The following is a 144179-nucleotide window of genomic DNA, read 5'->3' as shown; positions in this document are numbered from 1 at the left end:
TGGCATCAGAGAAGACTCTCAGGTTGGTTAAGTAGGATTTCACCATAGTGAATCCATGTTGACTTCTGCTGATAACCTTTTTTTCCTTCATGTGTTTAGACATGACCTCCAGGATAAGTTGTTCCATCACCTTTCCAGGGATGGAGGTGAGGCTGACCAGTCTGTAGTTTCCTGGCTCCTCCTTCTTTCCCTTTTTGAAGAGTGGAGTGACATTGGCCTTCCTCCAGTGCTCAGACACCTGACCTGTACTCCATGGTGGTTAAGAAATGATGAAGAGTGTCTATTCACTCCCTATTAACTACCTTCAGGCTCATGATCTTCCAGACATTCTACTTGCAACACTCCATTTCTAGTTGAAATGCTTAATTTCTTGACATGCAGGGCCAGATCCACATCTCAGCTTGCCTAATTGCTCTTCTCTATATTCCAGTTTTGCTTTTCTTTTTTGGAGCACAAAAATAATGCTCCATATTCCACATGTGTAGAAGGGCCTGGATGTCTATGGTACTCTAATCTTTCTGTTTACATGTTGACTTTCATTCCCCTTCTTTCAAGGTGCTTCCTGACCACCCACTTTATGTTGTTTCCAATCTGTTTCCCCATCTCTCTGGGCTCTCACAGGGGGAAATAAAGAAGTAGGTATTTTCTGGTACACACCCTTCTTGGGCCTTTTGCTTTTACCCAGCAGCACTGGGTAAAATCTCCCAAAGTCATCCAGTCAAAACACTTCTGGAGGCACGGTGGGGTCAGGACCCCATTAATCTGTTTCACTGTCCTCTCAACCAAAGATCACTGACTGGGGAGTTGCTTTGGCAAAACCTGTCCATTTTAAAGACTAATAAACCAGCCCTCTTGGATGCAGGCTGGTTTACAGTTGGGCTGGAAGAGACAAGAAGATTACTTTCCAAGGCCTGCAGCGATCCCAGATTTGATAAACCCACTCTTTTCCTTTCCGCTCCTTCCCTCACCTCCCAGGGGTACAACTCAAGTATTTATAAATGCAAATGCTTCTTGGGTCAAAAGCAGGTCAGAAAATGCTGTGCAAGCAGGATAATGTGTCCTCTGTTCCACCAAAGTATGTACTGAAAACTATCTCTTAAGTGCTCTGTTCTCAGCCTCCCTCCTCCTCCAGCTTCAGCCCTGTCCTTCCCTGTGGGGAGTTTGGCTTTCTTAAGTCACAAAGGCTGAACAATCAGTATGAAACTGCTCTGCTGAGAAGTCCTGGGACTTCATTTCTGAAAAAGGAACAGTTATATTTTGCAGGGGTAAGTAGAGGATGGAAAATCACCATCAAAAGCTAAGGCTGAGCTCATTGGCCATGGCTCACAGGGAAGTTTCTCAGGAAATACACATACTTGAGCCCTCTGTGGTAACACACTCTTAGTGCACTGGTTTTGGGGAGAGAAAACATGGTCCTCAACTTCCCAAGGCACAGTGCTTTGTGTAGAATGTGGCCCAGCCTAAGACCTTGCTTGAGCACCTGCCTAAAAGCCTCTTGAAGTCATTGTGAATCATTTTGACCCTTATTGTCTGCCTTTGTCAACTGAGTATAGATGGCTGAGGTCTGCTGCTCCTTGGCAGGGAGCAGCTTGAGCTTTCACTTTCCATCTCTTGGTTGATGCAGTAGTCCTGGCAATTAAACAAGGTCCCTTTGCTGTGTGAATGGTACTTTGGGCTCTAGAAGACATGCTGGCTCAGCTTTCATTGAAGAGTGAACCCAGGGAAAGTCCTCCAGATCCATGCCAGTCTCCCTGCCTTCATAGCACAGCCCGTGGACATCCCTGCATTGTCACAGAATCATAGAAAAGATCTTTAAGATGGAGTCCAACCACTTACACTGCCAAGCCCATCACTAAACTAAACCACATCCCTCAGCACCTCATCTATGTATCTCTTAAATATCTCCAGGGATGGTGGCTCTACCAACTCTCTGGGCAGCCCATTCCAGTGCTTAATAACCCTCTTGGGTTAATAACCTCTCCTGGCACAGCTAAAGCCCATTTCATTGTGTCCTATTGTTCACTACTGGAGACATCAACTCCCACCTCACCACAACTCCCTTTCAAGTAGTTGTAGAGAGTGATCATATGTCCTCTCAGCCTCCTCTTTAGGGTGAACATCCTCAGCTCCCTCAGCTGCTTCTCATCAGACTTGTGCTTGAGACTCTTCACCACCTTCATTGCACTGTTTCATGTTTCTGCCTGCCTGGGGAATGACAGTGTCTTATTAACTAATTGGTCCTCAAGACAGTCCTATGCTGCATCTGTTCCAGGTCAGGGGTAGGGAAAAGCTGATTTCTATCATTGCCTGGGTAGGGGAGAGGGTGGTCAATGGCAAACAGGGAGTGCAGATCCTCTGCTGGCAGCCATCCAGCCCTTTCCTCTGTGTCAGTAGTGCCCTCAGAGCTCCCCTGATGCTCATAACAAGGTTGTTTATGAATGCTCATTGTGCTCAGCCCTCTGCACAGAACCTTCAGGAAACATAAGCAGATGCTGAGTGTGATTGTAGTATATTGATACAGTATTTATTCTTTTAACCTCAGTCACCAGCAGTCTTCTGATTTGTATTACTGACTCTATTTATATACTGGCTGTCGTGCTAAGCAGTGAAGTACTGACCCAGCTGCCCTCCTTACTAGAGATAATGACTGGATAATCATCTTGCTTCCTGCTTTTAAGACTCAGAAACAGATTTAAACACTGGCAACTGGAAGGGCAGGGTTCGTTGTCACTGCCACTGGTGCTTTAAAGAGCTGTTTGTAGGTAACCCAAGAAATCCAGATCCAGTTTGTAGGTAACCCAAGAAATCCAAATCCTTCCTTTCCTGTTTGTTTCCTACTGAGCAATAGCTGACACAGGTCATGTTGCTTTCTGAATGAAAGAGGCCACTGTCAGTGGAGGAAAAAGATGGCTCCTGAGATTGTCAAGTCACCTCTGGACCAAATTCAACTCTTTATGTCAGTGGAAAAGCATTTCCAGCTTGGACTGCACATGACAGTGCCCTGCACTAAAGTGACCCATGTGTAAATGAGCCTGGAATTGCACTGGTTGCTTAGAAAAAGGTGATATGGAGATAAAATGGAAAACCTTGTGGGGCTGAATGAAATCATCCCCTTCAGAGGTAAGGCTGGCAGGAGAAAGTCACCTTCCATAGCACGTTGTTGCTCCTGTTACTTTTGCTTTATTCACAGTTCTTCCTTCCTTCCACAGCAAAACATTGACCCATCTTTGAAGAGCAGCTCATCCTGTGCATGGAGAAGGAAGATATTTTGGGGGAGAAGAAGCTGAAGACCCCGTCCTGCTGTGTCAGGAGGCCCAATTACAGTTTCTTAAACATCAGTCATCTGTCAGCTTCCAACACTTTACCATCACAACCTGAAAGATCAGTTATCTGATGGAAAATGTAATAGTGGAATCTGTACCTAGTTGTGTAGGCACAGATTAACTTTACTTAGAGCATTCATGGCCTTTATAAAGAACAGGATAACCAAATGCAATTCATTGGATGTATCTCTATTAAAACTCATGTGCCTGCAACTGTCTGGGTTAGAACATGCATAAGCTGGTTGTAATTCCCCTCCAAATGAGGTCATTTGAAACGGTACAACAAGCATTACTAATGCAGCTGCATCATGGTGGGCTGTCAGATAGGTCTCAGGGCTTTAATGCAATGCTAGATGTATATTTACACAGTTGTCCATACTTCTTTAATTAGGAGATGCAAATGCCAGTCAGAGACAAAGCAGAAAATGCCAACAAAGGCAGATCATGCTTCCCTTCACATCGAGGTGTTCACTGCTGACAAGATACAGCTGCATCAGCTGTTTCTTTTGGCTGTGATAAATCCTCTTGATTAACAGTAAATTGGCTGGAGCAATGTGATTTTCCAGGGGAGGCAGAGGGGTAAGGTGGGAGGGCTTGGGCTATACCTATGCTGCTGAGTCTGTGAGGGGCAAGACTTGAGGCATGAGACATCACTGCCTCGTCTGGAAAACCTCCCAGTCTCAGACAGAGGTCAGGAAAAGCTTTCTGTCACAGGACAATATGGAGATGGCTGTACCTCCTTGGTCTGTGTCAAAAATTCCTCATCCTGCAGCTGGGGGCAGATAAAGGCATGAAGGAGGTGAATGCAGTTGCCTTTCAAAGCACAGCATGGATGTATGGGATGGAGGTGTCATAAGCTCTCTGGATGAAAGAAGGCCAATGGATTGGAAAGGACCTTTAGAGATCATCTACTCCAAGCCCCCTGCAGAAGCAGGTTCACCTAGATCAGGTCAAACAGGAACTTGTCCAGGTGAGTCTTGAAGCCCTCCAAGGAAGGAGCCTCCACACCCTCCCTGGGCAGCCTGGGCCAGGGCTCCCTCACTGAAACAGTGAAAGGGTTTTTTCTTATGTTTAAATGGAACTTTTTGTGTTCCAGCTTCATCTCATCATCCCTTGTCCTGCTGTTAAATACAAAAGAAAAAAGTGCTGCCCCAACCTCTGGACATCCATCATTTAGATATTTATAAATATTAATGAGATCCTCCCTCAGTCTCCTCCAGACTAAACAGCCCCACTTCCCACAGCCTTTCCTTGTATGAAAGATATTCCCATCCTCTCAGCATCTTGGTGGCCCTGCACTGGCCTCTCTCCAGCACTTCCCTGTCTCTCTTTAGCTGAGGAGCCCAGAACTGGACACAGGACTCCAGATGAGGCCTCACTAGGGCAGAGTAGAGAGGGAGCAGAACCTCCCTCCACCTGCTGCCCACACTCTTCTTGATGCATCCCAGGATGCCATTGCCTTCTTGGCCACGAGGGCATGTCTCAAAATGGAAAGACTAAAAGTTGTGATTCTGCTTTTCCGGGACCATGTCTTTGTGGCAATGAAAACAGACATTGTTGTGGAGCTACAGATGTGCTACTGCTGCTAAAACCAGAGTGCAAAGTATGGCTGAACTCTATTTCAACCACAAGTCTAGTGTAGACAAGCCCTTGGTGTGGAGGCTTAAACTAGGATTCAACTCTGGTTGAAGTTTCAGTTAGCTTGAGGTTTTTCACTCCTTACTTTTTCTTGTCGGATGTGTAAGCCCTGAAGTTAATAAGCTTATTTCTTCAATCTCAGAGGACTTGGTGTTCTTTGGAAACAGTTAGATCCTGAAGTGTTCATTTGTACTCAATCCCCAGGGATTTTTACTTTGAAGCAACAGTGCTGGGATAACAATTGGTACCCAAGAGAAGATTAGGAGAAGAGACATTCTTCTGCCAAATTTAAAGTTTATCAGAATTGCTACCATATAGATTTAGAACAGTATTAAACTTCTTGGGAGATTGGTTTTTTTTATACTTAGCTTTGGCAAATGATGCTGTTTTGAGCTGCCTTCTATTCCCTAAAGTATCCTGAAAGTAAAAGAGAAAACTGTTTCCAAATAAGAGTAATTAGAGCTTGCATAACACGGTCTTGCATTGAGTTACAAAGTCAAAGAAACCAATCAGGGCATCTCTCTTGTACAAACAATGTCTTAAATTGCAGGGAGGAATGTTTCATGATACCCTGAGTTTCACAAAATATCCGGCTTCACTTTGTTCTAAAAGTTTGGAAAGTTCAAAAGAATCACCAAACCTAAACAACTCTCATACTTTGCCCCAGTCCTTCTTGCCAAAGACCTGCCCTGAAAATGAATTCTTCAAGTCTTGAGTAGAGAAAATACAGGTAAAAACATCAGAGTTTTGCCTTTGCATCTATCTGTGTTTGCTCCAAAGGCTTTAATAAGTAAATAACTTGGCGGATGTTTCTTGACTTGTTTCTTCCTCTATTTTGTCTTTTTAAGGCTGGACATGCTTTGGGGCACAGTTTCTGTACTTCAAGCTTTTTTTTACCTGAATATGATCTAGGGAGACAGGGATCTCTGATCCTCTTGAAGCGACTGCAATACCCTCAATAAACAAATCCTAACCAATTCAGTAGCATTTAGCTCTTTAAAGCAGGACAGTGTAACACAGCCCATCCTAAAGAATTCTGTCTAGACATGTTTTGGGAATAGAGCCTAATATGATAATTCTGGGGAGTTTTCATTCTCCAAACAAAGGCTTGTGGAGGAATGCCCTCCTACTCCAAAGCCTATCTGCCAACACCCTGGGATGCTGTGCTGTGGTGGCAATTACTGAAAAGGCAGAATAGACTTGCAGTAGTGCCAGCAAATTCCATCCTGTTGAGAAGGAGGGGTGACAGTCTTGGTAAGGGCTGGATCCAGATAAGCACAACGACTGCTTTTCAATAGCTGGCGCCCATGGACTGGGGCACTGTTACGCTGCTGCTGGCACAAGTTGAACCCCAGCTGCCTGCAAAGATTGTGTCTGATGTTGGAGATCACAAAGGTCCTTGCCTGAAGTTTTGCAATCAGGCCGGCCAAGACCCCAGGGCAGCATGTGAGAGGGTGGAACTCCTTGTTCAGTTCTGAGCTGTGATGTGACAACAGATCTGATAGCAGTTTCCGTGGCTTTCCTCAATCTGGAATACCTGGAGGAGCTGCCTTGTCCTCATTGCCTATTTAGAAACCAAATAACTGAATGTCTCTGGGGAAAATCGTAGTTTCTGCTCTCCAGACTTCACCTCCACTTATTTTCAAGCAGGGGGATATCAAGGTGTTTTCTCAGGCGCTGAGAAAATTTCAAGGAAGAAGAAAATCTGGGTTCTTGCATAGTCATGTTGGAGTCCTGTAACACATAAAGACAATCTATTCTGGTTTAAAAACAACTTCTCTTTTTGGAGTGAGGATGAACTCTCTTGTGTGTCCACAGAAGCAGTGAATGCTCCCTGATGGGACATGGAGCTGCTCTGTGTCCAGGCAGCTTCAGCATGACACTGCAAACATGAGACCATGGCCTGGGAAACTGGAGAACCAGGACTGTGAAGTCCACAGCCCATCCCTACAGCAACACAGCCAGGGATCCTTCCCATGTCTGCTCATGACCATCTTAAACTACCCATAGTCCTTTCTGGGCAGAGGGGGCTTTGTGGGCCCAAGATGGACAGCTGGGGAAACCCAAAAGGAGAATGATTACTTGGAAGAGAAAGCCTTGCTGGCCCACCAGACACAATTTTGGCCTTTGTATTAACAAGCTCTTAAAACTAGAAGGCAAGCCAATGGTGTGAACCCTACAGATATTCCTTCTGGAGGTAATGATACTAGTGCCAATCACCTAAAGGCAGGAGAAAGCCTTTCATAGAATCATAGAAGCAGCTCCACCTAGAGCAGGTCACACAGGAATGTGTCCAGCTGGGTCTTGAAGATCTCCAAGGAAGGAGCCTCCACACCCTCCCTGGGCAGCCTGGACCAGGGCTCCCTCACTCAAACACTGACAGAGTTTTTCCTTATGTTTAAATGGAACTTTTTGTGTTCCAGTTTCATCCCATCACCCCTTGTCCTGTCACTAGATACAACAGAAAAAAGGGATGCCCCAAACTCCTGACACTCATTTGCTACAGCCAGGATTGCCAATAAGGGATAATGTGAGACAAACCCTTGTCAAGCATTTTTCCATCATAATTTTCTGCACTGGAAGCATTTTACACTGCAGGTTTCCATAACTGCAGTGTACTCAGTGTTGGGAGATGAACGTGGGAATTCATTTTGCTTTAGGGCTATGACTGAGCTGGAGAAGAAATTGCCTTCAGATGGACACAGGAAGGGTACACAGTGTCCTCCTCAGTTACCCCTCAGCTTCCAGGTCAGAATCATGCAAGAACAATAAACACCACCAAGCCCTGGTGCCTCTCCTGCCTGAATTCCCATGGCACATGTTGCTCTCACGAGGTTCCTACCTCAGACTAGAGAGCTTCAGCGTGAGTTACAATAGCTTTAGTCAGTGCTTCCCTTCTGCACTGCTTGATCTTATCTGAGTGCAAGAATGATGATGGAAACATTTTTCTTGCAGAGGAGAAAACATCAGAGATGTTATGAAATATGTTTCTGGCAGTTCCCTCACTCCACGGTGGGTGGAATGATTTAAAAACACACAAGCTTTCCCTCTGTTACCTGGCTCCTCTCTTCATGAGGATCCTAAACCTCACTGGGAAGTGTCTGAGCTGGAAATGCCTGAGTCTCTCACAGACTCATGGCTCCTGCAAAATTGTCTCCATGCTTGGGCCCATCTGGCATCAGGGCAAAACACGTCTGCCAGCTTTTCCCACGAGCACGGTGGAGTTTGCTTCTCTCTGCCTGGCCTCAGCTTGTTTCAGGTGAGAACAAAAGCTGCACCAGCCCATGCTGTCTTTTTAATGCACAGATGTGGGTTGATTATCAGGGAGCAATCACTTGGCCTCTGCTTCCTTGGCAGGGGATAAGGAAAGAGAAGGAGGAACACCCTGAAGAGAGCAATCAGCTCTGAAAGGATCTTTCTATCCATGAATGAGATGCATCTCAGGGTCAAGCAGAGACTGAGGCCACAGTTGCAATTTACCTCACAGAAAATCTTTTTTCCTGGACTTTGTGAGGCCAGGGACACTGACACGTTAGTGGAAACAGCTTCATTTTTGAGGCATGCCAAAATCTGAGCTTTTGCCAGCTCCATCCCCAGTTTCTGACTGTCAGGGTGTTGGACAGTTGAGGTGGGTCCCTTCACCTCAATAGCTTTGAGATGCTGCAGGTTGGTTGAACTTGGCAAGGAGGTAAGAGCTGCAGCAGTACTCATTCCAAGGAGTTTAATGAAAACAGGTAGCCAGAAAGAAAGCAGAGAGCATAATAATATCCCCATTGGTGGAAGGACTGTTCCATGAACTCAGTCCTTACAAAGCACTAAAGCATCTAAATTAAAACCTGAGGTTTAAAAGCCCCACTGAAGCTCACAGACATTGCAAGTCCAGCCACAAGCTTCAAAACACCAAATCCAAGCAAGTTCTGTCACCCAGGAGCAGATTGTTTAGCACAGACTAGAGTAAAATGGATCTATAAATAAATAAACCTTCCCTCTTAACCCACCTATCTTAGGATCTGCTAGAGGCTGAGGTGGTCATACATTTTCACAGGGGCCTTTCACAATAACCTGAAGGCTTTGGGCTGCAGCTGCTCAGTCTTGCAGAAACATTGCTAGTGTGTTTGTGATGATAAATACAGTATTATTCAAGTGTCTTTCTGTGATTTGCCTATCCATAAATAATAAGAGGCTGTTGTGCTTACACAATGATTCAGTTTTAGAAGTAGAGAAGTAATGTGCAGTATTGTGACTTCTGCCACTGTGGGGAGATGAAGTCTCTCGTCTTCTTTTGGAGACAATGTGTGAAAACCTGGCAGCAGCAGGTCTGGGAGAGTATGCTGAAGGAATTTATGGAGTCCTGAAGATGAAGCAAGACCATATTCCAGTGGAGGTTTTAACTCATATAAGCTAAAAAGATCTGTAGGGCTTCAGCAGCTGCACAGGCAAGGGGAAGAAGCAAAACAGCTCAGGGTCCATGGCAGGAGAAGGAAGTTCTTCCAGATCTGGACACTGAAGCTGCTTAGAGGCAATTATACAAAGAATCCCTGAACTTTAATGAAGAGTCTCAGCTTTCCCATTGAACAGGAGAAAGTAGAACAACTCTTGGAGACACTTGCTGGTCTCAGGACTGGATGCAGCCAGGCAATGGGGAGGTGCAAACATTTATACATATGACTACAGTTCCCCATGTGACAATGGCTGTTGTGAAAGGGGTGATAGCTGCCTTAATAAATCTCTTGTAAATCAAGTCCTTGGAGAAGTGCATAATTCTAGCAGTCCTGGCATGTATTTCATTATTTCTACCCCTGTTTACTCATCTCCTTTGTCCACTCAATCCCCTCCTGAATGAAGTTGCTGGGAGAAGCAACCAGCATAACCAACCAAACTTCTTTGGGCTCTCCTGTCTGGAAAGGGACATTACTGAGGATGTAGCTCCATCTACTGCCATAAAGGGAAATCTCAGCTCTCCACCAGCATGTCTTGGGCCCTTTTGCTGATGCATTCAGCAAATCGAACTCAGCATAGAAATGACTCACCCTTTCTTCTTTTAAAAAGAATAAAGGAAAAGAGATGAAAACAATAAGGAGCCAATTATCATTTTTCAGCTGTCAAAGCTCCAGTGAAAAGGTTTCTAGAAAAGTAGAAACTATCAACATACAAATAGATTTGTGGTACTTGGATCTCCAATTCACCTTATAAAAAGCATTTAACTTGCTGTAATTGTCCTAAATTGAATAAAGTTCAGGAATATCTGGCCCAAAACACTGTAGCTTAACCTGACAGAAGAAATTTAAGATACGTGTTTTGGTCATGGTCAGTGGGACAGGTCAGCTTTCACTGGGTTAGTTTTCACCTGCATTCTGTCACTGAAAAAGTAAGGGCTTAGTATAAAACACTGGTTTGTTTCTCCTTGTAGCCAATATGAAGAAGATGACAAGTCCAGAGGTCAATTTATCCTCTTCTCTTGGATGCCTGTCTTAGAGTTTCATGGCTCTCTCTCTCTCTCCAAAGAGAGTGGGTGAAAGCAGGAGCAGAAAATATCCACAGATGGAAACAACATCTTTTCTTTTTAACTGTGATAGTGGAATCAACTCACATGGGACAGTGGCATCACAAATATGGATTTGGTCTCATCCTCCAAAATACAAAGTCTTTTGGACTTGAGTATAAGGAAAGAGCTCTTGGCTGAGCCACTTAGAGCTATGTGGGTCTGGAGAAGGGCAAAAATCACAGACAGTAGGTCGTGAGCAATGGGGTGCTGTGGTTCTGCTGGTGGTCAGAGCATGCTGGATATAGATTGTCACAGCATGAATCTTGCCAAGAAAGCCAGCTCCATTTCTGAAGGTCCCAAATCCCCTGTGACATTGCTCCTGGTACCATGATGGTGCTCTGTATCTCGGTGCAAGTTCTCCATCACTTGAAGTCCTCCACGAAAGTATCAGCAGACACGGACTGGTTGCAGGACTTTCAGGGTGAAACTCATTGGGTTTGGATTTGGTTGTTTTTTTCCAAATCTGAGAAATGTTCTATTTTTTATCAAGGAATAATTAATATTGATGAAGTTATTAATGACACCAAGTCAGTGAGAGCAATGGAGTTCCCAACAATCCATGAGAAAATTCTTGCTCCTGGATGTAAGACAGAGGATTTTGCTTTTAATACTAAAAAAGGTTCTTGGCTGGTTTAAAACAACTAGTTGACATTTGTTAACCTGGCCTCTTATTTCCCAGATCCCTTTTGGACGAGAAAAAGTGTTGCTATACCCCACCAGTGTTTTCACTTCACATCGGGAGCAACTTCCAGGCAAGCTTTGAAAAGAGTTATGCAGAGGTAGGACAATGAACATGAGATACAGGTCTGTTTTTAAGAAGTCATTCAGAGGGTAAAAGACAGCTAGAAAATACTAAAAACCTGCTCAAAATCTAAGCTGTTATCTTGTGTCTTCTAAAATACATGGAAAAAGGCAACCACGGATTTCAGCAACACTGGGACTCCTAAGGGACACGTGTTGTGGTCCCATTTGGACTCGTTGGTCACTGGTAATACTTGCATTGATTACAACAAAAGCAGGAGCTAGTCTAATTTTGCAGAATCCAGGGACAGTGCATTGGTCACCAGAGACAATGACAGCCTTTCTATTGACTTCACCAGGCTCGGGGTACGGCTATGAAAGCTGGTCTTGTGTTGCACAGAAAGGGAAGGGCTTTGGGACTGCATAGCTCCAGGGATTAGTAATAAACAAAGAGCCTTTAACTTCTAGGTCACTGCTCCAAACCCCTGCCAAGCTGCTGGGGAGTGAAAGCTGTTACTATTTGTACAGCAGCAGCTGATGAATGAATTTGACAGTTCTCGGTGTGGTCCTGGACAGAAAATGTCCCTATCATTGCAGAGTCAGTCTTCTGTGCCTTCCTTTAAGAATCAAGGGGACTTGTGAGATAGATCATTTTGCTGCTGGCAGTATTCCCAGATGGTCCTGCTGACAAGGAGCATGGCAGTGCTTGACCTTTGAGATGTCTCAACTCATTTGGCTGGCCATTAGTGTGGTCAAGACAACATATTCCTGCTTAGCATCTGACCCAAAGGTTTCAGCTGGTGATGAGGCAGATTAAATGAGCAGCTGTAAGGATCTGAACTGGACACCCCTCTGCTGTTTGCCTCTGCTTTTTGGCAACTGGAAGGTCAAATGTTTACTTTTGACACCAAAAAACTGTTTTACTGTGAGGAAAAACTGTTTCACTGTGAGGATGAGGGAGCCCTGGCACAGGCTGCCCAGAGGGGTTGTGGAGTCTCCTTCCTTGGAGGTCTTCAAGACCCACCTGGATGTGTTCCTATGCAACCTGATTTAGGTGAACCTGCTTCTGCAGAGGGTTGGACTAGATGATCTCTAAAGGTCCCTTCCAACCCCTACCATTCTGTGATTCTATGACACCTCCTTTTCACTGGTTTCAGTCCCATCCAGGATTTGCCCTTACTGGTATCATCTGATCTGTGGCACTAGTAGGTTCAGGAGATGGGACATGAATTAGGGTAGAGGCATAACTGTCACAGCTTGGGTTTCAAACACACAATGCCTTATCCACAACATTCTGTTTCTTGAGGGTCCTACCCTTCAGCATCAGCTTTCCTCTTATGCCAAGACCTGACTCAAAATGCAATGATATGGGAGACTTCCAAGCTTATAACAATCCTCTCCATCTGTCTCTCACAATCTAAGGTGATACCAGCAGGTAACCCAGAAAAGCAGGTGTCTCAGTCACCAGAAATTCTCAGGCTTGGTGTGATCTGTACCCCAGCAGCTTTCCTTGGTCTGCTTTTTCCTTTCTGAAAGTTTAAGACTAGACAGGGTCTGCTGTGAAGGGCTTTTCTCACCACATCCCCACTCATAGAATATTTATTTATTTTCAAGTTATAGGATGTCACAGAAACAGGGGCAGAAAGGAGGGTGTTTGTGTGACACTGGAAAAGTATCAGGTAATTGCAAGCCCCTTTTCCAGAGAGGCAAGTCTCTCCAAACAAGTGACCATGAAGACAAACCAGCACAAGGAATAGATTGGCTGTTACCAAAAGTCAGGGTAATTGCAGGGAAGGAGTAGCTCAATAGAGGTCTAAATAAGGATGAAGTTTTAACCATAGTATTCAAGATCCACCCACTGAATTGATGCACATCTAAGCCACACTGCAATTTTCTACTTCTTGGCTTATTCAGCTCCAACCACTCAGCTATTAACTTGATAGACTGTCAAACTGCAAAAGATCCTCAGAGCAAAGACAAAAATTATTGAAGCTGCCAGGGCAGAACTGACTTTTAGTAACATGTGTCTGTGCCTTGTAGGAGCAAATCTGGAGTGGAGACTTCTAGGAATGGCATCAAACCAGTTTGTGGGTTCTGAGAAGAGAAGGTTGGTTTGGTTCAGGTTGTTGTGCAAATATCAAGAGAATCTTGCCTGTCCTTGTGTCACCTGGTAACTTGAGGCACTTCCACTGATCTAATGGCATTAATGGCATGGCCACATGAGGGGAAAATAGGTTTTGATGGAAACCCCCCCACCCCCATTAGAAAATGTCAAAGCCACATCTCTGCAAGCCCCAGCCCCCAATCCTGCCAGGGCAAAGCCCCCGTGAGGATGAGAAAGACACAAATATAAGTAATCTTAAAAGCATATCTGCCAAGAGATACCTGGGAGTCCTGGCTGATAATAAACTAACCATGAGCCAGCAATGTGCCCTCATGGCCAAGAAGCCAATGGCATCCTGAGATGCATCAAGAAGAGTGTGGGCAGCAGGTTGAAGGAGGTTCTTCTCCCCCTCTACTCTGCCTTGGTGAGGCCTCATCTGGAGTCCTGTGTCCAGTTCTGGGCTCCTCAGCTCCAGAAGGACAGGGAACTGCTGGAGAGAGGCCAGTACAGGGCTCCCAAGATGACCAGAGGACTGGAACATCTCTCTGACGAGGAAAGGCTGTGGGACCTGGGGCTGTTCAGCCTGGAGGAGACTGAGGGAGGAACCTCATCAACACTTTTAAGTGCCTAAAGGATGAATGTCATGAGGATGAGGTGACAATTTTTCTGTGGTGGCCAGTGCTAGGACTAGGGGTGAAGGATATAAGCTGGAACACAAAAAGTTCCACTGGAACAGGAGGAGAAACTCCTTTGAGGCTGAGGTGAGGGCCCAGGCTGCCCAGGGAGGGTGTGGAAGCTCCTCTCAGGAGGTTTCCAAACCCACCTGGATGTGTTTCTGTTTTAATCAGCAAGGAGAGTGATGTCTCCCAATAACTTACATTGCCATGGATTCTGCAAGAAGTGGCTGGGTAGAAGGAAGAGTCTCTAAGGGCCTGTAAGAGCCCTTAACAAGGGGAAGGCAAATTCACTGGACCTAAAGAACCGCCATGCAAGGGCAAGGAACACCACTGTGTGGTTCATAAATGTCTGAGTCACCTGCCCACTGCGTTTAAACACAGAAGTCAGGTAAGGAAGGTTTTTGAGTCTATGAGGAACTGGATTCCTGTGTTTTCATGAACACTTGTTAGTCTGGCATGTCTTTTTCCCAGTGAGTCTCACATAATCACACAACTCTGGGAGCAGTGAGTTGCCGTCGGCTCCATCTCCCTGGTGGCTCATGTCTTTTTCCCTGTGCTCTTTTTGATGTTGTCTCAGCTTTGTCCAGTGTTTCAGGTCTCATATACCTCAGGCATTAGCTTTTTCCTTAGAGAGGGGCAAAGAGCTGGCCTGGGCATTTGCAATGCATCCACAGTGGATTGAGAAGCCTTTCCCATCACTGACTGTGGTGGGAACACTGCAGACACAGCAGATCTGAATTTGGTTACAGTATAACCCCAGACTGTGCATTTTTTTGTTGCTAGTTTTTGCTCTGCTTGTATTGCATTTGCTATCTGGCACTTTCTGCCTGGACTAATGAGGATTTTGCTGGGCATCATGGTATTAACCCAGCTCATCTAGGCAAGGGATGGTAGGCATCATCTCCTATGGAGACTCATCACAAGACATACCTGTGGTGTTATTCCCTGAGGAATTTTCTCCCTTGGATGAGAGTTAAAATGAGTCCTTGAGAAGCTCCACCAACAGAGAATGCAAAGTGGATTTGTTTTAAACACTTTAAGAAGTTGAAACAGAGTAAAGCTAGGCACAAAACTTGCTCCCAGTGGATGACAGCACCATCTTGTGTTCACTTCTGGAGAAGAAACGGAGACTGTTTTCATCACTGGCTACAGCTTCTGTCTCTTTGGCATCTCTCCTAAGGAAAACAATAACTTTTGGCAAACCCCGGATCAATCCAAGGCAGAGATATAAGCTCTAGGCTGGGCTCCAAGGCTCCATCACACCCAGGGTCTCCTGACAGCACTTTACAGTTGTTTGCATATCATAGTTGATTAAAGGTGTGTGCCACTTGTATCCTGGGAGGTGCTTCAGTTTCACGTTCATTCCTATCGTGTGTGCTCCTGCAAGTCACTGGAACTGCCCTTTAAAACCAGACATCTGAGAATTTTTCTCACTCTGAAGAGTTTCAATGCAGGGAAACTTTACATTATTTAGCCTGATGGGCTGTATCTGGGCTTAATTATCACACATTATTAAATCCAAGCAGCAATTCCCTCCCAGAAACAGCTCTTGGAACAATTAATGACAATTTCAGCCTGTTTCAAGATAAATTTTGTACAGAACTGCTTTTACTCCAAGCTATTGATATGGTACAGTAAGATTAATTAATGAGTCCTGTTATTTCACATTCATCTGTTTGATTAGATCTCCCAAGCCTCTCCCCTCAACTTTGTAACCTCTATGTATCTCCTGTCTCTGCATTTCCCACAGATAGGATCAAGTCTCACTCATTTGCAGAGCAGCACCAAGACACACTAGTTTGGATGTACCAAATGATGTTGCTGGAATGTCTGTATGGTGATGGAGGGGTGATAAAGTGAGGGACTGAGACATGCAGGAAAAAGAACACAAGGAGGGAGTGGAGGGCAAGTAGCTCTTTAGGGAGTGAGATGTCACCTACCTGGTCAAAGAGGTTCTCAGTATCACCTAAGAGTTTTAATCACCAGGCTGTCAGAGAAAAGGACTTACTGGAAAATAGTGATAGGAAAGATGGATTCACCTTAATGCCAGAGAAAGAGTGTATCATTTTTGTGCCTGGGAAAAAATCTACAGGAGGGCAGGTTTTTTACCTAGATCTGCTTAAACCAGGTGACATTTGAGCAGGTTTGCTGCTGGTTACAAATGATGTGTATATATATATATATGTCATAACTATTGAAAACTGCAAGATTAGAGACCATGGTTTTGAAACCACGATAAGATTGACCATGCAGTATTATTCTGTTTGTTATGTGATCTGTGTTGAGGCATGACTAGGAGTTCCCACTGTGGACCAGGTCTCCCTGGACATACCTATACCAGTATAGATGTTCATTTCAAGTATACCCATGTAGATAAAATCTGGTTAAGCATGCTGGGAACATTGTTGGCAACTGTCCACCTTTGTGGAATGTTAAAAGCTCCCTGGCACAAATTTGGCCTAATTCTACTGAGAATCAGCCCCAAACAATTCCCACATTTGGCAATTAGTGCAGCCCAGGGACTGTTCCCAACTGGTAACTTGCTCACAGCTTTGTTTTGGTGGCTGGCAGGTCAGTAGCACAGAGCCAAGCCACGACATGCAAGGTGGTCTCACATGGGAGCATCTCCTGGCATACTTAGTGTTGTGTGGTTTTTACCCTAGTGCAGTGCAATGATGGGAAGTTTTATAATCCAGATTGAAAACAGGAGAGGAGAGGTTGATATAGGAAGCAGGGAAAAACACAGCAATCCTGGTTTGGAAGTGACCTTATGTCTAAATTTCAGGCTTTTTAACCTGTTTCATTCTTTGTCCAGAAATCTTACCCTAGGAGAAACCTGTGGTGAACTAATCCATTTTCCTCATCAACCTTTGCAGGTGAAATCTGGTTTTACCACCACATCTGCAGGCAATTTTGCTTGTTGCCCCTGGGCAGTTTAACTCTGCCCACAGGCAGCTGGCACAGCAGGATGCTGCTGGGAAACCCTGCTCACACCTCTGCAGAGCAGGTCTGCCACTGGGCTGGAGTGACCCTCAGTTGTTTATAACTTCAGGATAGGACAGGTTGCAACTACACAGCTTTTCAAAGAAAAAGGTAAGAAGAAATCTCTCTGATGGTTTTGCTTTAGCTGAGTTTATTCCCAACCTGAGATTGTTTCTTTGATGAAGAGATGTCATCAAATTCCCAGGACAGAGTTAACAACAACTGTAACTGGATGGGTTTGAGCATAATGAAGGAACCCAGGGGTGGAGACTGAGGCTGAACAGACATTTCTATGGAGATGATCTATCAACTTGTGGCAAGGAGACAATTTCCATTGCTGAAGGTGTTTGATGCCACAGAGGCCTCAAGGAGAGAGATAGAGGAGTTTGGAGAGACATTGTGGGTGAGGTTATGTGAATGGGGGAGGATGAGCAGAAAGGGGATTAGCTGCTGGAAGAAAAGAGTACATCCAAACACCTAATGCTGGTAAAGGCTGGGACTCAGGGCAATGAAACTTGAAGGTTTTTCTTCCAACCTGCCCAGTGTTCTCCATTTATCATGAGTCTTACCACTTGCTTCTGCTGAAGCCAGGCTTTCCTAGTCAGTGTAAGACTTCAGGACTGAGATGACAGCCTTTTCCTGTGCTGTGACCTTTGATGTCCTGCTCACTTGTGATATTAGGAGCTAGAGAAAAAGGAGGAAGACCCAGTGTTTTACAGTCCAGGAGTGTGTGGTATTATGCAGCTTTTGCACAGGCAGCACAGAGGAGGTCTGGGGAGGGAAAAAAAGTCAATTATGACCCTCCTGTATGAAAGTGCATTGTCAGATCATAGCTCAATGGAGCATGAGCATTCTGTTCTCCTGCCCTGAACAAGGGTGGCAGCTCTCTCTCCCTCTGAGCTCAGAGGGGATTTGGGAGGATATAGGATTCCCACAGTAGAGAACAGAGGTGCAACCACCCTCACTCATCCAGCTTCAGGCTTCTCTGCAGGGAATGATATTATGGTGGTAATTAGTGGTATGGCCTCTCAGCAGCAGGAAATTAACTGTGATTGCCAGAGCATTTTATTTAAACCAACAAATGGATGTCAGATGGAGATGACTGAAGTGGATGGTGTAACAGCACTCAGGAATCATGGTTCCAGTCACAAAAATACCCCAGATTTACTCCATCATGGCAATTACTGTGGATATTCACTCTAATTTCAAGACACAGTTGATACTTTTTTTTGCACTTACCTTCCATGGGTATTTTAGCAAATGAGTTTTCTGGCAGAAAATTCTACTCAAACAGCTAATTAAAGCAACTCATTAGGAAAGCAGCTTTCAAATTTGCAAGCACAAAATAGAGCAGGCTGGAAGTGTGCTCTAAATGTAGCAGTCACCCAGGTACATGGGTGACATGGAAATGGTACCATGGAAAGTGGTGTGACCTACATCAGTTGGGCTCTCAGCCTCCCAAGAAGGGCCAGCTAGCAATTACAAATCATCAGGCTCTGTCACTCCAAGAAAAAGACCACATCTTCATAGTTTTCTCAGAAAAAAAGCTTTGCTGAAAAGCTTTACCAAAAGGTCATGAACATTGAGCAGTTTCCAGACAAATAGCATCAGATCACAACTCAAGGGACCTACACCTCCAGTTAGCTGGACTGTGTGTCAGTGGGAAAGTGTTGCTCATGGAAGATGCAAATGATTCAAGGGAATGAGGAGGTAACTGACCACCAGCTGGGATTCAAGTTGGAAGAAAAATCCCCATCTGCTGACTCCAAGAACAGGAGAAGCCATTTGAGATGACTATTGGTCTGTGCTAGAATGATTTGGTAAGGACTAGCTTCTTTCAGAAAGGCTCTCCTCTTTCCTTGTCAGTGTTCTATGAACCTTTGAGACTCTCTGGCCAAAAGCAGAGAGATACAGCAACACAAATTTTCTTACTGACTTGCCAGCCCATATTTTTCACCTGTCCAGTTGGTTGCTGCAAAGTACAACTTGCAAAAGCTGAGCTCTTTCTGTCTTTACCATGAGTAGGAGCACCATCACATCTATATAGCTGTGTCCATGCTAAGTAATTAAGCAGAAGACCTTCCTGGGCATTGGACTGCAATGGTTCAGTTACTAGAATGATGTTTTTAAGGAAGTATTTTAAACTCTTGCTGGCTGACATTCTTCCAGACAACTTCCAGCATCCAAAACTCAACGTGAGCCAACAGGCAATTCAAAAGTCAGTTCTAATGGGAACTTTCTTGAAGGTAAATGGTTTGAGCTTCATGGAGATAGCCAGATTGTTTCACAGGACCTCAGGACCATAGGAAGGGCCCTGACCATGGTGACTTTCCTTGTAGGACTCTTTTCCTTCTGTCTATTAATTTGGTTTTAAATAGGCCAAGAAGTTGAATGAAGCAAAAAGGAAGATACAAGGAGAGGAGAAATCAGAGAACAGGACTTTAAGCCTTGTTTAGCTAGAAAAGGAGGAAAATGAAGACTGAAATCCTACCTTTGATCCAATTGGTTTCAATATGGCATCTGGGGTATTCATTTTATGAGCATATTGCATCTCATGAAGTCTACTAAACAATTCTGCAAAGCCATCTTGTTGAATCTAAGGAGTCCTTAAGTCTGGGCTACATCCTGACTTTACTCTAGGTGCCTTGACTTTAATTACTGCTTTTCTCTTGTCTGTACAGGATGACAAAGTCTGTCAGACTTGTGTTTTAGATCTTGTGTCCTTAATCATTTATCAGTGCTTTCACACTGGAAGTACAGTGGGCACATTAATAGAGTTAGATCATAGTGTTTGAGTTTAGAAGAGAAGTGATTATCCAGGTGACTGAAGTTAGGCTTTGGATCAGAGTGCTATCCTGAACTGGAGTCATAGTCCCTGCAAGCCATCTTGTCTTTAAGTCTAGCTGGGATTGTTCTATTTCTTGCATGAGAGCTGCTAGAAGGAGAGACTGAAAGCAATAACTTGTCAAAGCTTTGTCTCTCAGGTTTATACTGATAGAGGAGAAAACCAGTTGTTATAGTAAGCTCAAAATGGGGGGAAAAAAAGGCTCCCTTCTTCTTATGAGTCAGAGAGAAACAGCCTTGAGGGAAATGATGTGATTTGTTTCCCTGGGGAGGTGTGACAGGAGCATGAAGTAAAAGGTAACACGTTGAGTTGAAACATGCCTTTTTCTGCCAGAGCATCCCTTGAACCACCCAGATCTGCTGGACTTGGCCTATCTCCTCAAATCATTTTAAGCACACATATTGCCTTCTCATCAAAGGAGTCTATCTGGACATCCCAATCTTATGTGGTCATTGTGTAACCACATCAGTGACCAAGGAGCTCTTTCTTCTCCAAATCGGTGGTTTTGTCAAACCCTCTGAGATTGCAGAGGTGCAGTCACAATGAAATTAGTCTAGTTTGACATCATGGGCAAAGAATCCCCTCTATGCTTATCTTGGACACTGTCTGTTGGACCCCTCCTTCCCCTGTCAGGAAGGAATTGACACAATAACGTTGTCAGAAGATTACAGTAGATGAGTATTGCTGGATCTGTCATTTCCTATGCAAAGAGATTAAGGAGGTAGCTATTTAAAGCCAGTACAGTAGCACCAGATATGGTTAAGATTAGATTACTGTCACAGAATCACAAAGTCACAGAATCTCAAGGGCTGGAAGAGACCTTGAAAGATCATCTAGTCCATCCCCTTTGACAGAGCAGGATCACCTAGAGTAGGTCACACAGGAACTCATCCAGGTCCTTGAAGGCTTTCTCTGATATTGTGCTGAAATGGATTGATTATGAACCAACTCTGCCTTGGAGAATGTTCTTTCATGCCATTGTTTGATCCTGAATTTGTCTGTTCTTTTTGAATCTGACTCAGCTATATACATAGGTGATCTAGCTGCAATGTGGTTTGTGTTTTTCTGTTTCAGAGAAAAAGCATCTCTATATTATAAAAAAAAAGAGCAAACTTCATGCCTTTGCCATGTGAAAAAGTATTTGTAGTTACAAGGAAGAGAGGTTCTGAGAAGAGAGGATATTTCTCTGGCACACAAGAATGAGAAAGTACATAAGTTGTTATCTGCAAGACCAGACTTCAGAGCTGCAGGAACCTTCCCCTAAGCAAATCTCTGCAATTTCAGTTTGTTTCATAGCTCTTCTCATTTCATTCTGTTCACAACCTAAGGAAAACAACTTAAAATATGTAGGCAAAATACACCTGTACTGTGTCTCAGCCCAGCCAAACACTATAGGGAAGTTTAGACATGAGGCTTGGATGCAGATTTACCCCTGGGCTCAGGCAAAGCTGAAAATGAAAGCAAGATTTTACTAGTTGAACACTAGGAATTCATTTGGTGAGGATGTAGTATGTAATTGCTCCTGTAAATTGTTTTCTTTAACCAGAAGAGTTATTAGTTCAAATTGTTGGCCAAATAGGGGTGGGAGTGAAGTGTGTTACAGACCCAGAACCAGAGGATGAAGGGAAGATTTACAGCAAGACCAGGCTAATAAACTGCAAACAAAGGTGGGTACTGAAAAAAATATCAGGCTACAAAGATAAACAGTGAGATGTTTGTACAAAACACTCCTCAAATAACTGTGACTGGCAAACGAGTTGGTGACAAGGTCTGTGCACAGACAATTCTTGAACAGAAGATGCTGTGGATTTTTTTCTTCCCCAGCATTTTGACTTTTTAGCTGTTTCCAGAGCTCCAATGACCACGTGCTGGACAAGCTTTGGAGGTGCTGTCCTCAAATATATTTGTTACCACATGGGGAAAAGTGAAAACCACCATTTCTTCAGTTCCAATTAAGTCCAGAGAGTCCAAGACTCTTTTGAGTTTTGCTAGATGTACAGCTATAGAGAGACTACATCTGTGCAAGAGAGCTTAGGGTAATCACAGTTTGTCATTTCATTTCAGATGTCTAAGGTGCAGCTGCACCTTGAAGTAAGCATCTCAATATCCTGAGAAAACAAGGCAAGGAGTTACACTGATGGCTAAATCCTACCTAATTCCATGAAACTTGTCTCTCTGACTGGATGGTATTTCTGAGGACTTTGAAACACTGCTATGAAACACTGCTATGAAAAAGGAGGACTTTAAGCTAATTCTGGCTTGAGTGACTTCCACTCTGTTTCTACCTGGGGGCCTGGGTATCCAGAGGATGCAGTGATGAGTTTTGTGGGTCACAGGCTCTTCCATTGTCTAAACACTGCTGGAAACACAAATGCAACAAGTCAGTCATGCACAGGGAAGGCAAAAGACACATAAGAAAAGACACAATTCACAAGAAGTCAGTTGGCAATTTGAACCCTGAAGTACATTTCCTCAGTTGGGTTAAATACTGACTGTGCTCTTTCGTGCATCCATTAGTTGTCTATCCTGTTGCTTTTCCATGACTGCACATGCTTTTTGCTAGTCTTAGATTTTTTCCACATCTTCAGAATTCGTTTACAGACATCCACATCTAATGAGATTAAGAGGAAACACTGAATAATTCATTTGAACGGGTAATTGAACTGCAGTGACCTCTTTGTTAATAAAAGTGCCCCTTTCCTCTGTGCAAACACTTTAGCCTTTGCAAAGCTGGGAATTCACTGCATCTGTTGAATTCACAAGTGGCTTTTTTTGTTGTTGTTGTTTCTGTTTGTTTTGTTTTAAATAACTGCCTAATAGCTGGAACCAGCATTGTGTTCCTCCTGCTGACTCACTGGTTTCTGAAAGCTCTGCAATGAGTGTGACATCTTTGAACACCACAGAATATACTGTTTCCTTTCAACTGGACATAATCTGCAATGATTCAACTCACTGCAAAAGAACCATGTGGGTAGGAGTATCCCATCAGCCTCTATACTCCCAGCCTCTGTACCTTGCACCTGATGTACTGTGGCATTCAGATATGACTTACAACAGCAATCCCTAAAAAGACTTTGCCTTTGTTTCAAATAATCGTGTAATGAACGTGGAATTTGGCTGAGGCAAAATAGTCCATGCTCATTAAAGTGAGTAATCCCAATTGTTAGCCCTACTAGGATATGAAGTGTATTGACACTAACTGTAAAGGATACAGGGTATCCTGTATAAGGTAACACATCTCCTAGTATTAGAGAAGAGTGTAAGGTAAAAAAATCCATACACTAAAAAGTCCTTAAATCACTGCCAGGTAAAAAGCATCTAAATCTTCTCTTACCTAAAGGAGAGGCTGACAAGAAGGCTCTGGAGGGACTTTTTACAAGGGTATGGGGTGATAGAATGAGGAGTAATGGCCTCAAACTGAAAGAGAGGAGATTTAGATGAGATATTAGGAAGGTTCTGTTCCCTGGCACAGGTTGTCCAGTGAAGCTGTGGCTGCTCCATCCCTGACAGTGTTTGAAGCCAAATTGGATGGGGCTTGGAGCACTGTGGTCTAGTGTAAAGTGTCCCTGCCCGTGGCAGAAGGGTTGGAATGAGACAATCTTTAAGGACCCTTCCAACCCAAACCATTCTGTGATTCTATGGTTCTGCAAGGATAAGAGTTGAGAAACAGTAGAGAGCAAGTCTGTGATTCTGCCATTTGCTGTCTAATTCAGGGCAAGCCTCTTAATTATGGTCATAGCTTCCTTATCTGTAAAATGAGGACCTCATCTGGAGTCCTGTGTCCAGTTCTGGGCTCCCCAGCTCAAGAGGGACAGAGAACTTCTGGAGAGAGTCCAGCACAGGGCCACCAAGATGATCAGGGGACTGGAGCATCTTCCTTAGGAGCAGAGGCTGCGGGACCTGGGGCTGTTTGCAGACTGAGGGGGAAATCTCATGAATATTTACAAATATCTAAATAGTGGATGTCAGGAGGTTGGGGCAGCACTTCTTTCTGTTGTATCTAGTCACAGGACAAGGGATAATGGGATGAAGGTGGAACACAACAAGTTCCATTTAAATAGAAGATAATACTATTTGACTGTTTGAGTGAGGGAGCCCTGGCCCAGGCTGCCCAGGGAGGGTGTGGAGGCTCCTTCCTTGGAGGTCTTCAAGACCCGTCTGTGACATGTTCCTGTGTGACCTGATCTAAGTGGGAGCTGCTTTTGCAGGGGGTTGGGCTGGATGATCTCTAAAGATCCCTTCCAACCCCTACCATTCTATGACAGTATCATGTCACATTTTTTGCACTTAGACCAAGCTCTTGAGGAAAGAGGGAATTTTTCATCTGTGCATCTAAAGATTTGAACACAAGAGGGCTTTTCTTCTGGGTGAGATTCCTAGATAGTGATGCAAAATAAATAATCTGTGAGCGTTCCTCTGTTTATATGCAAAACCTTTTTATTTGCTTTTTTGAGACTGTTTACTTGTAAGAATGTCTGCAGCAAGTGAAGTCCTCAGGAGAATTGGAGAGAATAAATATTCATAAGAATACTCTCCTGCAAATGCTTTTGTGGCCATCTGTAAAAGCTTTTTTTTTATTCAAATAGTGCTGAGCTTTTTTTGCAGATAATTTGCCAACAGAACAGAAAGGAAAAAAGGAAAAGGGTTTTTTTTCCCTCTCTTAACATCTGATGCTGTAGTGGCACAGTTATCATCACTGGTGTGTGATTTAATATCCAACCTGTGGCATAAATAGAAAGGAAGGAGTAATGAGAACACTAATGTCCTGATATCAGAGAGACAAAAGTGTGTTTACACCAACTATTTTGAATGAAGAACAAATTAGTTTGTAATTAAGACATCCAAACAACATATCCCTAACTTAACAAATAACTTCTTTACAGCAGCAATTCCCTTTTATGTTGTTGTTGTTACATAACATAATTCTGCTCCAAAGGAAAATTCTTTATTGTGGGAATTCCCATCTTTTTTTTTTTAACACAAATCAGTAGCAACCTGACTTAACTTTTCCTTTGTTGGTCCTTTCATTTAGATGTCTGTGTCTTTCATTGCTGTATTAGCAGAACACATCCAAAGAGTTATGGCTCTGTACTTACAACAGCTTTTCAAAGGAGATTTGTCATCTCTGTTTTATAGGAAGGGAAAGGGTGTAGAGGGAATATTCACCTTTTATTAAGATCACAACAGGAACCTCTTGTAAATCTGGGAAATGGAATTTTACCCAAATCTCTCTAATATTATCATTATCCCAAAACCATGGTTTTTTTCTATTGGTTATTTTATTCCTTCTTTATTTTTTGGAGCTGAAAGGGAGGAGAAATGGTGAGCACCATTCTCCTCTTAGAGTTTTTTGCTGTGTGGAGACTTCTCCCTGTAGTTGGAGAGATGTTTGTGCATCATGAGGGCACAATTTGACCCAGATATGAGATTTTTTCATTTTTTTGGTCTCCTCTTAGTTCTTTTTTTTGGCCTATTCCACAAGTAACTAAAACACTTGGTGTCCTGTTAAACGCCTCACTATCCTTCAGCAGCAATTTCCCCAGTTTGTTATTCATTGCAGGCAAAGTTATTTCAAAATCATAGAATCATAGAATGGTGGGGATTGGAAGGGACCTTTAGAGATCATCCAGTCCAACCCCCCTGCAGAAGCAGGTTCACCTAGATCAGATCACACGGGAACATGTCCAGGCAGGTCTTGAAGATCTCAAAGGAAGGAGCCTCCACACCCTCCCTGGGCAGCCTGGGCCAGGGCTCCCTCACTGAAACACTGAGTTTTTTCTTATGTTTAAATGGAACTTTTTGTGTTCCAGCTTCATCCCATCACCCCTTGTCCTATGATAGATACCTTAGAAAAAAGTGCTGCCACAACCTCTTGACACACACCATTTAGATATTTGTAACTATTAATGAGATTCCCCCTCAGTCTCCTCTTCTCCAGACTAAACAGCCCCAGGTCCCACAGCCTTTCTTCATAAGGAAGATGCTCCAGTCCCCTGATCATCTTGGTGGCCCTGCACTGGCCTCTCTCCAGAAGTTTTTAATTGATTTTTTTGTGTGTGTGCTTGTGAGTAGGAATTTTTGCTTCACTGGTCTGTATTTGAGCCTATCCACATCTCAGATTCCTAGGCTGTGGCTTTTGTTGAAAGTCCTGAGTCCAGATATTTACCTCTGCATTGAAAGGTTAAATCTGCTTGAAAATCTGCAGTCAGAGAATCACAGAATCATAGAATCTTAAGTGTTGGAAAGGACCTCAAAAGCTCATGCAGTCCAACCCCTCCTGCCAGAGCAGGACCACTCTTCAAATTGAGACTTCTCCAAAAGAGCTTTATAAGAAATTTCAGATGAAAACTTCTCAGTAGAATCTGTTTGTGTTATTTCAGCTTCTCTGGAACTGGTTGTTGAAAGCTTTCAAAGTGTCACAGGACAAAAGGATAGAGTTTCCTCCCAGCTCATTGCATCAGAGTGGGAAGGAACAGAGGGCTTTTTTGTGGTGTGCAGCCCCATATGGTGCATGAAAGTCAGGCCTCAAGACAAATGGCTCAGATTGTTCAGCAATTAGGGGAGTGTGGTGGGCTTGTGTGGGCAGCTTTTGGTAGTAGAAGGGCTACAGGGGTGGCTTCTGTGAAAAGCTGCTGGAAGCTTCCCCTGTATCTGACAGGCCCAATGCCAGTTGGGTCTAAGATGGAGCTGCTCCTGACAAGGCTGAGTCAATTAGAGATGGAGGTAACGTCTCTGTCATTAACGTTTCTGAGAAGGAGCAGAAGTTGCTGTGCAGGTGCTAAAAGGGCAGTAGAAGAAGTGAGTATGTGAGAACAACATTTCCATAGAACCCAAGATCAGTGCAGAAGGAGGGGAGGAAGTGTTCCAAGTGCCAGAGCAGAGGTTCTCCTGCAGCCTGTGGTGCAGCCCATGGTGAGGCCCTGCCCCTGCAGCTGTGGAGGAGCAGAGACCCACCTGCAGCCTGGACACCAGAGAAAGTCAATACCCAAAGGAGACTGTGACTCTGTGGAGAGCCTGAACTGGAGCAAGCTCCTGGAGGACCTGTGAACTGATGGAGAGAGGAGCCCACGTTGGAGCAGGTTTGCTGCCAGGTCTTGTGACCCCATGAGAGATGCATGCTGGAGCAGTCTGTTGAAGGACTGCATCCTGTAGATGAGACCTATGTAGAGGCAATTCATGAAAAACTGCAGCCCATGGGAGGACTCACTCTGGAGAAGTTCCTGGAGGACTGTCTCATCTGAGAAGGACCCCATACTGTAGCAGTGGGAAGTGTGAGGCCTCCTCCTGAGAGCAAGCAGCAGCAAAGCCCATCTGTGATGAAGAGATCGCAACCCCCATCCCATCCCATCCCATCCCATCCCATCCCATCCCATCCCATCCCATCCCATCCCATCCCATCCCATCCCATCCCATCCCATCCCATCCCATCCCATCCCATCCTCCTGCAGTGCTGGAGGGGAGGACAGAGAGAAACCTGGAAAGAAAGGAGGGGTGAGGGGAGGTATTTTAAGATTCACCCTTAATTTCTCATTTCCCTGCTCTGCTCTAATTGTTAATAAATCAAACCCTTTCTCCCCAAGCTGAGTCTGTTTTGTCCATAATGGTAATTGCTGAGCCATCTCCCCGTCCTCATCTTGACTCATGAGCCTCTTGTTATATTTCTCTCTCCCTTGTCCAGTTTAGGAGGGGGAGTGTTAGAACAGCTTTGGTGGGCACCTGGCACCCAGCCAGGCTAAACCATCACAGGGAGCCCTATACAGTTTGAATCCCTGCTCTGTTGAGGTAGCTGGGGAGACGAAAGCACTATGATCCCAGAGTATTTACTTCTGCAGCAGCTGTGATGAACACTTGAGGGAAGCAATGTCCTTCTGGAGGAGGCATCTCCAGCATTTCAGGGGAAAGGGCCAGCCCTGCCATCAGTGTGGGTGCAGGGGTGTCTATCATTGCCTGCCCGAGTGTCCTGTGAACATGGCTGTACTGCTGAACCCTCTCTTGGTTGTTGGCTGAGCTGGAGCTAAAATAGGTTAATGTGAAAACAACAGGGAATTGGTCCCCAGGAAAATCTTTTCCTGTTCCCCAGCTTGAGCTTCGTTATCATTTTGACCACTTTTCGTGGACTGATTCGGTCTCTGCTGCAGACTTTGTCCTGATTGTGCTTGATTGGCATAGATATGCATCAGGAAAGCATTGCATTTACACCAGTGGTGATAGCAGCCTAAGCTTAAAATGATTTGTCTTTCTCCAAATCTCTTCTCTGTTGCTTAACCTTAAAATTTTAGTCTGTCTTTCTACCCAACATGAACATTCAGATTCATGACCACTTGGAGTGACCAGGTACTGTGCGGATGGAGGGTTGGTGGATGGAGGGACAGATGGATTTTGGACAAGGCTCTCAGTTCAGAAGGACTTCATACATACTAAACTTGAACCAAAGTCAGCAAGGATATGCTTTATCCATGGCTTTCTACCATGCCCTTCCTTAGACCCCAGTTTGAATGTCAGACATCACAGAGTAAGCTTGGGCCCAAACTTTGAATTTATGCTTAAAAATAAATCTCCCTCTCCACTCCAAACAAAACTGGCTTCCACTCTGCAACCCTTGTCATCCTGCTCTCTCTCCCTCATCATTTCTCTTTTCCCTTTCACACATCAGCTGCAAACATCTCATTTGGCTGGGACGTTGAAGGCAGGCTCATCTCGAGCAGTTCCAGACTGTTAATTCAATCAGCTCTTACATCAGCACTAACATAAGTAAGTGAAAAAGGCTCTTGAATTTCATCACCTTGTTAAAAATCTCAGATAGAGTTCTGAAAGGGTTATTTGATTTGCTTCGCTAGGTTTTATAAAGGTTTGTACACAGCATTTAAACTATTACTATTTACTTTTAACAAGCTATTTATGTCCTACTTTCAACTGCATAATCAATACTGCTCCTCCATCTGTTCAGACATCCTGACATCAGCACATTTCAATTCTCTGCTGACTAGTAAAAAGAAGGGAATAATTTAAACACCATGAGTGAATAAGAGGAAAAAAAAGTCGGAGAGAAATTGTTAGGGATTAAATCTCCATGTCCAAAGATGGCCAGACATCTAGGAACCATGGATCCACCTCCTAAACTTACTGAGGAGGTTGCTGAGGACATTGAAAGAAGATGTTGTGCCTGGGAGTAGATTAAAGTGACTTTTATCGCTGGCAAGAAGAATGTTTTGGTAGTCATTAAAGCTGTTGAAGGAGTTTTCTGTTTTGACTTTATCTTGAAGCAGACCAAGGGTCTTCACCTGGGCCTTTCCAGCTCCTCTGCTGTATGGATGGCACAAGGTAACCTCTGAAATTGTTTTGGCCAGGTGAAATCATCCCTCTGTAGAGTGAAAGGTGAGAGGGGGATAAACATCTGCATGTGTAGAGGGACACAGAGGCACAGATGGATGATACAAAGGGAAGAGATCTCAGTCCATTGCTGCCCTGCCATTGTCAAGGCCTCGGGAGATACCCAAAACTATGGGGACCAAAGAGTTCTGCCTTAATTTACAGTGGTGTCAATCTGGAATAACACCACTGAAGTTTTTGGATGAAATCATTTCAAGGTGGTCTGATTTCTCCGTATTCAGAGATTGCTGGCTGAGGAAGTGAAGCATTGGAGTAATATCTTCAGCCTGTTAGCATTATCACCAGAAACAAAGCCAGAGATAGCACAATGATCACAGCAGCTGAGTTTACTTCACAGCATTTTAGGTGCTTACTATCTAGCTAATAAGTACTTAGCAGTCAAAGCAGAGGCTTACTCAGTCCCCAGTGACTGTAAAGTCTATGAAACCACTCTGCTGCCTCTACACCTTACAGTTAATTAGTGGAGGTTGTGATCTTGTTCTGATCTCACCTGGAAAGGCACTCACCTCTACTAACCTGAAGTGACTCCACTTTAGGCTCCTACATGGGAAACAGCTGTCCTGGTCCTGTGCTAGTCAATGGAGACCTCACCATGAAATATTGCAGGTACCTGCTTAAAGGTGAATTGTTTTGTGGTTTAAGTTTCTTAGATAGTAATAATTAGTAGATGAAGCTGGGGTTGTGCTTACTCAGGTAAAAATGTTTATGCTGCTATACATCTATGCTCTAGTACACATGTAAGTCACAGATCTGATTCCTGGGACACTTCCAAGTCACCTGGATTGCAAGTGTGCCACAGACACAGAGAGTATTGCCTAAGTCTTGGTGTTTGAAAAGTTACTAGTATGTGTTAGTCTTACTGGCATCAGGAGAATGTTTCATTCAATTTGTCTGTTGATTAAGCAAGGTTTGCACTGCCTGCTGAGCTACACTCAGAGAAAAACACTTTCCAGACTGCTCTTCCACTGTTCTGTTTTAGTGTCTGGCCACTCTCACTCTGTAGTAGCAGCCTCAACTGAAGTACAAGATTAACCCAAAGTCTGTCATCCAAGGAATAGAAGGATGTTTGGGTCTGATTCCCTGGTGTAAATTGGACATCATAATAGGGACACTAGAGTTACACTTGTGGTGAAACGTGGTAGGAAGCTGTCTCCATCTGAATGCTTAGTTATTTCTTCCAAAACTGGGGAGTTTTACCACTATTTGGTGTCAGTGTTTGGCTGAGCACTGATGGCAAGGAAGAAATGTCTGTTTCAAAGTACTACACCGTAGTGTTCAGGCTTTACTGTTTCTTTATACCAAGAACAAATGCATCTTTTCTCTTGCAGTGGTCCTTTGCAGCACCATCCTGTATCTTGAACTTTCCTAGTCACATTCTCAGCTACATCTAGACCCAGCTCTTTGGCAGACTTTGGGTGCACCAGGTAGTCTTATTGTCCTGTATGCTCCTATGCAGATCATAGAGTCATATAATAGTTTTGTTTGGACCTTTAAGACCAAGCCCAACCATTCCCCTCACACTGCAAAGCCCATCACTAACCCATGTCCCTCAGGTCCATGGCTTTGTAATATCCCCAGGGATGGGGACTCCCTCACCTCCCTGGGCAGCCTGGAACAGCATCTAACAACCTTCTCAAGGAAAAGGTTCTTCCCCATCTCCAATTGAAACCTCCCCTGGTGCAACTTGAGGCCATTTCCTCTTGTCCTATCACTTGTTACTTGGGAGCAGAGACTGATCCTCACCTCACTACAGCCTCCCATCAGGGAGTTAAAGAACCACATCACAGTTCTCAAGAAGTCCATGGAAGACTTAATTTGTTATATGGGAAGTGCTTTAAAGTGGTTCCTGCTGCTAAAAATAGAGGCTTCAGCTGATACAATTGTCTCCTTTTAGTGTTTAGTCCACTTAAGTGTGTGAAAGTGTTGGTGCTTTTCAGACAAAGGAGATTGTGGAGGCTCCTTCCTTGGAGGGCTTCAAGCCCCACCTGGACACGTTCCTGTGTGACCTGATCTAGGTGGGACCTGCTTCTGCAGGGGGGTTGGACTGGATGATCTCTAAAGATCCCTTCCAACCCCACCATTCTATGATTCTATGGCATTTAAATCTTACAGCAAAGGCTCATTTTAGCAGGTTAAAGCCTTGCTTTTGGTACAAAGATGGCTGTTTTTTCAACCAAACCTGCTGTTGTCTTTTGTGGAGACTTCCTATTTATTCCTGTTCTTTTCAGAAGTAAGTGTGTGATTTGGTGTGCAAACAGTGCAGCACAAAGAAACGGCTGACGTTCCTCTTCTCATCTGAATTCTAGTGTCACCCGACCTCTTGAAGAACTAAAATGTATTATGAAGTTTCCACATCACCTTTTCCAAGAAAGGTCCCTTTGTGTCACTGCTGACTCCCATCTCACCATCTCAGAAATGCCACTGTGGCCTGGGATTTATTCTCCTTATGATAACAGCGTGCTCCATTCCCCCCCTTTTTGTCAGGGTTTTTTTTCCTCCTCTTTGTTATGCCTGGTATGACCAGAACTGAGTTGATTTGCTGGGTGCACTATTGTTTCTTTTGAATGGGGGTTGCTATTTTGTCCTTTTTTTCTCCATGACTCTGGACCCATAATGTTTTGGAGGGGAAGCAGGGAGGACACGAGAGGTTTGATCTTGAAGAATTTCACTTTGGTGGGAAATATCAATGATTTAAAATAAATATACTCTCACAGATATCACATTACCCTGCTGAGCTCGTGTACAGCAGAGAGAAAATGGCTTTTTTTAGAACTGATTTTTCTTTCCCACCAGCTGAATGGAATATCCAAGCACACGATTTAAAGTAACTGTTAGAAAAAAAAAGGTTACACAAGATGCTATCAGCAGAAAGGAGCTGAAAATTAAATGGAAATGATTACTGGAGAACTCATTTCCTTTGCTACTGGGAGCCTAACAACAACAATAAAGAATAATTCAGAAGTGAAAGCTGAGGTTCTTCCTTTGATGTCTGAATGTTTTGTGCTTATGTTACTTTAAAAGAAAGGGCCATGTCAGAAATTAAATGTGATGCTTAATTTTTATTTTCTCTCCACTCAAGCAGCATGTTTTCATCTAGGTGATTATTAAAATAATGATTCACCTCTTCAGCTGCTCTGTGCTGGCAGGATTATGTTTTGTCAGCAGAACAGCATGGGTTGAGTGATAGCTGAGTTCCAGACTGACAGAATCCAGTTGCCTCTTGCAACAGAGGCTAAAGGCTTTTCAATTTATCCTGTCCTTGTTTGTAAGCAAGGAAGGTGGAAGAGCACTAAGACCTCTGTTATCTTCCCAATAACTCTCTGGACTTTGGCTGGGACAGGGTTAACTTTTTTTCCTAGTAGGTGGTAGAGGGCTGTGTTTTGGATTTACTAGGAGAATAATGTTGATAACACAGGGATCATAGAATCCCAGAATGATGGGATTTGGAAGGGATCTCTAGAGCTCATCCAGCCCAACTCCCTTCTAAAGCAGGTTCCCCTTGATCAGGGGGGAACAGGAACGTGTCCAGGTGGGTTTGGAAACCTCCCAAGAAGGAGCCTCCACACCCTCCCTGGGCAGCCTGTGCCGGGGCTCCCTCATCTTCATGCCAAAGAGGTTTGTCCTTGTTGAAGTGGAACTTTTAGTGTTCCAGCTTGTGCCCATTACCCCTTGTCCTGTCACTGGCTGCTACAGAAAAAAGTGTCCTCTCATCCTCCTGACACCCACCCTTTAGGTACTTATAAGTGTTAATGAGGTCTTTCCTCAGACTTCTCTTCTCAATGCTAAACAGCTGCAGGTCTTGCAGCCTTTTCTTATAAGAAGATGTTTCAGTCTCCTGATCATCTTGGTGGCCCTATGCTGGGCTCTGTCTAGAAGTTCCCTGTGTCTCTTGAGCAGTTGTTGCAGAGTAGTGCTTATCCTAAGGCAAAGACTCTTCAGTTTCCCATGCTCTGCCAGCAAGGAGATGCACAAGCAGCTACAAGGCAGCATAGCCAGGAGAGCTGACCCCAACTAGCCAAAGGCCTATTCCAGACCATAGAATATCATGCCCAGTATATAAACTGGGGTAGCTGGCAGAGAGGGGCTGTTGTTCAATGGCGATTCCCACTCATCCTGACCTGTTTATCAGCCCAAGGTTTGGTTGGGTGAATGCCACTAGGTAGGAATTTGTGCATCTGTTGAGTAAAGCAACAAGACTGAAGAAGGAACAGTTGGGTGGTGAGGACTTCCAAAACTTGAGCTGAAGCAGGTGGTGCTGGAGGTTAGATCCTGATGTTTGCAGGTGTTGTGCTTCTGCTGTAGGGCTGTGATCCCACAGGGCTCCAGAATAAGATTGAGCCTTCAGCAAATGAATAATCAAACCTGATGAGCCCCATCTACTATGTCATAAGATTAATGTTTTATTGAAGAGAGGGTAAAGGGGGGGAAAAGAAAGATAATGAGACAAGATGAGTATGGAGGTGCCAAGCAAAAGAGCATCTGTGTGAGTATCTGAGTTGCTGCTTATTTCTGTGAGGGTGTTTGGCTCTCAGCCCTCCCCAGCTCCTATCTCGCCATCGCTGTCACCACAGGAAAACGCTCGCTGCTTACCACGTCACTCCTCACACACCACAGGCACAGCTGGGAGGGCTTTCAGCCTGTGGCACCAGTGAGACACACAGCACAGCACCTTTGTGGTGGCTTATACTCATCTCTCCCCACCTCCCTCCCCCATCCTCAATAGGTTTATTTGGTTTTTAAGCTGAAAGATGTGTTGCAGAGAGAAGCAGGTGCTGCTTCTTGTGGTTTGCATCAGAGGTCCTACAGTAAGCATAACACTGTGTCTGCTCTAGCAGTTACCTAGATATGCTCCTTTCCAAGTCACCCCTCTATTTGGCTGCTCTAGCTATACAGGACCACATTGTGCAGAGCTCTGCTTCTGGTCAGAAAGGTGTTAAACTCTTTTGCTTTTCAGTTACTTAACCACAAGAGGTGATTCAGCACCCTTCTTCCTTAGTCTTCTCTCTTGAGGTGTCCCTGTATTGGTGTCAAGCACAAACCACTGTGCTGTTGCAGAGAAAACATCCTTAACAGTCATTTAGAGTGATATATTGCCAATTTTCCAATGCTTAGTAATGTAATCTGTAGTCTGGATCAGGCCACCAGACTCCATCCACAGCATGTGGATTGAGTTTGGTCCTCCCAGGACTTGGCTGATCCAACCTCATTCAAGTGTCAAAAGGAGATGGTCTGAGTCTCCCTTTAATAGTAATGACCTCTGCACATTTGGCTCTGCAATCCCTTTCAGACACCAGATCCTGTTTACAGCTGTATCACCTTCTGGCAGTGAAAAGGAACATTTGACTCTCTTCTTGGATATCTTTACATCTCACCAAATCCTTGGTTTAGATACTTTTCTGTGAAGTATTTACAGTCCTTCAAGTGCTCACTGATCCTGGGTATTTATGGGCTGAAATTCCCCTGGGCAACACTCCTTAGAAAGCACAAAACAACTTTTATGACTTTTCTAAGCACCTCTGCTCTTTGTCCTTGCTTATTCACTTCAATACCCATTTTTTAATTGTACACAACATTTTATTAAACTGTACAAACAGCACTGGCATTTAAAAAAACCATGTTAACTGTTCTAATGGAACACAATGACCTGCTGCACAAACTGTGAGCACAGATGCCCTCTGCATTTCACACAGCACAAGAAAGGATTCCATGAGAGTCTCTGGACTGAAGCCTTTTTCAGGGCTCTCTGCTGCTTTTGTTGACTTTAGGCACTTCTGCTCTTGGTCCTGCAGGATCTGGTGTCTGCAGTCACTGCCAAAAATGTCCCAGCACTGCCTGCAAGGCTGCAATCATGCTGTTGGGAGGTCCAATTTGAGAAGGTGGTGCAGCATCTCTGATTTGGGGATGACTCCAGAGCTTATCCTCTCCATGGGCTGGAGAGATTGATGCAACAAAGCTCCAAATGTTTACACTTCAATTAGAGCCTTACACACACTTGAGTGACTGTCTAAGTCTAAACTATTACTCTTCTATTTAGGCTTTGACTTAATTTTGATCTGGTATTTAACTGGGGTTCTGGTGACAAGGAGTAACTGAGCAGTTCTACATCTTTCCAACCTCACATAATGGTGCATCTTTATTTAAAGGGATCCCATAATGGAAGGATTATTTGGACAGAGTGCAAAGGGGTTGAATATACAGCAACATGTCACGAGGTGAAGGAGAGGACCCCTCTCAGCTGGTGTGCTGGCCTGCCCTGTGCAGCTTGTTGACTTATGTCTGCAATGAGAGCCAAAGATTTGGGACATCATTTAGAGGAATAGAAAGTATATCAGCCTTTCAAGAGCTGTTACTACTTTTCAAGTAAAACATGCCAAGGCTGTGACTGGAAGGGCAATTTTATGATGGTCAAACAATGCCTTGAGGAAATCTTTCCCATCTTTCTCATGCAGTTTTAGGATAAAACTCCAGAAAACCCAGTCCAGATCTTGCTTTGAGCCTGGAGGGTGTGAGGACAGTTAAAGCTTTAAAACAGGGGTTCTTGATGCCTTCTGCTCTTCTCATCCTTCCTGATCAAGTACTAAGTGTAAACCACTGGTTTTCTGTATTGATCTTGACATTTGATGATATTTGATGACATCTTGACATATTGATCATTGCCAGGGCAATGATCCTCCTTAGAGGTTGAGTTCTTTGCTCCAGTGCCTCTGACTGAGGTGTATGAATGCAGCTACAAAGTCTCTTTGTCCCAGTGGAGCAACATTGAATCCTACTACCTGTGAACATTCTTTTTAGACTGTGTAGGGAGTAAAATTGCTTCTTCAAAATGGTACAAACAACCAGACTGAAGTCTTCCCTTCAGACACCTTCAGGCCTTGAGCAAACCACTTGTCCTTCAGAAGAAGGTGGGCTTAGGTGAGAATTGCAGAAATGGTCACCGATATCACCAGAAGCTCAAATATACTTCTTTTCTTTCCTTGCAGAGAAACCCATTGGCTGTGTGTACAAGTAGTGGGGGAACAGGTTTTGGTACCTCCTCACTTTCAGATGCTCTCAACTTGAGGAACATTGGGAAAAGAGAGAAGAGAGACCAAAGATACTGTGAAGAAACTTCATCATTAGTGAAGAGTGACTGGCATCTGCTACAGACTGGAGTAGGCTGGAAGCCTCCAGGCATGGTACAAACTTTCACTGAGGTGTTTTTCTGGTGGGTTCTTGATAAAAATAACCATGCACAGTCTTCAGTTGACACAGTGTCACTCAAATCATTACAGAGAACCCCTCTGGTAAAGCAGATCTCAGGAAAATATTTTCTCCATTTTAGGGTTCACAAAAGAAAAGTTGCTGAACATATTTTGGTCCATGCTGTTGATCAGTGCTCTGTCAGCACAGGACAGGCGAGGTTTCTCATTTAGAAATTCCTTGTCGAAGTTGCTACAGTCACTTGGAGATTTCTTCAAGAAAAGGAAAAGAAAAATGAAGTCAAATCACTAATATTCAGATCTGAGAATCATGGAATTGTTTAGGTTGGAAAATACCTTTAAGATCATTGAGTCCAACTCTTCCACCACTAACCCACATACCTCAGCCCCACAGCTCCACAGCTTTAGAATCTCTCCAGGGATGGGGACTCCACCACAGACCTGGGAAGCCTGTGCCAGGGATTGACAACCCCTTCAGTGAAGAAGTTCTGAATATCCAATCTAAACCTCCCCTGAAACAACTTGAGGCCATTTCCCTTGGTCCTATCACTTGTAACTTGGGAGCTGAGACCAACTCCCCACCCTGGCCACAGCCTCCTGTCAGGGAAGTTGCAGAGAGCGAGATGGTCTCCCCTCAGCCTCCTTTTCTCCAGACATGAACAATCCAGGTCCTTCAGTCATCAGACTTGTGCTCCAGACCCTAGATCTTCATTACAATGGTACTGTTCCTATCAGGCTCAGCCAAACTATTTGGGAGTTCAGACAGAGAACCTGCAGTGCATTTGCTCATGGCCTTTTGCACAGTGATTATTCACTTCAGCCCAAATGATGCACAGTAACATGTCAAACTGTAGTGAACTTCTGTCTGGATTCTTAGTGTTCAGGAATCAGTTCTGATCACTTGCTTGTTACCATTCTATTAAAGTAGTAATGAGATTAAATATTACAGAGGAGGCACTGAGCCTGTGATCCTTTAATTCTGGAATGTTACAGGTTTGGAACACAGTGGGCTGGACCCATCAATTAAGTAACACTTGTGAAGGACTGTAAAATTCAAGCATGATGCACTTGTGAACTACATTATTGTTATTAATAGGACTTTAATAGTTAAATAAGACTGTTATTAACAGGACTGTCCTGAGTTAGCTGATCACCTAGATACCTGAACTGCTTTTCCTTCTTTACCTTCTACAGAGTTAATCCCTACAGAATGGGTTGCACTTATGTTATTAAGGGAAAGTGTTTTAATTGGCATGTAATTGAGAAAGTGATAAGTAATTTGTGGCTCCTCAGGTTTGGGCATACCAGACCTGGGCTTATAACCATCAGAAGAGCAGTCAGGGTGATGAAGCCAGGCAGTCCAGACTACAGGTGTACATTATTCATAGCTATCTTTCCAATGGCTGTACAGTCAGTGAGGCTGTGGTAGGTCCAAACCGTGAATGCTTTTAGCTGCTTGTATCCAATGTGCACAACATACCACATAGCCTATGGCCAACTTAAACTTCATTTGGGCATTCAAGTTAGAGTGAATCCTTTTCATTCTAACTGCCCAAGACCCAAGTCCTCCATCTGCTTTTAGACAGAGAGGTTGAATGTGCAGAGCAGCTCCAAAAGATACCCCTGAAAGTTTTAGGGCACTTTGAAAGCCTTCACTCTGTGCCTGTAACCATTAGTTGCAGTGTGAAGCAGAGGTTTAGTGAAATGCCAGCTCTCTGAATCTACCCAGGATTTAATGTCTCTGATATTAAAGACCCATGGCTGAAGCTTTTGGACAGCGACCGTAAGTAAATGGGTTTATAACATTACTGTAGGTCCTGGCTTGCTTGTTGCCAGTGTGTGCTGGAGGGTTGAAATATTTGGGAAATGAATAGGTCAGGAAAATAAAAAAGACATGAGGTGGGTGGGACTGAAAGAAGATGCATCCTTACCACTCTTGGTTTGAAAGGAGGCTCCATCCTTCTTTCTTCCAAAGCTTCCCAGTTTATCTCCCGGAAGAAGGCATGCTGGCGGATGTTCCCTCTTGCTCCCAGTCTTCTCTCAGGTTCTCTCACAAACAGCTGGAATGTTGAAAAAAGAGAAATGCTTTAGTCTTGTATCAATAACAGTGTATTCATCAGGACAGTCCTACAAGATAAGGTCTCAGACTTTGAACTCAAGCATGATTGGTGAGAATGTGCACTCCTTTACCTTACTACACTTCTGACTGGGGAATCAGTTCAGATTCTTAGCCTAACATGCTAAAACTTAGAGACCTAAGTCTGGGCAATTTCTTGGTTTTTAGAGTTGAAATATAAGCATGATTTGTGAAAATACTAGTCTAACCTATGTGGGTTGCATTCATCTCTTATACCTTTGCACACTTGGAGTGTCACTATTTGACTGTTCATAATTGATAAACAGTCATCTTAGGTGAAAAGCATCTGATCTCCTTCACACAGTTAAACATGAGATAAGAGACACCCTGGAAGTGACTGCCTTCTCTCCACTGACTAGCTCAGATGCTGAGAACCATCTTCTTTGTAGACATCCTGGAAGTGGTTGCTTCTCTCCACTGACTAGCTTAGATGCTGAGAACCATCTTCTTTGTCAAAAGACTCCCACTTCAGACAGCTTGTGTTGACTGCACACTCAGGCTATGAGTCTTGTGGAATGACTGATTCTGCTGAAGACAGGGAAAAGCTTAAAGTTGGGACATCTTTAAACCAACAGCTACATGCAGGTCTGAGGCTACTCTTCAGTTTAGTGTAAACATAACCCATTCTGTCATAGATGTTTTTACAGTGATGAAGGAGCTGTTTGGCTCTGTAAGGAGCTGGAATGTTTCTGGAAGAGTTTCAGGAGCACTAAATGCTTCAAAGCTCCTCTCAACTTTCCTCAGCTGAAGTGTTGCTGCAATGGTGGGTGTGAATAGTATAAAATTCATCTTTATATCTGCAGTAAAATGTTTGGCATCTCCAGGCCAGCTGGCCTATAGAGAGCCAGATCCCTCTAAAGTCAGTGGAGAGGAATAATGGCAACACTTGATAGCAGGTGACCTGAATGTAGACAGTATGTCCTGTTTCAGAGGTAAGGGCAAATTTTCAAAAGCATTTTACTGTTGCAGGTCATCTCAGAATAGATTTGGGTTACATATGGTAGAAGTTTTTTGCTGTTCTATTTGGCCAACAGCGAGCACAGGATAGATACCACTCAGCAAAGTACAAATAGAAATGCCTAACACCAAAAATGGCAGCAAAGGAGGGTGGAATATGGAATTGTCCAGAGTTAGTGGCAACAGGAATAGCCCATAATAGAGAAAATGGGCTTTCTTCCCAGTAGGAAAGCTTATTGATTGATATAAAGGTTATTACTATCTCTAATTCTGACAGAAATACAAGCTGTTTGTGCAGAAAGATGGCAGCATATGTCCTATTCAAAATCTCAGTCTGCTATGGTATGTCTTCCTCAACAAAAGTCAAGGGAGTGACTGTAGGTCAAATATGAGCAAAATCTTGTGAGGAACAAATTACCTCACATCAGCTGGGGCATTATAAGCCTCTGTACATGCTCCATTCCCATGCTCCATCCTGAGTTAAAATGCTTTAGGTATGTCCAACTTCAGTCCAAAGCCCAGCTGAGGGGAGGCAACTTGTTAGACTAGTTGTGACTTCATTGCATTTTTATCTTGAAACTCCATAATAATCTGCATCCCAAACCAGAAAAGACACAATGCTAACACAGGGCTGAGAAGGATGTAATGAAAAAAATTAATGTTTATGGAAGGGAGTCTAAAAGACAAGGAGGATGCCTGTTAAAGGGAAACAGAAGAGTGTTCCACACAGAAAGGACACTATGCATTGCTATGTAGGAGATTCAAAGCACCAAAAATCCAGATGACATGGTGCTATTACCTTAAGTAAATCTGCCACTTCAGGACATAGCTCAGGTTTTGTTTTCCTGCTCTTTAGCTCAGTGCAAAGACACAAAATGTTCTCCACTGGAAATCAAGCTGAACACCAAAGCAATCTACCCTGGATGTCCTCACATCTCTGAAGCACAAGAATTGCTTCAATGACATAATTATCAAGGAAGTCACTGTAACTCTTAGTTTGAAACTTGTCAGAATATCCAGAGTATCCAGGATTTAAGATACCTTGCACCATAGGGATTGCTTTGCAAATAAACAGATCTCTACTGGTATCTGATACTCTGTGATCCCACTTTCTGGATGTGAGAAGCCATCATCATAGCTCAGGAGAAAGAAGACAGAAAGATGGTCTTATGACTTAAGTTTGAGGTCCACAGAGAAGAAAGAGACTCTGGTCCTATCACACTAAGTTTGTTTCTCTCAACACCAGATGAAGATCCACAAATCAAAGATGACAGTTCTGGCAAAAAGACTTTTATTTGATGTCTGGTAATTTTTACCTTCACCAAAATGTCCTTTGCATCCTTGTCAAGCCAGCGAGGGTAGAACGGGTTATCCATACGGATAGACTGGAAAAGCTCCTCTTCATCTTGGCCATGGAAAGGAGATTGGCCAATAAGCATCTCATACAGGAGGACACCAAAGGACCACCAGTCAACGGAGGTGTTGTACTTCTGCCCCAGCAGTATCTGCTCAAAGAGAGGAGTGACAAAGATGAAAATGAGTATTTCAGCTTTGAAAGAGTGGTCAGTTCCTGACATTTCAACAGCTGCTTTGCTTCCCCAGGAGAGCAGCTTCCTCATACCTGCAGCATGAGATGCATGAGACAGAGCATCTCCCAGTGGTGCAGAGGTTGTGGTTCGAGGAGTTCCAAGTCACAGCCATACCTGGGTGCCAAAACAAGTCCTTTGCACTACAGACAACAGGTTGCATGTAATTCTTAACTTACTTGAGCAAATGCCTGGCTACCAGAGGGATCTCAAGCATTAAGAGGGAGACCAATCATCTTTTACCTGCTCTCCAAGTGCTCCCAAAGGTTCTGATCAGGCTTGTGAAGTCCAAGAAGACAAATAGCTAGGTGTTAGCATTTTGGGACTGATTTAACTCACACAAGTCATCTTTTACTATCACAAGTGTGGCAGGGTACTTGAGGACTATCAGTAGAAATGGTGTGAATCTATGCCAGTAAAATCTGACCCAGGAAAAACATGAGAAAATAGTTGCTGATCTGTCCTTCTGAGACCAACTGAGTTATAGGTAGAGGAGTGGCCATTTGTCCTCAGTCAGTCCGTTAGTTTGTGCCTTTCTCTGTCAGCTATAAAGTGAAGGATACATCCAGTGTGTAGAGGCTGAGTGGGGGTTAGCTGGAAGGAGAGATGTGGTATCCCCTACAAACATGTCCAGAAACCACCACGATCTCAAACCACCCCTTTGAAGTAGCAAAATTAACCTCACCTGCCTTTAGATATCTGTCATGGAGAGAACTAGAACTGAACAAGTTATCATTAGTTCCTTTTATAGCTAAGGAAGGGAATTAGTCCAATTTTAAACATCCAGCTAAATATCTACCTGCTGTAAAGTGCAGCCCTTGTTTGTCTCTTTTGTTTATCAAGGAGCCTAGACAACTTTCTCATGCATAGCTATTTACATTGCAGATGTCTAAAGGTACATGTGACTGTAATATCTAGGATCCTTATCAGGATTTTAGAGCTGGAGAGGGGAATGATTCATTTTAAGGCACAATCTTTACTCTTGAGCTCACAGCCTGGTTGCAATGTGATTCTTTATATTGTAGCTACAGTGTAGATACAAATGACAAACCCTGGCGGTTGCTTAATTCCAGTGAAAACAACTGTCTAGATCAGTACATACAAAACTGCTGATAGCTGAAAAAACTGTGATTTAGAGAGGTGATCTTTACTGCTGGCTCTGAGATACAGTGGAAGTGAGTGAGTAATTTCTTGACTGTTTTCATATCTTGTCTTCATTGCTTGTAAATTGCCGCTTGAGCCCAGATTAATCTTATAGCCTGAAAGTTACATGTCTTAATAATTTAGTTATCCAGAATCTCTCTGTAGTCAATGGAGAGAAAATGGTGATTTAAATGACTTACACACCTAAGATAGGAAAGGATCACTTGTCTTCTGGGACGCTTGTCCTTCTACAACACTATAAAGTGCCAACTGATGCTTCATTTTTAGATGAATTTTCTCATATAAGGTGAGAAGTATCCCCCTCTGATGCACCTCTGGTATCTAAGACTAAATCCAAGCTGATACAGAGTGCTTATGACTAACACATCTGCCTCCAAATGTGCCGAAAAGGGAGAGACACAAAAAGGCCAAAAAAGCTATTTGAATATAAGATGCAACACATACAATGTGTTTCACTTATAGCCCAAGATAAAAGGAATCAGCAAGACTCCTAATGTATTTCTTCTGGATCACTTATAAACAAAACAATCCCTTTTCCTTCTGAAAGACACATTACTTTTATAAGGCTTTAGCTTTCAAAGTATAAAACGTCTGTACACCGAAATTAAACGTTTTACGGCTGTCAAAGAAAAGATTTATTACCTTTGCCATTCTCTGGGAAAAGGAAATAAACTCAGCAATTTCATTGCAGGGTAAGGATTTCTTTTCCCCCCCTCAATATTTTTAGAAATTAAAAAAAATGCTTGTCTACTGACCCAAAACCCCCTTATTTGCACTTATTTGCAAGGCTGTAGCCAAGGTGTTGGGTCTGTAACAAATTACAGTGCTAGCAGCTGCATTGAAATACTGACAAAAAGTCCAGAGCTCCTGCCTCTGGGAGGAGAGATGATCCATAAAATCTAGCAGGGCTTGCAGTTTCGAGGTAAAATGTTTTATATGCACTCGTTGAAGCTCTAAAATAATGATGGTGTAAAGAATAAAACTCTGAGCTATTTTAGTCTCTCTTTTCCGTGAAGTAAAATCACAGATAATGGATTATGACTTGGATCTTTTCTTTTTAGGATCAGAAAATAAGGTTGGGATTGGTTTTAATAAATAAAAGCATATTGAAGTGGAATAAAAGACAATTGCAGCTTGATTGCAGAGCACACTTACACCTGCTCTTAGGCAATACAAATCCAATTGATTTGAAGAAGCCAGCCTTTGTGTCAGCAGTGGTGGAACTGAGATCAGAATAGAGTCCTTGGTGCACAGTAAAAGGTCAGTGAATTAGAGCAGAGGGGATAAAAAACCCAAAAGATTTAAAAGCTATTTGGAAAATACCAATATCCATCATGAAAACACTGAAATCGGGAGCGGGATCTTGAAAGGCAAATGAATGGATTTCAGGGAGATGTTGGATGTGATGCATGGATGGATCTTCTCTGAGCTGAAAAATGTCCCAATCTTTTGTCCTAATTTGCCAGCTAATTAGTCAAAGCCTCTTCATGGGAAGATCTATCATTGTGTGAAGTCAGCAGGTTAAGGGAGCTTTCTCTGTTCTGGAGGGATCTAGTCCAAATTATCTAAATTTGCTAGGGGAGGAGGGGGAGAAAAATTGAGAGAAATAAAGGGAAGGACAAAGGATCTCTCTATGGACAAGCTGGAATCTGAGGTTTGTGACCACTCACTTTTATTGTATGGGCACATAGAGGCCAAGTTCAGCTTTTCTCCATCAAGTATGAGTAGATATCAACTGCAGAAGAAGAAGAGGAGCTGCTGGTACATTTTTGCTTGGAGACTGTCTCCATGCCAGCCCCAACCTTTTTGAGTCAAGGGGGCAGAGAACGACTTTAACATAAGCTACAAGCTCTGCTTTCTCCTTGTTAGCTCATTCTGGCCCTGAACAACTCCATGATATCTAGTTTTAGAACCTCCTTCACCAGAAGGCAACTTGTGGAGGAATGCTCTCCAGGGATGGATTCCTGCAGTGACATGAGGTGCTCTGGTCCCATGCACAGCCAAAATAGGGAATCAGATAGTCTGGAGCTCAGAATTAGCAATTCAAATCCCAGCTGCCCTCTTGAGAACAACAACTCTCCTCTCACTACTGGCATTTAGAGGGGTAAAATCAGGACATGTGACCACTCTCACAGAATGGTAGGGGTTGGAAGGGACCTCTAGAGCTCATCCTGCTAAAGCAGGTTCCCTTTGATCAGAGGGAACAGGAACGTGTTCAGGCAGGTTTGGAAACCTCCAGAGAATGAGATTTCACACCCTCCCTGGGCGGCCTGGGCCAGAGCTCCCTCACTTTCACAGCAAAAATGTTGTTTCTCATATTCCAGTGGAACTTCTTCTGTTCCACTTTGTTTTTGCTATTCCTTGTCCTGCCACTGGCCACAGCAGAAAAAAGGCTGTCCCCATCCTCTGAACACCTCCTATTTTGATATTGATCAGCATTTACAAGATTCCCACTCAGCTTTCTCTTCTCCAGGCTGAACAGTCCCAGGTCCCTCCTGAAACCTTTCCTCATAATAGAGGTGTTCCAGACCCCTCAGCATCTTCATAGCTCTCCTCTGGACTCTCTCTAGGAGTTGTCTATCACTCTTGAACTAGGGAGCCCAAAACTGGACACATGTTTATGTTGCCAAGCATCTCCATTCCTTTTACAAACAGCTATTGGTTGTTTTTCATTCTAGACAAACTTTCAAGCCTACACTCAGTTTTAAGGTTATATCTCTGACAGCAGAGCCATTTCAGAGCATATGCTACCTTATTTAGCTCTGGCTTGTGATGCAGGCTGTGTTTTCAGTGATAAAAGAATCTGTCTGAGCAAGACAGAAGTCCAAAATTATGAGTGCTACTTCTATTCAAGCATCAAGGCATATCCCAGAGGGAAGGTGAACACAAATCTCTGATTTATCATGGACTCAGCCTCTAAAAGGTGATTAATCAATTTAAAGGGAGAATCAGCTCCAGGTGGGTATTTTGTCCCACATTTCTGTATTTGCTCTTAGGTTGTGATGAATATCATCCTTTAGAAGTGCTCATGGATCCCTACCAGGTACCGAAGCACCTGTACAGCCATGGAAGCCTGCTGTTAGGCAGACAAGAAACATGCTCATTCCTCATGCTGTGTCTACCCCTGAACTACAGGACCTAGCTCTTGGAGCTGCTTCTGCCATGGCCCAAACTGGATGCCCATTAAGCACTCTCTTTCTTGGTTAAGCTAAGCACCACTCGCTTCCCAGACCCATTTGCATGAAAAACAAATTAGCCGTAAAAATAAGCAATGCCAGACGGCAATGCAGCCTGAGTCAAAGTGAAATCCAGTTTCTAGCCTGTTTTTGAACCTCAAAAGCAAGTTATTACTCTGCACCCTCCACCACTGACCAACAGCCATGTCATAAGACATGTTTTCTGTCCCTCAGCAGTTTACTGACCTCCCTGGACACCGTGCCTACCTCAGGAGCAATGTAGTCAGGAGTCCCGCAGAAAGTACTTGTCTTTGCATCTCCAAACATGTTCTCCTTGCACATCCCAAAGTCAGCAATTTTGATGTGCCCCTCATTGTCCAAGAGGACGTTGTCTAGCTTCAAGTCTCTGTGGAGGAAGAGAAGGAAATCTCTCTTTTAAAGTGTTACAGACACACACAGGTTATGTTAGCAGGTTACACTCATTAACTTACTGTCTGCCCCTATGTAGTGGCTATGTGTTGCAATTAAAAAGGAAGGCTGAGGGCTAAAGGAGGAGACTTTACCCAAGCCATCTTCTAAAAGATCCCTCCTTTGAGGATACAGAACAGTGAAGCTAAAAAGGGCTTTGTGCCTGTTGGTGAAGGGTTTTGTCAAACCCCGAAGGTAGTGCAACCCAGCAGTGAAGAGGCAAGAACCTAACACAGGTGAGCAAGAAGAGACCAGCTAATGTTCACTTTCTCATTCCCTGGGATTCTTTGTACATTCCCTGATGCTGCTGCCAGATCTCCTTCCCAGTGCAGACTCTACAACTGTTGGAAAAGGTAAGGACCCACAAACCTTTCATGGCTGGAAGGGGGTCAGAATAATGCCAGACCATCAGCAGAACACCCACTACCCCTTCACTGCTGGGTTGCACTATCTCAGCCTTGGGGATTCACAAAACCCTTCACACACAGCTGCCAAGCAGTTGTTAGCAGTTTCAAGTTCTGAGATACTGTGGGAAGCAAAGAGCCTTGAGAGAGAAAAAAGAATAAATGCATAAGGAAGGAAACAAAAGTGAGCTCGTGAATCGTGACCACTGACAGAGAACAGAGGTACTCCTGTGGGAATGAACCCTGAAAGAAGAGAACATGTAAAGAAAGAAAAAAGTCAGAAAGAAAGGAAGGCTGGCATGACTTCTGACCTAAAAGTTTTGCTTTTCATTGAAATAATGACACAGGAGATGTTTGGGGCAGTGATGCTGCACTTCACCTGGATGTATATAGAATTTGGCTTATCTGGTCTCAGAGCACTCACGTTCCTGCAATACCTGTCCTGTTCTTCAGTCACTGCTCCATCCTGGGGCTCTCAAAGCACCTAGACACAACATTTGCCTGTAGGAGGTAATTTGCCTCAGGAGGTAATTGGTCTTTTCTAATTGTAGGCTGACTCACAACCTACACATATATTTCAGGCAAGAGGCCTCACCAGGAGGCTGCTATAGAGCCACCTTCCTGCTGACAGCTGTTTTACAATGTGAGGCTTTTTTCAGAAATGACTTTGACTCCTTCAAAAGAGGTAATTTCTAATGCATGATGCTCCTGAGATGATCCCCTACAATTGCAGGAAAGATGGCTGTTCAGCCCTTCTTTGTGCAAAGCTCCTTGTCTGGCATCAGCCAGGTCTCAGTCAGGGTACACACTGAATTGTCATGGGGCAATTGTTCGTTGCAGCTAGAATATGGCCCAAGAAAAAGTAGGAGTCATCAATCACAAAGAAATACAGAGACGACCGAGACGTTTGCCTTCCAAGTCGCAGACACTCATGTCGTCACAGTTTCCAGCTAGAATGACTTATTTTAGTTACACCATTGAGATCAATCTCTGGCTGCCAGCACTGCTTTTATTCATCTGGTAGATCGAAGCAAAACAAAAAACCCCTTCACCTACAGTTCACTTTCATTATTTTGATGAGTTTCAAACTCATTGGCTCCAGGGATTGGAGTTTCTGCCAAAAATGCCTCGTCTCATTCATTAAGATTGAAGCCAACATTTCCAAATGTGAGTGCATGAGACCAAACAGCTGGATTCATTATTCTTCCTGCATTTCAAGTGATGTAGTTTCAAAAATGATTTCTATTCACTTTCCTAAGTGCTTGGTTAGGTCTGAGCAAGATACTGATGGCTGTGCATTCTCAACTGACCTCATTGTCATTGTCTTCAGTGAAAAAGGTGTAGGACTGGTTAAATCTTTTCTCTCAGAGCCTGATATCCACAGCAAGGCTGCAGACTTGGAAGTGAGCTACTTTTTCCTACCACCATAACACTTAAATGTCTAGCTATCCCAATTTGCCCACATTTCCCACGGCTCCAGACTCTAAACGTCTCCTTTCACGAGGAAAGGGATCCCAAACCCTGACATAGCACTGGTGCAGCAATTCCTAATGAAAATGTGAGTTATAAACAAAATGTCAGCATTAATGGTCCTGCCACAAACTCACAATGTCCTGCAGATATTTTTAATCAGCTTTTCTGAGAAGTCTGAGCAAAAAAAAGACAGCCATGGCTAAGTGATTTGGGCACCTCAGAAAACGCTTCCCTTCAGTCATCCAGAACAATAATTAGAGCCAGAAGCTTGCTGAGACCCCAGAGATCATCTCAGCTTAATGCCATCAATGTTGATCTCATGTTTATGCAATCCCCATCATTGGTCAATAAAGACTATAAATGGCTCCCACATGAGCACTAATAATGAATAATAAGGCGAGTTTGTATGAATCAAGGCTTGTGTTTTTATGGGAGACTGGATTGTAAACAAGCCATTCACTTTTAGCATTTGTTCTAATGTTCACCCTGCATGACAAACATTGAAATAAGCTCATTTTGCTTTCAGCAAACATTGTTGCTTTATGGAACTTTCTTATTTGTTTGTGACAAGCTATTTGCTTCCTGCTTTTACAGAAAGCTGCAATAACTTTTGCCATGAAGATGAGCTGAAGTAAGGCTCTCCAGAAATGCAGTTTCTCCCTTCAGCCATAGGAGAGCAGACTGTGGTCTGATTGCTGCAGCTCTTCTTGCTCACATCCTCTCTCTGTACTTTTATATAGGTCTAAAGCACAACACTTGTGTATTAGATCAAAGCATCAGTGCATAACTTTGAAGCCCCTGGATAAGTCAAGTAGAAGCTGGAATGAGCAATCTGTAGTAGGTTTTGTAGACTTCTTGTAATAGATTTCATAGACTTCTTGTAGTAGACTGCTTTGTAGTCTTGTAGACTACTTTATAGTCTTCTTGTAGATTACTTCTACTTGGGATTTGATAGATTGATGCATTGTGGACCAAGTTCATACCGGTAACTTTGGGAGAGGAATCCTTTGAGTGCAGCTGCCTGCAGTGTCCCACCTCATAGACCCCACTGGTAGAAATGGGCACTTCTCATACACAGTCTAACATAGGTCTGATGAACTTAAAAAAGTTCACTCCTCTCTGCTTACTACAAGGAAAGCCTTGGCAGCTAGCTCAGATTCGTGACAGTACGTGACATCAACCCCCTCTTCCACGGAATTGTGCATAGCAGACTTGTTAACCACAAAAATGAGGTATATCACTGTCTCCTTGCTGTTATCATTTGAGCTGAGCTTGTCATCACCGTCCCTTGGTAATCAGCACGGTAGATGTACCAGATTTCTCTTGGCTAGCTTGATCTTATATGCCTTAATCCATGAAAAGCTTAAACTGGGTGTCTGTGCTGGGTGCTGTATGAATGACTCAGCATAAATGCATCAAAGAGCTTCTTTTAATGCTAATTATAATAGGACTGGATTCTCAAAAAGGGCCTTAAATTACCTTTTCTGTGCTGTCTCTTCAAAACAAAAGTCAGACTCTGTAAAAGGGAAATCTGTACAGAAATGTAGTACCAATAAGTGCATCCAAGCAATGATCTCTCTATTAGTGCTTGCAGAAAAAGTTTAGCATATTAAACACTAAAGAGTAAAATTACCTGTATATGATGCCTTTGGAATGGAGGAACTGAAGCCCACATATAATTTCAGCAGCATAAAACCTGAGTGACAGAAGGAACAAGTTAGAATGGACACTTCCCATCACGTGCTTTCAGCTAGACCCAAAAATGGAAACTTTCTCTACACAGAAGCCAAAATTTCATTAAGTTCTCAGAAGGCTGGAGGTGCCTCCAGAAAGCTCAAGGTAACTGGGTTTTACAGGTAACTAACTGATGGGTGATGTGAGATTCCCAATATGCCACATGGCTGGCAGCCATGAAGAAGAAAACCACCACCAGCTCCTATTGCCTACCCTGCCTTGCCTCAGGATATGGTCCCTGTTGCAAAGAAAGCAGACTGGATGGTGCCTATGCCTCTCTTATTTATGTGTTTAAAATAAATCAATGAGTTACAGTAATGCACCAGACTGCAAACTGCAAATTAAAGTAAATGCCTCAGACCTCAAAAGAGCAGCTGTAGTTTGCTGTATTCACTAGCTGCTGCACAAACACTGGAGTGGCACCAGAAATGGGACAGGCTGGTAGACATTTGGGTTTGGGGATCACAGGCAGTCTCCTTGGCTTGTCAAACAGACCACTGGTCAGATTTATGACTTGCTTTTAAAATTTTACCCAAGATGTGAACTAGCTGGCAGCTTGGTGGCTTTTCTCTGGAGTGTTTGTCCTCAATGCAGTTGAGCAGAGAGGAAGCTCATGAGCTTCACAAAGGGCAAATGCAGAGTCCTGCAGATGGGGAGGAACAACCCCATGCACAGGACAGGCTGGGGATTGACCTGCTGGAGAGCAGCTCTGCAGAGAGAGACCTGGGAGTCTTGGTTGATAATAAACTGAACATGAGCCAGCAATGTGCCCTTGTGGGCAAGAAGCCAATGGCAGCCTTGGATGCACCAAGAGTGTGGGCAGCAGATCAAGGGAGGTTCTGCTCCCCCTCTACTTTGCCCTAGTGAGGCCTCATCTGGAGTCCTGTGTCCAGTTCTGGGCTCCCCAGCCCAAGAGAGAGAGAACTCCTGGAAAGTCCCACGGAGGACTACAAAGATGCTGAGGGGAATGAACATCTCTCTGATGAGGGAAAGGCTGCAATACCTAGAGCTTTTTTAGCCTGGAGAAGAAAAGGCTGAGAGGGGACCTTATTGGTGCTGATCAATACCTAAGGGGTAGGTGTTGAGAGGATGGGGTAACACTTTCTTCTGTGGTGGCCAGTGCCAGGACAAGGGGTAATGAGCACAGTCTGGAACACAGGCAGTGCCACTAGAACAGGAGGAGAAACTTGTTTGGTGCTGTGGTGAGGGATCCCTGGCCCAGGCTGCACAGGGAGGGTGTGGAGGCTCCTTCTTGGGGGGTTTCCAAATCCACCTGGACACGTTCCTGTGCTCCCTGAGAGAGGGGAACCTGCTTTAGCAGGGGCTTGGGCTGGATGAGCTCTGGAAGACCCTTCCAACATCTACCATTTTGTGATTCTGTGACAGTTCTACCTAAAGGACAACATCACATCCTGCTGCAGAGAGGCAGCATAAAGCCAAGGCACCATTACACAGTGAAAGTGCTCACCCAGAAGGGAATACAACCACAGGACTGAGTGCCCCTCCAGGCTTGTACAAGTCTGCTCCCTCAGTCTTCAACGCATTGGCCCTTCATTCTGAACATTCCAATGCTTTTGAAGAGACCATCAAAATAAACAGTGATTTAAATTAGTTGGGTTTTTTTTCAATTATTAAATAAAAATTAATTCCTGCAGTGGTTTCAATATTGACTTTCAAAATACTTTTGCTTGCAGAAGGATTAAAACCACCTTTCCTTTATTCTAATTCTTCTACTTACTTTAATCTAAGCAAAATACATTTTTAATTCTCTGTTGGTGTATTAATTTTTTGTTTAAATTTATCTTCTGCACTTTTAATAGGTTTTATCCTCTTTTTTTTCCCCCTGCTTTAACCTTAAAGTGGAAGAAGGGAAAATCCCATTACTTCTAACAAACAACAGCTTCAACTCTGATCACTGGACTAGCAACCTCAGCTTAAGCAGGTCCTGTAGCTTGGCTACAGACCACTCAGTGTTATAACAAGCAGGACTTTTAGTTCCACAGATGTCTGAAAATGCAGCTGTGGGATTTTTTTGGTGGTAATAAATCTGGGGTGGAGTTTGGGTTTACAGAATCATTATTGGGGTCTCCAACTATGAGCTGACCAAGAACTCAATGAGTGAAACAACGAGCAGCCTCAGGGCTGCTGATTCTCATCCATGGGCCATGTATTTACATGGCCCTTACTTAAGGTCTTAGGCATGCTTGATGCAGTTTATAGACAGTGCAGGAACTTCTAGAGGCAATGTCTCAGCTGGGTTGAATGATCCCTCTGGAGCCCCTCTCTGAGGGACTGAAGTCCTGGGAAGAGGAGTCATCCAGTAAATAGGACAGCCTAAGGGAAAGCTTCTAGGAAGCTCAGGTCTCAGCACTGAATAAATGTGGGACTATGCTAATGTCAGTGCAAAACACTGAAACCAGGTGACAGGCTGGAAGTAAGTCCCTGGTTTGCAGGCTAAAGGATGAGCCTGCAGGAAGATGCAATGCTGACAAGGGTGTAGCAGTGCCCAGACAGAAATAGCTTCCCCGGTTGATCAAGAATGCAAAGCAAGGTCTGACTGAAGTCCACTTGTGTGGATAGGCTCTAAAAAGCTTTCTGTGGGAGGGGAAAGAGGACAAGGAGAGAAAGGGACTTGTTCCAAGTCTGTGATTGAGTCAGGGTGATGAACTGCATGTTTGTTTTGTTCAGTCTGGAGAGAGCTGGGACAGAGACAAACTCTGCTTCCAGCACCAGCATTATCCCCATTTTGCAGGTGGGTAAGGTACAGAGAGGTCAAATCATATGCCCAAGGTCTCCTCTGCAAGACACTAGCAATGCTGGGAACAAAATCAAGATCCCTGGTGTCTGCAGCCTTTGCTTCTACAATGTGTGTGACCTGAAAGCCAAAAGGTAATAATAACATCTTACGTTGCTCTGGGAAGGTCAAACTTGTGACAACTCTGTATATGGAACATGAGGTCTCCTCCATTGAGGTATTCCATCACAAAAAAGAGGTTTTCCTAGAGAATGAGACAAACATACAACAAGGGGTGAGGAAGGGCAAAATAAAATGAAATAACATTAAAAATCCACCCAGAAAACACTCAAAAAAGAAAAAGGAAAGGTTTACTGTGAGGGTTCTGGAAACAAATTAGCTTCTTTTTCAGATTCCTCATTTCTCCTCTTTTTTCTCGATGGATGTGCTCAACCTCTATGCTCTGGTTTGTATAAACAGCGTTAGCAAACATTGCAAATCCACCTAACAACCATCTGGTACCATTGATTTTTACTAGCAGACCTCAAGGCTGACTAGAAGGGGATGAGCAACTCTCCAGTGTCTGTGTAACAGAAGGACAGATGGACAAAGTTCCTTAGGTGACTACTGGAAGAGGCAGAAGCAAATCCCAGGTCTTCTCTGGTCTCCAGCCCAAAGCATTATCCATCCAGTGGACTGATCTCAAGCTGGTGTTCCCTGCATTCCTGCACATCTGTTCTGGAGACACATGAGTCTGACTTTTTCAAGTTATCAGAGACACTGGCCAGATGCATCAATCTGTTTTAAGCACCTGCTTGATTTTAAGCTTGAAAACTGCTCTACTAAGCAAGGCAAGCTGTAACTGGCTAGTGGGAAGATTCATGAATTAATCATGTATCTGGAGGCCCATGTCAGAGAAGCCTGGAAAAAGATCCAGTCCTTGTCCCCAGCCGCATGCAACCATCAGCCCCTCGACCAGGGAAGTGGACAACTTTCCTCCTGCTACACAGAAATGATGAGAACCTCTGTGCTGAATAAAGAGCAGAACCAACCATCAGGTTTTCCTTTCCAATCCTTGATGTAGACCACATTGATCCCCTTCACCACGGGCCTTCCACAGAAGCCAGGTGCTTCCCTTCCACATTGAGTTGTGCCTACAAAGCAGGAGGAGTGCCTTTTCCTGCAGGAAGATTATCTGTGCAACAAGTTATGCTCCCCCTTTAAACTCCTGTTTCAGGAATCTCAGCCTTTGTGCACAAATGTATGGATAAAATAAAATGGATGGAGTATTATCTTTCTCTCAAAGGCTTGTCACTGTTCTGTACACATCAGAAGTCAGTCATCTGCAGGCTACACTAAAGTCTATGAGTGTCTTCCCTTTGTTGTGTATTGCCCATCACAACTTATTTTGGGAGTAGAGGAAGTAGAGCTCTTCTCACCTTTATTTTTAACAGTGAAAGGAAAGTTTTTATCCATAAGATCTAAAGTAAGCATCTCTGGCAGCAAGCCAAAAGCTGGCTATTTAAAAAAACCAACAGTGTTCCTTTCAAATAACAGCTGTCTGCTCTAATTTGTGCAATTTCTTTAGCCAGATCCTTTTAATTACAGTACTCTTATTTAAATGGATGTCTGGCTAGAAACCCCACCTGTCATTCAACAAGCACAGGGCCAGATCTGGACTCCCAGGGAGAGAATAGAAATTTTGCCAATAAACAAGATGTGTGCAGTTGAAGGATCTTGCATCTGTAAAGGTTAGTGCACAGGAGTCAGCCTAAGCAAGCGTGAAGGCTAAATGGAGATGGGCAATTCAATGTGGAAATGCATAAAGCTTGGAAGCAATGTGAGCTCAGGAGTCCATTCAGAAAAACACTTGAACAGAGGCTCTTTGTGTGAAGGCACACAGAGAGGTGATGAGGTTCAGCCAAAAACAGACCAGCAGCCCCATGTATCACATTGGGACAGAAGAAACTTCATGGGTCTTCAGATTCAGATTCAGTGGAATGAAAAGGAGAAAAGCCTTGGGTTTCTCTGGAATGTCTGTTGAGTTTGGTAACACCTCATCCCATGCCTTTAAGCACAACTTGAAGTCCATGTTCAGTGGAACCAGCAGTCATGCTCTGCTTGCTCATGGATTTGAGCAACCATCTGTTTAATTAAACTGGAGACCCTAACTTGAAACTGGGGACTTTGGTAGCATCCTTCTGCCATCTGAGGAAATAGAAGGTGAACAACCTTGCAGATTAATTGGCACGTGAAGATCATTATGTGAACTCTGTTGCTTGACTGTCTAAAACTATGCAGCTGAAGACTACAGACTTGATTTAGGGATGATTAATACTGAAGTTCATGGTCTATCAGGTGCTATTAAGTGGTACATGAACACCGTTGAAAGAAAGACAGCATCACTCTTTCTGCTTCAAGACTTGGAAGTTCCTCTTGTTTCTTACAAAAGTCAATTGGAATGGCCTCTGGAGAAAAATTCCTTGAGATCAGCTGTATGTAAGTCACTATGAGTAATAAGATATAATCAAATAGGACAAGCTGCAACAAATTGTTGGAGACAGCTTTCTAAGCCTGAGGTCTACAGAGCTTTAGAAATGGGAAGAGACAAAACCCATACTCGAAACCACCTAAAGTCCAACCATGTGCTAGAGGTTAAAGGGTTAGAACAGCACAGAGGACACATTTTCAGACAGGTTGCAACCCACACTTCCTCTTGTCCTGAGAAGGTTAGTTGATGGTTCTTGACTGTTACTGCCAGGCTCTGAAGTCTGTCAGCACCTGGATTGAATGGGTATTTCTTAAGACGTGGTATCTGGAATGGCATGACTTTATCATGCCTTTATCCCCTATGAGGATCCTAGCTCAGGGATGCTAAGGCAACAAACAGAGATGCTGTTCCTCAGTATTGAGACCCACATAGCACTGAAGGAGGTTTAGGAAAAACCCCTCACCTTCACCCTACCTCTCTGCCTTGCAGACAGACAACAGATGACTTGCTGACTCTCCATGAGAGCATCTTTGGGTAGTAAATACTCAGGTCAAACTTCTGGTCATGTTTCTAGGCTCACAGAAAAGGTCTAGCCTCTCAGCAGAGTTTGGGGCCATCTTTTATAACCACAAAGCTCAAGGAGAACTGTAAGGGCACTTCCTTCACTCATGGACACTGTCCCAGGATGGCTGGCACTAGTTGTCTGGTGACATGCATATATCAGCCGTTCCCTACTTCTAGATCATCATTCATCTTCCAGGGGCTTTCTCCATTGCAGCAGGAGGAACATAACAAACCCCTCTGTGGAAGGACAAAGTGCTGCTCCTGCAACAGACAGAACCATACAACAAGATATGGTACAGCACACACACACATACTGATGTGCATCCTGCACACAAAAGAACACGGTTCCCTAGTCAACTCACTCCTGCCAGGTGCTGAAAGAATTACTGCAATAACTCAATTTCTTGCCCTATGAGACCCATAAGTGACTGAACTAAGCTCCTCTCTGCAGAGCCAGCTGCACCCTCTGTCTCTTCAGGACATGGCAGGGATAGAGTTAAACCAACCTGCTTTTGTTCCCTATGCAGCTACTGTGAGAATGAATAGTCACTATCAGAGATGCTTTCAACTTTGTACACAATGACTATAAAGCAGACAGCATTTAAATGGATCTTTTGAAGGTACATCCTATAACAGGCTCTTAAAATCCTCAAACCAGCTGGAAGCCCTCCAGAGCACTTTGCTGCAGAGATGCTTAGATTTTGTTTTCTTTGCATTTGAAAGCGCTCACATACACACAAATACACAACTTAACACCATTTAGTGAAGAGCAAAAAATCATCTCCACAGGGCTTCCAGGAGAAGGAATATTGGAATAATTAATGCTGCAGGACAGTGTAGCTTTACCCTTATTTAGAGCAGTTACCCTAACAAATGCCTCCAGGTGGAGAAGGCTCCACAATGCAGATTAAGTGACCCGACCTTGCTGCTTGCCCACTGAAATAGGTTGGCCCTAGCCAAGAGAAAGTTTTGACACCTTGCAATTCCTGCAGCTGATTCTTATCTCACATCTTCACACAGCTCGATGCAGTCTGGGTGCTCAGCCATGCCTCAGATTTCATGGGATAGATGGGAGTCAAAGGCTTCTCAGCCCTTCTCCACCACACTGCACCACCTGGTGAGTATTGTTGTCACATCACACCCATCCAGTGGGAAAACAAGCAACACACATGCTCCTCAGTGTGTCTATGCCCTTAAGGAACAGCTAATAACTAGTAGGTGATCATAGGAGGAATTAACATTGCCATTTGTACCATCTAGACATGAGCAAAGCCAATTTGTTACAGATTAAAGCAGCCCCAGGTTTAATTTTGTTCCCTGGTTTAAACATTTATTCTTTTTTCCCCTTCTTGTGTAATATCAGTCTATCTTCTGGAGATGGCAGCATTTCTTACAGCTGTCAAATATTTCAGTCCCATAGCTAACGATTTACTTTCTGTTCTAATCTTTGCACTGTCAGCATTCTGACAGCTTTGTGTGCCCGTCTACTTGGTACAAAGCATATGAATATATTGATACACATACATAAAAATACATATATATATACATGAAGGTGCAGCCATGACTGGAAATATCTCTTTTCACTGGATTTCTGAGATCCCATGACCCTTTCCTCACAGCACAGAGCAGCAGACTACATCACTTGCAATGGTAAACAGAGTTATTGTCATCAGTGCTGTCTTTCAAGAGAAAGGGGCAGCCTGGGCCAGGGCTCCCTCATATCAACAGTGACATAGTTTTTCTTTATGTTTAAATGGAACTTTTTGTGTTCCAGCTTCATCCCATCACCCCTTGTCCTGTTGCTAGCTACAACAGAAAAATGTGCTGCCCCAACCTCCTGACACCCACCCTTTAGATATTTGTAAATATTAATGAGATCCCCCCTCAGTCTCCTCTTCTCCAGACTAAACAGCCCCAGGTCCCACAGCCTTTCCTCAGCAGGAAGATGCTCCAGTCCCCTGATCATCTTGGTGGCCCTGCACTGACCTCTCTCCAGCAGTTCCCTGTCCCTCTTGAGCTGGGGAGCCCAGAACTGGACACAGGACTCCAGATGAGGCCTCACCAGGGCAAAGTAGAGGGGGAGAAGAATGTCCTTTGACTTGCTGCCCACACTCCTCTTGATGCATCCCAGGATGCCATTGGCCTTCTTAGCTATGAGGGCACGTTGCTGGCTCATGGTCAGTTTATTATCAATCACTACTCCCAGGTCTCTCTCTGCAGAGCTGCTCTCCAGCAGGTCAATCCCCAGCCTGTCCTGGTGCATGGGTTTGTTCCTCCCCACATGCAGGACTCTGCACTTGTCCTTGTTGAACCTCATGAGGTTCCTCTCTGCCCAACTCTCACACTGGTCAAGATCTAGCTGAAAGGCAGCACAGTCTCTGGTGAATCAGCCAGTCCTCTGTCTGATTCAGCAGAATAATATGGTTTATTCACCAGGCTAATATGTCAAACATCTCTCACTTAAATGATACTTATAAGCTGGCCCCCTCTTTTCCTTGCCAATACATTCCTCCTGCTCATACCACATGGGCTGACACCACCTAGAAGTGTCTTGCAAAGACTTCATTTTTTGGACGTTATAATTACAGCTGCTCACACCTTCTCTGGCAGAACCCTGTTGAAATCCCAAAGCTCTGCTGAGACATTGCTATTTCTACAGAAACATGTTGAAATTTTGGCCAGGATTGAATGAGAACTTGCCAGTTTTCCTGCCTGCTGGCTTCAAAAGGTAAAATCCCCAAAGTCTCCTTAAAATTCCCAATTCTTCCCCAGCTTTCCCATCAGCTCAATCAAATTTGGCCAACTAGCCTTCAATCAGACATTTCCAAGCTGAATTACTACCCACAAAATACTAGGAGGACGGAGACCAGTCCCAGGCTGCCCAGGGAGGTGAAAGAGTCCCCATCCCTGGAGATATTGCAAAGCCATGGAGCTGGGGTGCTGAAGGCCATGGGTTAGTGATGGGCTTGGCAGTGTGAGGGTAGGGGTTGGACTCATTAATCTTAAAGGTCTTTTCCAATCATTCTATGATTCTATGAAATCTTGAGGCTTCAAGATAGTCCCTTCCAATTGGCTGAACACCAAGTGATAGGTGCATAGGAGAAACCACTACGTTGCTCTCTGCTCTCTTCCCTACCCTTCCCTTTCCTGATCACTGTTAAAATCTGGATGCTGGCACTGGTCTGACCTCATAGGACACCTCATCCCGTGACCAAGATTTTTTGTTATGCTTTTAGTTTAGTCCATCCAGTATTTTGTTGTGTTCCTGTGGTTCAGCAGTGCTGGAAGTCTTGCAACTTCACCTCCCTTCAGGATGCTTCTCCTGCAATACATCAGCATCCCACAGCCATACTGTGGTCTGAGAGGATCCTACATTGCCTGAGGATAGCATATGGGCCTGATCCAGGGCTGATCTCATAGTGCATTTGGGCAATGAAGCCAAACATCAAACAGATGTGAAACACATGTGCCAACCTATATACTCTGAATGAGGCCAAATGAATGATTCTGTCCTTCTAAATGACAAGACAAAACCAGAAGAAAACTGAAACTGTCCTCTGAAAAATGTGCAGGAATTGCAGCTTCCTCTGAGAAGAAATTTGAACAAGAAATCTCTTGAAAATACTCATGGAAAATACTTCAGAGTCTAAGAATTTTAACATTAGAATCATACTCCTTTCTCCTTCCTACCAGTGAAAGAGATTTCAAAGCCACTATTAAGCACATCAAAACAACAGAGCATGTGCAAATGGCTCAGCACCAGGACTTTGAAAACAGAGGACACATTAGAAAAGCTGAAGAGAAATGTTTTTGTAGCATTTCCTTTTAAAATGCAACACAGATCACTTCTCTTTTGGGTTGAGATAATCTTCTGTGTCTCTATTCTGTGCTACAAGCCTAAATGCCTAAGAATGTAATTTGCATTTAGGTAAAGGGTGTGAATAGAAACTTGGTCAATGAAGTAAAGAAACAGTTAGAAACAGAAATGACTTTCAAAAAGAGAAAGCCTATTTTTATCAAAGGAGAGCAGTGAAATGCAAAAAGAAGAGTAAAACGAGCACTGGGATGAGAGTCACTGTTTGGGCATTACACAAAATCATGTTTTTCCCTCCTCTTTAACATAATAGTGTGCCTTTAAATCGAATACAACAGAATAGCTCTCTGAGCTGCTCTTTGTAACTCTTTATAACTCTGCAGGAATAGGAAGGAGCCTCAGGTGCATGATGCCTACAAAAACTGTCTAAAGGGCTGTCAGGGTTTATATGTTTCAGCATTCCCTGATTACCTGTGTGGAGGCCAGGAGGAAACACAACCCAGAGCTCAGAGAACTGTCAACAGATTCTATGGCATTTTTTCTTCCTCGAGACAAGGGAGCTACTGAGGTTCTTATTTCAGTGTGGGAATAGGCCTGTTCTTACTGTCCTTTGCTGAGGCACACAGTGCCTGAAGCAGCTCAAAAACCTTGTGAGTCAAAGCATTAGAGATTCAAATGCATTGGCACATGCATTTCTGTGTGAAACTCTTATCTACCCTGTGGAACCTTTAAAAAAAACAGTCTTTCAACTGAAAAATCAAGTTTAGAATACTGAAGTCCAGAGAGGGACCACACAGCAGTGCTCTGGCTTCTAAAATGGTTCCTCCAAAAGATATGACTGAAGCCTGTTGTCCTTTGAGCCATGAAAGACTGTCCATGGCTTATCACAGCTCTCCTGCTCTGAATGACTTTCATGTGTTGAGTGGTCTCTGCTTGGCTTGCAAAGGTCAGAGGAGAAAAACAGAAGCTAGAAATCAATCAGAGCCCAAAGTAGCTTCGGGCTGCAGCCACATTTCAGCTTCTCCTTCTGTGAACTTGAGGGTAAAATAGAGAGATGGAATAACTTTTAAATGGCAATGATGACTTGGGGTGAAAAGGATGGAAATTGTTTCTGTATGTCAAAAGGGCAGTACTGTGATACCCATAAGACAGTCCAGGAAAAGATCACTTGAGTTTTTGAGCCTGGCACTCATGAATTTTTCATTGCTTTTCCATCCTGCAAGTTTTCCTTGCCTCAGCCACAGATGGAAGCAGAGTTTCCCCTTTAAATCCCATCTGTCTCCTGACATAACTCTGTTTTGTCTCCCGTCTTTTTTCCTGTGGTCTCATGAGGGAAGTGGACACTTATGTGCATAGAATCATAGAATCAATAGTAGGGGTTGGAAGGGACCTCTAAAGATCACCTAGTCCAACCTCCTGCACGTCCACCTAGATCAGGTCACTCAGGAACATATCCAGGTGGGTTTTGAAAGCCTCCAGAGAAGGAGCAGCCTGGACCAGGGCTCCCTCATCCTTCCAGTAAGGAAGCTTTTCTTTAAGTGGAACTTTTTGTGTTCCAGCTTTTGTCCATTACCCCTTTTCCTGTCACTGGACACTACAGATAAGAAGTGTTGACCTACCTCTTGATAAACACCTTTCAAATACTTCTAAGTATTAATGAGGTCCCCCCTCAGTCTCCTCTTCTCTAGGCTGAACAGTCCCAGATCCTGCAGTCTTTCCTCATAAGAAAGATGAAAGACTTCACTGCCTGAAACCAAAGCTTTTCTCTGCTTTTGGAACTGGGACATTTATACTCTCCTCTGAAATCTTACCCTGACAAAAAAGGGAATGAATTCCTTTCCTCTCCAGGCAAGGATCCCTTTCCAGGACATGCTGTCCTCACTGACAATCCTGAAGGAGTGAAACATGAATGCCTGGGCTCAGCACCACGTCACCTACAGCAGCTCCCAGACATTCCCTGTTTAAATTCACTCTGTCTTTAAACAGATGCCATATCCCATGGGCAAGTGGGATATCCCATAGAGGTTTTCTTTGTTTCTCCTGATCCTGCAGATGCAGCACAGCTCTTGCTGAGCAGGTCCTAACCTAATAGCCAGCAGTGGGCTTGTGTCACTAAATCCTGGGACTAAACAGGGACTAGGAGCATCCTAACAAAGCCCTGAACAAGTTGTCTTGAGAAAGGGATATTCTCAATATGAGCTCTTCTATTTTTGTTTGGAGTGTGAAATGTGATTTCGGGTGAAGATGCTTTGTCCTGCCCCTCTGAACTGTAGTGTTCACTACCACTGAAGATTCATCATCTGCACTGATGGATTTTAACAGTAACTGGAGGCAAAAGTCATTCCCAAAGTGTTTATGTTTATTCCCCATAACCTGAGTTCCTTGAGTTAGCTCTGATTCAAGCTAGTTGCTGAGGCATACTGCTTCGTGGTTCAAGAGGTTCAGATGACACCAGTGTGGGCATATTGCACCTTGGCTGTGGACATGGCCTATGCACATCCTTGGCCTGGGGTACCAGGGTGCAGATTTTAATAGTGGACATCTGTGTAGCCACAATCAATCTTGGATGCCATAATCCTCAAATGCATCCCCCACTTTATGGTGAGGAAGGCAGATGAAATTTCTAGAGCCACTTCCCAAGGGGTTAAACTGAAGATCCCTTCCCTTAGCATTAACCTCATATCCAAGTTATACCTTAACATCTGGGAGAATGAAACTCCTCATCAATTATCTGTACCTCAGCAAAGCATCCTCAGGACTGTGGAGGAAGGTGACAGATGCTTGTCTTACCTTGGTCTGGAACGTGCAGAAGACATGAGTCAGGAATGGGTGCTCCCAGGCTAAGGAGAGGACTCTCTTCTCCACCATTGTGCATTCAACATCATCATCCATCAGCACCACATCCTTCTTCAGGGCTTTCACAGCAAAATACTGGTCTGTGCTCTTCAGCTCAGCGAGGAATACCTAGGGTAGAAAAAGCTGCTCAGAAAGGGAGATGCTCTTCTCTTACAGCTACCAACAGCCATGTGAGGATGGGAGCTGAGTTTTGGGGGATTCACTAGGGTAGACTTTAACAAAGCTAGTGTTTAAGGCCCAATTCTAACATCAAGATTTTGTAGACTTTGAGTTTGTGACCCACACTCAGAATAGTTTTACGAAGTTGAAAGCTGGGGAAGGGTGAGGTGGTCTTGGTGAGTACCAGAGCAATGGCTACATGCCTGTATGGACAGGATGTGTCAGGGAGCCAAAAACATCTGATAAGAGAGACCATCTTTATGCAAATACTCAAGAGACACACTTCCTGTTTTCTGACTCTAAATAACAAAACATAGAACATTGCTTTGTCAATATGTGAAATGCAAATGCCCTGCACCAGACCCTCAGCAGGTGTAAACTGCTGTCCACCAGTAGCTGGACTGATCTGTATCAGATGTGGCTTTCTGTCCTTCCTCCTGGTTAGCAGAAGGCCTGAGCAAACAGGCTGGATCCTCCATGCTTCTGCAGGAGCAAAACACATGCCAGAGAAATTAGAAACCTCCATCTGTATTTAGTGGGCAGGGAAAATGAGACATGGAGCAGCAGAGGAGTTTCTTAGAGTCCACAGAGTAAAGAAGTCTCTGCTGGAAGGCAGTGCCAGTCCTGATCTTTACACTAACAGCCTGTTGACACTGTTTCCCATAGTCTGGATAAATATGTAAGATTCATCAAAGAGGTCTTTGAAGTTCTCTACCAGACACTGCTTACTGAGTAAGCTCAGACATGTGTTAGCCCTGACAAAAGTTTTATTTACCTTTTTGGCTACTGCTGCATTTCACTTTGTAGTACCAGACAGAGACTAGAGCCTAGAGCCTCCCTCTGTCTCTGCAGTGAATGGCCAGAAATGCTAACAGTGCTGATGCTGCAGGCACCCTTTTTACCCCTGTTTTTGTGCAGAGTACTGCCCTCCCAGGGAAATTGTGCAGCACAGTACATTTGTGACTCATGCTGTGACTTCCAAGGTTCAGACAGACCATGGTAGGTCTCATATAGATGAGATTTCTGTAGGGGTCCATGCAGAGCTGAGGCACTGAGATCTGCACACCCTGACCTCCTCTAAGGGGAAGTGAATCTTGCTCCAAGCAAATAAGGGCATCAGGAGCAGCACCTACACAGGAAACTTGTGGGTGAAGTTTGTTGCAGAAGGGTGTGAAGTAGCCCATCCCCTGCACACCCACATGGTGCACTGCAGAGATGCATGCTGACACAGAGGAAGGTACAGAATCTGCTTCAACAGAGATATTCAAAACCTGACTAGACAAACCCCTAAGTAACCTCATCTGATCAGACCTGTCCTCCTGATTGGAGCATCTCTCCTATGAAGACAGGCTGAGAGAGTTTGAGTGTTCAGCCTGGAGAAGAGAAGGCTCTGGGGAGACCTTAGAACAGCCTCCAGTACCTAAAGGGGTTGACAAGAAAACTGGAGAGGGACTTTGTACAAGGGCATGTAGTGATAGGACAATGAGTAATGGCTTGAAACTGAAAGAGGGAAGATTTAGATTAGATGTTAGGATGGTGAGGCTGTAGGACAGGTTGCCAAAGTGGCTGTGGATTCCCCATCCCTGGAAGCATTCAAGGGCAGGTTGGATAGAGCTTGGAGCAACTTGGTTTTGTAAAAGGTGTCCCTGCCCATGGCAGGAGGGTTGGAACAAGATGATCTTTAAGGTCCTTTCCAACCCAAACCATTCTATGATTAGATGACGTCCAGAGGTCCCTTCCAACATAAATGTTTCAATGACATCTATGCTCTTGAGTCCAGGTTAGTATGGACTATGGATTTTGGAGTATTCTGGCTTAGCCAAGCACAAGCCAAGTATTTTCAAGTATGGAAAGTCAACACAGTGACTATTTCACCAGTTTAGGAATTGGCTGCAGCAATTGCTCCAGCTCACTTAGCAGGCAAAAAGCAGCTCTTTAAGGCATAGCTTCCACCTTGGAAAGATGTAGAGTGTGAGCAACGTAGTACATAATGATACTCCTTCTCCTTACTGGCTGTGAAAATACAGTTGTGAGTTCCTCTGAAATTGCTTCATACAGCTCTGCACTGGCACTGAAAAACATGATTCCCCTTCCAGGGGACATCTGTGAGAAGGAGGAACAATCCACAATTCATCAAGATTAATGAATCCACTGAAAACAAGTGGTTCTTGTTTCACAAGCACAAATTCTTGGCTGCTGCAAAATTTGCTTTACGCTCCAGCACATATCAGAGCTGGGAAAGAGAAGTTAAGAGTTCCCAGCTGGGGACCTGCTGCTCTGGAGAAGAGACATGATCCACAGTCAAGTTTTCAGCTAATGCTTCCTCTTCCTTCTGAGCTTGCTCAGCAAAGTTGGCAGGAGCAGCTGCATGAAGGGGAACAGCACAGAGATCTTTCCCACCAGCTCTCTGTGGATGCCCAGGACCCATCTAGTTTCACAGAAGGGGAAGTTGCAGCACTTGGCTGCTGTCATGGGTATTTTGAGACAGCAAAGTAACAAGGCAGAGAGATGGTCAAGGAAGATCTTTATCTTAGACAAGGAGAAGGCTGAGTTCAAGCTCAGCCATGCCACTGCAAGGGTTCTTTGAGGAGTTGGAAATGTTTTTTCCTAAGTGGCCTCAAACTACATGCTAATTAGTGCCATAACAACCAACATGCAGGCCTGTGCAGTGGCATTTAGTTCCTTGGTGCTTACCTTGCCAAAACTGCCCTTCCCCAGCATCTTGTGCAGAACAAAATCTTCGATGGTTAGTTTTAGCTGCACTTGGTGCTCTTCCTGCTCCTGAGGCTGTTCTCCCAAGTCTGATTCTATTAGAGACTCCCCCTTCACTGTGCCCTCCGCTGGAGTCTCCCAGGAGACACCCTGTGGCTCTGCAACACACACCAAAGCACTCAAATAAACACCTGGAAATGAGCAGAAAATTCCCACAACACTATGTTTAGAGTTTTAAAAGGGTGTTTTAAATAAAAGGAAACATGGTGGCCAGATCTACCTTGTAGATTGGCTCTGCTCACACAAGCTTTCTTTTTAGAGGAAACTTTACTCCAATGTAACTCCACCTTCTTCAGTGGCATTACTCCCACTCTAAAATTCACCTGTCTTACTGCTTTATGGCAGCAGAACATGATCAAGCCCTCTATTTCTGGCCACCTCTGGTTGCTGTTATGATGTGGTCCCATTTTTTTGAGGCCTTTTCAAGACCCCTGGCAAAGCTGGCAAGTGAAAAGATGGGACAGTGTTTTCATCGTGTCTCTGTTCTAATTGAAGCTCTGATCAAGTACTCCAGCTGTCCTGGAGTAGAACTACTTAGAATTTCTTCGGTAATCCACTTGGCTGTACATATATTTCTAAGATATTTTGTCTTTTATTGGATTTATCCCATACACTGTAGTGCACATTCACTCTTCTGTCCTAAATTACTGAATGGCAAGAACACTACTCAGCAGACAAACAGACCCACGGGTAAACTAGATTTGAAGTCACTTGGGGCTTTACTGATCTACATCAACATAGTCACTTCTACTAGTACAGAGATGGGGGCATCACTTATTTGCCCTTGGTAGCCAAAGGGCACTTAGCTCAGATGGTACCAAAACCAGCCTTTGAGGCTTGGTAGCCTGGTGCTGCACAGTATCAAACCCAGAGCACTGGTATCACGTGGTTCTAACGTGCTTTGACCTGTGTCTTCTGACATTTTTCTCTAGTTTCAATTTCCAGGAGTTTATATTCACACAGGGTAGCATTAACTTGCATTGAGAATGTGGGTGATGGTGGGGCCTGGGCTTTCAGCTTATCTTTGGGTAGGGTTGGAGCTGAGGACCCACTGTCCCAGTCTTTGCTAGGTTTCAGTATTGGTTCACTCCTACTCTCCTTTTCTTCCTTTCTTCTTTCTGGTAGATGCATTTTAAAGCTTGTAGGAGCCAGAAAAGCATTGTGTCAGTGCCATCTTAGATCTGCTGCAGTTACAGCACAGTTCTTGGAGGGATATCATGAACCATGAAGCTGGAAGGTTCTTGAAATAGCCTTTTAAATGGGCCAGATAGGTATAAATGAAAGGTGCTGACAGTTTTGCTCCTAATATGCACAATTCTGTGACTCAGACACAAAGCAGACAAACAAGGGATCTCCCCAAGAGACTGTAATTTTTGTTTGAGGCCACTGAGCCCCCAGTAGTTTTGTCCAAGGTTTGTTAGTCTTCCCTGATCTCTCATTCACCTTTTTAAACATTAGTTCTTGCAGCACAGAGAGATGAGACACCCAGATCACCGAATGAAGTGGGGATCTGTCAATGGTTTTCAAAGGTATTGAATGTCAATCCCCACCCAAAAAATGAAATCAGAGAGTGAATTGGCCATGGTGATCCAGAAGGGCTCCTAATCTCCTGTTTAAAGCTTGATTTCTCTTTAGAGTTCTCATATTTTAGAGTTTATGAGTACCAGGAAGGGAATAAACACATTATTACCAGTTGAGATATGAAGTGTGCTCAAATATTGGGTCAGAAAGAGAGTTTAGGGGTCAGCTGAACAGTGGTGGTTGGTGTCTCATGTCACCAGAGGTTGGGATATCATGGGGGAAGTGCAGGTTTCTAGAAAGGTAAGGCACCAGGTTGAGATGTAGAGTATCTGCCATGCCACAGGGATGTTGCTAGAAAGAGTTGATATCCTGGCATGAGAAAAGGTATGTCTTGCTCTGGGCTGGGAAAGTGCATGAAAGATTCACTATCTGATAAATTCCCCATCCTTGCCATCCTTGCCTAACCATGTGCAAACCAAAAACTTAACAAAGCCTACTGTCCCATATCACTAGAGGGAACTACCTTTTTTTCCTGCTGAAGATGCTGGCAATGCCTGAAGTGGTGTTACCTCCTTCACAGGAACTGGGAAGCCAATTTCAAGAGGTCCATCCCTGGAGATCTGTTCAGTGTCACGCTGAGAGCGAGCCTGGATTATAGAAAACAGCAAAAGACTTCTGAGCCAAACATCATGTTCTGAGCTTATGGACCCTGTGGCTTCTTGAGTGTGACTGGCACAGAAAATAAGATGTAGAAGAGGTCTTTGCTTATGAGAAGAGCATCTCTGTACCTATTGTTTAAGAGTCTGGTAACCTAGAGGAATCTACAGCCTCCTGTGAGATGTGTGTGGGTGTTAACAGGTCTTTGTACTATCAATATGGAGAAGCCCTATTTTGCACAGAGACTCTGAGTCCCTGGCTGTTCACACAAAGGACATTTTAATTATCAACTTCCTTTTCAACTGTCATCTTTGAAAAGAAATCTGGAAAAAAGCTAAAGGCTGAGACATGCTGCAACCTCATCTTTGTACAGTGTCTGGATGTCACTCTGAAGAACTCTTTGCACCAGGAGGCTGCAGAAAGTACAAGTTTGTTCTGAATTCAAGGGTGGTGAGGCAAAAGCATGAAAGGGAAATCCTGTGAGGCCTACTAAACACTAAGACTCCATCTATGGCTCAAGAAGTCCCCAAAATCCACATTTCTACAGATTAGAAATGTATTTTGGGGAAAGTATGTAGTGTTTGCCTGCTTCACCTCTCAGTGGTGACTCCGAGTATGCAACGCAGGGAGCTGTAGAGAAAGAAGCAAGAAGATAAAAAAATCCTTTTGGAGGTTTGCCAGCAGTACCTATCACAGAAGGGTGAGAAATGTGCAGATCTAAACCTGACAGATGGCCACTCAGGAAGGTATAGATGGAGGAACACCTGCTGTATGGATGAAGATGTTGCCTTAAGATACTTAAGCAACGTAAATATCGAGAAATGGGTAGCTAAGGATTTTGTCCCTCTCTGAGGTTACTCAAGAGCTCAGAGGCATTCTAACAGTCCTGATTCTGAACTAGAATCTCTAAATTCTTTCATGGTTTTGGGCTTGCGACACACTATTTTTCCTTCTTTTAATTCCATTTCCTGTGTTCATACTGTGTTTATGCAACAGCAATATCTAGATCACTTCCAAGACCCAGGTCTCTTCATGAGAGAGAATGCTCTCACCATGCTCTGGGGAGTTTCATTCCAAACACATCAGAGTCAAAGGACAAATTGCTAAACCACAAGCACAGAGAGAGGTAGTGACAGCAAAAGGACCCGAACCAAGTTTCTCTCACTATAGCTTGGACCCTGCTAGCCAACCTCACTTATGAATATAATATAACTACAGCTGCACTGTATCAGAGCAAGAGTTCAAGTGTGCAAGCACGCAAAGTCATGTCCTCAGAATATTCTCCCTATCTCCAGAGATATGCATCCCAGAGATTTGCCAATTCAAATGCTTTTCTAGTATCAGAATTAATAATTCTGTTATTCCTGAATGGATTTCCCCTCTGTGGACATTGGAGATTGTCATTTAAACTCATGGAAACTTTTGGCCTCCACAAAGCGCTGAGATGAGTTCACCTACTCCATGAAGGAACCATTTCCTAGTCTTTACTTTGAACTTGCTACCCACAGTGCTCAATTCAATGCCTTTATTTCTTGTACTGAAACAGAACACTGAACAATTGATCCTCCATTCTCCAGTTCACTTGAGGCTTAAAGTATTTACCTGCTGGGTGCTTTCGATCATTGCCAGAGCTTCAGCCATTAGTTTCTGGTTAACTCCACAGAGGTTTGCTACTTTTGTCTGGCACTTGTGGTGGACATTCATGCCACATGCTGAAAGAAAGGGCAAGAGGTGTCAGGATAACCAATAATAGTTAGGCTTTAAAGGGTTTGAGGTAGGGCAGGAACATGTACTGCTGTTGGCCAAGGGCAGAGTTCAGCCATGTAGACAGCTCAAAGCCTGGGCACCATTTATGTCTTCCACCACTAAATCATGACCCTCCATCAGCCTTTCCAGCTACAGGCTACCAAAACTCTACAGTCCATCAGCACAGAGAAACCACAGTCACAGAATAGGATGTCCCTGTTAGTATAGGATCATGAAGACAGTGAAGTGTCTTCGGTCTGACTGATGGTGAAAACAGATCATTCCAGTTGAAACTAGGAGTGATTTTTGAGTATTAGCAGTGTCACTGAGCTCACAGAATCATAGAAGATCATCAAGTCCAACCACTCACCTCACCCTGCCAAGCCCATCACTAACCTGTGTGCCTCAGCAACTCATTACGTGTCTTTTAAATATCACCAGGGATGGAAACTCCACCTTCTCCTGGGGCAGCCTGTTCCAATGTCTAACAACCCTCTCAATGCCAAAGTTTTTACTAATATCCACTCTAAGCCTCCCCTGGTGATGTTTTTTTGCCTTTCTGGGAACTGACTCCTCAGTCTTGTGGACTACCTATCTTTCTGTATACTGACAGTCGTCATCCTCCTTGAAGAATAACCTCCCTTGAAGTATGGTTCTCTTAATTACTCCTTCCCTACTCCAAACTTCATCTCATACAGGGCTTGTAGGGAAGTGTGATAAATGAGATTTGACTCTTCAGATTGCAACCCTTTGGAGTCAATGGCCCACTCCCACGCTGAGCTCACGTTGTATACATCAGGGACTCACCATCACACTTCAGTCCTTGCCGTGCAAGGCCCCAGAGGAGTGTACCACAGTGCTCACAGAAAGTCGGGCTCTTGTAGTTGTAGACTTTGAAGCGGTGAGGCATGTCAATCTTAAACCTCTCTTTATGAAACTGCAAGAGAAAAGCCATGTTGACAATCCACTTCTCTCCACCTCAGCTCTGCATGGAAACCCAAACTTGTACCATAGAAGACGGGATATCTACTTCCCTTTTATCCTTGAGAAGAAACTACCTGTTACTTGTTCAGATATATAAAGCCAAAATGTCACAGAATCCGGATCATTTTGGTTGGAAAAGACCTTTAAGATCACTGAGACACCATTAATCTCACCCTGCCAAGGCCAGCACCTCAGCTACATGGTGTTGCACTATCTCCAGGGATGGGGACTCCCCCATCTCCCTGGGCAGCCTGGGACGGTGTCTAACAGCCCTCTCAGGGAAAAAGTTCTTCCTCGTCTCCAATCTAAACCTACCCTGGTGCAACCTGAGGCCATTTCTTCTTGTCCTATCACTCATTACTTGGGAGAAGAGACCAACTTTCACTTCACTACAACCTCCCTGTAGAGAGTAGCTGTAGAGAGGGATGTTATCTCTCATTAGTCTCCTCCAGACTAAACATCTCCAATTCCCTCAACTACTCCTCATCAGACTTGTGCTCCAGCCCCTTCCCCAGTTGTGATGCCCATCTCTGGACGTGGTCTGACCCTTCAATGTCCCCCTTGGAGTGAGGGGCCTAACACTGAATAATATTGGAGGCCTTCACCAGTGCCCAGCACAGGGGACAGGCACTGCCCTGTCCCTGCTGCCACACCAGTGCTGATACAAGCCAGGATGCCATTGCCCTTCTTGGCCACTTGGTCACACTGCTGGCTCATCTTCACTTGCTGTGGATTAACACCCCCAGTTCCTTTTCCCCTCAGACAGCATTCCATCCTCAAGCCTGTTCTTGATACATAATAACTTCAATTCAGTGAGAACTGGGTAATTTCATCACTGGGCTTGATTTATCTGATCAGAGAGCTGCTTGCATCTCAGCTACACACCCAGAATTCCTTAATGATAAATAGAAACACAGAAGTACTTCTAAAAATTATTCATCCCATCCTGAAACAGACCCCCACATTTGCTGTCATGAATCACTCCTTGGAAGAGCCTATTTTTCACCTTTTAGTACATAAGGTGTCAAAGGTGATGAAAAAGCTGGATACATCTACCCTGGAGATGTCAGAAGACAAATGAGATGAATCTCATCTCTAAAGACCTTGGAAGGAGAGCAAGAGTCAGGATAGGGCTGGAAGCAAACAGCTGTGGGAAACAATTAAGGAAAATAAAATAGTCTTATTGTGAGTTTAGATTCCACTTTTGCCCACCAAAAATGAAGGATTGTAATAAACTGATATGAGAAAAATAAAACAAATAATAGTGAAGATGCTGTATCTTCCACTGGCTGCTTGGAAATCTCAGATAACACAGACTGGGGTGTTAAAGTACTGCTCTGAAAATTTGGTGTGACATCCAGCCTGACATCATGTAGGGAAGAATTTCCTCCAGTACATCTCCAGCTCACAGCTACAACTTCTCTCTGAGCTGTACTTCATACACTAGGGAGATGTCAGTCCTCATTCAGCAGCTGCTTATTCATCAGCTGCATTTGAGCACATAAGAAGTAGGAGGCAATGAAACCACTGGGAATATAAAAACCAAAGGGCACAGATCAGATCACACAGCCTTTAGCTCAGCAGCACTTTTTTGCTTCATCAGAAGTTGTTTTACAGCAATACAGGAGAGAGCTGAATGACACCCAGGACTTTTCAAAGCAGCCAAATAGCAATACATACCATTGTTTCTCTGCTGTTGATAGCTGATCCTGTACACTTGGCTATGACTTTGTCAATGCACTTCTTATGAATGGCAGCGTTACATTCTGAAGGAACAAGAGTGGCATGGTGTTGATAAAAAAGAAATCCTTAAGAAAGGATCAAGTAAATAGTGATAGTAACAAAATCAAAAGAGCTTCTTACGTCTGCATTGATAGCCTTGTTTATTCAGACCCCTAAAATAAACAGACAAATGGTTAGTTCTGAATTTTCTGGGAGCCTCAATGGAAGAAAGGTGAGCAACATTTATGAAAGAAACAGGATAAAACAGCTTTGGTTTTTATCAGCCTTTACAGAGCTTCTCTAATCTAAGTATCTTCATTCAATCCAGCTCTGGAGTGATTATCTGTGGTTTTTACAGCCTTTTCAGCATGTATTCACATTCTGAATGTCACAAGATCCAAAAAGCAAACTGGGCTGATGAGGAATGTCTGTGCATTTGGCCAAAGACAAAAACATGTATTAAAAATGAACTAAAAAATGAAGGGAATTTTCACAGTTGGAATCATAACTGTGAACCACATCCTTGAAGTGATGTAGTAACTCTACAAGTAAGATTCTGTGCCAAGGGTGCAGTCCTGCTGTCAGCAGGAGCCTAGACATTCACCATAGAATCATTTAGGCTGGAAAAGACCTTTAAGAGCAATTCCAGCTGTGAACCTAACACTGCCAAGTCCACCACTAATCTGTGTCCCCAAAACCCATGTCTACACCAGAACTTGTCCCTAGGGTTAAAAGGGGAAAAACCACACAGATTTATTTGCATTTACCATACAAACTCATGACAGACAGAGCAGAAGGTGGGTTGTGGAAAGAAGGTGGCTGTGAACTCATGACACTTGACATTATGGATTTTGGCCTGTTTGATGGCTCCCCTGCGCTGGTGCAAGGAGAAGAAGCCTTCAGTCTCACAGTCAGCCAGGTCCTTTGCATCTGGAGGGAAAGGAAACAGATTTGAGTACCCTGTCCTGATCAGGTGCCTTGAGAAAATGCAGCTGCCAAAAATACTAAGTGACTGAAGGTAATGATTCACTCATGGAAATGAATATGTTTAAGAAATACCATTTTCTGAAACCCACACAAGGTTTATTTGGATGTTTTTTTAACTACCATTCCTACAAGGACACTAAAATGACTGAAATAACTCTGAGCTCCCATGAATAATGCTGGTTTTGAAATGTAGACTAGAAATTTCCCAAGGAAATGCCTCTCCCAAGCAGAGATGATTTGTAGTTAGATATAAAATTCTGTCTTTGTATAGCACTGAAGAACCATGCCCTAAAAAACATGAAACTACATAAAAATTAATGATTATTTACGTATCCACACAGACATGTGTAGATTTTTCTGTATGTGGGTATTTAATAGAATCCTTTATGAGGGTATGCACATGTGTGTGAGTAAGCATACATCTGTATTCCTAGGATATTCTTTTTCTTGTTATTTTCCATGACAGCTATTACTTTCCTGTTTGCTGTGTCCATGCCATTATTCACAGCTCGCATTGAGACTTTTCAGAACAGCAAACCAACCAGTTTTGACTACACATACACACGTGCACTTCTGTATGTGCTTGTGCCTACAAAACTAGTTGTGAACACAGTATCTCACTTTCAATCTCTGTTTTGTTTTACTTATGCATTACACAGCAAGTTACATAGGTATTCTGTAGAAACTGCCTCCCTGTGTGATCTGATGCTGATCTTGCTATTTGTAGTACAAACACAACTTGCATTTGCTATGCTTTGGTCTCTTGATATACCATAAGAGGAAGAAACAATAGTCTATGCTATATTCAAGGTAGCAATGGATGAAGAAAATATCACTATGGACATGCTATTACAGAATATCAGAATCCTGGGGGTTGGAAGGGACCTCTAAAGATCATCAACCCAACCCCCCTGCTAAAGCAGGTCCACTTCAATCAGGGGGCACAGGAATGCTTCCAGAAATGCTTTTGAAAACCTGCAGAGGAGACTCCACACCCTCCCTGGGCTCCAGGGATCCTCACAGTAAAGAAGTTTTCCCTTAAGTTTAGTTGGAACTTTTTGGTTTCCACCTTTTGTCCATTATCCCTTCTCCTATCACTGGACACTGCAGAAAAAATCTCATTGGACTCTGTAGGTAGGATTTAGTTCCCACTGAAGACATGTCAATGAGAGTGTGTCCTCTGATCACGATGACTAAGCTGCTGCCTAGAGGTTTTCCTGGAGCAGGCAATGTAGCCCAACGAAGCAGAAACTTGAATTTCATCAGATGAATCACTCTCTAGGTCCTTTTCTTGTTTTGTCTAGATTGCTGTTAGTCTTAAAAGCCCAACTAACATGTATATTCAGGTGTTGTCAGCTGTAAACCATATCCCAACCTTTACATCTGCATATAATGCACACCATGGCACATGATACAAGCACATGTACAGGAAAAATTATTTCAGGGGAAGCTAGCTCCTTATGTACTTATTCTGTTTGAGCATAATGAGAAAAATCTACCATTTGAATGGTAAAACAGCCAAAAAATTTGCCTTGCAAATCACAGAGGAAAAGTCAGTCTTCATCCCCAGCATAAAATAAAAATTGCTTTCCCAGAGAATTCATTTCAAGCCATTATGATAGTTCCTATAAATAAATCAGTAATAGCATAGGCACTGCTTTCATTGAAGGCATCATGTCTGCCCTGCATAACCAGAAATCACATCTATCAATTAACAAACAAAATCACTTGCCACTTATTTCCAGGAAGTATCTTGCATTCATCAGCATTCGCCCCTGAGGTTTCAGTTCTAGCTGGTAAAACAAGTGAAAAACAAGAAAAAACAGACCAGTGCAATCATTAAACAGTCTTTCAAAGAAACAGCAATCAGTTCAGATGGCTCAAACTATCTCCTTTTCTTAGTGGGAGCTGATGAATGCCACTAAAGGCTGATTTTTGGATTGTTCATACCCATGTGGGGCACCAAAGTAGGGTAGGAGCCACTATAGAAAAAGGAGGCAAAATCACCTCTTAGCAAACCCAGAGCAGCATGGTAGAAGAGATTAAATGTGACTAAACCACAGAAGCTGTAGGTAAGTTTTTAAGACAGCAGCTCAGGACCAGCACAATCTATAGAGAAAACGCTGTTCCCAGTGGGAAATGCAAGAGGGATGTGAGAGCACCTCAAAAGAAAACAGTCCGTTTCAGACAGGTACTTAAAAAATGATGAAATCTTTCAGATGCTTGGTTCTACAAGTCTAACTTCCATGATAGAATGATGTTATAAGCTAAGTGGCATTTTTTGGCCTTCCCACTGGACCTGGACATTCCCGTCTATCTGAATCTCTGCCCATAGGTGTAAATCTAAATCCATTTGCCTAGGACTAGGAAGACCTATATTCGAGGATTTCTTCAGGATGAGCATCACAACAGTGCCTTTCCCACCCCTTTCAGCACAACCTGAGCATCTCTCTACCTTCCAGCTGTGCCCTTGAGGAATCAGAGATCTGGGATCACCCTCTCCAGGTTGTAACTTTTGTTGGGGAATGAGTTCAGGAGCTGTCATCAGGGTAGGACACAGCAGGAACAGGGTCTGCCAGCTCCACTACACTTGAGGTCTGTTACTGCAAGCAAGCAGCATCCCAGACTAAGTGCCCCTTCTTCTCATCAGGCTACTGCCTCCCACTGCTTTGAAGCCCAGGGTTGGAGTCATGCTGAGCAGACCCTTTGGTTTTCAGTTCCACCCCTAAGTATCTCAGCTAAGTTATGTGTTTAGTGTACAAATCTCTATCAAATCTTGCTCCTAGGTCTGTTAAATGACCTTTTTGACTTTTCTACTCTCCGCCTAACCCGAGCAGCTTAACCAAAGAACTGGCATGAGAAATAAAACAAGATAATCCAGGAAATCAGTTTCTCTGCAAATGTCTTCCCACTTTACTGTTATTCATGGCATAGCTACTGAACACTACATATTAAAGACTATTATCAGGAACTTTTCTGCTTGGATTACCAGGGAAGAAAACCTTACATTTAGCATCCTTATGAAGACTGTTACTTCAAATTTACTCCACTGTAACTCCAGAGATTTTAAAGGAGTTCCTCTGACATAACTCTGAAGTCAGACAGCTGTGAATCAGTTACTTGACATTAGATTAAATTTTTAAAGCTGTTTTCCCAGAGCACATGAAATGTTTCACATTTAGCCACTTGTATTACCACTGCTCCCCAATGGGCTTCCTAAGTGAAGATTAATTCACAGCCATGGCTCACCTCAACCAGAATCTTTGCTAACAGAGAGCATATGTTTCAATATAACAGCAGCAAGTAATATAAATGTACCATGCTCTTTTTTTCTGTTCTGACATGCATGGAAGTCTTTCCTTCAAGTCATACCCAAATATACTCAAAACATTATCCCTTGGATGGCAGCCAGTTCCTCCTGCCCTGCTGGTTGCAGTCACAGCCTGGCATGGACACAAGGCTTTCCCCATCAGATCTTGCAAGAGGAGATAACGATGCTCACCCATATCTCTGTCTTCCCATTGCTCTTTTTGCATCTCTCTGCCAGCACCTTGAGTTCCACTGTGGTCTCAGAAACCATTTCGGCACTTTTGTCCTTGACAACGATGTGCATGACCCTGCCGTTGTTGATATGGGCATCGAAAGTGCTGTTCCAAGGTGGGTACATGGTGGGCTTCTTCTGCACATACACTTGGCCATTTTCTGTCAACAAGAAGTGATTTGGATTGAACTGGATTGGCTTCTCATCTGCACTAAGGGCACCACCTTACAGTGCCTGAGACATATCTGAGTTATTTACCCACTTGAATGTCTGTCTCCTGGCACAGTGTATATTGGACCATGTCAGAGTGTCTTGGGAGGTTACTGTGTAAAGTGAAACCTAGGATGGGATTCATCTCACTTAACTTTAGGTGTCTACAATGTGTATGCCCTTATCTGAGCTGTCTGAACATTCAGAGTTAGTGAACAGAATAGAACCAATATAAATCAATGTAGTGAGCGTGCATTCATTTGACCAAATAGAATCATAGAGTGGTAGGGTTTGGAAGTGAACTTTAGAGATCATCTAGTCCAATCCCTCTGCAGAAGCAGCTCCCACCTAGATCAGGTCACACAGAAACGTGTCCAGGCGGGTCTTGAAGCCCTCCAAGGAAGGAGCCTCCACACCCTCCCTGGGCAGCCTGGGCCAGGGCTCCCTCACTCAAACACTGAAACAGTTTGTTCTTGTTTAAATGGAACTGTTTGTGTTCCAGCTTCATTCCATCACCCCTTGTCCTGTCATTGGATACAACAGAAAAAGAGTGCTGCCCCAACCTCCTGACACCCACCATTTAGATATTTGTAACTATTCATGAGCTCCCCCCTCAGTCTCCTCTTCTCCAGACTAAACAGCCCCAGGTCCCGCAGCCTTTCCTCAGCAGGAAGATGCTCCAGTCCCCCGATCATCTTGGTGGCCCTGCACTGGCCTCTCTCCAGCAGTTCTCTGTCCCTCTTGAGCTGAGGAGCCCAGAACTGGACACAGGACTCCAGATGAGGCCTCACCAGGGCAGAGCAGAGGGGCAGCACAACCTCCCTTGACCTGCTGCCCACACTCCTTGATGCCCCCAGGATGCCATTGGCCTTCTTGGCCACGGGACACAGATCTGCTTTAGAAAGATGATTTATACCCTGACTTCATTAACTCTATTGTGTACATCTCACATGTAGACTTTGGTACCACAGATTCCCACTTCTAATCAGGTGAATCTTATCACAGACAACCAGAGACTTATGTGATCTGTCTCATGGCAATGCAAAACGAAACAGGTTTGCTTCAGTCCCTGCAAAAACTGGGTGCACTAGTTTTCAACCTAGCAAACTTTTCCTGCACTTCTTCCTCACACATTAGTTCCTCTTCCTACAGAGCAGACACATCTTAAAATGGTGATGGGTAAAAGATGGGTGTCTCTGAGGCTTAGCATTAACCTGCAGAGAGTAATCTCCAGTTAGTTCTCTCTAGTCTCAGTCCGTTTTAAGTATTCCATATAGCTCTGTGAAAGGCTTGGATGTTTATTTAAAGCAAATTCTACTTGTCAGTTCTGCAAATTTTCAATCTATCAAATGGCAAAGCTGAAGGAATAAGAGAACAGTCATGTGAACAGCAGACCTGCAACTCCTATGTCCTAAAGACCCTGCTCTTATTTCCAACAATCCCAACTTTTCCCTCATCCCATCCAGCTGGAAAAGCACACGCAGACAAAAGTCTGGAACATGACATGTGCTGGAGAAAATCCTTCCCAAGATGGGAGGAGTAATTCAAGTTTCTTCCCTCTGCTGAGCTGTGATTTACACAGGCAGGAACTCCAGGAATTCTAAGGCTTGTACCACACCTTAAGGGTGGACTAAAACTGGCAAACAAATTTCAAAGTTGTTGGAGGTGGGAGAGAAGGAGAAAAAAAAAGTAAGCAGTGATTCCTGATTGTGTAATATTCACCTCAGGAAATGAGAGAATGTTTATTGAGGAGACAACAAATATTAGGGTGTTGAGATTGTAACAAGAATCTCCCTTCACCCTCCGTACACTGGAGAAACAACTACCAGAGCCACTACATAAACTACACTCACTAGATAGGTTTAGGTTCTGAGGAGAGGCATGCAACATCTTGCAAGCAATACCAAGTTGCTGAAATTTCACTCTGTTTCATGCCAGCACCTGGCTCTCACAGAGCACTTTTGTACTTGGTTTGATCACATAAACTTGATTTAAGCTTCAGTACAGTCTGACCATCAGCAATGGTCTGCATCGCAAAACCAAGCAGAGATCATTCCTACAGCATAAAAACACTTCTCAACCTTGTCCTGCTAAGGATGACAAGTGGTTTTGCAGCTAATTTTTGAGTTCAAAGCCAGGTTCCCCAAAATTTAGAGTACCTCAGCCTAAGGCAAATCCATCTCTATCATTTAAGTTTGACTGACTTTTCACATAGGCAGATTTAGGTAACTCCTGGTTGATAATAAACTAACCATGAGGCAGTAATGTGCCCTGATGGGCAAGAAGGCCAATGACATCCTGGGATGCATCAAAAAGAGTGTGAGTAGCAGGTCAAGGGAGATTCTGCTGCCCCTCTACTCTGCCCTGGTGAGGCCTCATCTGGAGACCTGTGTCCTGTTCTGGGCTCCCCAGCTCAAGAGGGACAGAGAACTGCTGGGCCACCAAAATGATCAGGGGACTGAAATATCTTCCTTATGAGGAAAGGCTGTGGGACCTGGGGCTGTTTAGTCTGGAGAAGAGGAGACTGAGGGTGGATCTCATTAATAGTTACAAATATCTAAATGGTGGGTGTCAGGAGGTGGGGACATCACTCTTTTTCTATTGTAGCTAGCAACGGGTCAAGGGGTAATGGAATGAAACTGGAACACAAAACGTTCCATTTAAACATAAGGAAAAACTATTTGACTGTTTGAGTGAGGGAGCCCTGGCCCAGGCTGCCCAGGGAGGGTGTGGAGGCTCCTTCCTTGGAGATCTTCAAGACCCATCTGGACACGTTCCTGTGTGACCTGATCTAGATGAATCTGTTTCTGCAGGTGGGTTGACCTGGATGATCTCTAAAGTTCCCTTCCAACCTCTACCATTCTATGATATACTGAGGTCATAGTCTGCAGGTTTAATTAGTTCCCATCAAGCTTGCAAATATACATTCACTCTTCCAACAAAACCACACAAAATCAGACACAAAAATGAGACATAAACTTTCCAGCATCACAGGGATCAGATATCCCAGTAAGGACCATAATTTCTATGCTACATCAGTGAAACTCCAGGGATGTGAAACACAGCACTTGCAAAACAAGTGCTTTTGTTTGCATTGCTCTCCAAAACATAGGGTTTAAATAAACAAACCCTGGAATGTCAATGAACTGGCCAATATATGTGGGATCAGACAGTCGACCCCCAGCACATCTCTGCTGACGTCTGTGGATTTCTGCCAGGGATTAATCTAACCCCGAGTTCCTGAAAAATAAAATAGCATCTGTCTTTCCCAAGCAGCAGCTTCCACTGTAGCTGGGAGCACTTTTCCTGGAAGCTTGCAGAGTTCAAACACGGAGCAGGATCTTTCACGAGGCAAATGTCACTGAGACAGGTGGTAAAATGGCACCAGGCCAGGTGGCTTGGGAAGTGAGAAGCCAATTTTAAAGGGCAGATATTTTTATACCTCAGAGGCACCTATGACCTCTGAAATGTTTTGTCATCAGTAATAAATTGATATCACACTTCTAACTACATGGAGGTGTGGGGGTTTTTTGTTTTTAAAATCATATGATAAAATACCAAGGTCCCTTCTATGTAGGAAGCAAGTAGAAAAACCAAAAAGGCTACCCAAAATCTTTCCTGAGCTTCAGAAATTCTTCAGAGTGGCTTTGTTGTGACAATCCTGTGTCTACAAACTGTGTGCATTAGTCCCAGACCCCATGGGACCTCTGTCCCAGTGACTTATTCATCACAGATGGTTGACAATGGACAGCCTTTTGCACAACCTCAAAGTCAGAGCCAAACTCCTTCTTTTGGGGGACTCAAATACATTTATCATGAACCACTGATCTGTTTGTAAAGAGAAAACCAAGCAAAAAATGCTCCTCACACTTTGCTACTGCTAAACATGGAATATATCTGATCCATAACAAGACATTGTAGAAGTCAGAGGAGAGTCTTCTACCAAATCAGTTCCAGTACAGAGGTTGTAAGGATTTGGGACTGGATCTGTCCTGGATTCAGCTCTGGTATTTGGAATGTTCTGCCCTCCTTTCTGCACTCACCACTATATAGCAGTCATTTGCCCTGAAGAAACCTTAGTGGCTGTGTGTCAGAGCACAAGACTGGGAGTCAGGATGTTTTGCATCTCTTACCAATTGTGCAGCTGATCCATTCCTGCTCCTTGGACATGCCATTTTAGCAAAACTTTGCTTGTCAGGGCATCAATATATGTTTGTTATAAGTCTCATTAGCACTGAGTAACAAGTGATTTGTGAAACCAGGGAGCCAGAGAGCAAACTGTGATCAAAACAATCACAAAGCAGCTATTTCAAATATACTCAGCTAATATTTGTTGTGAGAGCTTCATGGCCTTTTGCTTTCTCTAAGCCTGTTTGAGCATGGCAGCTCCTCAGAATGGTCATGTTGGGAGCATCTCTGGCATTTAGAGGCAGGCTCACCTCACTGAACGTCAGACATGTACCTCTGAATTGACTGGCTGAACTGTCCTTGCAGTCAGAGAAGAGCATTGGGCTTTCCTAGGATGTGATTCATCATGCCCATTATGGATGTTTTCCTCAAGATCAGATGAATCCCAGCACAGAAAACTCTGTCTGCTCCCCTAGGCTATAATGCAAGGGCAGTTGACTTGCTCAGATATCAATATCCTTGCAGAAGACTGGAATTACAGGGGAGATGGATCCCACCATGACTTCATCTTATCTTAGTCATCTTCAGAAAAAGATAGCCATCTACACATTTAAACACTCACCATCAGCAGCAAATTAACACCTGCTAAAGTGACCCAAAGAGAGGAGTCTGAGGTGAATCTTTCTCAGGACATTCCTTCTGCTATCACTGACACGAGGAGGAGTCCCTCAGGGTGTCCTACCATGCTCTGAGCAATCACTGGGTGAGTGAAATAGCACCCCAGCAAACAGAAATCTTCTAATATTAGGATGTCATTTTTCTTATATTCAGTCCTCATTAATGGAGAAAAGTTCTCCCAAATACACTTTTCAATATCTGTTGGTAGAGATATTAGTAGTATTAGTACTATTGTTATTATTATCTCTCAGGAGCACAAAAAATACATATCCCTTTGGTTTGTACATTTGTGTATCTTAGATGGCAGAAAACACTTTCAGCTCTGTGTGAGACAAATAACTTTAGTCTACCCTGACCAAATTGATTTTACTCACTTTTGAACTGAAAGAGATTTCTGTTTGAGTTGTGGCTTTCAAAGGCCTCATTAAAGCAAACAGCCAAGCCCTGAACAGAGCTGAAATAGGATGTATTTTCACTTAGATCTTAGGGATATCTTATCTTGCAGTATTTTATTTCCTTTTCAATTTTCCTGTCACCACATCTTCCACAACAGTTTAAAGTATTGTTTAAAGCAAGCTAAAGTTCAGTGTGACAAATGCTGACTCTTAAACAATCAAACAAATGCTCCACTGGAATACTGAAGTTTTCTAAAATGATAAAATTTCTGGTTTTTAAACTACTTTAACATCCTCTGGAGGTCTGAGTCACAAAGATTCTCAAGGTATAAAAAGAGATTTCTGAGTTGATTTAATGTTTTAAAGAGTCACAGCAGTCAAGTCGGGAATTTATCAAAGATGTAAGGTAAACAGTAACTGACACAAGGAATTTCCTGACACTGAAGGTCTTGATCATCACAACTCTTGAAAAGCAGAACTAAAGAACTTTTCATCTTCTCAGACACAAGACAATTAAGAAACGTTTTCCCCGGGAGGACTCATCAGTGCTGTTCAATGAGGAAAAGTGTGCAACAATCCATATGACCCAGACACAGAAAACAGCTTAGCAGGTGGTCTCACTTTCAAACACTTTGCACACTACAGCAATTACACAGAGAAATTAACTCTCTGCAAAGACCAGGGCCATTTGAGAGCTATTATTTTTAAATGGTGGAAGCTGTTGGACCTGTCTGTTCCTGAAAAAAACCCCTTGTGATAAACAAAGACAGCCCTCCCAGGATATTTCTAGGACACTCAGATTTCATCTGTCCAGAGTCCTACTGACAAACCAGCTCACAGAAAAATGAAACTGAATACAGCTCATCTCATCTGCTCTGTCACATGCTGGGATATGTAATTCAGTTGATAATCATCTCAAATTCAACACATAGATTTGCTGGACATCATAAAATCAGATTGCCTTGCAGACCATGCCAAACCCAAACTTGCACTGTGCTGAGACACAAAAAGGCTGATAAACCCTTATAAAGATCTACCAAGGTGCTTCCTACACACCAGAAATGACATGGTCAAGGCACACACACATCTTATAAAAGCTCACATGCATATTTAACACCTCCCCACTTACCTGACTCCACGGCTTCTTTAACCATCACAGCACAGTAAGGGTTAATCACCTCCCCCTGGGATGGCAGGTAAGGGCCACTGTCATAGTTGGATAAACCAATACGGAGAAAGGGAGACATGACAAGTCCTGTGTCAAACAAAAGACAGGCGATATTTGGGAAGAGTCTAAAAACCCCCTTGGTTTTAACCAGCCTCTTATCTCCACGGGGCAGGGGCAAGTTGGCCGTTAGTTATCCATCCAGCTGGAGACTCTCTGACTTCTTCCACTGTCTGAGAAGACGATGGACTGACCCAGCACATCGCTCAACGTGCATGAGGTAGGACAGCTCAGCTGGCTTAACCACGTAGCTGAGCTCATTGCAAGGCTGGAAAGACCCCTCACCAGCAGCTGTGAGCACTAGTGACTCTCCTTCAGCCGTCAGGAGCGAGAATGGCAATAGGCAGAAGCCAAATCAGGACTTTCTTGGCTGGGATAACCTCTACTGTAATTTATATTGAGTCACATGTTGAAGCATCTGAATGCTGTGAGACTAGAAAGGGTTTGGGGAATATAAGGCTGCTGGAAGCCTGCAAGCTGAACATGAAACTGTGAAATAACTGCATGCTATTTATATCTAGCATGGAAATGATCTTGGGCATGCAACTGCCTGGGTGCTGACCCTTATTCATAAGTGAAACTATAAAGAGGAATTCAGCTCATATGAACCACACTGTGTAAAGAGTGGAGCAAAAAAATAAGATCCCAGGGTAGTTTTAAGCAGATGAAAACGCAAACGTATAAAATCAAGATGCCAGGAAACACAACAAAGCCTTTGGGTTGGTTTTCTTTGTAGACTCTTTCAGAGCTTCCAGAGAGAAGATATAGTGAAACCAGAAATTATTAACTACTGTAGCTGGTGCCTGTGACTCTGCCAACTGGCCCCAAGAACTGTGATTTGCCACTAAACTTGTGTGTCAACTTCTGATCTTGTCAGTCCTGGCTCACCTTCCAGTCAACAGAGCAAGATGCACTTTGAATTACAGGATCACAGAATCTCAAGGGCTGGAAGGGACCATCTAGTCCAACCCCCTGTCACTTTTGAACTCAGCTGCAGATGTCTTGGACCACCAAAGTTAAAAGACATGAGATGTATCACCAGCTGTTACTTTGTCATACATATTGACAACAATATATTCTTCAACTACAACAGCAGAAAGTTGAATGACTTGTGTGGGGTACAATTCAAGTCTCTTCTCCTTTTTACACAAAAAGTGCTCTATCCCAAGGACAGCTTGTCTAGAATCACACAGAAGATCTATATTGTTGGCTGAGATGGACGTTTTCTTACCTGTAAATGGTATTTTCCTGACAGACAAGTTCAATCTCTGGCAAGAGGGGCTTCTCTTTTCATCACAGCTGTGGACAACATAGAAAGGATTTTTGCAGCTGAAAGAATGAGGGTAACTGCTCCTCTAGCTGGGATGACTTCAGAACTTGAACTCTCTGTTCAAGGAAACAGGAGACAAGATCGTCAAGGAGAGTGGAAAACTTGAGAAACCAGGATGTAGCTCTTTGCCTAAGTGTCTTCTCTCTTACCCAGCAGTGTGGAGCGATGAGTTTCCATCAGATCCCTGTGCAAAAGTCCAGGGTGAGTGTAAAACTCAGAACAACTTTCTCTTAGTGCATGGCCAGTTGGCAGCAGGTAGTTATGTTGCTTGTGTCCTGGATATGGTAAGATCTTCTCCTTCTGCCTGTTTGCGAAATGAAGACAAACAGCTACAGTTAGTGCTGGGACTAAAACAACAGCTGTTCTGGCCCAAATATTTGTAAGTACTGAGCCTTCACACTGCAACAGTTTTTGATGCTTTGTCAAACAGATGGCCCATGCAGCCAACTGCAGATATCCTCCAAGAGAGATTTCAACAGGGGAGGCTTCCCAGGAGGTTTCCCTAAATTTGTTACCTGACAGAAGGCCAATCTGTACAACAGCATGAGAAGAATCTCCTTTCTCTTTGAGCTGCTGCTTAGATTAGCTAACAACAGGGATGAGCTTTCAGAAAAATAGTAAAGACTTGTCAACTTTCTTAGATATTGTGCTTAAAAGAGAAGAAAACCACCAGGTTTCTGGGGAAGACAGGATAGGACAGAAAGAGAGAAAAAAAACCTGTAACTTATATCTAATGTCCATCCTTAGATTGCACAGATCATGGGCCATCAGCAGCTACTAGACCTCCTCTGAAGATTGTCAAAGGACCTCTGCATGTGGCATTGCCCTCAGCTGGGACAACATCAACACTATTATAATTTTACAGTGAGAAACGCAAAGCATCATCTAGGGCTGAATGCAGACTAGAACAGTCTTGTTCTCTAGATTAGGGCAGTATCTCTCTGAAAGACCGTTCAGAAACAATTAGCCAAAGTGCCTGATGAACTTGCTCTGGAAGGCCACTTGCATTTAGATATTCAAGCACAAGCAGCTCTGTAAGGATGGGCATTTGTGGTAGTGGACAGTAATACTGGGAATGGTTTGTGAGTGGCTAAAATTTCTGCCTGGACTCCCAGAAGCAGAGAAATCTGATAAAATTAAAGAGGAAAAAAAATCTCTGTAACAGGAAGAAATATAGGCATATATGTTTCCACCCACTCTGATGCAGTTATTTAGTCAAGTGCTGGGTCCTGCACTTGGGTCACAACAACCCCAGGCAATGCTACATGCTTGTGGAAGAGTGACTGGAAAGCTGACAATGGGAAAAAAGACCTGGGAGTGTTGGTCAACGATTGCTGAACAGGAGGCAGCAGTGTTGGGCCCCTCACTCACTGCCAGAGGGACACTGAGGGGCTGCAGCGTGGCCAGAGCCGGGCACAGAGCTGGGGAAGGGGCTGGAGCACAAGTGCTGTGAGGAGAGGCTGAGGGAATGGGGGTGTTGAGGCTGGAGCAGAGGAGGCTGAGGGGAGACAGCAGCACTCTCTGACACTCCCTGGCAGGAGGCTGCAGTGAGGTGGGGGTTTGGTCTCTTGTCCCAAGTAATGAATGACAGGACAAGAGGAAACAGCCTCAAGTTGCCCCAGGGGAGGTTTAGATTGGAACTGAGGCAGAACCTTTTCCCTGAGAGGGTTGTCAGCCCCTGTGCCAGGCTGCCCAGGGAGGTTGGGGAGTCTCCATCCCTGGAGATGTTGCACAGCTGTGGAGCTGAGGTGCTGAGGACCATGGTGATGGGCTTGGCAGTGTGACGTGAGGGTTTGGACTCAATGCTCTTAAGGTTCTTTTCCAACTGATACAATTCTATGATTTTATGATTCTGTTGTATGGGATTTTCTGCAATCACCAGCAAACAGGCAAGAATTTCCTACCCAGCTACAAAGCACGCAGGTTTGGCACATGTAGGGTTAGCAATTGCAAATCAACAGCTGCTCATAGAAGCATTGCAAAGTCTGACTAAAAGCTAGCTAAAATCTGAGTTTACTGTTGAATTAGCCTCTGTGAGCACTCTGCCCTGGGGTGAATTTCTTTACCCTGTCCGATAAATCAGACAGATAACTGGTTTCCTCCTTCTCCTTCACTGTTTTTCCTGAAACTACCTTGGCTTTGGCCCAAACATCTGTTTTCCAGGTAATATTTCCAGCTTTTGCCACTACAGCACTGCTACTTGGCTCACATCCACAGCCATAAACAATTAAGGAACAACACAACTCAGCTCCAGCAACTGCTCACTGTAACAGCATCAGTTTAATCTAACACTAGAAGCAGCTGCAATGGGTATGGAAAGTGCCTAATTTCCCAGTGGAAAGGATACTATCAGGTATCTGAAAACTAAGGATGAAATACATCTTTCTATAAAGGACCACCAGCAACTTCTTCCCCAGTAAAACACTAAATACGATGTAATTAGGGTTCAGCAATACTGTGCCCTGCTGCGCTGGCACAAGGGAGCTTTGACTACTCCAGAGAGTAATGCAACATATGGAAACCATTTGCAGATGATATTAGGAAGTAATAAAGTCCTTAATATCCTTAATGAATTGTGGTTAAAGAGAGAGGAAGAAACAGGGTCCTGCTCCTAGTCAGTGGAAGATCTTCCTTGAGAAGAGCTGCCTTTAGGGGATTTGTGCCTTTGTGTTTTGCTGAATGAAAATGGATGCACGTGTGATGCAGTAAAGATGGCCAATTAGGAAGGCCATCTGATAGGGGAGGGGAAGAATTTCTGGATTTGAGATGCTGCTTTCATAATATCATCAAACTCTGAGTTTCCAGAGGTCAGAGGGAATATTTCCAACTCTCTCTCCTTTCTTTTGAGACAAAATCATGCATGCAAAATGAGTTCATAATCTGAGGCTCAGTATCACCAAGAGGGAGAGGAACCCTCTCAGTTTTAGCTGAAGGGTATGAACTTTCCTTCACCCCAGAAAGGCATCTCCCAGACAAAAAGGAAGGTCCTGACCCTTCTAAGATCAGTTTATTTAGCCAGTTAAGATCTGCACATAAGCACAACTCAATACACCTCTGGGTCTTCCTGTAGATTTGAAGATCAACACTGAACACCAACAATGATGGCTGGGGTCCCTCTCTCTGCTCCTGACTCCTCAAATCCCACAGATCATACAGTAGGGAACAGGGATCTCAATAACTCCCTTGAGTGACTTGCATTTTGGGTGCCTGTATCGCTTATTATTTCCGTGGAGATCAAACCAGTCTGATGATAAAGGAGGGAGTTCAGAACCTCTCTGGGTGCCACCCAACATTTCTCATGCTCCTTTTACAAGGATGTGGATCAGAGGAGGAAACCAAAAGGGAATTTTCACAACCATTGCATTTTTCCTCTCCCCACAGACCCCTTCTGCAGCATCTTGCAAAGTTGGTGGAGGAAGAGGGTGAGGAAAGGCAGGATCATCAGACTCTGATGGGATTGCTGCACTCCATGCAACAAAAAAGCTTCTCAAAACTTCATGGAACTTATTGATTTCAAAACATAGGTGATGCTCTCCATGCAAACCCTTCCCCATTGTCTGCAGACACACAGCACCCGGGCAAAGCTTTTATTCTGCCACGTGGAAATGAGGCTTGCAGACCTCTCTGGGGCCAATGGCAGACATGGGAATGGGCATTTCTCTTTAAAAGCCTCTGGGATATCTCCTGATGCCATGTTTCAAGCAAGTGGTATGTATCAGTAACAGGACCTGGTCTCCTATATATAGCCTACAGACGTGGCTGTTTGGACTTTGCTGAGTTCATGTGGTTTCTTCTTGCTGCATTTGTTGTGTGCATGGGAAGAGCAGAGCCTCAGATCTGTTTTCAGATCTTATGCATGGTTTAGCTACAGTGGAGTTAATGCAGGTGAACAAATTCACAGGTTAGTGTTCATCCCACAGGTGGAATTGCAGAAAATGCTGCTGGGAATACTGGTGGTCATTGCATACATCCACAGACTCTTGGATGGAATCTACAACCATTCCAACAGATACATTTATAGCCAGGTCTTAAAAGCTGGTTTTGCTACATTTCTGTTTTGTTAAATTGTTCTGTTTTGTTAAATTTCTGCTTTGCTACATGTAGGTTTCTGCATAACAATTGCTTTAACCTGATCTAGGTGCAGGCTATGTCTAAAGACATGGTTCAGCTTTCCACCTCATCTCACACTGCAGGTTCCCAAACTCTTCCATCACAGCCCAGTGTCTATGTAGAGTTTGGGATGAAGGAACAGATTTCTCTAAAAGCAATCCCTCTTCTTTTCCTGATTCCATCCCTAATGATCAACCCAGCACGGTCACAGGGGCCTGCACTAAGCAGGAATGATGACCTTGGGAGTGGTGTGCAGCAACTGCCTTTTGGTTGGGATAAAGAGACTGAGAAGCTGGGAGCTCTCTGTCAGTGAAGAGACAAAGGGTGGATTCACATGAATGTATGCAGACAATGGCAGTGCACATATGGACTATCACCCCAGCTCCCATTATACATAGTTAAGAGATAGAGATAGCTGTAGGGGTGCATCACCTTGTGCTAAAGATAGCACTTAAAACAGGTTAAGCCAATCTCATTCTGGAATTCCTATTTTCCCACTATGATTATGTCTACTCCAAAGATGCCCAAAATTAGATAAGTCCTTACTAATGATGTTCTGAAAAAGACCTGGTCTGTAGAGTTTGATCCAGGAGCAAATGCATTTACGCCTAACAGTTCAGATAGCCTGAAAAGACAGTGAAATACAACTTGGTAGAGACTCCCACACGTCCTGCCTGTCCAGGGCTATCTGCTCAGAAAGTCACTCTAGAAATGGAAAGAGGGTTTACTGCCCATAGACACTCCTCAACACTTAATTTGCTCATATAGAAGGTATCAAAAGTTATCAAAAAGAGAATATTTCAAACATGCCCTTTTCCTTCCAGTAAACAGTGGATTCCAGTGGTTTTATCTTCCTCTGGAGAGGCAAGACTTTCCAAGCTGAAATCCTTGTTATTTCTGTAAACTGGGAAGAGACCCACTAAATATCTGCTGGAAACCAATTCCTCCAGGTTCTGTCCCTGAAGCTAGGTCATCATCCTTTTTTTCCCTCACATTTAAGGAACATTTGTCATGTATGGTCCTGAGACAAAGCAAACTTGCCCCCTCACTTGTCCCACCTGAAACATGCACAACTATTCAGTTTACTTCCCTTTGTAACTATTTTCTCTTCTTTTTTTGTGCTTTTTTTAAAGCTTTTAAGTTCAGATTATTAAAAGCAACTGGTTGCTTTCTTATTTTCCTAGAGAGCTTCTGGTTGATTTAATTTCCTGTATCATTCCATTCCTCCAATGTTTTGAGCCAGACAAACTCAAAAGAAATGTTTTCAAACTAATTACCCCCACTGTATTTTTTAAAACAATTTTTAACATTCATTTATCTTTTCAGGCTTATGTGTCTTCTAACAAACATGAGACAAACTTGAAGCAACAGTGACCAGTTTTTCAGACACAAAATGTTTTCAAAGAGCTTTTCAATGTAACGGGGGAATAAAAATAGCCTGAAGTGAGATGTAGCTACTATATCTCCTTTCCTTTGGCTTCTTGTTCGTTAGCCCAGCAGTTCCTGTGTTTCTGTAAGTTTTTGGCTGGTTCAGAGACTTCTTGTTAATTCTTCTTTGTTGTTTTGACAGAGGTTTTTTTATTAAATGACACAGGTGGAGTTTGCCTCAAATACATCACCAACTTGTATCAGGATGATTGTTAGTGCACTGAGCTTCCTGCCAGTGCCAGCAGCTACATCTGGTTTTTTACTTTCTTTAGAAGAAAAAGTGACAAGGAGAGGAGCAGGATCATAATGGGACATATTAACATCCTTCCTTCTGCAGGCACAGTTTCATGCCTACAGCAAATCTTGTTCAGCAGCAGAGGTACTTCATGCCTTTAATCTGGAAATCTGCTAAAGGTGTTTGGACACAGAATCATGGAAATGCTGGGCTGGAAAAGAGCATTTTTCCTCATCCCTCTGCCTCCTGGCAGACTATGTCTACATCATCTTTGACATATCTGTCTAGCCATCTGTCAGGAATGATGCCTCTTGTGTGCTTAGTGTTACCACATGCTCCTCAAAAGCACAGAATCATAGAATCACAGAATGGTAGAGTTGGAAGGAACCTTAAGAAATCATCTCATCCAACCCCCCTGCAGAAGCAGGTTCCACCTAGAACATGGATCACTTTGACACTCAGACTGTAACTGGAGTCCATGCTGGACATCCATACCTTAATCCCATGTGGTGCAAAGGATTTTGGTGATGTATTTTAGGAAATCAATTTTGATCTAGGATTGCCCCATATTTCTGCCCTATTTTTTAAGGAGAATTAGTGTTTTCTCCTCTCTCCTTTCCAGCACTGTACATTTCCTACAAAACACAGCAGATAGAAACCTTAAAAAGACATCTGACTGCCAGATAACTTCATTTTAGGCACACTAACAGCATGAATCACCTACCTACTCCTTCCAGAAAGCCTGCAGGAATCTCTACCCCATAAGTGCCTGGTGCAGCTCACAATTACAGTGAACAACACAATGGATATTTCAGATAACTGATTAATTGATTCATTTAATTGAGTTGTCTCCATACCTTTGCAGTTTCATGTTTAAACAACTTAAAATCCTTTTGCATCTCAGGTTCCCTTCATAAACACCAGAATGAAAAAAAAGAGACCTGTTGGGTTTTCAATTTGCATTATCTTCATGTGGCTCACTAAAATGAGCCAAATGCCTGGTGACCTCAAATTCCTCTTTCCCACCACAGCCAACACAGTTCACCAGGTCTGTCTGGCATTTTGGTTTCTGAGACAAGAGGAATGGCTTCTAATCATAACAGCTCACTTGCCAGCAGTTAAGCAAATTCAGAGTCTTTCACAGAATCATTTAGGTTGGAAAAGTCCTTTAAGATCATCAAGTCAAGCAGTTGTCTGCACTGAGACTAAAAAGCTAACACATGTATTGCAGAGAGATGAATATGCTGAGGACACAACGGTTGTCTTAAGCTTTGGCTAAGTACAAGAGATTCTCAATCCAAACTCACTGACACTTTTGTTTGACTTTGTTTGGGGTTTGAATCTGGTCTGTAAATAAGGCAGAAGGACAATGTTAATAACTAGGAGCTGGAAATAGTGACATATGCTGTTATAACTGAATTTTGTAATGATGAGATTGGGTAAAAACACCATTGGTTTCAATTCCACTAGAAAATACACTGCAGAGAACCACTTTGCTTTGACAAGGGAGACAGGGAGGAACACAATTGTTTTTAAGACACCTTCTCTACCTTATTTGCTCAACTGTTTTAACAACATCTGCAGCCACCCTGACAAACACCTTCCCCTTGTAGGAGGGGGAGGAGGGGACAGGGGAGCTGAAAACGGAAGCTGGAGGATGCACGTTCTTTACTATTTCACCAGTGTCATAAATCAAAACATAAATAGCAAGCGTTACTGCAAGGGTGGGAGGGGAAAACCTGGGTAAATTCAGCTCTCAGTGTGTGCAAAGTCCTTCAAGGCAAATAACAGTGACTGCCACATCAGCATTTGTCCGTCTGGTTTCCCTGAATAAGTAGGGTACAACCTTGGCTAAATCCCATTCACAAGCCAGAACAAATCTCTATAAGCCTCAGCTGCTCTTTCTGTTCTCAACGTATCAGACGCAAAATCCCTCCTCTTTCCCTCAGACTGATTCCTTGCTGCAGCTATTCCTGACTTGTACAGCAAGTACATAGTGCTGTACACCAGCACATAGAAACTCTACAGCAAAATCAAACGACCACATCACAGATCTCCCTTCGAAGAAAAGGACTGGCTCCAAGAGAAAAAGTAATTGTATGCAAGTTTACTTCTGAAACAAAATAGAACTTCTCCCAAGGCACTGACAGGAGCCTAGAACAGGGTTTGTGGGGATTTATGGTGAAGTTCAACCCAAAGCTTGGCTTCCTCACTAACATGACAGTCACCTTGCTGCTGGCTGTGGTGTCCCTGAGTGTCCCTGTAAATGATCATAGAATCACAGAATGGTAGGGTTGGAAGGGATCTTTAGAGATCATCCAGTCCAACTCCCTGCAGAAGCAGCTCCCACCCAGATCAGGTCACACAGGAACGTGTCCAGGTGGGGCTTGAAGCCCTCCAAGGAGGGAGCCTCCACACCCTCCCTGGGCAGCCTGGGCCAGGGCTCCCTCACTCAAACACTCAAACAGTTTGTTCTTATGTTTAAATGGAACTTAAATGTTCCAGTTTCATTCCATTACCCCTTGTCCTGTTGCTAGATACCATTGAAAATGGTGCTGCCCCAACCCCCTGAGACCCACCATTTAGATATCTGTAAATATTAATGAGAGCAATTGTTATCTGCTTGGGGTCAAGCTGAATTAGGACTCCACATGTGCCAAGGCAAAACTGCAACAAGCCTACATGTTTCAAGAAAGTTACTCTGGCCTCACATATGTGTATTTGCAGATGATCCTGCTGCCACTGGCATTTCTCTCTTTTTTTCTTTCTTTAACTAAAGAATAAAACTAAGACCACATACCTGTGCAGTGTGTTTAGGCTACAGGTTGATTTTGGCTTCTCAGCCAGAGATGTTTAGCTCACAGTGAGGCTACTGCTGCTGTATATTTGATCCCAAGAACTGGCTCCAAAGTGTTCAGTTGCTGCCTCAATGAGGACAAAGTTACACCCACCAAATCCAAGAAAAACCTTACTATCAGTCCAAAGTTAAGAGTCCTTTTGTTAGAGAGGTTCTTTTCCCACACAAAAAAACCCAGAATAACTTCACAAAGCAATGAATCAGCCAAAGCCCTACAGCCGTTCTGCTTTGAGAATACATCCTCTTTCACCCTTGATCCCTGTTGTCCCTGAGATGAGCTACATTAAATCCAGACTCTCAGCAAATGTGTGCATTTACGGTGGTGCAACAGCCATTCTGCTAATTGCAATGGACTGGATTTATCTGCTTTTCCAGAAAGGTGTTGTGCAATGACATAGGAAGGAGGACTTGCACTTGGCCAGGTTGGGTGGCTGCTCTGCAATGAAATATCCAAGTGTGATGGCAGGAGAGGAATCCTTGTTTGACTTAGAGCTATTGCTTGGGTTATAAATTGTCTGCTGTACTGTTACTGGATTGTTCAAATCCCTCATACTTATCAAGGTATGACACAGAGGAGGCTGTGCTTTCAGAGATGACTTTTTGAGGCTGTGACTTAGCCTACAACACTTGGCCCAGACATAGCAGTGAGGAGCAGGCCCATGCTGCTGACAAGGGAGAGACATTTACTGTCACCTTCCATGCTGAGACCCAAAACTTGCCATATGCAGCACACAAGGATAGTTTTTTATGTTCATTATCCCTTTCTTGCTACATCCCTTCCTAAGGGCAATGACATAGCTTCTTTCTCTCCTGTGATGGTCATGAAGGTCCCACTAAACTCAAACTAGGCAGTTTGATCTTGTGAAATGAAGCCAGTGCTGTTGGGATCAGCAGTGCATGGACATATTGTCTCACACTGAGTGCACCAAGAGACCTTCTCTGGTCCAAAGAGCAAAAGTAGATCCATCCTTTAGGTAGATCTCCCTTTCTTGAAAGATCCTCATCCGTGCTTCTTACAGGGAACAGTTCCCATCATACTCTGGTGCTCAAAGTGTGCCTGACAGTGCTCCTCAAACAGACCTTAACCAGACTTGGAACTGAGTTGACACTTCAATGGTTTTGCTGGCTGCAGCACAGTGCTCAGCCCTGTTATTTTGTGAACATAGCCAGTAACTCCAAACACATATAAAGGAATGGGACAGACTTTCTCTCAGGAGCATATCCAGTGGCTCTCATCAGCTATCAGGTTGAGTTGGGCATCTTGCCCAACAAGAAAGAAGAGGCAGCAGGTCCCAAAGACAGTCCAGCAAGGAGAAGAAATATCACCAGGAGAAAACAACCAAGCACCATTGCTTTAGTTTGGAGGGGGACTCGGTTTGTGCTACAAATACTTGACTATTTGGGTTTATTGAGTTTATCTGCACCTCTAGAGACCTCACCTTCCACCCTGAAAGTAAACAGTGACTCCATATTACCCATAAGGTGAGAGTCTGAGGAAAAGGCATGCTTATATTATTGCCGGGTCTGAGTGGGTCTGCTCAGGTTCTGGGGCTATAAAGCCTCCTCTCCATGAAGTAGCATCAGGCAGAAAGGCCTTATGCCTCAGGTATCACCTAACAGGAGGTAATCTGTTGCAGGCACATTTTCCAAAGGTGCCTCTTTATTACAGGAATCAAGGATGCTCTTGTTTTAGTTGTTCTGGTGAGGTAAGTATGAATCCTCAAGCCCAGGAATAATGCTAATAAAGCCAAAGAAAGAGACAAAGATTGCAGAAAATCAAAGAGCACTTCTGTACAATGTGTTGGACTTACACATAGACAAGTATCTAGCTCAAACCTTCCCCCTCCTGCAATAGGGAGGGATGTACTAGCCACCCTCAGTCCCACATCCACCTCTCACCATATACTTATCTATCTCCTTGTAATCAGTACCTTCTTCTCAAGATGTCTGTCTACACAGGGTTTTTCCTGCCCCAGATTGCTGTTGTGATGATTGTGAGGTCTACTTTACTTCTTCCACTCAGTGATCAACTTCTACAGGCACAATCACCTCTTCTCCCATGTTACCACCAATGCCAGGAGTGACCTTTTCAAACCAATTTCAAACAACATTTGCTGGTGTTTCTAAATGACAGACCCCTTCATGAGCAGCAGGTGATGAGACAGTGGTTTTTGTTGCCACAGAAAATTCTGTCAAATGTAGCTGATACACTTTTTCAACTGAAAAAAACCCCTATTTCCTGAAGACAATGTATGTTTTTTGCTCTAGGAAACTGAAGTGCAAATGTCTGAAATGTTTTGATTCAGCCAACCTATCATAATGTGTTATGGAAACTATAGATAAGATTCCTTCATATCCTTATTCTTTCTATCCTCCAGGTTTATCCACAGGACTACATCATCCACGAACACTGTTGCCAAGGACACTGGGGATGGAGCCAACACTTTTCTGCACCACATACAGAGGTCATGGTGCATCTTGGAAGCTATAATTAATCAAATGAATGGAAAAGCGTGTGCCGTCTCTAAATTTCTATGACACACAATAACAACCTTCAGAACCAAAATATTTTTGTTGTGGACCAAAATATTTCCAGTAAAGAACTAAAAACCTCCATAACATGATCTATGTTTTGGAAAGGAAATCACTTTTATTTTTCTCGTCCTCTAAAACCAGCTGAATTTGTAACCCTGAAACTTCTCGTTTAGCCACTGCTCTTCTAATACCTTATAAACACTGACAGAGTTCCCCCTCAGTCTTCTCCAGGCTGAACAGTCCCAGGTCCTGCAGTCTTTCCTCAGAAGGAAGATGCTCCAGTCCCCTGATCACCTTGGTGGCCCTGCACTGGCCTCTCTCAGCAGTTCCCTGTCCCTCTTGAGCTGGGGAGCCCAGAACTGGACACAGGACTCCAGATGAGGCCTCACTTGGGCAGAGTAGAGTGGAAGGAGAATCTCCCTTTACCCACACTCTTCTTAATGCTCTCCACAATGCCATTGGCCTTCTTATCCATGAGTTCTACTCCCAGAGCTGCTCTCCAGTAAGTCACCCCCAGCCTGTGCTGGTGCATGGGGTTGTTCCTCCCCAGCTGCAGGACTCTGCGTTTGCTTTTGGTGAACCTCAGGAGATTCCTCTCTGCCCAGCTCTCAGCCTGTAGAGATCTCGCTGAATGGCAGCACAGCCTCTTGGGAATCAGCCAGTCCTGCCAGTTTGGTATCATCAGAGAACATGCTGAGGGTCACTCTGTCCCCTCATCCAGGTCATTGATGAAGATGTTGAACAAGACTGGGAACAAGTTCTGGGTTCCCCAGAACCCATCCCTGTGGAACTCCACTGGCCACAGGCCTCCAACTCGACTCTGTTCCATTGATCCCCACCCTCTGGGCTCTGTCATTCAGCCAGCTCTCCATCCACCTCACTGTCCACTCATCCAATACCCACTGCCTGAGCTTTCTGATGAGGATGTTATGGGAGACAGTGTCAAAAGCCTTGCTGGAGTCAGGGTAGATCACATCCCCTGCTCTCTCATCATCTACCCAGTTGTCGTCATAGCAGGCTATCAGATTGGTCAAGTAGAATTGCCCCTTATCTATGAGCACATCACCATGCCCATGAATAGCTGTGACCTTTCAACCCACAAGGTTGCAAGATCTCCTTCTTCCTTACATCTCTTTCTTTCACTGTTTCTGCTTTCATACATACCCTGCTTTTGCTACCTTTGCTATAACTCTTACTTACATAATAAACCCTTTAGGATCAGCTTTTGTTGTGCTTTCATACACTATTTCATCCTCAGCTCCCCGTCAGGACAATCATATGTATGTAAACAGCCCTATTATTATGTTTGCTGATAATTACAACATGCTAAGTAAAGAAAGGGTTTTTTATTGCTACCTCTGAATCCCTTTAAATACCATGGAAGATGTTCCAACCATCTCTCTTTGATGTCACATCAATTTCTTTCCATTAACGATTCGTGGTCTGTCAACTCTGGATGGGAACCACCCAAATTTATCATCATTATCTATGCTAAGAGATGACTTCAAAGCAGCAATACTTTGATAAAGAAATACATATTTCTCATGAAAAAAAGAGAAAAGACATCTTTTTTTGGACAGTAAATTAAACATGAACAACCAGTGTGCCCTTGTGGCTGAGAAAGGCCAATGGTATCCTGGGATGTAGTAGGAAGAGTGTGGGCAGCAGGTCAAGAGAGGTTCTGTTCCCCCTCTACTCTGACCTGGTAAGGTCACATGTGGAGTCCTTTGTCCAGTTTGGGGCTCCTCAGTTTAAGAGAGACAAGGAACTGCTGGAAGGGCCAGTGCAGGGCCACCAAGATGATGAGGGGACTGGAACATCTCTCTGAGGAACAAAGCCTGTTCAGCCTGGAGAAGAGAAGATGGAGAGAGGACCTTGTTAACACTTATAAATACCTAAAGGGCAGATGTCGAGAAGATGAGGCCAGCCTTTCTGTTGGACCAGTGACAGGACAAGGGGTAAAGCACATAAGCTGGAACACAAAAAGTTCCACTTAAGGAAAAAGTCCTTTGGTGCTGAGGTGAGGGAGCCCTGGCCCAGGCTGCCCAGGGAGGATGTGGAGGCTCCTTCTTGAGAGGTTTCCAAAGCCACCTGGATACATTCCTGTGCCCCCTGAGCGAGGGGAACCTGCTTTAGCAAGAGGTTGGGCTGGATGAGCTGTAGAGGTCCCATCCAACCCCAACCATTCTGGGATTCTGTGATAATTGTTTTTAGTTTTTCTCTAGTTTACAGTCAGTGGGGATAAGATGCAGAGCTTTTTTATTTTTCTGAAGTCATGTTTTCATCAGGTATTACTGATGAGAGGCAAATAAAGAAATTATGCTGTGAAAGATACAGTTTCTCCATAAAGAGTCTCTTCTGGTTCTCGAGAAGTGGTGTCATCTCCTGACAGAAGGGCAAGAGTGCCCTGGCCATGGGTCATAACGGGGCAGAATGATCTTTTCTACTCTGTTTCATTTGAAGATTACACACAACCTCAGTAACACTGCCCAAGTGAAGATCATGGCTTCAGGTTTTTTACACTTTTCTACAGGCTGAGATGCCTCTTTTTGACTGCAAGCACCTCCCAGGCAGTTCTGAGCTACTTTCTCCATAATCTGTATGCAAAGTGTGGAGGGTTTATCTCCTCTTTATAGCCAGATCCAGACTGATATACAGGTTAGGTACTTGAGAGCTTAGTGACGAGAGTGTCAAACAACTTCAGGTTAAAACATTTGGCCATGTAGGAAAAGCAGAGGACATGGCACAAAGTGCCTTTGTAATGAGCTGTACTCACCAGCCCTTCTCTCCTCATTGACCTGGAGGGGTGAAGCTGCCCTAAAATGGTCTCAGTATTAAGATTCCCCTCCCTGATAAAATGCCAAGTTTAGTAGATGTAACAGAAGTCACAGGAGCAAGAGAACAAGACTGAGTATGATACACAGATGACCACAAGATTCATAATGTCCCTGTCCTCATTTGTTTTTCAACTGGAAATATTTTTGTCTTTTAGGACTGGCACTTCCTATGCATATGCTGTGATGACACTGTTGCATCTCCTGGAGATAAGTGAGACAATGATAAGAGGAAAGACTCTGTGGTACATTTCCTTTGAATGAATGCCAAACAAATAGAAAGACAAAAAAAAATCCCAGGTTGAATGTGAGGTGGAAATGACCATTCACAACCCCAGAAAACATTATGTAGAGCTGTTCATCTGCAAATCTCGTGGTGCTTTATGTGTCAGATAAATATAATGAAATTCACTTAAGAGACAACTGAACCCACACATATATCTGCACCACACACATGGCACCATGGTGAGAGAGACAATTTACAGCTACATGAAAGCTGCACCATTGTCTGCTCATCCTGCCCTGGGTACATCCTATACCACTGTACACTTCTTCCCTTCAGTATTTCTGCCCAGAAGGAGCAAACACAGAAAGAATTTTTACACATAGATGGAGCTAGAAATCATAGAGTCATAGAATTATGGTTGGAAAAGACCTTTAAGATCATCAAGTCCAACCACTCACACTGCCAAGTCCACCTCTAAACTAAACCATATCTCTCAGCACCTCATCTATGCGTCATTAAAATATCACCAGGGATGGTGACTCCATCATCTCCAAGGACAGCTCCTTCCAATGCTTGATAACTCTCTTGGTAAAAATAGGTCCTCCTTATCTCCAATCTAAACATCTCATGGCAGAACCTGAACCCATTTCCTCATGTCCTGTCATTCATTACTGGAGACACTGACCCACACCTCACTACAACCTTCTGTCAGTGAGTTGCAGAGTGCTCCTGTCTCCTCTCAGACTCCCCTTCTCCAGGTTAAACACTCCCAGCTTTCTCAACCACTCCCCATTAGACTTGTTCCCTAGATCCTTCCCCAGCTCTGCTGTCCATCTCTGAACACGCTCCAGCCCCTCAGTATCCCAACACTGAACATAGCATTCAATCTGCAGCCTCACCAGTGCCAAGTACAGGGGGGCAACCACTGCCCTGTTCCTGCTGCCACACTATTTCTAATACAAGCCAGGATGCCCTTGGCCTTCTTGGCCAGCTGGGCACACTGCTGGCTCACGTTCAGCTGCTGTCACAAACCCCTACTCAGGTCCTTTTCTGCAGGACAAATATCCCCAATTGGGACAGCACAATTCAGCCCCAGCAAGCTGCTCCAAAGCAATGGTGTTGCTACAACATACAATACAAACCAGAGGAATGATCCTTTGCTAAAACAGCTGTGAGTAATTCGAAAAGCAATCTGGGTTTGTTCCACACACATCATCCAAATTAACAAACGTTATCTTTACTGTTGGATGGGATCTCCTTGGTGGTGACAAATTACAAATCTCCCACAGGCCTGATAAATCACTAATTAACACAAACCAGTAATGATACAAAAAGCTTTTGCAATGGGCTACAGAGTAGAGTTTGCAGTTTATGCTGACTTCACCAGGCCCACAAGCAGGGTTCAGATATTTTGGTTAGGATGCAAGTGCAGAGAACACCAGCACTACAGAAAGGAAGCAAACTGTCATGGTGAGCTCACAGGCTAACACAGAGTGTCCCCTGAAATCAATCACAAACACAATCCAGTGAACATTTCTGTATGAGAACAGTCAAGACAGTATGTGAGTAACTCTGCAAGGGACCTATGCATATACACTAAGCTGTAGGTACCTGTGAGTACAGGATCAAGGCTTTGGTTAGTCCTATGGATCATTTCACATATACAGGTTTGGGATGTTCATACTCCTCTATTGGCTTAATCTTCCTTTCCTATTTTGAGTACCACCTTTTTGAAGCTCAGGCAAAGAACAACACTCTGCTTACACGAATCCCGACTTCAGCAAAATGGGAAGGCAACAGCAGAATTTACAGCCAAATGATTTAACTTAGATCCACAAATGTACATGTAAAAAGCTGCTTCTATAGAGCAGCCCCCCCGCCACAGCTTCCTCCCTAGGCTGCTGCAGAGCTCTCTGCAATTAAACCCAGACAATAAAATCAGAAGCTAAAAAGTTGTCATCAGAAGTTATATTCACCATATTACCTTCTTCAGAACAAAGTAGGAAGATAGAGAGAGACTAACCTGGACAAGATCCCAAGGAGGAAAACCAAAAGCTTGTCACGATGAGAAGCTAAGTGCTGGGGTTCTCCTTCCCCCCATTCCTCCTTCCTTGTCTCTCCCTCTAGGACTTTCCTTTGAGATCTTCTGAGGTGATGGTGAGGCACACACTACATCCGCCAGAAGCTCTGAGAGTCAACTGAGTGACTTTGAAAGGAAACACACTTGAAGCAGAAAAAAATACTAGTAGCTCCACCCTGGCAGTGTAACAACCTTCTGCTCACAGCTCTCCTTGATGTGGGAAAAAGAAAGAAAAGTTTTACCCAGGGTAGCAGTATGATCACAAAAACACAGAGGTCTGCTGAGATGCAGGATGGAGGTTCAGGAGGGGTATCTGAGCCTTTGATAGGTCTTTGCAAAAAAAATCCCAAAGGATATGTAGAAGTGGGGGGAAAAGTCTAACTAAAGCCTGCACTGCCTGTGCCAGTGCAACTGTGGTGTCATCTTAAAGCAAGGAGTCTTTCAAGTCAGAAGCCTTTGCACAGAATGAGTGTTACTTGCTTCATTCATCATGTGTCCTCATGGGGGCTGGGCAAAAAGTCATGCAAGGGAAATGAAGGGTTCAGTATGGCTCAGGGGGCTTTGGCAAGTGAAAGCTGGTGGACACCAAAGTCTAAGACAACAAAAAAGTGATAGAGGCAGCAGCCCAGAGCCCTCACTGTGATCCAGATTTGACTCTGATGTCAGATGTTCAGCCAACAGCAGCTTGGTGAGTCTGTGAGCTCCAGGAAAGCAGTTGATACTTCCAGCTGAAGCCAGTCCTGCTCCACCACAAGCAGGTAGGACATGAATCTTCTTGGAGCAGGTGCTCCTTGCTGGTCCCTCAACTTGGCTTCTAAAGCATTTTCCCCAGAAACTCAGCAATGCCTGGCAGCCTTAGGTGGGATGTGGAGACTTTCCTTTAATTAAAAAGTAGGATAAAAAACCCCCCAAAACCTCACAGCTCCAGGATTTCAGATTTCAAAGCTACAGAAGTCAGAACATTGCCCTATTCACCGTAAATAGTTCTGCTTCTCCCTCCCCCTCATCAGTTTTTTTAATAGCAAGCTCAGTGAAACTGTATCTCTTCCTGTCCTAGTAACCCTACTGAATAATCTGCTGTTAGCATGGCTCAAGTGAGTGGCTCTCAGCAGCTGAAGTAATTTTCTTTGCTACTGTTGTTTCATCAGTGGAAAGTTAAAAAAGAGTCCCGTTAAAAGCTTCCCGCCCCTGCAAAGCATCACACGATGGGAGCTTAAAGTACAGCAGAGAAGTTAGTTAATTCTACTGCAGTTACGATTCTAAAGGATCTGATTACACCCAAGAGTGTAACTTCATTAGCATTCAACTGGCAAGCAGGGAGCATAACCCAGGTCTCAAGACAGAGGAGCCAGGCTGGGTTTGAGTCACCTCCTTGGAAAGGAAATGCAGCCCTCAACGACGGAGTGATGGAGACGGTTCGTTCCTCTTTACCGCCCAAACCTGCTTTAAACTGAGCACTCGGATCATTTGTAGACTGTTACAAACTCGATCCAAAACGATAGACCCAGATACTGAGATACAACATTACCTCTAAGACTGGACTTTTATCTGCCCGTCTTACCAACCAAGAAGCACTTACAAAACATCGCATAAACCAGTGGGGGAAAGTGTTTTCCCACGATACTTTCCCCGCTTTGTTTACTGTGTTGGTTAGAGTCGCCTTTCGTTGTTTTTCTCATTTTCCTCTCTTCTTTGTGTTGCATCAAAGCACATGAGAGAAAACAACGCGTTTTTAACGGGAGGAAAATGTGATTGTGAAACCACGAACACTCCCAAAAGGCATCAGGTGTAGGACCTGAAAGGAATTTAAAGCCTTATTTAAATGTATGGGGGAGGAGTTTTTGGCTAAATGTAAAGCGGACAGCTTTAAAATCCCGTCACAGAACAAGAACCGAGAGTCAAGCAGAGCGTCGTGAGCAGGTAAAAATCAAATGCCAACAGCCCCTCACAATCCCCAAAACTTTGTTCTCTTCCCCCTCCGGGGTCCCCCCGCCCCTCTCCAGCCCCGCACCGCTCCGCACCGCGGGCCGTACCTTAGCTCGGCTCGGCTGGAGCCCGGCTCTGCCCCGATACAGCCCGGCTCGGCGTAACACTCCCCTCCCCGCCGGGGCTGCTCCCTTCCTCCTCGGTACCACCCCACTCCGCACCCTGCCCCTCCCCCGTCGCTGCCCCCGTGTCCCCATCAGCCCTCCTCCCATCCTCGCCCCTCTAAATGTCCCTCTCGCCGGGCGCCTGGTGCTGGCCGGGAGCTCAGCATCGTGTCAGCTCCTGCTTTGGTGCTGAGTGCATGTAATCGCCTCTTGCAGGCAGGGAAACCGTGGCTGCAAGGAAACGCTCACCCAAATCATTAGGGCAGCCTGTGGTTTTTGGTTGGTATTTTTTTTCAAGCTGCAGAGCATTGTTGCTGTGGTGAGCAGGGGAGGGGCGCAGAGGGGTGCTGAGGGGAAGTCAATAGGCAAGTCTATCTCATTCATCTGTCCCATCCTATTGCATTATTGGCCATGGGTGTTAGAAATGTCTCTCATCCAGGCAGGTCCAACTTTGGACCAGGTTAGAATCACAGAATCAAACAGTGGTGGGAGGTGGAAGGGATCTCCAGAGCTCATCCAGCCCAACCCACTACTAAAGCAGGTTCCCCTCTTTCAGGGGGCACAGGAACATGTCCAGGTGGGTTTGGAAACCTCTCAAGAAGGAGGGTCCTCTCTCTCCCTGGGCAGCCTGGGCCAGGGCTCACTCACCTCAGCACCAAAGGACTTTTTCCTTAAGTTTAAGTGGAGCTTTTTGTGTTCCAGCTTATGTGCATTACCCCTTGTCCTGTCACTGCACACTACAGAAAAAAGTGCCACCCCATCCTCCTAGCATCCACCCTTTAAATACATACAGGTGTTGATGAAGTCTCTCTTAGTTTTCTCTTTTCTAGGTTAAATAGGTCCCACAGCCTTTCCTCATAAGGAAGATGTTCCAGTCCCCTCATCATTTTGGGAGCCCTGCACTGGCCTCTCTTCAGCAGTTCTCTGTCCCTCTTGAGCTGAGGAGCTCAGAACTGGACACAGGACTCCAGATGTGACTTCAGCAGGGGAGAGTGGAGGGAGAGATGAACCTCCCTTGACCTACTGGCCACAGGAGGTTTTTTTGTATGAAAGAAGGGCAGGTGGTACCTGTTCAGTGTAGCCCTTTCTGGGCTTGAGGGTGTCAGAGGTGAGTTTTGCCTGGGAGACATTCTCAGCTCCACTGGTCCTGTGGCTTTCTCCTGTGCTTTAACACTAGTTGGGGTGCTGGGGGGTGTGGACAGATGAATCTGGAGGGGGGAACTGGTGTGAGAATCTGGGAGAGGAGCAATGAGAAGGAAAGAAATTGCCAGAAATGTGAATGCCAAAGGATTTTGGTGAAGACAGTGCAAAATCTCCCCATCCTGCAGGAGCACACCAGCCCTGTGAGACTAATGAGCTCTACTGCTGCTACCAGTCAAACAAATACAGTTACAGCTATAGCAAGGAGACAGTCAGATGTCCTTCACACCTTTGATGTACCCACAGAAGCCAGGAGGCCACTCTCAGGTTCTTTCTGTGGGTTTTAAAGCTCTGGTGAAGAATGTCACATAGTGTTTACCTAAAATGTCAATGCAGCATTAGAGATGCAGAGCACACTGTCTGCCAGACCTGTATCTGAGATGTTTTGTTTGAAATCATCCAAATGAGGTGTTTAGAAATTTCAGAACCTGTAAATATTCACTTTGAACAGGCTGGGATGGGTCTTTGAATACCATTGTGATTATTTTGCCCTTGCTGCTGATCCCTAAAATGTAAAATGTGCATTAAAAGAAAGAGGAGGCAAGGAAAGGAGAAAGGCTGCTGGGATTTTGGAAATCAGGACAAATGGATTGCTTTCAATGAGTGGTTCTTTCCTATTTTCTAGAACAGTTTGGGCTAAATATAATACCTATTCCTTTTAGCAGCAGGAGAGAAAAAGGCATCTCACAAAGCAGGGGATTTTGCATTTTTATTGCTCACATACTATTAACTTACACATCCATCCTTCCTGTCTGCATCAGAGGCCATTATGTTTGGGGGATGGAGGGGAGCAAGAGATATGGTGTTGATACTGTAAACATGCAGAAGAGACTCTTTCACTGCAAGAGGAGGTGAGCTGTAGGTGATTAAAATCCCACATATTCCCATCCCAAGCTTCAATTTTCAGCTCTGTTGGTTGCTGAGAGCGCTGCTACAATTTGCACAGGAATGTGGTGGTTGAAGGGCCGTTGTTTCCACTTGCACTTAGACTGGAGGAGTACAAGTTTTGGGCACATGATGATATTGCTTTTGATATTGCTTTCACACACACACTAGGTCCCATGTCTGGGGCAGGGCATGACACAGAAGCCAGTTACGTGACCATCACTTTGTGTATAAGGAAATGTTGTAGGTCTGCAAATATTTACTACAGTTGCTGTGTAGTTTCTATGTAGCAGACACAAAACAATGTGTCAGGCCACTTAGCTCCAGTGTAGAGGCAAAAAAAGGGTTCAGCCTTCATCCTCTCCAGAAAAATGACTGAGAGGCAACCTCATTAATGTTTACAAATATATAGAGGGTTGGTGTCAGGAGGATGGAGCCAGGCTCAGTGATGCCCAGTGATAGGACAAGGGGCAATGGGTATAAGCTGGAACACAAGAGGTTCCAAAGAAATACAAGGAAGAGTTTCTTCCCTGTTGAGGTCAGGGAGCACTGGAAGGGGCTGCCCAGATGGACTGTGGATTCTCCTTCTCTGGAGACATTCCAAACTCAGCTGGATGAGTTCCTGTGTGACCTGCTCTAGGTGGTTCTGCTGTGGCAGGAGGGTTGCACTGGATCATCTTTTGAGGTCTCTTCCAGCCCTTGAGATTCTGTGTGAAAATATTTGACTGTGCAAAGACAAGGTTTCAGAGCAGGAAAAGTCCTTGGTGAGCCATCTTCCAGACCCTGTCCCAAGGAAAAACCCACAGGAGCCCTTTCTTAGGAGGCATTCACCCACTTTGTCCAGATCACTGGTGACAGCTCCATTCCTGCTTCCCATAGCCTGTCCCAAAGCTGTCCTTCACTGTTGGAAAGCTTTCCCTTAGTGTGATCTAAACCTTGCAGTGATTTAAGCTCACTTCTTATGCAATCACAGCATCATAGAATGGTTTGAGTTGGAAAGGACCTTTACAGGTCATCTAATCCAACTCCCATGCTATGAGCAGGGACATTCTCAACTAGATCCTACCTACCAGGGATGTGGAGAACAGATTGCTCCTGTCTTTTAAACATGTAAAAAGCTGCTGCTGCAAAAAAACTGATGGTGGTGTAGTCTAGGAGGCAGCTGCTGTATTAATTACCCAGCTGACACAGAGCTTCCACTGAAACACGCATCAAGTGCTGTATATTGTTATCTAACTTGACTTGTACAACTAATCGGGCATTGCCTTCTACAACAGATGAGGCCACTCCTGTGGGTGTAGGTATTTGGAAACCAAAAGCCCTTAAAGCTGCATCTTTCTAGTGGAAAATATCACCACAAGCCAGCGTGTTTTCTTTCCTGTATTTGAAAACCACACACATTTTCAGTAAGAAAAGAAAATCAAACTGATTGAGTGTTTTGCCTGGGCAATGGGTCTTTCTGACGGGTTTAATTCTCAAAAATTAAATGCTCTCTGTTGTTTGGTTTTAAAGGATGAGTTATTTGGAATTTATTGTTAAATTAAAGGAGGTGTGAGGGAAGAATAACAAGGGAACATATGTAATAATTGCTGTGAAAAAAAGGTAGAATATTCCTCTTTGTCTTGGCTTTGAATTAATTGAAACTCAATGTGTCAATGTGCTTGAAAAATAAAGAAGCTATAGCAAGTTAGGTCATTTTCAATGTTAAAATAACACTAAAACTCAGTTTTTTAAGCATTATTTTCCTCCCTAAATGTTTCCATTCCTGCTCAAAGTGTGCACTGCATGTTAACACAAGGTTTACATTTCGGTCTCTTCTAGTAGTAATATAAAAAGAGCTTGGAAAGGATCAGAGAGGTCATTTCATCCCTTTTACTACACAGTGAGTCCAACACTCCTCAAACCACACATTCCTGAGAGAGGTTCATCCTCTTGGCTGTTACACGCTTCCAGCTCGGGAGCTGCCTGGCCTCCACAGAGGAGAACAGGAAACGCAGTGAGCAAATCAAACCACTTGCACAACACGGTGTGACGGTGGGTATCTCTCAGGCTTCACCAGAAAAAGCTTGAGTAATGAAGGGAGAATCTTTCTACAGGGTCATGTCTGATTTTACATCCGTGCAACTCCTTGACTGGAGATTCGTGTTGTCCCTTTCAAGCGAGAAAGAGAAATAAATCAATGGTGATGTTGGTCTTATCATTAACGTTGTTGCAGCATCCTCCAAGAGTTAGCCTCATAACAAGGACCACCTAAAAACACCATGCCAAATGTGTTCTCAGGCCATAAAGATTGCTTGTTATAAAGGTTCAAAGCTTTTTCGTAGTCCCTATTCTGTCATTTTGGGCTTGATACTATGGTTTGTCAGCAGCCGTGAGCTGGTGACATTCAAAATAATCAACTTAAGCAGATGGATAAAATACATTTTAGGGGACAGGCTGAGGGAGGCAAAGCTACTGATTGTTCTCAGCTTCTGGTTCCCACACTCTGCCTCCTCTCCTGGGTTATGGCCTCCTGCCTTTGCTGACTCAACCCCTCGCCTCACCGTGCTTTCAGCCAAAGCAGCAAAACGGTCTGCATTTAAGAACAACAAGCAAAGCAAAACAGAATTCCCCCCACCAGAAAACATTGTCTTTTGCCTATAACAAGCATTATTTTTGCAAGGCATGGCCACATGAAGGGATAAGTGAACACAGTGGTGATGGGAAAGAGGTGGGGTGGAGGGGCTGGGGTGAGTGAAAACATCCCCAAGCCTGCTCCGTGAGCAAAATGTTCATGGTGTATGACCACACACTCTAGATGCTGCATGAGGGGTGTGGTGCTTTGAATCTGCTAGAAAAACACAGAGTAATTTGTGATTAAAAGCTTCTCTCCTGTCCTGGAGAGTAATCTCCCATTGTGTGAAAGCAATAGCCCTTCACTGACCTCTGGGGACATTCCAAACCAACCTGGGTGAGTTCCTGTGTGATCTACTCTAGATGGTCCTGCTGTGATAGGGAGGTTGGATTAGATGATCTTTCAAGGTCCCTTCTAGCCCTTAAGATTCTGTGATTCTGTGTGACTTGTGCACAAAGACATTGTTTCCAGTGAGTCTCCCTGAAATGAGGATCTTTGAAAGCTGACTCCAAGCTTGGCCTCTTCCTCTGCCTGGACATTAACCATTGACCACCCTTGGAGACAAGCTGCTGAGTTTGGGGTTGCAGGATTGCTAATACACATATTCTGCCCTTCCTAGCTCCTTGGATAACTTTAATTCCATGAGAAATGCAAAGCAAAATCAACAGTAGCCATCTCCGAAATCACAGAGGTGCGGAATTGTTGAGGTTAGAAAGAATATCTGGAGGTCCTTGCTCAATCAAGGCAACATAGAGCTGGTTGCCCAGGATCACATCCAGACAACTTTTGAATACCTCCAAGGACAGAGACTCCACTACCTCTTTCAGCAAACAAATGAACTGTACTCTCTCATGTAATGTATTTATACACCTCCTGTATTAACTATCTTCCCAGTTAAAAGAACTTTAGTTTAAATTCAGTTGGGATCAGCAGAAGTCGTTGCCCAGGGAGGTCATAGAGAGATCAGTAGGATTTCAAGTGTGCTCACATTTGTCTTTGTAGCTACATTGGTATTCAGCATAGAAATCTGCACACCTCTAGAGGGTACTCTGGGAGGTTAATGATTCTTCTGCTGCCACTGTGCTAACAATACATGTTTTGAACATGAGGTGTTCTTTCAGCTTTAGATCTCAAGGTCTGGGTTTTGAGCCTTGCTGCTGACAACTCACACCATGATGTCCTTCCATGACTGATGTTTGGACCAAGATTTAAGCTGGGGTGTAGATGAACTCTGTAATCACCATGGCTAGAAGATGCTTATGATGCTTTCTGAGGTGGGCAGATGTTCTCTTGGGAGACGGTCACCTCTTTCAAACTAATGGTTTCCAGCAGCCCAGCTGGTAAGGGCTCTTGCATTTAATGTGGTGATCATGCGCTCAAAATGGGTTTGAACTCTTCTCCCAGGAATCCACAAACGTTTGGGCTTCTTTTTAATTATTGTCTATGCAGTTTCAGCAGACAGACAGTCACAGATTCCTGTTTTTCAAATAAAGTAAGTTTCTCAGAAAGAGCAATAAGACAGCATAAAGTGTTGCCTGATAACTTTGAATCTGAGTGATACACTGCAGTGTATCATCATTTCAGAAGTGCTGAGTGTCCGACACAGAAACCCTCTGTGCTGGGTATTGTAGGAAATCCTGAAAGGAACCAACTACTAGCAGCAAATATCCTCCTTTATGCCAAACAGTTGGAAGGAGAAAAGCCCAACAGAATAGATTGTCTAAGGCAGGATCAAAGTCTTTTACATCAAATATATTAGCTACTCCTAGCTTTTATTGTATTTATCCTTATCATGCCCTAAAAAGGAATAGTTTTCCCTCTTTTATAGACAGGAGAATGAAGGCTAAGGACACAGAAAGGAAATCATAGAATCATAGAATGGTAGAGGTTGGAAGGGAACTTTAGAGATCATGCAGTCCACCCCCCCTGCAGAAGCAGGTCCACCCAGGTCAGGTCACACAAGAACGTGTCCAGGTGGGTTTGCAAACCTCCAGAGAAGGAGCCTCCACACCCTCCCTGGGCAGCCTGGGCCAGGACTCCCTCATATCAACTGTCAAATGGTTTTTCTTTATGTTTAAATAGAACTTTTTGTGTTCCAGCTTCATCCCATTATCCCTTATCCTGTCACTGGATACAACAGAAAAAAGTGCTGCTCCAGCCTCCTGACACCCACTATTTAGATATTTATAAATGTTAATAAGATCCCCCCTCAGTCTCCTCTTCTCTAGACTAAGCAGCCCCAGTTCCTGCAGCCTTTCTTCATATGAAAGATGTTCCGTTCCCCTGATCATCTTGATGGCCCTGTGCTGGATTGTCTCCAGCAGTTCCCTGTCCCTCTTGAGCTTGGGGGCCCAGAGCTGGACACCGGACTCCATATGAGACTTCAGCAACCAGTCACACATCCTCACAGTATGAGTCTCCAGACATCTTGTTCCAAGGTGTCTTTTGCACTTGGACCTGTCTGGAAAACACGTGGTGAGAACTTACAGGTCAGACCTGGCAGGGGAGGGGATTGTCTCATTGGAGGGGTCTTTCCTGAGGCATGGCATGAATTAACGCCAGCAGCAGCTCCAGGTGGTGAAGATGTCGCCAAAGGAAGAGCTGACTTAGCATGGGGAAGACCCCAGGAGATGCAGTATCTCATAGACATGCACACAGCACACAGATGTAAGCTCCAAGATGATACTTTCACCAAAGGCCTACACAGATGCTCATTAGTATTCCTCATGATCAGAGTAGTGCTTTTTGCAAGAAAGGCTTTGAGAGAGGTCACCAGTGGTTTAGCAAATGAGGCTGTGAAAATAAGACATAACTCAAAAGGTGTGGTAGGCTAAGCCTGATAAAAGCTGACTCAGCTCACTCTGCCTCCCTCCCAACCCAACATGGAGATGCTTAGCATCCTCTCACTCCTCTCCCATCCTGCTACTCCGCTGTGGGCTGAGGCCCTGCCCTCACCTTCTTGACACTGCAAAATGAGTGCTGATCTACTTCTTGCTCTTGGCTTGCAACATGGCCATCTCCTAGCTGGCAGCAACCAGCCAAACCCCATCCCTTTCTGTACCTTTTACCTCTTCTATGTAACGTCTTCATGAACAGATGTGAGTCAAAGATACCCTGTGACGGTCTGTGGCTAATTTCTCTGAATTCTATGTTTCTTGCATGAGCTGTCCTGCTAATTGTTTTGGATTGGGCTAGTCACAAGAAGCAAGAACCCCAGCAGTCACTGTTATTTCCCAGAGAAATCTGGCTAACAATGAGTTATTTAGTTGACTGCTGTGGTGTGCAGGCTCCTTCTAGATTTCCCAGAAACCTGTCTTCTGTGCTGCAGAGTTAACGTAAGCTGGGGTGAGCAGAGGCTGCTGACGGTAAGATTTCAGACCTGACCTCCTTGTGGTGAATATTTTGGCTGAGGAGTGGGTTTGCTGGCTTTCTTTCTTGTAGTGGTTAAGGTGAAAGGTCAAAACTTTTTCTTCTTGGTGCTATGAAAATGTCTGATGTGAGCACATTTACCATCAGTGCTGCCTGATGGAAACATATGAGGCTCTGGTTAAGGGAACCATTGTCACATCCTTTCTATTATGGCCACAAAATTCTCAAAATGATGCCTTTCCATGATAGCCTCTGTTCACTGGAGGATGCTAAGCATCCAAGATGATTTTTCCACCAATGATCTCAGCTTTGGGACACCCAGCAAGAGATGTGATAGACTCAATTTTCAGCAGCATAGAAGAGAACAAGATGAGATGGTGTTAAATGTGTAAGCTTCCCTCTGAAATCTAGCTGCCCTCAGGCCAGCTCTGGCAGCCAGGAGAGCTGGTCCTCAGAGGTATATGATACACAGATCTCAGCTAGGATCAGGAGCAGGTACTTGGAGCAATGTCCTGAGCAACTGCAGCATTGGAAAGGTACATGAAGGTGAGGCAAGCAACGAACCTCTCTTTCTGTCACTGGCCACAGTCAATGAGTTATAACCCACTTAGGTACACAAGTGTCTGCAGCATTGCTAGGTGAAGTGGGATTACAGTGAGGGAAGAAATAAAAGAGAGATCCAGAGGATTTGGACTAGATGATCTCTAAAAGTCCCTTCCAACTCCTACCATTGTATGATTCTATAATTTCACAGCTGTGGCTTGGCTGTGTGTTCTCTGTTCATTGCTGCTTTCCTATGAATGACAGAAGACCATCAACCTCTTAGGAATATAACACTCTGCTTGTTGTGATCCTCATGTCCACTGTGGTCAAGGGGTCATAGTCAGAAGCACTGTAAACTCCATATTCATGTTAGGACAACAGAGGAGGAAGAAAGAGAAAGAAATTAAGGAGAAATTAGTGCTGTAAGTGACCTTCATTACCCTGCCTAGGCCATGAAGTGTGGGAAGATGAGAGGGCTGTGATGGAGTGACAGGAAGAGCTCACATGGTGGTGGTTTGGGGCAGCACACAGCAAGGACATTTGTTTTGGGTAGGTGTGAACACAGAGGATGTTGCTTCTCTTGGGTTGGTTTCGGGGATGCCGGTGCTGCTGCCTGCCCTGCAGTGCAGTGCGGAAATACTTGAGCTCGTGTAAAACAAGCTCTTGTAGCTATTTCAAGGAGTTACTCTGTAGCAGCAGACAATCTGGGGGAGGAAGGGCTGATTGATCATAGCAAGAAGTCAATATCTGTGCATCAGATTGCAGTTTTCTTTGTAGGTTGTCCTTGTCACTGTAACATTGACAAGGCGACTTTGGGACAACCTAACAGCTGTCTGCAAGCCCTCTGGACCCCTGGCATGCAACAAGCCTGGGGTCGTGTGTTGGTAAACAAATGAAAGCTATGGCACTATCTTGTGATCTAGTCACATCTCTGCTTTGGAAAGGTCAGGATTTGAAAGGTGAAAAGACCCCAAGAGAATCCTTTCCTGTAGGATATCTCATAGCCATGTTTCAAGGACCTTACATATTTAACCCACCCACTCAGTTCTGAAGTTATTATTAAAAGTAGGTCATCACAGTTGCAGCTCAGGCTGTTTTGTTCCTGGTAGGTTTGGTTTGAATGCTTTGCTTTCCAGACAATGATAAATATGACTGTATATGAATCATTTTTTAACCTCCAGCTTAATTTGGTTCTTAGAGAGAGCTCTTAGAAAGGATTAGATGGCTGGAAGCCTTCTTGGTAGTGCTTGCAAGTGAGAGGGCAAACAAAAGATGGAAAAACAGAACTATGATCACTTTCCTGCTGTCTGACCCAAAGTGGTTTATCCAGGCTTGTGATTTCCTTCACTGTGTATAAGAAAAAGCTCAAATGTAACCTGAAATTAAATGTCTGCATCACAGACAGTCCCCCATGCAAGAGGCAATGCAGCACTTGACAGACTCAAAGTCTATTTTGAAGGCTGAAGTGGGACTTAGGTACTAAATAGGCTTTGTGTTTTATCTTTCAGCACAGCTTTGAAGGTTTGGTCTTAATCTGGGTGTTGTGTAAGGCATCAAGGTGCGAAAGTAACTATTTAAACTTGTCATTCTTTTCATTTGTGCCTCTGTTTTGCACTCAAATGCTCTTGTAATTGCTGAGCACTCTTCTGTGCACAGTAGCATTAGTCAAAAGTCCTTTTCCAGGTGAAAGAATCAAGGGCTCCACTTATTAGCAACAGAAGAGATTTAATTCTCTTCAAGTCCCAGAAGGAATAAGGCTGAAGAATCAGAGGAATCATTCAGTGCAAAAAAAGTATTTTAAAAGGTCACTGCACTTATCTGAAAAAAAGAAGAAAGTCAAGTCCCATGCACTAACCCTATGAAATGCAGGGGCTTGTCTAATGTTCATTGTGGGCTTTCCTTAAAAGTCAGTGCATGTTTAAAAATGTCACTGCACAGACTCTCAGTTCATCTTATTTCTTAGGCCATTGCATGTTCAGCTATGGGGAATCAACTCCACGTTGCAACTGGAAGGTCATGCACTACACAGGGACCTGATTTTTTGTAACATTGGTACACTTAGCACTGAAGATTATGCAGCTGGTTTTGTAATTTCATTCTAGTAGGCTCCCCCTCTTCCCCCAGCTCTTTTCAATTTGAATCTTCAAGCTCTTTGGGACAGCAATTGTCACTTCTACAGGTCTGGACAAGTTCTAGCATGATAGCTTTTCACCATGGCTGATATCAAGATGTTAGTAAAATATCAATGCTAAATAATAACTGTGATGATAAGGCAGTATGTATTTCCTTTAGGAATTATATCTTTGGCTTCTGAAATTCATGGAGAATTGAGCTTTCATGAAGAGTTGCCAGTCTAATTCAGATCCAGCTTGTCAAGATGGTGAAGTCAGAGAGACAGCTCCTTGTAAAGTAGGATAAGGTCAATGACTTGGCCAAGGTTGTGCTCACTAAAACAACATCTCCAATCATTTTAGGGGTCTGGATCAATGGAAATAACTTGCATGATCTTAGTTCAGTGTCTGTGAAGAGAGTTGTTTCTTGTGAATCTCTGGGGACAGGAGGAATATGCTTGTGGGACAAAGCAAGCTGGTGAAATGGCTGGGACCAGAACTTCAATGGATTGGCCTGTGTTTCAGGTTTACTACAAGGGTAATGTAAGACACAAGGCTAAGAGCTGAGTTTAAGAGGGAAAACCACACTTCTTAAGAGCCATATAACTTTGAATAGTAAGATATCCAAGCATACAAACCCACATTTATATGTGTGCATCTGTTATCTGCAGAAATACTTAGATGCAGGACTGTAGCAAGAACATTTTCTACATAGGATATCACAAGAGCCTACATATGTATACAATACCTCCAGCCAGCCCAGGTTATTACCACAGGTGTCTGCATCTAAGACTAATTAGAGGGCCTCATCAACTACAGCAGCAGAGCAAACAGGAGGTGGCAGCAGCTTAGAGATATAAAAAGAGATGTCCAGATGACAAAGGAGACCTGTAGTAACAGAACAGACTTGTGCCCCATCTGCCTATGTGAGTATTTATACATGTGTGTATTTGTATTCTCCACCAGTCTCACTGCCTGATTCCTAAATGTTCTTATTTCACTTGTCCAGATATTGGACAAGAGAGGAGACATTCTTTGCAATATGAACAACATGACTGAGCTAGGGAAGCTGTTTCAGACTGTTATACCTGTACAGCCATTTTCCCCTCTGTAGTGTGAAAGAAGTGTGGAAGTAGATAGATTGAATCCTCTGTGCTTGAATCTTTAATCCACGTCTCAGTGCCTCAATACTGCATCTGTGTCACCATCAGTTCCTCAGCTGAGAAGACTGATGGACACAGGAAAAGTGAGAAAAACTGAAGATAGATAGGCACAGACACGTGCAGCCAGAGGCAATGTAAGAGAGCTTTCAGAAGGTGCATGTCTGTATTTGGGGAGATAATCTGGAATACGTGGAGCAGGAGTTAGAGAAGATGGGGAAATACAGCACCAGCCCAGGCTGATGTTGCACAACCACTTTCTTGCCACTTAAATCGAGCTGGTTCTTCTTCTCCTGTCTGACCTGCCCAAGTGTCCCCAGACATCACATCTTGTTCTCCAGGCTCCTTGCAGTAGACATGGCACTAGCTCTCCATCTGACCAAGCAGAAGCCTGTCACCTACATTGGAGGAGTTATACCACTGTCTAATTTATGCTGCCAATTCACTCACTAACCATGTCCTGGATCTAGCCTTCCTCCTGCAACCTGAACTTTGAGGTATTACCTTTATTATTGCACATATCTGTTTACCTGTTCTTTGTCAGGCCATTAGCAAGTATTTTTACCCCTTGCTCAGATAAGGGGCTTTCCCTCCCTGGGACCAATTTGCTCAGTTTGGGTAGAGGTTGTTTTTCTCTGTGCAATACTCTGCAGCATGAAGGGAGAAAGGGGAAGCAATCACTTGTGACTGGGCACTAGGCACTATAATAAGCAGATGACAGTACATGTGAGGCTGAAGGGAAGACGGGAAGTGCTCGTTTGTAGGTTTTATTCTAACTCGTGACATAAGGGGAAATCCTGCTTGACCAACCTGACAGCCTTCTATGACTGGCTGGGTAGATGAGCAGAGAGCCTCAGATGTGATCTACCCTGACTCCAGCAAGGCTTTTGACACTGTCTCCAATAACATCCTCATCAGAAAGCTCAGGCAGTGTGGCTTTGATGAGTGGACAGTGAGGTGGATGGAGAGCTGGCTGAATGACAGAGCCCAGAGGGTGGGGATCAATGGCACAGAGTCGAGTTGGAGGCCTGTGGCCAGTGGAGTTCCACAGGGATGGGATCTGTGGCCAGTCTTGTTCAACATCTTCATCAACAACATGGGTGAGGGGACAGAGTGACCCTGATGGCACCAAACTGGGAGATAACCAGGATATCTCCATCCAACCTGTCAGACATGCAGTCAGCTGTCAATCACTCTTCCAAGGTAGTCCACAAAAAACCCAATGGGATCATTTTCATTTGTGTATGTGTGTACATATGTGTGACTGCCTTTGAGTCCTCTTGTGCTCAACTTGATACAAAGAGAAGAACAGAGCAGCCACTCCTGAACACAGAGGGGCAGATGAAGTGAAAAGTCAAGGTTTTTATTTGCAAATTAGAAGTGATTTAATGATTACCTCCTAGAAGACAGTGTGTAAGTCAACTGTTTCATGGGTAATTTTGGTGTGCCACCCACCAACATAAGATGGGCCACGCTTACTACTAGTGGGTGCCTCAGATTTTATAACAATTGACATTAGGAAGAACTAGTTGTTGTGCAGGGAGTTTCAGTTTCACTGTGATCACCTTATCTGAATGTAAATCTGAATCCTTCTCACATCCTCAGACAGAGTTTGGACATGAAAATACCCAGCATGCTGTTTAGTGATGTACCACTTAATCATGTTTTCTAAGATATTTCTTTTCATTAGCAAGTTGTTGACTTACTGCTTCCTAAGTTAGAAGAACAGTAACTTGGGTTTGCCTTTTGGATTTGAGTGTCAACAGTCACCAGAGTCACTGGAATATGTGAGCAGTCCTCAGCACAGCTCCAAGAAGGAATCTCAGAGATCCTGGGAGAGTTTTCTCACACTCTCAGCTGCTGTAAGCAGAAAATAGCAATGCTATGCTTTGTGAGTGAGGCTCCTCCTTTAAAAATTACAAGCATTTGATTAATGATGTGCTCCTCATTGTGGATTGGGAACCATTGTGCCTGATGCTGACTCTAAAATTCGAGTGTCAGATGTCCAACTCCAGTTAATCACCTAGGATCAGTGGAGATAGATATATGTAAATATACATATATATGTACAGTGGAGACAGATATATATATATGCATCACATATAGTGTGGGTTTGCAACCCAAAATCTTCTCTCCTCAGGTTAAACAGCTCTTTACATCTTTCCATAGCTGTTGACGTGCACTGTACAATTCAGAACAGAGATTCTGTAAGGTGGATGTTAACTGAATAACAGCTGGAAAGTGACAACTGTGTCACAAACTGGAAAGCTGGCAGCTGTTGGGGCTGAACCTGCAAACCCACTAATTTCCTGCAAGTAGACTGAATCTGGAGATGCTCATGCAATCACACTACTAGTAACCTGAGCTTGGTCACTCCCAGCAGCAGGTTAGCCTGCTGATGGAAAAAAAAAACCCATCCCCAAACTCTTTCTGCTGGATACAGCAGGATATGAACAGTTTCAGCAGAAACTCCCTGTTCCAGGTGAAGCTGAGTTCCTGTACAGAGTGAGCTCATCCCAGCAGGTGCATAGGTGAAGCTGAAGGATTCAGATTTCACCACTGAAGGAAAATGTATTGTTAGGTTTTTGATCAAATCCTTGTTGTAAAACCCTCCCACTCATACTCCCTGAAAACTTGGAGCAAATGAGCTGTCTCTTCCTTGAGCATGGAAAAGTCAACGTTTCCAATGGCAGTTATTGGAGTTTGTGGTCGCTTTTTTGGTTTTACTCCCCCAGGATGAGAAAAAAAGCAACAGAATAAAGCTATTGACTTTTAAAGTAATCCTCCCTGTCAATACAGGCCAAGCAGGCATTGACTTCAAACAATTCATAGAGATTTGCACACCTCATTTCAAGTATCATGAGTATCTTGACTCCATGCTGCAAGTTGTTTAATTATCCACATTAATCCACTAAGTGATGGCAAAATGTTTAGTAATGATATCTAACTGGGGCATTGCAAGGGAATTTTGTTGTTTAATTAGGGGATAATTGATGATAGTGCAGGGAGTACAGGGTTGTAAAAGGCTTTTGCATGTCAATTGGGCTTGTGCTGAGCTCAATACAATGGTTTTTAAATGGCCTGTTCCCATTAGTTGCCATTATTATGGTACATAGATTTAAGAGGGGCAATTATGCACAAACCTCCTTTATTTTAGCATTTCTTTAGATCTAGCTAATTAGACATAGGGATAATGAAGGTATCTGGAGGGAATAGAGAGGTGGTGAATTCCATAGTAGTTGAACTGATTGAGGAATCAGCTCCATGAGGGACCTTGGACATGGAACTGTTGAGACTTCATCTTCCTACTACTTTTAATGTAGCTATGTTTTAGGAATCCAAACACTCATGTGAATCTGGGCAGTGGAATCCAGGTAGGTCCTTGGTGCTGAGGATGATTGTGTTTTGCTGGCATGGTGATGTCTGCCAAAGTCAAGGTCCTTTTTTAGTCATTTCCACCATGGAAGTAATTTTGGGCACACTAAGCCTTCCCAAAGTCAGTGTCTCTCTCTTTGAGGGATTCTGGCTTGATGCCTAAGGCTAATATTCAGACAAAAAATGTACTGAAGACAACTGGGAGAGGAAAAAGCCAGTTGTGAATCTGTCAAGGAAATCTGGGGCAAGTGGGAGCATCCTGGTGGGAAAAGTTACATCACTTGATCTAGGTGGACCTGTTTTCAGCAGGAAGGTTGGACTAGATGATCTCTTAAGTTGCCCTCCAACCCCTACCATTCTATGATGCTATGAAGAACGTTTGCATGATGATGCCAATGGGGGAAGGAAAGGGAAGGAATGAACTCCTCTGGACTTTCCAGGTAAATCCATTCCTGTGAAGATGTGACTGTGCACTTCTAGTTTTCTCCACCATATACCACCCTGACCTTGGTAGATGTGTCTGCTATACAGAACAGCTGGGACAGAACTGTCAGTTATATGGTTAAAGGCCCAGTGGATGGTTACAGTACATCTGCATTTACTTGTAGCTGCTAGAGATCAGATGTATGATCTCCCTCTTGTGATCACAGAATTTATCTGTGCCTCCACACCTTGAGCTCAGCAGAGAGCCTGAGTGTTGGGACCTGTCTGTGCTGCTGTTAGTCTTATTTCTAATTTGTTTCTGATGTTTTATTCAGCAAGATCCAAAGCCTGGAGCTCTTGACACTTCATGAGGTGTAAGACTTAGATCAAGACTGGAACTTTCAGGCTTGAGGCTATTTTCTAGTTGAGAGAAGTATATTTTTCATATACTTTCTTGCTCCTAAATGACATGATCCTCTGAATTAGCACAGGCTTAATGAAGAACATTTATTTCAGGGCAATTTATAATAATTCCCAGCTACATTTTCTAGCAGATAGTATGTTCTAACAAATACCCTCTATGGAAGTATTACCTTCCAGTGCAACTGAAATCCTTCAGTAGGTGGAATATGATTATAAGGGAAAAAAGTGTAAATTATGCAAAGGTTAAAGCAGACAGTTGTTTTGAGGTATTTTCAGATCTGAACATCTTGATCTTTGTGATAATTTATATTCAGACATGATGTGTTTGCTAAAGGGAAACTTAAAATAAAAGTTAGTGGAATACTTTACTTTAGGGACTATCTGGTTGGCTGTGAAGTGCCAGACTGCTCTTTCATTTTTCTCAGCATTTACAGGCTTATCACTTGCTGGATTGCACTTAAATGTCACATTCTCAACAGAAAATGGAGCTGATTTTGTAGCAGGGTGCCTGGACCTTTAGGGTGCCAGACAGTTGCTCTGTTGTAGGTGTCTAGTGTAATTTGGGCACGTCTGAGTATTGTGCTCTCATGCTCAGATTCTATTCACACATCCAGGAAGGCACAAGTCCTATGTAGACAACCACATCTGAATGTCTTAGATACCCTGGACACCTCAGATGGCTCCAGGCATCTAAGTTTAGATAAGTGAAGCAAGCCCTGACTCTTTGTCACGAGAATTCAATTGATTAATGATTGCTTTAGGAGCGTTCCACTAAAATACAGAAATAAAGAAGGCAATTACAATATGATTCATGTTCTTCATTGAAATATTCATCTCCAGGTGCTTCCCCACACTATCCTAACCTGCAGAACCCTGTCATCATTAGTTTTCAGAGTTGACAGTCTGATGAAAGGAATGGTGCAAACTCTCTCACTCAAAGGCTGCACTGAAAATGCAGGATACGGTTTGGGTTCATATGTAACTCTCACTCTCCAATTTTATACCTGAACTTAGAAATGAGATTGTTTTCTCAGTCATGAAGAAAAGTCCTGAGGCACAATTCTCCTGGAAGGCAAAAAATCCATTGACCTGTTCTCTGACATTTAAACCATGCTCTTAATCATGTCTGCTGGAGATCTCATCCTATCTTCTTTTGTGTTTTCACTGATGATTTCCATAGTGACTTTTTGTGATCAGCTATGTCCCACGTTCCTGTTAAGTACACTGGTTTCATCCTCTCCCCAGACAATCGACAGTCCTCCCTCCCCCTCAAGGAAATGAATATCTGATGTCTGTGGAGGAGTTCTTTTAGACTGAGGAAACTGTGGGCTGTCCAGATTCCGGGAGAACACAAAAAAAGCTGCTCAAAGGGATTTTTGGTGCTATTTCTCTGTAATCATCCCCTGCAGCCACCTGTCCTGTGAAGGCAGAGCTGGCAATTGTATGACTTAAATTGTTGCACAGTGGTGCAATGTTGGGGATAGAGCACTCAGCTCAGGAAATCTGGGGTCTTCTTCCCTTTGACAGCCCACAGCAAGTTCCCTACCTCAGTGTTCCCTTTTCCCACGGGAGAATGCTGCTACTTCCAAGCAGACAGTTTAAGAAAGAAAGAAGTCATTCCATGAATTACCTGTGAATTTGCTGCAGGGAACTTTCACTTGCACTCACTTGCAAATCCCAAGCAGCAGCACAGAGGTTTCTCCTGTGGGAATTCTCCAAGGTCTAATAAGGATTGTGTTTACAACTGCATGGGGATGGGTCTGCATTTTCTCCTGTCTGCATCTTTATGTGAAATACTCAGAGCCCTCAGTCTGGTCTTCAAACTGTCCCAAATGTATGGAGTATGGGACTGCCTTATTGCTATGTGAAACAGGGCACCAAGCATGTGCTCCAGAGGAAGTATTGCCCTGTAAGGCTGGGAGACAGCAAAGATACCTACCTCAGTGATGTACAACACTGAAATACATCCCAGAGGTAACACCTAAAAAACACTTACTAATCCCTGACCCTGCACCAGTGGTTGTATCTATACTGCTGAATCAAAGAAAGCAGCAGCCACCTGTCCTGGGACTGGTTCCTGGCTATGTCCACACCGAATTTCACTTGGCTCCAGCTCTTCTTCATGATGTGTCTTAAGTTTCCATGGTCCTGAGACAGATTTGCTATCTACATTCTCTTTATTATCTCCATACCTTTATTTTCTTGATTTCAGGTCAAGGTCACAACAATTAGGCTGCCAGTGGAACCTACTAGAGTTCTGGTTCATAGCAGGAACCTGACAGCAAATGCTTTATACTTTGGGATGTGGCATGAGGATATATTGGTGGGTGTGAAGCCTGCAAGCAGCAGGACATCCCTTGCACTTATTCCCCATTCCTTTTTCATTTTACAACATCTGCAGAGCCAGGAATGCCTCTTGCAGACTGTTGGCTTGATGTCAAACACATAAAAGCATTTAGGAGAGAGACAGAGGTGTGATAGACCTTTCTCATACTCCCTCAGCCATCTCTTCAGCCTGGAAATGAGCCCAACATTATTCAATTGTTCCTCCCAGACTGATATTCCACACTTTTAAAATCATCTTTGTCATTCTTCTATACACCTTTCTTGAGCTATAAAGCAAAGCTCTTTCATGGTTTTTGTACTAATAAGTAAACAGAAGACATGAAATAGATGTTTACAGAGAAATCCCCCTTAATGTATTACTCATTTGACTATTTAATAGGAGTATTTCTGTAGCCTTAATGTCCTGAGGATATAAGTAACACCAGGTTTATAGAGAGAAGGAATGTTTTTATTAGAGCAATGGCAAGATTTAGGGAGGGAAATAAAATTGCCAAGTTGTGGACATAGAAGCCCAGCTTAAAAATCTTTTAGACAGAGGTTTTTGTAAGTACAAACTTGTGTATGTTCCAGCTGCTATCCAGAGTCATATAAGATCTGATATCTTTCCCCAACATTACTTTTTCTCCTTTTAGGAGAGAAAAGGACATGACTAAGCAATGCATATGTTAAAAGATGTACAATACTGATGACTACCAAGCTGATTAACCTAATGCAGCCTTGTCACTACAAGGCGAAGATACATTTCCTGGGAAGATACATTTCTTTCATTGACAGGCTGGTATATTTTGTTTTGCCTTTAACCTGCTTTCATGGACTTATTCTACAAAAGAAGATTACCTACATAAAAATAAGTGTCCATTTGAAAAGTTCTATTAGCTTTCCTCTGTTGATTCACCTTTGACAGCACCATAGTGGCATCTTCACGTTGACAAACCTGAAGCCTGTGGATGTCAATAATGAACATTGCTTGCTGGTTTTAAGGGGCTTTCACTGCTTGCTAGAATGGTTTAGAATAGTCCAGAGGACTGATTTCACAGGATCAGGACCAGTCTTGCAGTTCATTCTGCCAGCTCCAGTGATGGGAACATCTGGTGCAAACAGGAACAGGCAGGAAGAGATTGTAAGATCTGAAACACAGCACAGCCCACATCTTGATGCTCTGTGCCAATTCCAGGGCTCCTGCAGCAAATAAATCTCTGTGGCTGCATCCCCCTTGGGTTCCTGTGAGTTTCTAAATCATCCAGAGATATTAAATAAAAACAAAACAAAACAAGGGGACAGGAAATGAAGAGGAAACCAGTGCAGTAGGGAAATGCTTTCAACCGAAGCTTAGTTTATTACTTGAAGAGTAAAAACACAAGCAGACTGGATGCAATGGACAAGTTCCAACGAGCACAAATTCCATGTGAAGGAAAAAGCTGCTGTTTTCTGCAGCCTGGCAAACCTATATTTAAAGGCTGGACCTTCTAGAGATCATCCTCTCTTTGACTGCAGTGGGTGCAAGGTGGTCTCCAAAGTTTTTGGAGCAGGAAGCAAGAGGATGGTGAGAAGTGTCAGTCTGTAAGAAGATCAAGTGAGCAGCGAAGCAAGATATGCCGACAGCTCCCAAAGAAACCAGTAGTGGCAAAGAAAGAGGTATATCTCTTCTGTTTGCTGAGGACAGGACATTCTGGTCTGAAATGGAAGGAAGGACTGGTTCCATTAGACATCTGGACTACTTTCTAATCCCTGAGTCATTGCTTTTTTAGAAAGATATCCTAAGCTGCTTCCTGGGCTGACCTTGCCTTTGGCTGTGTGTGTTGTCCCAAGATCAGATTGGTTTGGTTTGCCTGATGACTGATATCTTTGACTGATGTCTTGAACTGATGGTTTGCTTCAGTTCTGTCCTTACCCTAGCTGAGATCTTCAGATTGCATTGCAATTCAAATAACTCAATACTAATAACAGCAACAGCAATAACAACAACAACAATAATACTTTGGTGGGAATATTTAGAGAAACATCTGCAGAGTTTGTGATTGAGAAATCATACTGAAGTTTTCATCTCATAGGTTAGACATTGAACAAGCTGTTCAATGCAAAGACCAGAGATGCATTGGAATAGCTTTCATGGGGAGAGGATGGGAGCTCCAATATGTTTTTCTCTTTTCAAAAGCCTTGGGTAAGGGTGATCTTGCCTTGTGATAGAGAGACAAAGAGAATAACCTATTAGGCTTCTGACAATATCATTTTTTGTAAGAGTGCCTTGTCTTTCCAGGGTTTTGAATACCACACTTCTAATGACAATCAGCCACCTTTTGGGACTGCTAAAATGAAACTAAAGATCTGTATATATTTTGGTTTGCATTGTTGGGTAGCAATTTCCTGTGTCTGCTGTACAATATATCCAAACTGAAGTGAGATGGAGGGGCTGCAGCTGGCCAGCCCCAGTTCCCTCAGCTCCCCCATCTCCTTGGCTCAGCTCCCACGCTTATCCTGGGAGTGAGCTCCTGAGAAGCACCAAGCCTTGGCCTCACAACTGACAGTCATATATGTCACAAGGTTGTCAAAAGATTCTTTTAGATCTTTCCACTAGTTAAGCCTGACTTGCAGTCCTGGATTTGCTCAGGCCTCCTTCCAGCTCATATTTACCCTTATTTTTTCCAACTAGTATGAGCTACTCCGTGTTATGTCAAGGTGATGATACTGATGTGGACCACGAGTGGAGTGTGATGTGTCATTGAGGACAGAGTCTAAGATGATAGAGCCATCATGACACCAACAAAGCCAACACAGTATGAGTGCTAAAGGGCTCTTTTCAGGTATACAGCAAAGGTTTGTGAGATAGCTGTCCTCCCTGAGTTATCCTTATGTGGTGCTCCATATGGTCCACAGAGTGGGCACAGCTCAGCCACATAAGAAAAGCCTTAAATGAGGCAGGAATGTAAATGGAGGAAGGTGATAGTGGTCATCTTGAGGACTGCTAATGAATAACATGGTGCTCAGAGTGAGCTGAGATCTGAGGCTATCTGCTGGCAGCTTGGGTTGTCATGGATCCTATAGGCTGGGCTGGGCAAAAGCCGTGTAGATACGGCCCCCAGATTCTGCAGGATATGAAGCCAGTAAGTCCATAAAGTTGATCTCATGGGTGAACAGCCATAGATGCCTGCAGCAAATGCAGATCATTCACTTGAGTTTATTTACTTTTTCATGCCTCAAATGATAAGGTTAGCACAATGTTGTTTATATTCTCTGTCACACAAAATGCAATCAAGTTGAAAACCAACCTCAAATCAATCACTCTTGTAAGAAGTCTTTGAGGAACATATTTTCCCTGAGAGAGTCAAGGGTTACAGATGTTGTAAAGGAAGAAGGAAGCCTGACTTTCAGAAGAATAGAGGAGTTTTTATAGTAGCCTCAAGTTACACCATATGGAGTTAAAAAAAATAATAATAAATAGTGTTCCCAGCTGAAAAGCCTGGGAATAAGTGAAACTCAAATAAACCTCTTCAGCTTAATGCACAGAGGAAAATTATTCTTCTCTCAGTTGCTCTGCTTGCATGCTGGTATAACTCCAAATAATGCTTTTGGGTTACTTCTGTTTATGCCAGCTTTGGGGAGAATAGATTCAGGCCCAAGCACTGGTTTAGTGATTGACTCACCTTTTCCTTTACAGAGAGAAAAATTGAGAACAATTTTTATGGCTAAATCAAACTGCAAACATTATCTATATACACACATACACACAAATGTGTGTGCTTGCATGGATATGGATGTGTACATTGTTTTGAATTCCACTAGAGCACATTGGACTCTGCTTTTTTTTAACAGGCTGCTGAAATGCAAAGCTTGATGAGAATTTGTGTTTGAGGCAGATCACAAAGGGAAATTTCTGATAATTTCTGCAGACTGTTTGACAGCACGACGTGCCAAACTAAAATAGGTGGAGTCATCTCAAAAACTGACTGGACAATGGCACATTCTATTAACCCATTAGCAGTATGCTATTACTCATCTAGATTTTTTGGTTTTTAATGCAGTAATTCAAGGCAAGGCTGTTTTCCAACATGTTTCTACAGAAATATGAGAATCAATTCAGACTTTAGCTGTTTGGGCTTATAAATCAGGCTTGGAGCCCATGAACAACTCACAGTCTTTAAAAAGGAAGAAAGATGTTCCTGTGAATGAATGTTGCCAATATTTATTTTTTCACATGCTTACTGGAATAAATTTGTTCAAGTAATTGAAGGATGGAGCTACTAATGAAGTAAGAGATAATATAGGGTAGTGTATAGTGTGGTACCTTGCTGTCTTTCAGTGTTCTGGCGTTCTTGGAGTCTCACTTTGTCCTTCCTTTCCCTTTTTGATGGTAAGCACTTATGGGGAAAAAAGTGGTGCTGTGTTATATCTTCTTTTCCTTTGCATAAAAAGATTCACAATGGAAGCAATTACAGCCCTAAGCTACTGAAGGGTATTTTCTGTGAGACGTGTTCACTGGCTCAAATGATAGGAACAGGACTGGCAATAATGAGTTTAAACTGCAGCAAGGGAGAATTAGGGCAGACACTGGGGATGATGCTATGTCAGCTGTGATCGAGGAGCTCTGAATACATTGCTGAAGTGCATTGCAGAGGCTCTGTCACTTCAGGTGTTAAGAACAAGTCAGGTGAACTTGCAGATGTACAAAAACTCATGGGAGACTTTAATGAGGAATTAAGCAAAACTATTTGAGAAATTAAACAGCTAGGGCTGATCCCACCCTGGGAGAGAATGATGGAGGAGACTGTCTCTTGAGGTCTTATTTTACTGGGATTCTATGATTTCTCTAAACACACATTTACACCACCTATGAATCTAGCTTTATATTTTTTCTCTAAGTATTTTTTTGTAGAGCACAAATAAGAGCAATTTCCATAGATGAGAAACAGTGAATTGCAGTGGCTCATGTAAGGTTTCAACCCACATCGCATTTAGTGGAAATTATACAATCTGACTCACAGTCCAAACAATGGCATAGAAAACAAAAGGTGTCAAAAGACTGTCTGTATATTTGGATGCTGTAGAAAAAAAAGTTTCAGTTACTTCTAGCTTAGCAAAAGTTTGTTGTTAGCCTGAGAGCAGTTAATCCTGAGTTCAAAATCAATATGCATTTGCAAGACTGCGACAGGAAAAAGGGGCAGTGCATGAAAAATCTCTTCCAGGATGTAAACGACTCATTTGCCTGCTGAACTTTATAAAGTTTCTCTCCTGATGATAAGAGAGAGTTTTTCCCTTTTGATCTTAATATCATGGGTGATGTTCTGTTTCAGAAAGATGGGCACTAGAGAGGAAGTAACAGCATTAAATAGACATGATCACCAGCACTGAGGTGGTATTTAAATTGACATTGAAATAGATTGGCATCAAAATGTCAGAGACATGTTCACCTGAAGTCAGACTAATTCATGTTGAATATGTCTGGGGAGCCAGAGTTCAAACCCTGGAAATTCAAGACAAGAAGAAGGAAACCCAAGCAGTCCTCTTAGGACAGAGCTTGCAGAAATCTTTTGGAGGTGGTGTTGTGTTTTTGTGTCCACGTGGAAAGTGTATGATAGGGATAAACTTAAAAATAAAGCAGTGTCATACCTTGAAGGTGAAGCTTTCTTAAAATTCTTTGGCTGAGTACCTGAAAATGAAAGGTCTCAAAATGCTGGCAGCCTATCATACCTTGGGCAATGTGTTGGAAATGAATTCTTATGAAGATTAACTCCACAGGAACTGAGGAACTGGAAAATGTCTGAAGGAATGTAACTCTTTTCCTCAGCTTTGTAAACTTTCTGGAGCTTTTCAGGCCTTGATTTATTGACTCACAGGGCTGTCAGGCAGTTTAAACATTATTCCAGCGGCAATCTCATGTACATATGTATTACACATAGCAACAGAACTCAGGTCATGAATCTCATTTCATAAAAGAGTTGTAAGTCAATCAATATGCCATGTGGCTGTTACACATTTTTTCACCAACCATGGTAGACATTATCCTGGAAGGAATACTCTCTGCATACTAGGTTAAACATGGAGTTGTAGCCACATCATATTGTAGTGGTTTTTTCCTGGACCAGGTTTTTGCTAGCTCAGGGGCTGTAGGGGTGGCTTCTTTAAACAAAGAGCTACCAGAAGCTTCCCCTGTGGCTGATAAGGCTAGGGCCAGTCAGTTCTAAGATGGACCCACAGCTGACCCACACCTGGCTAATTAGTGACTGATGTAACACCTCTGTGAGTAAAGTATTGGAGAAGGGGAAGAAGTTACTGGGCGGTTGCTAAACTGCAGCAGCAACAGGGAGAGAATTGTGAAAACATCTTGGTAAACACCAAGGTCAGTGGAGAAGGAGGGGCAGGAGGTGCCCAGGCTCTGGTAGAGAGATACCCTTGTGATGTGTGATTGGGACCATGGTGAAGCAGGTTGTCCCCTTGCACTCCATGGAGGAGAGACCCACTCACAGCCCATGGAGGAGCCCACATCGGAGTGGGTGGATGCCTGAAGGAGGCTGTGACTCTGTGGGAAGCTCACCCTGGAGCAAGTTCCTGGCAGGACCTGGGAGCCCATGGGGAGAGAGGAGCCCAGGCCAGAGTAGGTTTGCTGTCAGGACTTGTGATCCTGTGAGGGACTCAGGCTGGAGCAGTCTGTCCCTGAAGGACTGTTCTCACAGTGGATGACCCACGCTGGGGCAGGGTGTGAGGAGCTGCCTCCATGGCAGGCCCCATGCTGGAGCAGTTCATGAGGAACTGCAGCCCATGGGAAGGACCCACAGTGGAGAAGTTCGTGAGGGACTGTCTCCCATGGGAGGGACCCCACAGTGTAGCAGTGGGAAGTGTGAGGAGGCCTCCCCCTGAGAAGAAGCAGCAGCAAAGTCCATCTGTGATGAACTGACCACAACCCCCACCCCTCATTCCCTGCACTGCAGGGGGAAAGGAAGGAGAGTCCTGGGAAGAGGGAAGGGTGGGGGAAGGTGTTTTAAGACTCAGTTTTATTGCTCATCTTCCTGTTCTGATGGTTTATTAATAAATCAAACCTTTTTCTCCCCAAGTTGAGTCTGTGTTGCCCGTGACGCTAATTGATGAGTGATCTCTCTGTCTGTATCTTGACACGCAAACCTCTTGTTATATTTTTATCTCCCTTGTCTGGTTTAGGATGGGGAGTGATAATATGTCTTGGTGGGTGCCTGGCACCCAGCCAGGGCTACATCTCAGGTAGCTTTGCTTAGCTTACTCCTAAACAAATGGAACAAAGAGCTTTGCATTTGATAAGCTCTTGTCTTGTACAGCAAGCTACCATGAACTGGAAAACAGAAACACAGGCAATTAATCAGGAGCAGTTAATGTATGCTAACACACCACTGCACAGCAATTCTCATGTGTGAAAGTACTCTAGTTGTACAATGTGAACTCCTTGGGAGTGATTAATGAACATTTCAAGGAACAAACTAAACTAATGAAAAGTAGTAACACATTGCCTGGAAAATGAGAGCAGTTATAAACCCTAAACTAACCACACCTTTAGGGAGAGAGGAGAGCCACTGCTTCATATCATACCGCCACATTTTAACGTGCCACAGAAAGGAAGACAGTCAGAAGGCTGCTTTATTTCTGACAGCAGCTGGCTGTGAAACACTTTATGCTTTTAATGTTTTACAGCTAACTCAGACAGAGGAAGTTAACTACGAAAGCGTGCAGCAGGAATGGAAGAAGTACCTCACATCAAGATGAGACATGTGAGAGTTATGCTTTAAGACAAGCATTATCAAAAGAAGCTGAGAACATAGAAAACTTTATGACTGATTTAAGATTGAAGAGAAATTCTTGCTTCGTGGAAGTCTAGATCCCTTGATAGAAGATCAGAGAGTGACGATAATCGGGAACCAAAAAGTCAGAAAGAGAAAGTATCAGCATATTAAGACTTAACCTTTGACAATGTGATTATGATGAATTAAGGAAAAAATTGAGAGACAATTTCCTCAGAGCACAGCCAGAACAGTGACTCCTGAATTTGACATCATGAAGCCCCCCTTAGGATGTAGTAAGAAGATTCTAGTGCCATCAGTGTGAGTGGCAACTGGTGTTTCCACCCCTACCAGCAGCTTTGGGGTGTCTATGGGGCCAAGTATGACCTAGAAACATCCAATGTAAGTGTACCACAGAGTTTCTGTGGATAGCTATTTGATTTCAAGAGTATAGCATGTACCTACATAGATTAAGTGAACACCCATGAAAAATAGGAGTGTCAGTAAATCACTTCATTCTGAAGGCCATATCCAAATGTTTCCACAAACATGATCTGGCAGCTGGAATAACAAACTGGAGTGTTAACCTGTAATGATATCTAACCAACACAGAGTGCAAGCCTTCATAAAGTCCTCAGAAGCTGAAAAGCCTCATTCTAGAGTCTTGGTATTAATTGTTCAGAAGTAATAGAGGTAAAATGCCCATAAATACTTACAAGAAGGTTCATGAAAGCAGGAGTTCAAGTCAAACCAGCAGTAGGTCAGAGCAAGATTTGCTGTTCATAGACTTCCTATAGTTTTGGCTTTATATTCAAAACCTCTTCATGGATTTTTCCTCCACCAGTTTATCTGGTTGCTTTGGAATCATAGAATCATAGAATAGTAGGGGTTGGAAGGGATCTTTAGAGATCATCTAGTTCAACCCCCCTGCAGAAGCAGGTTCACCTAGATCAGGTCACATAGGAGCATGTCCAGGCAGGTCTTGAAGACCTCCAAGGAAGGAGCCTCCACAACCCCTCTGGGCAGCCTGTTCCAGTGCTCCATCATCCTCACAGTGAAATAGTTTTTTCTTATGTTTAAGTGGAACTTTTTGTGTTCCAGCTTCACCCATTGCCCCTTGTCCTGTTGCTAGCTACTATAGAAGAAAGGGATGTCCCAACCTCCTGACACCCACCCTTTAGATATTTATAAATGTTAATAAGATCTTTTCTCATACTAACAACCTTTCAGTATTCACCACATCCCATGGGGATGAACTATGTGCATTAGCCCCCTGCAAAACAAGTATTTACCGACACCACCACCACTAACAGTTCTGTTCTCCTATCTGAAAGGTCAGCTACACCAGAATCTCACTGAACTGTTTAACCAAACCTCAGTTGTTAGTAAATATTCCTCTTCCTTTGAAGTTCTCCTTTCTGTTAGTGTTGACTGTTGTTACTGTTATCACTCTACTATTGTTGTCATGGACATATGGGTCTGATAAAGGAATATGTGCAGAACTGTGTTTCTGAGAGGTTTTATTATGAGCATGGTGGATCCAGAACCTTAGTAAGTAGAAATTTGCTTGACTACTTAGCTCCATGTCACTACTGAACAATAGTTTTCCAAGGGCTTTGAGAGTTGTTTTGGTCCTGATTCTTTGTGATTGCTGCAGATAAGTCATATCTCTTTTGAAGAATAACCTGGTTTTTAAACCCCTGACCTTTGACAAAGCATCGTGGACTAACTCTGACTTTTGGAAGCATCTCCTCATCTCATGGTGACATGGTGCAGCAGTGAGCAGCAGTGCTCTGCACCACCCTGAATGAAACCACAACCAATCCCAGCCATCCCTACACCTAAGCAAGTGGGATACCATGCTGGTGGTACTGGAGGCAGCTCCCACATCCACACTTTCCAAGAAGCAAGGATTGGACACAGGAAGGTTTTTACCTCCGAGCTGCTCTCCTGCCTCTCTAGGAGCAAAGAAAAGGGGCTCAAATTGAGTTAAGATGTGGACAGAACTGGGATAGTCATTAATGTCTGGCCTCAGTAGCTGAAATTAATAAAATAAAAACATGAGAGAGAAGTGAGTGAGGACTTCAAAGGAGGAAGGTGTTGAAGGACATTCTCTGGAAATCAAGGCAACACAGACGAGGTCATTTTAAGTCAGACTGAAATGTTTGGTTCCTCCCCAGGTTCATCAGTTTCTTTTATGTCACGTGCATTTAAACCCTGATCTGTTAGTGTTTGCAGCTAGCTCCACTTTTCAGAGGAAACAGACTGCTTGAAATCCCAATATTTCATTTTGAAAAAGCAAAAATACAACATCTCAACATTTTTATCCCCCCTTTTTTTGTGGGGTGTTTCTGTGCTGAATTCTGCCCAAGTTGCTGAGTACTTCTGGCCATCCCAATATTTCCTGGCATTCTCTTCCTTGCACACTCCCACTTATCATCCAAACCCTGTTTCTCTGTCTTCTGCTAACCCACCCCACCAGCCTCAGCCTCCTCATCTCATCCTAGTCAGAGTTAGGCTGACTTGGCAGCATGTGACATGGTGGCTGCAAAAGTCTGGGGGGACCTGGGAGTCAATATCCCTCTTGTGATGCTGATCTCTCATTTCTACTCTGCAAGATTCCCTTAAGAACACGATTCCCAGAGCCAGATGAATGATGTCTGTGGACGGAGCATGCAAGAGCTGGTTCTGTGATATGGCCATAGCCAATTCATGTAGGCAATAAATGATCTGGATGGCTTTGTTTACTGCTTTGCTTCTCTCCATGGAAGAGTTTGAGATGGTGCAGTGCAGCATCAGCTGCAGGGACAGGAGGGCATCTCCCCCCTCTTCCCATACATTGTTTGTAGCCTAATGGGACAATGCCTCTCCTGGACATCTGGAGCAATGAATCTGGATCTCTTCAGCTCTGAGGGAAACAATGAATCACAGCCTTTTCTAGAGTGTTGAAAACCACTGACTTGGCCTCCATGAGAGAAGTTCATCTTTAACTTCCTCATAAACAAATACTATAATTGTTGATTTTCCTTCTAGGAAAAACAAAAGATCATGAATTACTGAGTGCATTGGTTCTGTGAGCAGCTGTGTTTCACCTTTCACTCTGGTGTCTCAGAACAGCCTTTTGATGCCTATTTCCCGTGGCAAGAGAAAAAAAAAAAAGAATAGTTGTATGGGTACACTTTTATTGTTTTTCTTTTATCCTGTTTTTGATGATTCAGTAGCAGCTGTCAGACCCCCACACCCATTTCTGCTCTGAGTTACCTTCCCCTGAGCTGAAGGCATGAGAGGGAAGATGGGAACCAACAGAATGAGCCCATCTGTGGATTCACTGGGACTTTGTGTCTAGGACAACTGCAGAGCTCCATGGACTAAGACCCCAAGTAACCAGGATTGATTAGGAGACCACAGACTAACTGCTCAGGAGGTTTCTGCTCTAGTTTATTTTCCTGTTGCCTGGGCATCTCTGAGGCTGAATGAATCAGGGGAGGTGAGGGAAGAGTGAGAAACCCTCCAGCTTCTGCCTCCCCACGGAGCCCAAAGGAAGAAGATATTGTCTCTGTGGTTAGAAAACCAGACATGTGTCAAACGTTTGCATTCAAGTCCTCAGAAGAAAAAATTGTCTCACGAGATGTATTGTAGCTTGTGGCAAAGCTTTATCTGCTGGGCCCACCAAGGGTTGGTTTGAGGTGGAAAAACGTAACACGCAAATACAGTTATTTGCCACTTGCTGAAGAAAGCTTGCTAGCTTTTCTGTCCTGGGGATTTCAGGTGTCTCCCCTTGATTGCATCAGAGCAGGGGCTGAACATCAACCCTTCCTGATGTACAGCCTGCAGCTCTGAAGGAAAAAGACAAGAGCAAAGCCTTTCCTTTCCTTTCCTTTCCTTTCCTTTCCTTTCCTTTCCTTTCCTTTCCTTTCCTTTCCTTTCCTTTCCTTTCCTTTCCTTTCCTTTCCTTTCCTTTCCTTTCCTTTCCTTTCCTTTCCTTTCCTTCCCTTCCCTTCCCTTCCCTTCCCTTCCCTTCTTTTCACTAGTGAAATTCAACTCCTTGATAAACTGAGGCAGCATGATCTGGCCTACAATTACCTTTCATCATGCAGAAGAGGCACACAGTCATGCTCATTCCATAATTATCTCATTTCTGACTAGAAGAGCATCCTTCCTAATATGATCCCTAACTTCCAGCTTTGTATAGATCTATTCAATGTCCCAAATGTACCTCTGCCACGTTGGCCTAGCATGTGAGAGGTTGGTCTATCTTTGTGTGTTTGTCTTAGCTTAGACACCAGACAAGTCATGCCAGTGGGCCCAGGGACAGAGGTGTCCTGACCCGTGTAACTCACTACTATAGGTAGAGCACTGCATGTCTTCTTGGCTTTCTAGGGCCTCTTTTTAGGCTGGGGGTTGAACTGCTGAAGAGCAGCTTTGCAGAGAGAGACCTGGGAGTCCTGATTGATAATAAGCTAAATATGAGCCAGCAATGTGCCCTCGTGGGCAAGAAGCCAATGGCATCCTGGGATGCATCAAGAAGAGTGCGGCCAGCAGGTCAAGGGAGATTCTAGTCCCTCTCTACTGTGCCCTGCTGAGGCCTCATCTGGAGTCCTGTGTCCAGTTCTGGGCTCCTCAGCTCAAGAGGGACAGAGAACTGCTGGAGAGAGGCCAGTGCAGGGCCACCAAGATGATCAGGGGACTGGAGCATCTTCCTTCTGAGGAAAGGCTGTAGGAACTGGGGCTGTTTAGTCTGGAGAAAAGGAGATTGAAGTGAGATACTATTAACTTTTACAAATATCTAACGGGATAAATATCTTCCAATGGAACAGGAAGAGAAACTCCTTTGGTGCTGAGGTGAGTGTGCCCTGGCCCAGGCTGCCCAGGAATGGTGTGGAGGCTCCTTCTTGGGAGGTTTCCAAACCCACCTGGATGCATTCCTGACTGATTTGATCTCGATGGACCTGCTTTAGCAGGACATTGGACCAGATGATATGTAGAGGTCCCTTCTAACCCGTACCATTCTCTGATCCTATGGCAGTTCATATCCTCAAAGCTTTCATTAGACAGCAAACGGTGTTAACTGGTTGAGACGCCTGATACACAGACAAGCTTTGCTCCTAAAGGTGTCAACGAAAACAAGATTAGCACTTTAAAAAAGAGATTATTTCCACTGAACTTACTGTTGGTTCTCTGAAACAAAAGCTGCCAGGAGTGAGTGGTGCAGCCTTTGAAGTGGGCACACGTCGTCACGTTTTGCCTCAGCAGACAGTTCCTTTACAGGAAGCAGCCACAACTTTTGTTCTGTAGATCATGAAAACCCTCTCTGCTGCCACCTCAGTCACCCACGTCAGTGAGAAAAGTCAAAGGAACTGTTTTCTTCAGCCCTTTGAGGGCTTGAAAGTTTGTTAGGGACCATTTGTAAGACCTTTTTGGTGCAGTGTACTGGAGCATTGTGAAGCCAACGACAAACACACCTGAGCTATGACCATGTCGGCACTGGCAGTGCAGGACACAGCAAAGCAACAAATCCATTCTGGACATGTGGAAAAGAAACATCAGCTTTTTGATGTCTGGACAGTTACTGAGTCTCCAAAGACATTGAGCCACTTCACAAGTTCTTTTATTTTCCTTTGGTGGAAATGATAACAGATGTCCAAACCATCTGCTTTGTTATATATCATCTTTCTACTAAACTGTGGCTGTAACAACGTCATGGTGTGAGGCTGCAAGGGTGAGTAGTGATAGGTGGAGGATATTAGTGCTGTTTCTTTCATTTTTCTCCTATCAGGGAACAAATCTGAATTGTTCTTTGGGAACAGCTGTTTGAATAGAAAGTGTTATATAAAATCAAATGAACATGACAGCTTATGCCATATAACCAGATCTGGCAGTTACTTCCCATGGGTCAATAACTTGGATATACAGGGAAGGGAGAGGGTAACTATGTAGAGGTTTCCAGGCTCAGCACAGCCTGGATGTGTGCAGCGCATAGCATGGCTCAGCACAGCACTGCTGATGTGGGGTACAATGAATGTTTCTCCAACCCAACATTCCACATCCAACTCAGACCCTTCTGTTGCTTCTTGGGAAGTATAAGATGATAATTCTGGTTCTGTTTGAGATTTTCTTCTGAGATTTACCAGACAGTAAAAATTGAAGTGCAAATATGGATATGAATTCTGGCAACATCCTAGAGCAACCTAAAGCCTGTGATGGACTTGTCATCTTAGTCTAACAACCAGGATCAGACACAGATAAAGAAGCATTATACAACTTTTAAGTGACTGGTGTTGTGATCAGTGTTATGGTCAGTGTAGTAGATTAACCATTAAAGAGATAATGTAAGTGAAAGGAGCATTTCTCAAACGTGTGACTCTGTCCAAGAACATGTGTAAGAGAGGGTAATGTAGGAATGGAGTGTGCTTTGCTTACAGATAGCTGACAGCCACAGCTAAAAGTGTCAGACACCAAAGCCAATGGCAAAATTAAGTGTCCTGTAAAAAGCCACTGAGATAGTTTAGAGATGCACATGAAGAATATTTTAACCTCCAAATAAAAGCTTTGTGGGAAAACTGTTATTTGTTAAATGTTAATCTTATGATTACACAGACATCTGAAGAGCCCATGCTAATTCAGGTGTGTAGGTTAAATGAATGCATTGGATCTATTGAGGAACTTAAATGATAACCACAAACATCATCAGGCATAGGATCATCGTTTCCATCTGGTTATCAGGTAGAAGAAGGGTGTATGTGCAAAGGAAACACAAAATCCGGTCAAGTCACTGTCAAGCTGGGGAGAAACACTTGGATGTTTGTGGAAATAAATTAACATATGTATGTGTGAAGGGTGCAGTCATTCTTTAAAAGACTCAGTGACAAAAAGCTAATCAAATGACAGTTATAATGACTTGAGCCCGAAGGGAGCTGTTACAATAATTATACAACACGAAGAGGATTGTAATAGCAGGGTCTCACCCTCTAAAAGATGAAAGGATCATGTCAAATGGAAGCATTTGAATTCTAAAAGATGCTTGGAAGGCACAAAGAGAAGAGTAGAGAAAAGCTGCATCGGGAATCAATTTACCTTAAGTAGTTTTGGCCCTGAGGGCTGCATAGCTTCAGCTGTTAATTTGAGTTGAAGGTGGATAGCTTGTGTGTGTTTGAACAGGAAAAGCAGATAGAGCCTCAGACTACAAGTATTTGTGGAGGGTGACCAAGGCCTGCAGCTGGGCTGGCTGGTGATCTGAGTCACCATCTCTGAATGTCAGGGTACAAGATCACAGTTTTCTAAATCATTGTTCAGTGAATGACATCTTTTTTTGTCCTCATATAGATGATCCTTGTCTTGCCTAAGGTGGCACGTGCAGCGTCTCTGAGTGACACTACCAAAAAGAAGTGGGTTTGAAGTGCACAGTGGAGCATGGAACCTATCTGAATATTAACATCAAGCAGTTTTTTTCCTAGCATAATGCTTATTTCTTAAGGCAACCTTGTTGCTTTTGCTTCATCTTTTCAACTCTGCTGCATGAACTCACTGTTGCAGTAAAGCATAGGTAAGACAGCATCAATTCCTTGATGCACAGTCATGTTTTCTTGTTTAAAATGGAATCAAAAGTAGGTGACACAAACTAGGGATCTGTACACTTCAGGCAAGGCCTGTGATAAGCTTAAAGGCATTGTGCTCCTTTTATTTCATTACATATACAAACCATATGTTTAATCACAATATGAACAAGCCTACAGAATATTACTGGATGGATGATGTTTCCTAACAGCTGAAGTTCCCAGCATCATTCCTAGACTTGTAAGAAATGAAATAGAGAACCAATCAATGGTGGAAGTAAGTCTGGGATGTGGACTTGAAGCTTTAGCAAGATAGAAAAAGACAATCTCATACCTGAACATCAGTGATGCTGAAGCCACAACCACACGTTAAGCCTGTGAATTGCTTAAGGTGCACACGTTCCTTTCTTATTATCCTCCATAGTAAATTTGTGGTAGTTTAGCCCACTTCTCTGAGTAATGGATCTGTTTTTACCTCTGTAGCTCACAACTGTTGAAAACTCCTTATAATGGAATGGTCTGACTCACTCCTAACTAGTACTGTGTCACAACTAGACGGAAGTATATATATGTAACAGTGGATAAGTCCCAGTGACTCAAGGCTGGATCACAGAGGGATTGATGTCAAATCCTGTTTGGAATGATTCTGGATTACATATCCTACAAGAAAAAACCAAAAAGCTGAAAATGCCATTAAGACCTCAGCCTGCATTTTGTCTCTGTGGTTTTCTTTAGTATTTATTACTCTGAGCACTATTAATTCTGCCAATTTCTAGCTGCTGCTTTTCGAGAGGCACGCACTACCATCAAGAAACAAATGTTCATTCTCTCTTGGCCGAGGTACCTCGGTATTAAAGGATAGTTCCATCAATGTTCTACACCAAGGCTTTACCACTACGTGACATATGGTGTAATTCATCTCTGTTGACAAATGGATCTCAAATCAGCACGTTCATTTTATAGCCTAATCCTGTACCTCATATTAATGTGTAGATGGTGACACATGAGAATTTTACTATGTAACATAAAACAGACATCAGCATTGAGAGGATGTGCCTGTGTGTTGGAAGGAAACTTTTTTCCCTGCTTCAGGAGAGACTGTTTTCTTCACAAAGAAATCTTGATTAAATAAGATCAAACAGGCTGTGTTGGAAAAGAAAACTATTGTAATATTGGGAGCAAAAAGAGATAATGCATATCTTTTTGGTACTCTGAGAGATGTAGATGTTCATTTTCAGACTGCAAGTGCCATCCTATGAGTTTGATCAATGCTCAGCATCCACTATGGTCGATGAATATTTAGCACAGGCAGTCAGCAGAGCCTAAAGAGTGACTCAACATCACCCTAAAGCAGTTGTCAAAGGTCACACATGACCTGTGATGTTTTAGACACATTCCATTTGGCCTCAGTTGTTGCTCTGGATGCAAGTCTCTTGTAGGTCCAATGTTGTGTTTATCAGTCCTGTGCTGACATCTTGGATAACTTAGGGCAGCTCAATTGCCCTATAATCCTCTATTCAGGCAATTGTCTTGCATTGCTGTGCATGGTCAGCTGGTCACTACTGACTAATAGTCTGCTGGTCTCAATCCAATTACCTAAGCAAGCACAATGACCTAAGCAATAAGACAACATAAGATATTAGTGGCATCTGCTTTAGGATTCCTTCATATTGCTGGATCGGCACCTGGAGTCCAGGTGAGTCCCTCAGCTGAACTGTGCCCCATATCCCTCTTGTCTACAAAAGAAAGCTTAGCTACATAGCACATGCAGGGATCTTCACATCTCTACAGTCTGGGAGGAATTCAGTTCCAGCACTTAGATTTGAGTGTCTGGAACTGGATCTCTTAGGACCTACAACAAGGGTGTGCTCATGAATCAGCTTGATCCTGGAGTAAAGACTAGTAAGTCTTGTGACGATGAACATTTCTGGTATGAATACTCTCAGTTCACTTGCTGAGTAGCTGAACTAAAGCAGGCATCCAAGAATATTAACATCAAGCCAAACTTAGAGTTGCTTGTAACTTGTATGAACAATTCTGGACCAAACCTAGAATATTTGGAGTCCGTTTATCCCAACTGAATGTAGACTCTGAACCACATTTACCTGTCTGAAATGTGTGTGGTTTTTGGCTTGGAGGAATGGGAAGATCCTTGCTACTTGATTTACTACAGTTCCCCACTTTTCAGGCAAAAGTTGCTGGAATGATAGACAATGCAATTTCTATAGGAAGAAAAAAGCACAGTGACCAAATTTCTTTGCTGTCTTCCTCTTGAACCTAGACAATCCTGAGCCATCTGCATTCATAGGGAAGTTGAGGGCTCCTGGAAAACGGTGTCAAATCTGCTTGAGATGCTTAAAGCCACATAAAAACACATGAATTTCACCTGGTTTATTTTTTTTCCTAGGACTGTAGACACCATTGGGAAGGCTAACAGGAACAGAGATGTTGGGCATGAAGAGTGGGATTTGTCTGATCAGATTTCAGGTTTTTATTCTGAGAGAAACAGGCTTTTCCAGAACACATTCATCTCAGACCAACATAGATGTGTAAAACAGGTCAGATGAACCACATCTTAAAAATGACTACATTTGCCTTTAATCATATGTGGAGAGTTGGGGGCTCACATCTACACAGCGGATATTAGGGGGGATGAATCTTACCTTTAATCTTTCTGAAAATGAAACCATTTTAGCTGATGAGACACAATTCTGATGTTCCATACACTAGGGACAATCTGTGTGGGACTGTCTGAAAAATATGAGACTGAGGATTTAGAAAATACAGAGAACCACAACATTACTGTCTTGTGTGTATCTGTGTCAGGGTTTTAAAATGTGTCCTCTGAATTTCTAGTGCTTTGCTCTTCTGCATACTGGTTTGATTTATTTTCTAATGAAAATTGTTTGGGGTTTATTTGCTTGTTTGTTTGAACTAAAAAGATATATTTCTGACTAACTTTGGAAAGGAGGGAAGGCAGGCTCCAGGGCTGCACTGGCCTGAGGACTTCCATGCAATCTGAATTCTCTCTGTAGGAGAGAATGAACTATATGGAGAAGCTGGGGATTCTGCAAGAGACCGGTGAGATCCATGGGCAGCCATAGACATCTTCTGTCTACAAACTATGGATCTCCTGCAAGGTCCTTGATGGATGTGCTAGGTATCTTTCTGGCTTTCACTTATTTTCTTACAAAGTACCATTTATGTTTTTTTATATTGGCTTTGCTAATATAACAATAACAGAAAATATCATTATACTACTACATAAGTCTTTAGAGAGCCTTCAGCTGATGTCATGTTGCTGTCTTGTCTTACCACTTGAGAACTCAGCATCCTGGGGCTGGGAACAGTAGGAGAGTGATAAAATGCTAAAGGGTAGAATTATTTCTCAGTTACATACAATAGGATTTTTTGCTCTGGATAAAAGGTAGCTGAAAGAGTCTCTGATATAAAGCAATGAATGTCTTAGCAGGAACAGGGAACAACTTGTAGCTAATGTTCCTAATACCAAAACCCAGGGGACATCAAATAGTATTTCTGTCTGGTTAGTTAAAAAATAAAAGACATATTTCCTGTAGCAGTGTGAAGTGCAGCTGTGAAATGCTTTGCCAAAGGCAAACATGCCAACACTTAAATGCTTTCAAAAAGTGATGGAACATATTTAGGGAAGAAAACTTTATTAAGGGCTTTACTTACAAAATTATCCTGGTAGCTGCTGAAGGCCCAGAGCTGCAAGCTGTCTGGATGTTCTTGGCCAGGATGTTCTTGGTCTTCTTCTTCTTCTTTATATGTATTTTCTGTTGGCCATTGCTGGATAAAGAACGTGGCTAAGCAGACCTTTACTCTGATCTCAAACAGCTTCATGCTCCTTCATCACATACAGTCTGTACCCACAGAGGTTCATGCACTCTCAAGGAGCCCTCTTGAAGTGATGGTGTCCACCAAATGCTTTACACTGACCTGCAGCAGTAGCTGGGTAAACTCCTTCACAGCCACTGCATTGGAGCCTACAGAAGAAGGCGATGCTGGGGAGACCGTATCTAGGTCTTCACTGGTGCAAAACCCCAAAAGGCTTCAGGAAACCCCATATTTTGTATAGTGTGGGTAAGACATTTACTAACAAAGTATTCATATGTGTTACTAGCTTTAAGCTCATGTAGCATGTAGACAAGAATTTGCAAGACTTCACCAAACATTTAAGGATGAACACACTTAAAGAACAAAGCCATGATCTTCCTACTTCTTTTTATATTCTCTTTTGGAAGAAGAAACACTTGTGCTTTCCTAGCACCACAATCTACAAGGCACTACAGTGAGGTTGGGAGTACAAATGTCCACAATGTGAAGAAGACAATCCCTGTCTGGCGGCTCCAAAAGCCTGAAAAAAGGGGTAAAATTCGATATTTTTGACTTGCTTTTCCTTCCTTTCCTCCTGATAGCCTCTTCTCTTGACAAACTGTTTAAGTGTTTCCCACACACAAGGAAAGTCTGGAGAGCAGAAGCATTTCTAACCAGGCAGCTAGCTGAAGTGCTGAAGTTTGAGAGTCCAAACTTTATGGTCCAACAGGTTAGCTAAGAGTGTCTCTTGCAGTGAAACAAACTAGAGGATTTCAGCTCCTTTAATCTTTCGACTTCTGACAGGAATGTGGTTGAGAACATATGCTGCCTGTCAGAGTGCTGTTGACAGTCCTGGTACCTTCAGAGCCCATTAGCAAGGTTGACCAGGACAGGAGCCCCAGAGGAGTTACCCATAAGCCCTGCAAGCATTTATAATTCGATGCAGAGAAAGTACCCAACAGAGAGTAGGAAGAACCCAAGACTTTTGGACTGAGTGTTAGGATTACACCCCAGACCAATACACTCAGTCTCCATAACCCATAGCTAAATCTCTAGCACACATGAGGATAGCTGAGATATTTCAGAGCAAGGATGTTCTGATACAGGAAGAAATTGAAGGTGCCAGAGGGTAGACAAGAGACTTTTGCAAGTGAGACTTCCAGATGAGCAGACACAAAGTGGGCTTGACAGTGGGGGAGGGTTATGTGAGGCCAGTGACACAAAACTGTAAGAAATCAGACTTCATCAAGCAGAATGTTCACCCCAAAAGAGATCCTGATGGCTATGTGTTGGGCCAGTAGTCCAAGGACAAATAAGAGCTCATCAGCTACTTTTTCTCATGTTGTTCTCTTTAGCTAGAGGTGGTTTGACTGGTGTGCATCCTTGGCAAAATAACCTTCTCAGGTTCTTCCTTTCTTGATGTATGAGACAATTGTCATATGATGGTCTCAAAATATGTGCTAGAAGATGTTCTAAGTGTGTTTGGTATAGCTCATGCATAGTGTTAGGTGATGTCACTTGATCTGTCAGACTGACTCTGGCAGTCAGATCATTGTGACCAGAGGTTTATAACTCAGCATCTCAGTGTGTGACAACCCATCCTGCTGCAACATCAGCCAATCCAACTATGTCTGGCAAGACTAGAGAAAACCTGGGGTGGAGACAAGGTCTGGCAGAGGCCAGAAAGGAGCAGTGGGAAAGCTCATTACATTAGATCTGTCCTCAACAAGTGAGACACAGCAACCTTGCAAATGTGTATGGAAACCTATTGAAAGGGATGTCAACTGGCATAAGGCTTGGTAGCTTTCACTACTACCAGGAAAGGTTTCCAGCTCAGACTCTCTGGACTCAACATCACCACAGGCAGGGATGGTGATTAGAGGAACATCATGGGGGACAAACACAGCTGAGAAGGAGCATTACCTGGGTATTTAATACAGGAAGGTGTCACAGAGGAGGAGGAGATATGCTGTGACAATGAGGTTCCACAAACTCAATGTAGAGGAGTATATAACATAGAAGAGTTATTTAAAGCACTTTTGGGAGGTAATTAGCACCCCTTTTGCCACAGAGGGATCTACAGGTGACCATGCTTGTAAGCTAACTGTCCTGGTTAACTGATAAAGCTTGGAGAGCAATAGCCATGTCTTTCTGGCTGAAAACTGGATAGATCAACCTTCCTCCTCTCAAAAAAATCCCCAGGGCAGTTGGGACAAAGTGTTTAGTTACTGTTGTAATGCTGCTGCTTCTATTCCTGGACTACAATCCTTCTCCCATTCAACTGGAAAGATCCAAAGTTCAAGCCTGTCAAGCCCTGGCTAAGCAATATTAACACAGCATCTGCCAGGCTGTTTTGAATAGCTGCTAATATCTGTGCTGCTTTAAGCTAAAAGAAAAGCCCTTTTCAAATGTTGCATACATTACCAGGAACAGTGGGGAAGGATGTTAATAATTCATTCATGCTCTCAGACTAGGGAGTGTGCTAGATCTTTCAACTTATAACAATAGACATCACCCTGCAGGCTGTCATGTCCTGCTTTTAACAATGGGAAAGAAAAGAGAGGGGGTGAAAAGGAGGAAGATTTCCTGGGTGGAAAATCTGAAGCTTGATGAAGAATTAAAGCCTGTTAAATGTCTACTTGAGCCAGCTATTGAGTAATAAAACCTATTTGCAACTGGTTGTTAGAAGAAAGAGCTGTGTGTGTTGGAAAAAGCATTTGTTGAGAAGATGTTGGCATTGCTTTGCATTGGTTGTGGAATATATCACCCCTAAGGCTCCTGTTCAGTGAGTTTTTCTTATTCAGACCAGAGCAGAGGTAGAAGAGGAAGGAGCTACCCTGAGAAAACATATGTGCAGATTGTTTTCGTGTGACTGGCCCATCTATTGAGTATCTGAACAGCCTTCAGCTACAGCTTATCCCTGGAGGACATTCTCAGTGGATGTGGTAGAGGTACACTTGTTTCCAGTGCTAAGAGAAAGAAAGGGAACCAAAGTGACAAACGTTATTAGGACAGGTTTGGGACATAGGGCAAAGTCGGCAGGAAAGCAGGCACTGCTGAAGGAACAGCCAAGGTCTTTGGGCTGGTGACCATTGCTGAAGTGTGTCCACCTCCAGCAGCAATCTCTGTGTCCATCACACAAGGGCAGGGAAAGAAGCCACCCATTACTTCAGAACTCATCCTGGGTCTGTATTGCTGCCTTCCCTTCCATCATCTGCTTCCATGACTGGAACAACACGGTCCCTCTTTGGTCCATCACTCTCAAGGTGGTAAAATGATCCCTGTCATGTTGAGAAAACCCTCATCAGTCCAAGAATCAAGGAATGTCCTTGTTTTGGTGGAAAGACATTTTTAAAGAAGAAGATTGAGGTCCTTTATGTGGTGGGTGCTTTAGAGCACCTAAAAATAACGTCCTTTCAGCAAAGAGTGGACCATCATAATGGGTAAGAGGGAGACAGAACTGAAATGTTTCCTTCCAGAGTAGATAGGAGATAGATAGTTTTAATATAAGCCTTCTGAGATCCAACCAACCTCCTTTTTCTGCAGCCATGTCAACACTTTGAGCCATTTAACAAATTCTTCATGCAGCTCCCCTTGTTCTCACTCAGAATTATCCCAAATTGATTGACAAATGAAGAAGAGAGCTTTATTCTTCTAACCACTTCTCATTAGAAGATGAAAACTCTTGTTTTCATCAGTCCTTGTATCTTGATGAAAACCCTTGTTATCATTGCATGTGCTGGCCCACTGAGTATTTTAGTCCCTGGAGTTCACTTGCTGCCATTTCCCAAGGGGGATTCCCCAGGAACATTTTTCTGTGCTTGAGAGAAGAAAAGCAATGCTTTCATTCTCCCCTTGCAATAGTCTGGACATCAACCACAACCTTTTCCACTTTCCACAACCACTTTTCCTTCAGTGCCTTGGAGAAAAAGCCAAGGAGAAATCACTTTACAATGCAGGGAATGAGCATGGTAAGTCTTGTTATGCAAACAGCTTAAGGAAACAGATAAATGTCCAACAAAACTTTGCTGATGTATTTCTTTTTTTTATAGCCATGAGTGGAAAATCCAGCTGGACAACTTGCACCTCTAATGGTTGTAATTTGAGTTCTCTCTATAGATGGGATTGAGTTCAATTTTTACTGTTCCC

General features: G+C 43.6%; 1 protein-coding gene across 3 annotated transcripts; it reads right to left on the bottom strand.

Annotated features, from left to right (window-relative positions):
- Nucleotides 1-34842: 34842 nt before the first annotated feature.
- PRKCQ (protein kinase C theta) lies at nt 34843-102458 on the bottom strand. Of its 3 annotated transcripts, XM_061989483.1 has the most exons (21): nt 102396-102442; nt 100306-100572; nt 84207-84361; nt 83959-84113; nt 82632-82757; nt 76053-76252; nt 74283-74343; nt 72331-72493; nt 71705-71736; nt 71522-71607; nt 69665-69794; nt 68714-68823; nt 66978-67101; nt 64856-65031; nt 61937-62110; nt 52451-52542; nt 49443-49505; nt 45732-45870; nt 40855-41043; nt 38376-38504; nt 34843-36696 (listed from the first exon to the last, which is right to left on the bottom strand). In XM_061989483.1, exons 5-21 carry the CDS (start codon nt 82747-82749, stop codon nt 36541-36543), a joined length of 2142 nt encoding a protein of 713 aa, XP_061845467.1. In that variant the 5' UTR covers nt 82750-82757; nt 83959-84113; nt 84207-84361; nt 100306-100572; nt 102396-102442; the 3' UTR covers nt 34843-36540. The 3 variants fall into 3 exon arrangements, with proteins under 3 accessions (XP_061845467.1, XP_061845475.1, XP_061845484.1); XM_061989491.1 differs by lacking the exon at nt 100306-100572 and having other exon boundaries at nt 102396-102458; XM_061989500.1 differs by lacking the exons at nt 34843-36696; nt 38376-38504 and adding an exon at nt 40061-40129.
- Nucleotides 102459-144179: the final 41721 nt, after the last annotated feature.

Source organism: Colius striatus, chromosome 1, assembly GCF_028858725.1.
Source record: "Colius striatus isolate bColStr4 chromosome 1, bColStr4.1.hap1, whole genome shotgun sequence".
NCBI classification, from domain to species: Eukaryota; Metazoa; Chordata; class Aves; order Coliiformes; family Coliidae; genus Colius; species Colius striatus.
Note: the sequence above shows the minus strand (reverse complement) of the source record. Positions and strands in the feature narration are given on the sequence as shown.

Excerpts from the sequence above, each read along its gene's own strand:
- PRKCQ (XM_061989491.1), bottom strand. The coding sequence starts at position 82,749 with ATGTCTCCCTTTCTCCGTATTGGTTTATCCAACTATGACAGTGGCCCT. Across the intron at positions 41,044-45,731 it reads CTGACTACATTGCTCCTGAG|ATACTGCTGGGGCAGAAGTA; the intron begins GTAGGCACGGTG and ends CTCTTTGAGCAG. Across the intron at positions 36,697-38,375 it reads CTCCTTTCAAACCAAGAGTG|AAATCTCCAAGTGACTGTAG; the intron begins GTAAGGATGCAT and ends CTTTTCTTGAAG.